This window comes from Tachyglossus aculeatus, chromosome 6, assembly GCF_015852505.1.
Source record: "Tachyglossus aculeatus isolate mTacAcu1 chromosome 6, mTacAcu1.pri, whole genome shotgun sequence".
Classification (NCBI taxonomy): Eukaryota; Metazoa; Chordata; class Mammalia; order Monotremata; family Tachyglossidae; genus Tachyglossus; species Tachyglossus aculeatus.
Window position 1 is genome coordinate 27,903,887 of NC_052071.1, and position 129,389 is coordinate 28,033,275.

A 129,389-nucleotide genomic window follows, 5' to 3' on the forward strand; every position below is an offset into this window, starting at 1 on the left:
AATTTTAGTGTAGCTGGGTTATATTTCATGAGGTCAGGCATCACACAGTATAGGTTGCATCCCTGGGTTGCATATATTGTAGGATGGTTGAAACCTTGAGAATGCCATACATTGTCCTGTGACTTTCTGAGTGCCAGATTAGATGGAAAAGAGTGGTAATGCTACTTGTTCCATCACTGCCTGTCGACTTTATTTTGAATGATAATTGAATTATGTGGGGACAGAGAATACCATCAGCCTCCATTATTATTGTTAGAGGAAGAATGTTTCTCTTGTTCTAATGAGCATGTTTTCTCTAAGCTACATAACCTATAAAAATATTTTTTGTTTTGAAGAATAATGGAACATTGTAAAAGTATCACTAGGTCCTGGAATATATTAATCCTGTTACTGCAAGCCCAATCTTTGAGCTTTACTCTCATCTTATGCAACTTAAACGGGAGAACCGTCAGACAGTGTAACTCAATGGGATTTTCATTCCATTAGGGAAGTATGTAGGAAGAGAATCAGGACTCACAAGTTTTTGGGCAGAAGCCCACATAATTATCTCATGTTAAATCAACTCAACCATTATTTCATTAGTTCCATTAAGAGAAGCAGAATTACCTAGTGGATAGAGCACAATCCTGGGAGTCAGAAAGACTTGGGTTCTAATCCCAGCTCTGCCGTTTCTCTGTTGTGTGACTTTCAACAAGTCAGTTAACTTCTCTATGTATCAGTTACCTCATCTGTAAAATGAGGATTAAGACTGTGAGTCCCACGTGGGATCTGGACTGTGCCCAACCTGATTACTTTGTATCTACCTGGGAGTTCAGAACAGTGTCTGACACATAGTAAGCGCTTAACAAATACAGTAAAAAAAATGGAATATCAAAGCAAGTTGTAAAATGACTGTTTAGTCATTTAGTTTATTCATTGACTATTAATATTCTCAGCCAATAAGTTATTCCCATTCTTGTTTAAAACTTAAAATAAAAAAATTAGTTTTTTTCTTCATTTTCATTTAGAAGAATGCACATTATTTTGATATAAAACATCAGAGGTTTGCCACTCAAGCATGACAAAAAAAAAAACCTTTAAAAATGTTCTCTGTGCTGACTAAGAATTAAGAGAGAAAAAGATTCATATTGGGCCTTGAAATTAGGGATTCCCCACTATCACCTTTCCTTCCTTTATTCAGAAAGGGAAAAGTTATTTATTTGGAAGAAGTATGTCCGTTTACTTGATTCACTGTTTGAACCATGCACACTAGCATGTTTCCAGTTGGACAATCATTCAGATTATGATTCTAGTATAGTAGTCTATGGCATATCTCACAGTCACAGGCAGATTGGACATGAATATTTTCTCCTTTTTTGTATTTGATGAAACTGAGGAATGAGGACTAGAAGAATTGAGGAGAAGAGATGTTTGGGTAGGGCCATCAGTGATTGATGCTGGGGATATAACATTTAACTCTGTTTTACTGGTTTTGATATTTTCCCAGGTTAACTCTTTATTCTGTGTTCCCGGAATGAACAGTTCCCAAGGTTTGCAATGCATTTATTTAATAAAAGTTAATTGTAAAGTCATTTAAACAGCTTAATATTAATTCATCAATGGCATTTGAGTGCTTACTGTGCTGGAGAAAGTACAACAGAGTTGGTAGAAATATTCCCTACACTCTAGAGGGGGAGATAGACATTAAAATAAATTACAGATATGTACATGAGTGCCTAAGGGCTGAGGGTGTGGGGGGAATATCAAGTGCCTAAAGGACAAAGATCCAAGTGCATAGATGAGTCAAAAGGGAGTGGGTGTAGGGGGAAAGAAGGCATAACCTGGAAAGGCCTCCTGGAGGAGAGAAGATATTAATAAGATTTTTAATAATAATTATGGTGATTGTTAAGCACTTAGTATGTGCCAAGCATTGTTCTAAGTGCTGGGATACATACAAGGTAATCAGTGTGCCCCATATGGGGCTCTCAGTCTTAATCCTCATTTTACAGTTGAGGTAACTAACAGACAGAGAAGTTAAATGGCTTGCCCAAGGTCACAGAGCAGACAAGTAGCGAAGCTGTGATTTGAACCCACATCCTCTGACTCCCAAGCCCCGGCTTTTTCCACCGTGGGTGGGGAAAGAGATCATCTGTCTTATATGAAGGGGAAGGGAGTGCCATTCCAAAGGGAGGACATGGGCAAGGTGTTTGCAGTGAAGTAAATGAAATCGAAATGCAGAGAGTAGGTTGGAGGAGCGAAGTGTGCAGGCTAGGTTGTAGTAGGAAATCATTAAATAAGGCAGGAAGGGACAAACTAATTGAGTCCTTAAAAGCTGATGACAAGGAGTTTCTGTTTAACGCGGAGGTGGACGGACAGCTACTGGAAGTACTTGAGGAGTGGGGAGAGGTGGACTGAAGGGTTTCTTAATATTTGTTTTTACTTGTTTAAATATTAAAATAAGTTGTCACATATCAATAGATGTAAGTGTAGAATGCTCCCAGAAATAATTTATGTGAGAGGATCCACCTGATTATTTTGTCACCAAAAGAAAGTACTCAACCATTCCTGTCTGCATTTCCAAGGCAGTTCTTTATCTTACGAATGAAGACATTGTTTTTTAATACAGCTCTTTGTTTGGAGGATGTTCCTCATGCTTTCCAATGAACTCTAAATTCCAATCCATCTCTTGGTTGCTTCCCCTAATAAACCATTTAACTTATTAAACTAAAGTAAGCCCTCAGTAAATACCAATGATTAATTTAACTGATTTTCATGAGGGGGGCTGTCAACAGAATTGTACTTCTGTAGCAGTTGGTGGTGATTGAACCAGATTGTGAAACTCTCCTATAATCAGGTCCTGGTCTGCTGATAAATGAATGAAGGTGTGTATTAAACATAGATTGATATCCATCCATTTCCATTCTGTGAGACAATTATTACGCGCAAGTTTAGGCCCTGTGACCTGAGTTTGGAATTGATTTTCATGCAGAGTGGACTCTGCCAGATAACAGTCCCTTAGATAGGGTTCCCACTGGCAAATCATCAACTCTTAGTTCAATAATGTTAATCCAATTTCAGTCCTTGTACAAGGTTTTTATTAGGTAAACATACACAGCTTGGGTAAATAGGGAAAAATTGGGTTTTATTGCAGTTGAAGTCAACAGCAGGTAAAGCGTACAGAGCACAAGTAGCTCAAATAACTAAGTTGCATGAGGAACTATTTTGGCTCAGGAAGAAGTCTTGTGCCTGCCTTAAGCCCTTCAGCAGATGCTAATTTGGAAGGCCATCTACAGGAACCTAAGAGTAGAAGTAAAAGAGATGCCAAACTGAAGCAGTAACATCACTCCCTATGGAAGATAAGATCCTCGTCAAACCCTTGCCTCTTACCACCCTTCTATCTCCAGGTTGGAGGGGTGGATGCTTGTGTTCAAAGCCCACAATTCTCCCACTCCCCATTTCCTCTCTCTCTGTCTCTGTCTCTCTTTCTCTCTCTCCTGACATTCATGGTTTTTCCATCTCTCCAAAAGCCTTGGAAACTCTTCAAGGAACAACAACCCTTCCCTGGACTATAGAAATTTCGAAAGCACTTCTTTCTTGAGAAGCAGTGTGGCTTATTAGAAAGGGCATGGGCTTGGGAGTCAAAGGTCTTGGGTTCTAATCCCGGCTCTGCCACTTGTCAGTCATGCGACTTTGGGCAAGTCACTTAACTTCTCTGCGCCTCAGTTAACTCATCAGTAAAATGGGGATTAAGGCTGTGAGCCCCCTGCCTGGTGCTTAGAACAGTGCTTTGCACATAGTAAGCACTAAATTAAATACCATTATTATTATTATTACAACCTGATTACCTAGTACCTACCCCAGTGCTTAGAACAGTGCTTGGGACATATTAAGCACTTAGCAAATACCATCATTTCTTTCACACAGTTTGATGGTCTACGAATTATACTTTCCAAGCACTTAGTACAGTGCTCTGCACACCGTAAGCACTCAATGAATATGATTGAATGAATTAGACACTAACAAAACAGACACTTTTACTTTATCTTCATTTGGAAAGCCCTGCTTCGAAGCCATACTAAAATCATATTTCTTACAAGAAGCCTTTTTCTCTGACTAATCTTTCCCTTCCCCTGCTCGCCCTACCTTTTGCATCGCCTCTGTATTTGGATCTGTATCTCTTAGGCACTACGATTTTCACTCCACCTTACAGAACTTACTATACCTACAAACGTGTAATTAACTTTAATGCTTATCTCCCCCTCCTTGTGGGTAGGGATGGTGTCTACTCACTCTACTGTACTGTCCTCTCCCATGTGCTTAATTCAGTGCTCTGCACAGTCAGCACTCAATGAATACCATTGATTGATTGAAATGTGTGTTAAAAGAGTGTAGCTTCTGTATCAACGTTTTCATTTTTGCCACATTCCTTCCCTACGGCTCACAAGTTGTTGTTGTTGTCTTATGCTGTCGAGTCGTGTCCGACCCATGGTGACACATGGACACATCTCTCCCAGATTGCCCCACCTCCATCCGCAATTGTTCTGGTAGTGGATCCATAGAGTTTTCTTGGTAAAAATACAGAAGCAGTTTGCCATTGCCTCCTTCCATGCAGTTAACCTGAGTCTCCACCCTCAACTCTCTCCCATGTCATTGCTGCCCAGCACAGGTGAGTTTTGACTTGGAGCAGATTGTCTTCCACTCGCTAGCCACTGTCCAAACTAGGAATGAAATGGATATGCCTCTGCTTGAGTCTTCCTCCCATAGTTGAGACTGGTAGAGTACTGGAAACTCTCCAGGTGCGACCCTGAGAGATGATGGCTCACAAGTATTCAGCATATAAAAAAGTCCATTGTGTAGATTTTCCCAGGTGCTCCAGAGGTGTACACCACTAGTAATATTTAGATCATAGTAGTTGTAGTACCATTTATTTAGCTCCTAGTTGGTGCTGTGCACTGTACTAGATGCTTCAAAGTACAAAACAACAAAATGGCACATTCCTTCACCACAAGGAACATACACCCCTCTGCAAACCCTACCCAAGGTGCAACTGTCTGAGTTTGTTGGTCTGATTGACAGAGAGCTCCTCAGAGCTTTGACCTTCTTTCATCCCAGTCTTCACACCATTCTGTCAGCTTGGGCACCTCAGGGCAGTTTCTAAAGTCCTAATGTCCACTGCCATCAAACATGGTGGGTGGGAAGAGGGAAAGACTTCCTGTCTCCTGGGCAACAGCTATCAATCAGGAATGCACCTGGGTCAGTTAGAAATTAAGTAGTACATAGATTTGCCATGGAGAAACCCAATTAGCTTCTCAAGTTGGGTCGCACTCAGTCAATTGTGTTCAATTTATTGAGCACTTACTGTGTTCAGAGCACTATACTAAGCACTTAGTAGAGTATAATATAACAATATAATAATATAACATTCTCTGTCTACAACAAGTTGTGAAGAGGACTATGGATTAACAACTCATAGTGTTAGTGTGAAAATAGCCCAGGCATGCTCCCACCTTTACGTAGAGATAGAATCTACTCAGGTGTTTTTTCGAAAATTGGTATCGCCAAGTCGTACCATTTGCTTAGGGTAGACACACTATTTCTGTTCTGCAAGTGAAATCAGAGGGCCATTTCCAAGATTTCTTTGGAACGGCTTCTGCCTAATTACAGCTGTGCATTTAGGAGGACTAAAAGGAGTAGCCAAACGTGTTTAACACAAGACAACACTTTTACCAACACTAATTCCTTTGGGGGCTGTTTTTATCAGGTGGGCTAAAAGAAGTAATATAAACCAGGCCATTTCTACTTAGTAGCAGCTCACTTTCTGGCCACAAAACTCTTCTTTATGAGTTCTACTAATAATTAGGGGAAGGGCAATTATGAGGGCCAAACTCTGACAGAGAGAGAGAGAAGGCAAGGTAAGAGTTTTTTCCTGTCATGAGCCCTGTAGAGATAGACTAATTTTTGTGGCATGTTAATCACGCATTGTAAACTGTCCTAAGCCCCTTATATCTCTTGAAATCAAGTCAGGGGGCCTCAGATTGTCTTGGGCCAGGGATTGGGGGGGATTGGAAGTACAGTGCTCTGCACACAGTAAGCGCTCAATAAATACAATTGAATGAATGAATTGGAAGTTGAGAATTGAAAACTTCATTCTGCCTTGCTGAGAAGATGGCAGTATCTGGTCTTTGGGAATTGGGCCATATCATTTGACAGTACTCTGATTAAAAGTATACTTGAAGGCAGAAAGGAAGGGGCCATCAGAGAGTAAGTGGTTGAAGATGGCAAAGGAGGGAAGAATACATGACATAGTGGATAGAGCATGAACATGGGAATCAGGAGGTCATGGGTTCTAACCCAGCTCCTCCACTTGTCCTCTATGTGACCTTGGGAAAGTCACTTCACTACTCTGTGACTCAGTTTCCCCATATGTGAAATGGGACAGGGACTGTGGGACAGGGACTGTGTCCAACCAATTTGCTGGTATACACCCCACTGCTTAGTACAGTGCCTGAGACATAGTAAGTACTTAACGCATACCAGAATTATTATTATTGTTATTACTAAGAATGGGCACAAGTGTTTTTAGAAGGTGAGAAGGGATGGGATCTGAGGAGCAGGTGGAGGGGTTTGAGTTTGAAAACAGGCAGGAGTCATCCCTTTGAGGGATAGATGACTGAGAAGGATGGGAAAGTAAATAAAAGGGTGGCAGAAAGCTGGCGAGGTGAGGGAGAGGTTTTGGGGAGTTCATGCCTGATTGTTTTGATTTTGTCAACAAAGTAGTTGACAAGGCCATTTGGGGTGAAACTGGAAGGTGAAGGGAAGTCTGAGTTTTAGGAGAGAGTTGAAGATCTGGATTAGTTGGTGGGGGCAATGGACATGAAAACTGGTAAGGGAAGAGAATTAGTGTTGCCAGGTGGGGAAGAGGGCAGAGAATGTATTTGATATGGCTAAAATCAGACTGATGCCTCGATTTCCACCGACAGTACTCTGGAGGAGGAATACAAGAATGGAGAAAGCACACTGTGGAGGTGATCGTGGGCTATGGATTGGTGTTACAAACTTGTTGGAAGAACGGGGGGAAAAGGAATTGTTTGGCAAAAAGGGTAGAGTTCAGGATGTCCAATTGTGTATCATGAGAGGGAAGTTGGTAAGTGAGCTCTAATGGGACATGATGGTTGGGGTCAAGAGATCAGAGGCCTCTTTTGGGGAGAACAGGGGAAAGAACAATTTTTGGGGAGAAGGCAGGTTAGGAGGTTTGGTTCAGAGAGTGGCATTTCAAAGTAGGTGAGGTTAGAGATGATGTGATTAGTGATAATGAGATCCAGCATATGTCGAAGCTGGTGAGTGGGTGAGGAATGGCGGGCAGGAGATCCGTGGGGTTGAGTGAGAAGAAGTGGACATCTGGAGGGGTCATCGGGAGCATCCATGTGGATTTTTTAAGTCAATAAATCATGATGCCCTGGGGACCATTCTTAAATTTGGCTACCTGAAAAAAATTAACATCATGATGTTGTTCCTCTCTGGAATGATGGTCAGATTCTGGAGCAAGGCTGCTTCTTGGCATCCCTTGCTGTCCCAAATGGTCTCCAGAAAGAATGTGTTCAATGCCCATACTTTTTACCAAAATTTTCACAAAGTCATTACCTGAGGTGTTTGAAGAATGGGGCATGAGGTCTGCATGCGGTATTGCTTAAATAGTGGACTCCCAAATTTGCAACAATTTTGTTTGCAAAGACTGTCATCCATGAGCCACTATTTATGGGTGCTTGTACAAAAATGTCTAAATCCCTTGGTGACGTATGGTTCCTTAATGAATATTTTGCTGGGCTGAAAGTAAGTCTAAAAAACCTGAACCCATGCTCTACCCTAAATCCTGTACCACAGTGCAAACTCTAAAAGTTTTCATCAATTGTGTGTAGCTTAAATGCAATGAAAAATTATAGAGTAGCACACTTTCATGAAATGGTGTGGTAGATGATGACATCCTAAGATTTATCAGTATCACTGACATAGCACTTGCAAAGCTGGAACAGGCAGGGAACGTTTCTACCAACTCTGTTATATCATACTCTCCCAAGCACTTAGTACAGTACTCTGCACACAGTAAGCACTCAATAAATATGATAGGCCAAATGATTCTGGAAGGAAAAGGAATGATAATTAATAATAATTATGGTATTTAAGTGCTTATTCTTTGCCAAGCATTGTCTTAAGCTGGGGTAGGTAAAATAAAGACAAATCAGAGACAGTCAATCAGTGATATTTATTGAGCACTTTTTCATTCATTCAATCATATTTACTGAGCACTTACTGTGTGCAGAGCATGTACTAAGCACTTGGGAAGTACAAGTCGGCAACATAGAGAGATGGTCACTACCCAACAACAAGCTCACGGTCTAGAAACGAGCTCACACTGTACTGAGCACTTAGGAGAATATGATAAAGTTCATAGACATGAGCCCTGCCCACAGGAAGCTTACAGTCTACATGGGGAGTCAGACATTAAAATCAATTACAGATTATGGGGAATGAGGGTGTAAGGATATGTACACAGGTGCTGAGGATGGAGTGCTTAGGAGGTTGCGTGGCTCAGTGGAAAGAACGTGGGCTTGGGAGTCAGAGGTCATGGGTTCAAATCCCAGCTCCACCACTTGTCAGTTGTGTGACCTTGGACAAGCCACGTAACTTCTCTGTGCCTCAGTTGCCTCATCTGTAAAATGGAAATTAAGACTGTGAGCCCCAGGTGGGACAACCTGATTACCTCGTATCTACCCCAGTGCTTAGAACAGTGCTTGGCACATAGTTAGCGCTTAGCAAGTACCACCATTATTATTACAGATCCAAGGGCACAGGTGTTGCAAAAGGAAAGGTGAGTTGGGGAAATGAGGACTTAGTAGGGGAAGGAGATGTGATTTTAAGAGGGTTGGGGATCACAGTCTAAGTAGGAGGAGAGCAAGTATTGAAGCCCCATTTTATGGATGAGGAAAGCAAGACATGGAAAAGTTAAAGTGATTTGCCCAAAGTCACGCAGCAGACAAGTGAGAGAGCTAGGATTAGAACCCAGGTTCCCTAACTCCCACCCAGGCCAGTGCTCATTCCACTAGACCACACTGCTTCCTACCAGGCAGCTGTTGTCACATCAGGTCCATGTGGCTGTAAGGCATGAACACCAGACCAGTGGCACATCAAGCTACTTGTCCAATCCCGTCTGAGCTGCCTGAGGTGGATAGTAGGCATAAAACGATAAGATCTCCTCCTCCCCCTACTACTGAGGTCCTGCAGTGATGCAGGATCGTGCACATCACTGAGGGGATGATGATCGGAGTTCAGCTGTGGCGGTCCCATCATCTGGAAATATATGATCGATGAAAAGGGTGCCCAAGAGCTTCCTTTGTGGAGAAGTTGGCACTGAAGGATTCGGAGGTGGCCAGAAAAAAAGGTTAAGGATTTACTGAAGACCATGAAGACGAACCTCGCAACATCGAAGCATTTGAAACTTGCTACCTGAAGAAGGTCCTTCGGGTATCAGATCTGCCATATGGCTACTGGAAATTTTGAGGGCAAAGATATTCCTGCAGCAAAGGAGAAATGTTTTAGAAAAGGATGAGCTTTATTAGCTGCACGGTCTACTGTGGCTTCTACTCACATCAGGGAAAACACAGTCCTCTGAGGTGTGTTAGGCATAAGCACCTACTTCATAGGAAAAAGATATAATAATAATAATGTTGGTATTTGTTAAGTGCTTCCTATGTGCCAAGCACTGTTCTGATCACTGGGGGAGATACAAGGCAATTAAGTTGTCCCACATGGGGCTCACAATCTTAATTCCCTTTTTACAGATGAGGTAACTGAGGCACAGAGAAGTGATTTGCCCAAAGTCACACAGCTGACAAGTGGCAGAGCTGGAATTAGAACCCACAACCTCTGACTCCCAAACCTGAGCTCTTTCCACTAAGCCACGCTGCCTCTCTAATAATAATAATATAATAACCTTGCACATCTGTAGCTGTGCGGAGAACTGAGTTATGTTCTTTCGGACCTGCATATGACTGGACTCACTTCCCACCCCTGGGGCCCTACTTTACCACCTCGACCAGAGCGATGTGGAGCAGCTCAGAATTAGGTTGAGGGAAGCAGCTGTCGTTTATGCTTGGCCATGAGCTAATCAGGAAATCTGGGAGTTGGTAATCTCTTGATCTCCATGAGCACAATTTACCACTTTCCAGTGCTTCAGATCTGAATTGCCAAGGCCCTTATCATTAGGTCAAATTGGCACTTTAAAGCCACTTCTACAAACTTTTTCAACAAGCTATCAGGTTCACCCAGTACAAACATGAGTACTGATTGTCTATAAATACGCAACTATATCTTATTTTCTTCAGATTGGTGCTAATCATAGCTAGTAACTTCATAAATAAGGTCTGCTGACTGTTTTGAGAATTAACAATTAATAACCCCACTACTTTTTTATATCTTTTTATATGTTTTGTAATCATTTAATAATTAAAGCTAATTCATGATTATACCATTCTCTACAAATGATAATTATTACAGACATACATACATATCCTTAACATCTTTTTACAGATGAGGAGTTTGGCATCTATAGAGAAGTTAAATGGCTTGCCTAAGGATACAAAGCAAGGCAGAGGCAAGCTAGGGCCTGATTTTCTTGCCTGTCACTCAGGGCTTAGGTCACCAAGGATTAGGATTTGTGAAGTGTTACATAAGTGCTCAGTCTTATTAAACAACCTTTGGCTTTATATTCTGGTGAAGCATTTGAACATAAAAATGAGAATTTGAAGAAAATGTTTTAAATAAGAAGCATCTATTTAAAGCAAGCTTGTTGAAAAGCCATTTGGGCTGAAAAAGGGACCCCAGTAATGAACTTTTTCAACTTCCTTTTTTTGGGTGAACAAGTTTAAATTTGGATTTGGTTTTGCCTTGGAGATATTGATCTTCAGTAGCTTGTGCAGTGATCCATTAGCTGGTTCGTAAGTCTAGGAGTCAGAAGATCTGGGTTCAAGGGTTCTGCACAAAGTGAGCACTCAATAAATACCATTGATGGATTCAAGACCCACCTCTGCCCTGCTGGGTGACCGTGGACAAGTCGTGAAACCCTGTCTGGATCTTAGGCTTCCCAACTGTAAAATAGGAATGACAAATACCATTATTATTAAACACGCCCTCCGGAGCGTAGGCTCATTGTGGGCAGGGCACATCTATCAATTTTGTTCTATAGCACTCTCCCAAGCACTTAGTACAGTGCTCTGTGCACAGTAAGCGCTCAGTAAATACCTTTGATGGTTTGATATTCACAGGAATATTATGAAGAGAAAATGAGATGATTGCTGTGAAAGCACTTTGGAAAATGAAAATGCTCTCCAAATGCAAGATATTATTATTCTGTGGCCTTTACAAGCAAACATTCCTGTGTAAATGTTGTTGCAATGGCATTTTCACAGGCGTAAAGAGACTGGATGGCTGTGTGTCAACTAAAGTTTTTGAATTCTTGTACTACCAATTATTTTTCCCAAATTTTCTGGTTTCCCCCTTTTGGCATGGAAACTCCGTTCCTACATTATTGTAGTGGTATAGCACCAAAATCGGCAACTGTTTATGTCTTTTCCACCACTACCTTCGAACCCCTCAGCATGTCCTCGCTTCCTGCTGAATCATTCGACTCCTTTATGCCTCCTTGGTATCTTCTCCACAAGGTCTTGCCTTAGTCCATTGATATTCCCAAAGTGCCGTCTCTTAATTCTGCATCATTGATCGTATTTGCCATCTGTGTTGATGATATTCTCAGTCTACTACATTAAAATACCACTCTTCAAAAGATGAAAGCTGCTCCCCAGCTGCTATCTTGAGCATGCTAAGTTTCACAATTAAAAGCTAGTAATAAGCCAAGTGGGTTTTACCAGCCTGATTTGTGTGGGTAGTGATGCACTCTTTCCTCTTAAATTTAATAGAGTCCGTTTTCTCCCTAATGTCACAGGCACTGACTCAGAGTTTGATTCAGGGCAAGTATTCTTAACCTCCCTTTGCTGAAGTTTCATTCAGCTGTAAAATACTTTGAGGTCTCAGAGGGGTATTTGTGAGGCTTAATTAATGTGGTTCAAAACCCCAGGGACAAGCTTTCGATATGCATTGCATAACATGGATAGATGTAAATGTGGCGGATCATTTTCATGATAAAAGAAAATGGATTTGTGGTTTTATTCATTCTAAACATACTCCTTTCACTCTGGACAAAAGAGGAGTCTTCTCCCCATGGATAGGCTCAAACCCAAACCCACAGGAACTCTCGGTGCTGAGCATAACTTGGCATTTTCCTCTTATTTTATAAAGAAAGAAGGCCTAAATATAGAAGTTTGGAGAAACCAATTCCTATTTTTAGGGCTTCAGTGTAGTATCTGTTTGGGTTGCTTCCCATTGATACACACACCTGGGCCTTTCAGTCCACTTTCCTCCTGCAAAAAATACTGAAGGTCAACTCCCATGAAGCAAAAAAATGAAAAACATAGAATTCTAGCCTTCTCCATAGACCCTAAACAGATCAGGTGCTGGCATGAAACGCTTATTTCTGAACTCGATTTGCCCTAAGGAAGAGAAAAGGCAGAATGTGGACTGCAAAAGTTAAGAACAGTCATAGTTGGAAATGGAAAGAAGTGGGAGAAGAAACCTGATATCCCTATAGGGGAAAAAAAAGAAGAAAAACCTAAAGGGAAGGAAATAGCAAATGTTAAATCGGTGACTCATAGTGTTATATGACTAATCGCCTCAAAGAACAACTTGTTTTGGAGATGGAAATTTGTGCAAAATGTCTTGTTTAAGCAGTGAGGAGGGATTGTGGTTCATATTGGAGGCCCAGGAAAGCTGGGGGGGGGGGGTGGGTGGGAGAAGAGTCTTGGGGGTCGTGGAAAAGAGCGGTTGGTGGGGGTGGGGGTGGGTGTGTGTGGGGGGGGGAGGGTAGTAATAACACCTGCCCAGAGCTATCTCAGCACCAGAGGGGCTCGGTCTTGGGGAGAGTGCAGTCACCTGCCACTTTGATCTGTGAAGTCGGGGTGCATGATGAACCTGGGCAGCTCTGGAGATAAATAAGGACCCCAACTCTCCCCTTCCCACCCCACCTCCCGTCCCCCTGCCTCTCGCTACACCTGCCACGTTGGCAGCAATTACAGGAAACTTCCCCTTCCACAAGCCAGGAAGGTGTGTGTATTTTTTTTTTGGGGGGGGGGGGCACCCAGGAGAGACAAGCAGAAGGCAAAACCTGGCATCCACCATCCACACCCCTCTCTCCAAGTCCTTTGGCCAGCCCCCCCCCCCCCCCCGAACCCCTGAGCTCCCCTGTGTGGGAGGAGTAGGAGGGCGAGGAGGAGGAGAAGGAAGAAGGGGAGGAGAGAGAGCTGTCATCCTCCTGGCAACCTTAGCTGACTCCAGCGTTGGTTTCCAAAGCCGGGCCGGCCCGGTTGCTAATGATGTCGTTAGGCACCGAGCTACTGGCTGACCTACTTTCCTCGGGAGGCCGCTCGCTGTCTGTCTGTCTGGCTGGCTGGCTGGCTCCCTCCCTCCTCTTCCTCTGGGTCTCGCACGAGGTCTGTCGTCCGCACAGATCGGGCGGGCGGGCGGGCGGGCAGGCGGCCCCTGCCTCCCTCACCTCCCCAGCCCCCAGGCCGCCCTGTCATCCAGCGCCTCCTGCCCCCGGCCCCCAGCCCCCAGAACATCCCCCCCACCCGGGCCCTCAGCCCCTCCCTGCCAGGCCCCCTCACCCTTCCCCTCGCCCCTGCACCATCCTCCGGACCCTCCCTGCACCCTCCTTTGCCCCTTCTCTCCCTTGTCCCTTCTCTCCCTCGCCCCTTCTCTCCCTCGCCCCTTCTCTCCCTTGCCCCCTTTCTCCCTTGCCCCTCCTCTCCCTTGCCCCCTCTCTTCCTTGCTCCCTCTCTTCCTTGCTCCCTCTCTCCCTTGCCCCCTCTCTTCCTTGCTCCCTCTCTCCCTTGCTCCCTCGCTCCCTCTCTTCCTTGCCCCCTCTCTCCCTTGCTCCCTCTCTCCCTTGCCCTTCCTTCACTTGCCCCTTCTCTCCCTTGCCCCTGTTCTCCCTTGCCCTTCTCTTCTTTGCCCCTCCTCTCCCTTGTCCCTACTCTTCCTTGCCCTTCTCTTCCTTGCCCCTCTTCTCCCTTGTCCTTCTCTCTTCCTTGCCCCTCCTTTCCATTGCCCTTCTCTCCCTTGCCCCTCCTTTCCCTTGCCCTTCTCTCCCTTGCCCCTCTTCTCCCTTGCCCTTCTCTCCCTTGCCCCTCCTCTCCCTTGCCCCCCTCTCCCTTGCCCCCCTCTCCCTTGCCCTCCTCTCCCTTGCCCCTCCTCTCCCCTTGCCCCTCCTCTCCCCTTGCCCCTCCTCTCCCTTGCCCCTCCTCTCCTTTTCCCCTCCTCTCCCTTGCCCCCTCTCTCCCTTGCCCCCTCCCCTGCCCCCTCCCCGGCGCGCTCCCCGCTCATGGAGAGGAAGGGGGGCGGGGAGCGCGCCTCGGAGGAGGAGGAGGAGGAGGAGGAGGAGGACGGGCTTGAGTTACACAACCGGTCGGGGCAGATTGCGCTGCAAATGTGAGTTTCACAAGTAAAACATTTGGTCAGCGGAGAGTCCATTTTTTCGCCCCCCTCCATGCGCCCCCCGCCCGCCCATCCATCCAGCCTCCAAGTCCTAGGCTGGCCACTGTTCAGGAGGGGCTGGGGCTGCTGAGCGGCGGCAAAGAAGTGGCACCCCGTGCCATGGTTCCTCTGGGCACCGGCACCGGCTGGCTCGGCGGAGCCTGGGAGTCGCGGGAATCTGGCATGGGACTGAGCGCCGAGCCTTAGACACAGCTGGTGAGTACCAGGGGGACTCACACCCCGGCAGGGGGTTGGGGGGGCGATTAGCGGGAGGCTGGATTCATTTATTTTTTGGGGGGTGGGAGATGATGCTTGCTGGGATGCTGAGCACTCCCGCCGCAGATCATCCCCTGCAAAGGTCAGGCGAGTTGGTCCCAGTAAAGAGGAATAGAATCCAGCAGAGAAGCTTGAGGGGGCGAGGAGAGGGGTCTCTAATCCCGAGTCCCAAATGTGGTGAAATAGCCTTCAAAATTGTCACCTTAAAACAGGGCTTGATTTAGATGATTTTTCGAAGGATTTCCTCCCCTCCTTGCCCCGCCGCCAATAGCTGAGCGCTTCTCCCAAGGACCGAACCTTAAAGGACTTGTTTTGGAAGATGCAGGCGTTTCAGCGTTCTAAATCTGCAGCGTTGCTTTAATATTTCCCCAAGTTGCCAGGGCATGTCGTTGACTTGGATGTGTGGTATAAACCAGGCACGGGAAATTTAGAGATCGACGAATCCTTGCTTCTGGAGATTGGGTGAACCGAGAGACCCGTTTTTTCCGGACGTGCTGTCAGATCAAGGCCCGGAGAGGGGTACAGGGAGGGAAAGTTTATCCAGCCAGAGGCTCAGAGTTTACCTGCGGAAGCTAAGGAGAGGAAAATTGAATTATGCGGCCCAAATACCACGCAGAGTGGGAAGTAATTAGCACAGATCATGAAGTGTGGCTCTGCGGTGCTGAGAAATCACTAGAAAGAGAGGGCTGTGATTTATTCAGGATTCAGGAAACCAATCAAGTAGTAAACTGTGAAATATTAGGCCTCTTGCAAGCAGAAGATTTTTAAAGACTACCTCTTGAGGTGTTTTGAAAGCAATTGACAGCGCAGGGGTGAATACACGCTTTTCTGGTTGAAAAACGTTCAAAATACGCATCAAAGCTAAGGCTACGTGTGATTGACGTGCTGCAATGGAAATTTCAGAACATTTGTTCCTGTTAAAAATCACAATTCCAAGAGTAAAATTGGTAGCATTATATCTGACAGCCTCTTGAAGGATTTCTAAAGTAAATTGTTGCAGCAGAACCAACAAAACGTTGGGATGGGGATGAGGCGTAAGCTCGTCCTGGGCAGGGAACGTTTCTATCAATGTCGTTCTATCATACTCTCCCAAGTGCTTACTACAGTGCCCTGCAAACAGCAAGTGCTCAATAAATACAACTGATGGATTGATTGACATTTGAAAATTATTTAAGGCCGTTCTTTCTGAAAAAAAATTTCATCTGGGGGATAGAGAGGTGGGCTTAAACTAAAAAATCTGTGGAAATGTGCTTATCCTGAATGGAGAATTTTGCATTTACCTCTTTTTCACATGTTTCTCAAATGAAGTTGTTGATCAAATTTAGGAGAGCCAATAATCTGTCTGTGTAAAAGGTAGAATGTCAAAAATGAAGCTTTTCCATAATTTTACTATGCTACATTTAAGGATGTATTTTCACTTTGGAAAAGTAGCAGTGTATGGAGAGCACTGCTGACGGTACAACTCATGACCATAAATCCACATGCTGGTGATGTGACCTGGACCTTCTCAAAAACTCATACAGAAAAGACCATGGATATGAAACAAGTTACTCTGTAATATTAGTAAGGCTTTTGGTGGGAGAACAGGCATAATATTTTGTAGAGGTTCTTGGATCAACAGACTTCAGAGGAATTACTGTTCTCAGATGAGGCATGCTATTCGAATGTGATTTGGCTTTTGTGAAGAAATCAGGGCAAGATAGTGTTGTCAGGATGCACTTTCAAAGAACTTGGCTCTTTATAAATGATGGAAGTGAAAGTACATATGCCTCAAGTCATTCACAACAGATAAAAATGTAAGGGAGATAAAAATTACACATAGGCACCTCATGTGATTATTCATATTACTGACTATAAACTCGTTGTGGGCGGGGAACATTTTTGCTATTTCTGTCATAGTGGACACTTCCAAGTGCTTAGTACAGTGCTCTGCACACAGAACTCAATAAATATGACCGATTGATTGATTTGTCATAAGGTATTTAGTGAAGTTTTGAGTGTGGTGATTATGGTCGTATGATTGAAATGACACGCTACAAGATCATGCAAACTCCATAGATAATTCTTAAATGACGCAATGAGACACCAGTGTTTTTACTCCACTTAACAGGGAGAATTCCCTCCCTTGCCTCTTCCTGTACTTCATTACATTTTTCAGTCAATTAACTTTGGGAAAGTAGTGGAGGAAAATCAAGGTCAAGGATCAGGACTTGCTTAGGAAATATCCTGCACTTGTACTTGATGTTCAACCTATAGTACTGTTATCAGGATGCCCATGGAGTGAAAGGGATTAGGGGGATGGCACTATCCCAGGTGATCAGAACCTAAACTGCTTCAGGTTTTAAAGTAAAACTTAGCCCTGAAGTTTTGCCTAAAAGCAGATCGGAAGCTGGTAATATTGAATTATTATTAGCTATGACACTACTTACAGATGATTATTCAGTTGAAGTAGTCTTTTTCCTTCCCTAAAGACAGAATTTGATTTTCTCTGAAGCGTATCTTTTCTCACTGGTTCTAAAACATCCTATCCCAGGAAAAAATGGAACGTGAATTCATACCACCAAATGCTAGTGAACTGGTGGAGAGCACTTGAGTCATAGTTCAGAAAATATTTACATTTTCATGCAAAGCCCTGCCTGTATGCAGAATGAACATTGGATTTAATGGTCTGGAAGACTGGGCTCTATCACTTCCTGAGAGACTTCAAACAAATCATTTACCTGTACTTTGTTTTAATTGCACTCCCAATGAAAAGGAGGAATAGGAATTTGTTCTGGGACTGAAATCTTTGAAAATATTGGCAAGCATTACCTGATCCTTTATTTTACTCATTGGAGAAGAAAAAATACTAACTATTGGTGATGAAGGGAACACGATGCAGCAGACACAGGAATCCCACCCTCCCATGGATTCAGTGACTTCAAATGTCAAAACAGGACCTCTAGAAATGAGGTTCTGAAAGACAGATAGCCAAACACCGTTGAAACAATGTTCATCACAACAGTTTTACGAAGCGGGATGTATACGACACCCGAGCAGCTGCTCTATGCTTACCTGTTTTTGGAGGACAGTAAATAAGTGCAGAAAAATCATTTTTAAAACCCCAACAACTCCAGTACCCCATAGTGAAACACAAACCAAAACAATGCAACATACATTTGAAATTCTGAAAGGCAGCAGTGGTTGATATACCAGACTGATGGGAATCAGGGATGGGAAGTTTCTTTTAGAGAAGGGATTCAGGATTTTGAAGCTAAAGGGCAGACCAGGCATAGGCCCAGGCCCTGCCTAGAGCAAATATAACAGCACAGCAATGGATACTTTTACGTGGTTCAAGGGCAGAAAAGAATGTTGGTTTCTAATTGGTCTATTCAATCACCCAACATTTACAGATGAAAATTTCACCCTCAGTAGATCTCCTTTTAACATAGAATACTACTGACACATATCTTACAGAATACTGTGGTGTTTTGGCATATCTCTGTTAAGTGCCTGGTGTCTATTAGAGATATGGGATAAAGGTTTTCACCTCTGGAGTGCTTGATTTAAAGTTGACTAAACTGAGAGTAGCTGTTAGACATGATAAGAAGAGTCAGGCCTTTTGGCTTTACGTTTAATGAGATTCTCCATTAGATTATTTTACCTGTGTAACATGGCTGAGAGTTCCAAAGAAATATGAGTATTTTCAGGAGAAGAGTTTGTGATTTTGGTGAGACTGCCACTGCACAGGTGTCTTAACCTCTCTCCATTATAAGTCCTTGTCATTCATTTTGTCTATATGATTTGGTAAGGAAAGAAAAGACTTCATACAAACTTGTACAATGCATGTTGCGTTATATACACGTGCCAAAATTTTCCCTAAGGAAGTGCCTCCTGGGAAAGGAAAATGTATTGAAAAACCATTCTGGGACTACCAAAACCTGACCCTCTCTGTTAAGCCTCAAATCATCACCATTACTTCTGCCCAGAGTTTATTGCTTCTGAGTTCCGAACTGAACTTAATCTAGTCACATAATGAAGGAATGAAAACTGTTTCTGAACACCTATACATCAGCATATATGGTAGAAAGCTATCTTTCTATATCAGTCGTTTAGAGAGCTAGTTACCTTCTATTATCCTTCTGTCATTTCTCCCTCACTCTAGAGATCAAATTTTAGGATAAATGATTGGTTTGGCATTACACACCATTCACGGACTCATTCTGGCTGAGAATCTCAAGTGGCAAAAGTCAGTACGGAGGAGTGTAGGGAAGTAATAGTGTTGCTTTGAGAGTTGCCAAAAAGTGTAGGAAATCCATATTCTGTGCCTCACCCTAGGACATAAATTGGAGCTCATCTGCTCTTTTAAATATGGAAGGCAGTCAAATTCATCCTTGACTGCTGAAGGTTTCTGTAAGAGACAGATCCTCCAAAGTCCTGTTCTCCTCCTTTGCAGCATCAGCATTAAAAACATTCCTGGGTATATTCATTCATTCCATTTATATGGTCTGTTTGCAAAGAAATTTCCCTGGGACCAGCCCAGTTTACCCTTCATTTTAAATCCTAGGCCAGTGCTACAGGTCATGAACCATGAAGCTCTTAGGGAAAAACAAAGAATAAAGTAAGAATTAAAACAAGAGGTAGAAGAACAATTTGAAGTTGAGCAGGCAGTGATCTTTGTATGTAGGTGGCAGGGTGATTCATAGAGATGAAGTTCTTCAAATAAATCCTGTCAAGTTGAGAGGGAGTCTGGAAATACTAAACTCATAATTTCTTATCTATATTAAAGGCATATAATTTGAAGAAAAAATACCTTGAACAATGAATTGAATATTCAATGATCAAAAAAACCTTTTGAAGTTGATTCAAAAGATAGAGACGTGTTAATTGTGAAAAATAGATTTTTAGACCATCACTTTGGTACAGATTAAACCTGTGAATGTAGGTTTCAACAATTTTACTGAATAAGTGGTTCCATTATTAGCTCAGCACAGAATTAACATAATACACAACAATTACAGAGGGCATTTTAAATAAAGAGGCCCACACCCTTTAGTTCAGGAAATAGAGGAACTGTTTGGCCCATCTCCCTATTGCTGTAGTAGTATGACTAATACTTGAAAATCTGTTTGTTTTTTTCGTTCAACTGAAATGGATGTTTTGTTTACTTATGCGACATTGGTACTTGAGTCGAAAATCCATCTGATCTTATTCATTTGGAATGTAGGTTTCAACCTTGGGGCTGTGTTTGGTTGCCCTTTTGTTCTTGTGAACACAGTTTTTCTTTATCTTGTCTAATATGGGAAAATTACTGTAGAGTATATGATTCAGGAAATCTGGGCAAGTTGAACTTCTGAATGACCTGGATTCCTTGGCCGTGGAGTGTGGGTTGCTAATACTTGCCTCCTAACAGTGTTCTTCAAAGGGCTAATGAGTAGATAATGATTTTTAAGGACATTGAACTCCTTCTAAGAAATGAGTTGTCTCTGTTCCTTCTAAGTGTAATTGAAAATATTTGATTCTAAAAAGGCAAACGTGAACTAGATGTTTTGTAAACTCCAAAGCCCATTCTGTGGATCAATGTTATTGTTTAGGATTAAGCTTCATTTTTAAAAGGAGTTCTGAGTCGTTTTCAGTGCTGCTCCCTCTATAAGGTAGTGGTAAGTGGGAGTTACCACAGTGGTGGGGGAGCAGTTGCAGGAAATCCATATTCTGTGCCTCACCCTAGGACATAAATTGGAGCTCATCTGGTCCCGGGGAGCCATCTTTTGGGTGTCATATCAGGAGGCTGACAGGCCTACTGTTTCTTGTGCTATGAACTGCCTAGCCTATTATTGCCAACAGAGTACTATGTCTTTTCCAATTAGGCCTTTTTGCTTTTAGTTCCTTTTGACCAGGCTTGTCAGTAGAAAAAAACTGCGGACTCAATCTAGAAATGACTGGTTCATTTTAAACCTAGAGCAAATTTCTTCCACTGTGAATAAGTAGCCAATCTGTAGCTCTTGAAACTTGTATTGAATTTAAATCCAGATGGTTTAAAATTAATTGGTTCTCTTTATGAAAATTTCCCCTGAGAATTAGGGGTGAGGAATAATAACAATTGTGGTATTTCTTAAGTATGTACAATGTGTCGAGCACTGTGGGCCCAGGCCATTGCAGTAAGGGACATGGATGGGTGTCTGACCGGTTCTCAAAGATTTCTCAGGAAGGGGGCTAGTATAATTTTTTGAGTATTTTCTCTTTGGCCAGACTATATTAAGCACTGGGATGGTGACACAATTGGAGAGAATCCCTGTCCCACATGGGGCTCCAAGTCTGAGGGAGGGAGAATGGGTAATTTATCCCTATTTTGCTGATGACTTGTCCAAGGTCACAGAGCCGAGACTGGAATCTGGGTCCACTGATTCCCGGTCCCTCTCTCTCCATTAGGCCACGTTTTAAAAGCGCTTAGTACAGTGCTCTGCACATAGTAAGCGCTCAATAAATACGATTGATTGATTTTAAAACAAAGTCATTTTGCAAATGCATTGCTTAAAAGAGAAACACTGATAAAACGGCATGCTTTGGCCATGGCCAGAACTCTCTGAGCATTATTCAGAAATCAAGATCAACAAACATCTCTCACGAAGGAGGTTGTGTTGATGTACATACTGTTGAAAGGGACCCTGAATTGTTAGCTGCTCTGACTCTGGTGTCACTGATGGTAAATGGCCTGTTATGGACGACACCCCTTCAGATGATTGTGGAATCTCCCTAGGTTGCAAGAATTTCTTTCTTATATTACTTTACAGAAGCAGTGTGGCCAAATGGAAAGAGCACAGGCCTGGTAGTTTGGAGACCTGAGTTCTAACCTCGACTCCATCCCCTGCCTGCTATATGACCATGGGCAAGTCATTTAATTTCTCTGTGCTTCAGCTTCCTCATCTAGAAAAATGGGGATAAAATACCTGTTCTCTCCCCCTTCTTAGATTGAGAACTTCCCCCACAGCACCTCCCATCCCCCACTAGTGAAACAGGAAGAGTGTCTGATCTGCTTATATTGTATCTACCCCAGAACTTAATAGAGTGCTTGGCACTTACCACTCACAAATACCAGTCGTTATAATCAAACTTACTTTTGTCCTAATTTCAGCCCATCTGCTCCTCTTTGGTCCTCTGATCAGCACAGTTTTCTAAAACCCTTCAAAACAATGAGGTTATTCTTCAGCTTTTACTTCTTCACACTCTCCAACCCCAATTCATTTAATCTTTCCTTACAAACCTTGTTTGCCATTCCTGTAGTCATATCTCTTTCCCTTCCCTAGACCTTCTATAGTCTTCACACATCCAAGGATGATTGATTGAACACTGGGTTCAAATAGGGTTTGGCAAAGGCAGGGCAAGGTAGAAGGATTATTTCTCAGATTATGTGGTCTAGCCCTATTAATATGTGCTGATAACTGTGATGACTTTTTCAATACATTAAATTGCTGGTCATTTATGACCCCGAGATCTTTTTGGATCACTTTGACATATTCAGTTGTCCCATCTCCTGTATGTTACTTGTCTTTCCCTTCAATACTTTTTAAGGTATTTGTTAAGTGCTTACTTATCTGCTAGACACTAGGGGTACATACAAGTAAAGAGGCTGGGCACAGTCCCTATCCCACCGAGGTTCACAGTCTTAATCCCCATTTTCCTGATGAGGTAACTGAAGCCCAGAGAAGTGAAGTGATTTACTCAAGGTCACACAGCAGACAAGTAGCAAATTGGGATTAGAACCCGGGTCCTTCTGACTCCCAAGCCCATGCTCTTTACACTAGGCCACACAGTTTCCCTAGGCCACACTTGCACTTGTTCCTATTGCATTTCATCCAATTTGACTACTCACCTCTCTTTCATTTCCTGTATCCCACTGCCATCACACCCTTGAATATAGCCCATTATTTTTTCCCTTATCGGTTTCCTCATTTTCATTTTGCTTGTCAATGTTGGTGCTATCACTAGCTTTCTAGTTCTTCAGGCCTAGGATTACTGTCGCCATCTTCAATTGCTTTCTTTCCATTAATTCCTTCATCCATTATTCCTCCATTTTTTTTCTAAGATCCAGCCCATTAATTTTGATTGCTACCTCTTTACCAGAGTGCTACAATAGATCCTATTCACGTCTCATATGAAGTTAAATCTCCTAATCATAGGCTTCTTCTAGGCCTCATATCTACTCATCACACACTCTCCCTTATCTCACTGCCCTAACTCTAGTCACATTCAGGAGAAGCAGCGTGGCTAAGTGGAAAGAGCCCGGGCTTAGGAGTCAGAGGTCAAGGGTTCTAATCCCGGCTCTGCCATTTATCGGCTGTATGACTTTGGGCAAGTCACTTAACTTCTCTGTGCCTCAGTTATCTCATCTGCAAAATGGAGATTAAGATTGTGAGCCCCAAGTGGGACAACTTGATCACCTTGTATCCTCCCCAGCGCTTAAAACAGTGCTTTGCACATAGTAAATGCTTAACAAATACCATCATCATTATTATTATTCACGCTCTTCTCTCTAACCAGACTATCCTCACTTCACAATTTCCCTTTTCCATGTACTACATTGTCTATTTCATCATGTAATCCCAGCTCCACCACTTGTCTGCTGTGTGACCTTGGGCAAGTGACTTCACTTCTCTGGGCCTCAATTGCCTCATCTGTAAAATGGGGATTAAAACTGTGAGCCCCATGTGGTACAGGGACTGTGTCCAGCGAACCCCATTTGCTTGAATCCACCCAAGGGCTGTAAGCTTGTCCTGTAAACTGTAAACTCATTGTGGGCAGGGAGTGGGTCGACATTATTATATTGTACTCTCCCTAGGGCTTAGTACCGTGCTCTGTACACAGTAAGCACTCAGTAAATATGGCTGACTGACTAGTACAGTGCCTGGCACATAGTAAGTGCTTAACAAATACCATGATTCTTATTATTATGGTCTCTTTCATTCTCCCTGCCTTAGTGTCCTTCCCTGCTGTCTACACTTAGATTTGTCCCTCCCCTCTTCCAAGTGCTACTAAAGACTCATCATCTCCACAAAGCCTCCAGACTTACCCCACGTAGCTCCAGCCATTCCAAAAACTCACATCATCCTTTGTTTGCCCTACCTCCCCAAACCACTTGACAGTTGAGTATATAATATGTGAGAATTGCTATAAAGTTTAGTTAAATATGGTTTCTGCCATTTTCAATTTTATATCCTATTTATGGTCTGTCCTTCCCATTGCACTGTAATTGCCTCTAGAGCAGGACTGTGCCTTTTGTTTTCCATATTAACTCCCACTAGGCCTAGATTAATGTTCTGTTTACTGTAGGCACTCGATAAATTTAATTGATTGTCTGACTCAGAGTAAAGTCAAAATTGGCTACTGGGCTATATTTAAAAAATCATTTTAGGATTATTTTGGAGAAAAATAAAATCTTGGAATGATGCAGGTACTCCAGTAGGAAATAGATGTGCAAGCAAGTAATCAGTTCATTTGGGCATGTAATAGGGGAAACATAATTTTAATTTAGAATGGGAGTCTTAGTGTGTTTTAAATGAAATCTATTGTCTGATGTTTCCAACTACTTGACCTAATTGATGAAAATTTTGTAACTATGACATTTCTATTTGAAGAGCCAAAATATAAAGTGTCATGGGATTGTCCAGTATAGTTCTGTTTGTTTGGTTCACCTGATAGGATACCAGTTAAATTGAACCAATAATGAATTGAAGGGAAAGTTTTGTGGTGCTGTGAAACAGAGGTACACTTCGATATGTAATGGAGCAGAGTGGAGGATTCTAATGCTTTCTTCAGTTTCTCAGAGATACAGACTTATAAAACAGATCTATCCAATTGTCTTTCTATTCTATTCATAAAACCTTTGATCTTTCAAAGTGTCTTGGCCAAGGACTCACCGATTTTGGGACAGAATACTCTAGGACTACATTCTGTATTTAAATGTAAAGGAAGGAACCATCCGTTACATTTACTTACCACAACACCATATGCAGGTAAGGACATAGAAACTGCCATTACTGGATGAGAGGATAAAGCCCAATAATGTACCTCTGATTGTGGTCAAAAGATGTAAGAAGAAGCGGTGTTGTAGGTATCTGCTTTGGTATCCATTCTCAAGTTTGGGGATGTGCCAACTAACATCCTTAATGCTTCCCTCTCTACATCCCTATCCTTTTCTCTAGTAGCCCACATATACTGTTTTCTAAATGACCACCACCTCCTCATCCAGCTTCTCTCCCACACACCCACTCCCCACAGATCTGTCCTATTCCCCCACAGAGACCTCTGATCTCTTGACCCCCTTCAATTTTCTAAAATCATCATGACCTATTTGGTCTTCATACCCAAACTATCTTCTCTTAAACCAGAAATCAATGCCCTCAACACCACCCTATTCACTGAACCCAACAACCTTATTCCCCTGTCATTCCACTGATCTTGTACCATTAACCTATTCATCTCCACAGTATGTTTTCTCAGCTCCTGTGCTTGAGTGGCGGAGCACTGATAGCAGAAATCCCGAGATATGGCTGACCTCATCCATTTCAAACTCATCCTCACCTGCTTTAATTCTGCCCACTTCTCCCAGCAACAGCACTTCTCTATTCTTATTGACTTCCAGAGCCATTACCCATGCCAACTGTTTCAGGTGTTTATCTCTCTCCTCTGGTCCCCGCTCCCCTGCCCCCGCCAAATCCCATCCCTTTCCCTTAATGACCTGATCATATACTTGAAGCAGCATGGCGTAGTGAATAGAGCACGGGCCTAGGAGGAGTCAGAAGGTCATGAGTTCTAATCCTAATTCCACCACTTATCTGCTGTGTGACCTTGGGCAAGTCACTTCACTTCTCTGTGCCAGAGTTACCTCATCTGTAAAATGGGGATTGAGACTGTGAGCCCACATGGGACAGGGACTATGTCCAACCTAATTTTCTTGTATCCACCCCAGCACTTAGTATAGTGTCTGGCACAAAGAAAGCACTTAACAAATACCTCAATTATTATTATTATTATTATTTACTTTATTGATAAAATTGAAACCATCAGCTGTGGCCTAGTGGGAAAAAGCACAGGCCTGGGACTCAGGGGGCCTGGATTCCAATCCTGGGTCTGGCACCTGTCTGCTGTGTAACATTTAACGAATCACTTAACTTCTCTGTGTCTCAGTTACCTCATCTGCAAAAGGGGGATTAAGACCATGAGCCCCACATGGGACATGCACTGTAGATAGCTAGTACCTATCCCAATTCTTAGTACAGTACCTGATACATAGTAAGCGCTGAGCAGATGTCATAAAAAAACTCCTCTCTTCTCTCTAGTCCCACCTCCTGTGTGCTCTTCGACTCACTTCTTTCCCCACAGTATCTCAAGAGGAGATCTCTCGCTTCTTCTCAGAACCTATCCCCTCCTGGGCTTCTGACCCCTATCCCTTCACACTTTATAAAAATGCTTGCCCCTTCCCTTCTTCCCTCTCTGACTGCCATCTTGAACTGTTCACTTTACAGTGGTTCCTTCCCCACTGCTTTCAGTGTACCCCCAATCTTAATAAAACCCCTCCCTTGACTCTATGGATCCCTCCAGTTATTGTCTCATCCTCCCTCCTACCATTCCTCTCCAAACTTCTTGAGCCAGTTGTCTACACCCACTGCCACCACTTCCTCTCCTCCATTTTTTCTCCCGACGCCCTCTAATCTGGTTTCTGCCCCCTACATTCCATGGAAACTGCCCTCTCGGAGGTCACCAATTACCTTCTTCTTGACAAATCTGACAGCCTCTATTCCAGCCTAATCCTCCTCAATCTCTCAGCTGCCTTCGACAATATGAACCACCTCCTTCTCTTGGAAACATTATCCAACCTTGGCGTCACTGACACTGTCCTCTCTTGGTTCCCCTCCTTTTTCTCTAGTGGCTAATTCTCAGTCTCTTTCACAGTTTCATCCTCTGCCTCCCATCTCCTAACTGTGGGAGTCCCTCAAGGCTCAGTTCTGGGTCCCTTTCTATTTTCCACCTGAACCCATTTCCTTGGAGAACTCATTTGCTCCCATGACTTCAACTATCATCTCTATGTGGATGATCCCAAATCTGCCTCTCCAACCCTGATCTTGCCTTCTCTGTAATCTCTCAAACTAAACATATCCAAAACAGAAATCCTCATCTTCCCTCCCAAACATTAATTATGTATTTATGATATCAATATACATAAATAAATTATGGATATGTGCATAAATGCTGTGGGGCTGAGGGAGAGGCAATAAAGGGTGTAAATTCAAGTGCAAGAGTGATGCAGAAGAAGAAATGAGGGCCTAGTTGCAGAAGGCCTCTTGGAGGAGATGTACTTTCAGTAAGGTGAGAATAGTAATGATGGTATTTCTTAAACACTTACTATGTGCCAAGTACTATTCTAAGCGTTGGAAGAGTGATCGACTATTGGATATGAACAGGGAAGGCATTCCAGGCCAGAGGCAGGTTGTGGTGAGATAGACGAGATTGAGGTACAGAGGGTAGGTTGGCATCAGAGGAGCAAAGTGTGCGGGCTGGGCCTTAGTAGGAAATTGGGGAGGTGAGGTAGGAGGGGAAAGATGATTGAGTGCTTTAAAGCCAATAGTAAAGAGTTTCTGTTTGCTACAGATGTGGTTGGGCAACCACTGGAGGTTCTTGAGGAGTGGGGAAACATGGACAGAACATTTTTATAGAGAAATGATCTGGGCAGCAGAGTGAAGTATGGACTGGAGTGGGTAGAGACAGGAGGGAGGAAAGTCAGCTAGGAGGCTGATGCAGTAATCAAGGCATGATAGGATAAGGACTTGGTTTAACCGGGTAGTAGTTTGGATGGAGAGGAAAAGGAAGATTTTTGAAATGTTGTGAGGGTCCAATTGACAGGATTTAATGACAGACTGCATATGTGCGTTGAATGAGAGTTGAGCCGAGGAGTTCCATACCATTTAGGCACTTGATATTAACTCCACTCCGCTTATGTGAGTATCTGTAATTTCATTATATTAATACTGCCTCCCCCTCTAGACTGTAAGTTCCTTTCTTAATTCCCACTTACAGATGAGGTAACTGAGGCCTAGAGAAGTTAAGTGACTTACTTAAGGTCACACAGCAGACAAGTGGCAGAGTACAGATTAGAACACAGGTCCTTCTGACTCCCAGGCCCATGCTCTATCTAGTAGGCCATGCTGCTTCTCCTTGTGGGCAGAGCACATGTGTATGAAGTCTGTTGCATTGTACTCTCCTAAACACTTAGTACAGTGCTCTGCTTACAGTAAGTGCTCAATAAATACCAATGATTTATTGATTGATTAGTTTAGCCAAGCCTTTCTTGAATCTATTTTTAATTTTTGCTCGAACAACTTCCTGAGGTAACAAATTCCAAGAATCCAAATTCCAAGACCACCCATTACTTTGATTTTATATTTGTGTATTGGCAGGGGAGGATTAGCATCTGTTAACCTCCTCCACCTCAGACTTCCATGAGAAATTCTGTTTAACGGGACCATCATTCTCTCACTGAGAGGGACGATCCAATATTTATTTAACACTTGCTATGTGGCAAGCACTGTTTTAAGCATTGGGATAGATATAAATTAATCAGGGTGGATACAGTTGCCCTGTCCCACATTAGGCTCACAGTCTATGAAAAACAGGTATTGAATCTCCATTTTGCAGTTGAGGAGACTGAGGCACAGAGCATTCATCACTTGCCCAAGGTCACCCAACAGATAAATGCCAGTGTCAGGATTAGAACCCAACTCTTCTCATTATTATTATTATTATTATTATTATTATTATTATTATTATTATTATTATTATTATTAATAAATTGATAATAATAATAATGACATTTATTAAGTGCTTACTATGTACAAAGCACTGTTCTAAGCGCTGAGGAGGTTTCAAGGTGATCGGGTTGTCCCACGGGGGGGGTCACATCTTAATCCCCATTTTACAGATGAGGTAACTGAGGCCCAGAGAAGTTAAGTGACTTGCCCAAAGTCACACAGCAGACATGTGGCAGAGTCGGGACAACCTGATCACCTTGTATCCCCCGCAGCGCTTAGAACAGCACTTTGCACATAGTAAGCGCTTAACAAATACCATTATTATTATTATAGAGCACAGGCCTGGAAGTCAGAAGGTCATGGGTTCTAATTCTGACTCTGCCACTTGTCTGCTGTGTGACCTTGGCAAATCACTTAACTTCTCTGTGCCTCGGTTACCTCATTTGCAAAGTGGGGAGTAAGACTCTGAGCCCCATGTGGGACCAGGACTGCGTCCAACCTGATTACCTTGTATCTACCCCAATGCTTAGAACAGTGCTTGGCACATAGTAAGTGCTTAGCAAACACCATAATTATCATTAGTGTTAGATAAGGCATCTGACTTACTTAACATACCTATAGTTGGGAGCCACTGACCTGATCCCCAGTCTTCAGTTTGGTTCAGGAACAGGCACCTCAGTTCCATCTGTCCCCCACATACCTTAAATAGTTGAATGGTAGTCAGATTATGCTGAATTTCTAGGTGTCTTGGCTTGTTTTTAGAAATAGTAAAGCATTTAGTTGAGTCCAGGGCAACTAGCTTGAACACCAAACTAAGTAGAATTCAGTTGAGCTGAGTTGGAGTGGGTGAGGCCTTAATGTATAATAGGCCCAGAAATTCAGTCCACGCAGTCTTCCGGGATGGGCCAGGAATTCAGTAAGCCAGGTGACTCAGAGGAGAAGAAGAAATGAGTGAAATCAGTCCTGTATTTATAGCCAGGTAGTGCTGTAGGAAAACAAGTAAGGCACGCAACCAACTTGAACACTGAGATCAGTAAGTGAGTGTGCTATCAGCCTTAACCAGTCCTGTCTGTCACTTGAAGTGTGGGGAAAGACTCAACAATACCATCATTACTGACTGGCTTATTGAACCAATCAGCCCTAGGCAAACATCATAATCTCAAGAACAAAGACATTTGCAAATTGTGCATGTTCCAATTGATCATTATTACAGCTGACAAAGTGCACCAATTCATAAAAGCTACAGATAAGGGGTTAGTAGGTGGACAATGTTTAATGTAATAAAATAGCACAGTTAAAAGATTTGCCAATCTAATCACTGTACCTCAATCTTGGCTGTTTTTGTGTACATCCTCTAGTCCAAAACTTCCTCCCACTTCATATATGACACACCATCACTCACTCTCACCACCTTCAAAGCCCTACTTAAATCACATTTCCTCCAAGAGGACTTCTCTGACTAAGCCCTCATTTCCCATATTTCCTCTCCCTTCTGCGTCACGAATAGACTGATCTGTACACTCTAAGCACTTGATATTCACCCCACCCTCGGCCCCACCGCACTTATGTGCGTATCCGTAATTTACTTTAATATCTGTATCCCCCTCTAGAATGAAAACTCACTGTGAACAGAGACTCTTTTGTACTATATTCTCCCAAGCACTCTGTGCTTTGCACACAGTAAGCACTCAATAAATGCCATTGATTGACTGATTGATTTACAACTGGTAAGTGGAAGTTCTCAAAGAAAACCAGCTGCTATGGTAATCAGGTTTCAAAAATTAAATAATAATGGCAAAGGCTTTCAAGGTATTTATGCAAAATAAGAAGTTACTCCAAACACAAAGTGAAGTTTTCATTGACAGTCTATCGTTTTGATTATTAAAGGTTACAGTTGGTGGGCACCCCAAAAATGTATGTGTACATGTTTGAGAACTGCCAACAACTGGGCTCTCTGGTGGCTGGAAATAAGCAAAAGCCTCCCCAATTCATAGGTTCAGAAAATCTGCTTTGTTTGAGGTAGGAAAGAGAAATTTGTTTGAGCGAGCTATTCCCTGAAGTTTCTGCTCCAGCCTCCTGCAGGTCTATCAAGGGAGTGTCAGCATGCACTTCTGATTTTAAAAATGATTGGTGCAGTGAAGGACTACCTCAGTTCTGAAAATTTAATTCTGAAAAAGTGCATCCTTCTTAGTTCTCCTTTATATTTTCTTAGAATGTAAGCTCTTCCTGTGGACTGTAATGTGATTTCTGAAGATGGTGAGAGGAATGGTCTGCCAAGATGTGAATGGGGACGGAATTTCAGAAGGAAGGGCATGAGCAACAGGACAGCAAAAGATACAAGAATGAAGCAAAGGCCCAGGGAGTAGGTTAGCTTAAGCAGAGAAAAGGGGGACAAGAGCCAGGATAAGAAAGGGGAAAGAGAGCTGATTGAGTGCCTTACCCGTTGGGTGGGGATTGTCTCTATTTGTTGCTGAATTGTACTTTCCAAGCACTTAGTACAGTGCTCTGCGCCCAGCAAGTGCTCAATAAATGCGATTGAATGAATGAGTGAATGAAGGAATAGTCAAGGCTTTCTGCTTGATATGCAGAGGAATGGGCAACCATTGTGGGTTTTTGAGAAGTGGGGGGATTATACAAAACAATCTGTTAGAAAAATGATCCAGGCAGCTGAGTGAAATATGGCAGAGAAGGGAGAGACTAGAGGGAGGGAAATTAGGGAAGAGGCTGATGTAGTAGTCTATGCTGCTGTAGTAATTGTGTCAGGATAAGACAATTGCTTGGACCTGCATGGTAATGGTTTGGTTAGAGAGGAAGGAGCAGATTCTGGAGATGTTGAAGAGCTGACAGAATGGATAACAGGCTGAATATGGGGGTTGAAAGAAAGAGAGGAGTCAAGGATAATGCCAAGTTTATGGTCTTGAGATATGGGGAGAATAGTAGTGTTGTCAACAGCAATGGAAAAATCAATGAACCATTCATATTTATTGAGTGCTTACTGTATGCACAGCCCTGTACTAAGCACTTGAGAGAGCACAGTTTAACAGAGTTAATAGACAAATTCCCTGCCTACCAAGAGTTTGCAGTCTGCTGGGGTTGGTGGGGTTGAGGGGCGGGGAGGCAAATATTAGTAATTACGGATATGTACGTAAATGCTTCGGGGCTGAAGGAGGGGAGAATAGAGGGTGCAAGGGAGGCGGAGAAGAGAAAATGAGAGTTTAAGTTGGGAAAGTTAGGAGGAGGGGCTCTGGGAGGAAAGATGAGGAGTTTTGTTTTAAACATAGTGAAACTTGAAGTACTGGCAGGACATCCATGGTACAGACTAGAGAGGTGGATTTTAAAGTCATATGCATATAATAACTCTACTAGTGGGTCACCAGTCAGTAAACTCTTATACTCTACCTGAACATGAATGATGAATTGAATTGCGAATAGGAGCCGGAATTAGCAGAGAAAGGAAAAACTAAAGATGGGGACGTTAGTGATTTAAGAGCAAGTCATTGAGAATTGCCTGCTAGCCGCTGAAGTACACTCTCGCCAGGTGGGCTTTTATGGTTGTAAAGTCAATTGAACTCTCTCCATTATCCCCAAGGGGTCCAAAATGGACTGTAAAACATGTTTTATGGATAGACATTTCTAGTACATAAAATAATATTTACATATTTTTCCATGACGTCCCCTGAGATGAACGTGGCAACAGTAATGTTTATTTCTCAAGAGACGGTGCCAATAGGATAAATGTAACCCAAATGTCATTAACAAGAGTGGCAAATTATCAATGAGATCTACTTTGGAAACTGGACCTCTTTATTACTATATATTAGGCTTTCGGTGATAAAGGTGCTGGCTGCCTATCGAGCTAAAGCTTAACATTTTAGTAAATTGCTTTTCTGTGTTATATTAAGACTAATTATATTATGTATTATCTGATAAAAGTATCAGATTAAATTTTTCATAGCATTTTAGATAAAATATGCTACACATTGAATTGTGAACAATCTTGTTAACTGGGAAAATAATGTTTTAAATTTTAAAAAATTTGAGAAAATATTTTTGAAATGCCAAATCCTTTGAAATTATTAAAACAAATGAGTACATACTTGAAATATAGTGCCTAATTTGACACACAAAATTCTACTTAGGTCAGGATACAGATACACTCGAATGTAACCAATGAAAGCATCATGATAGCATCATGAAAGCATCCCCTCCTTCCTCTCCCCCTCTTCCCCCTCCCCATCCCCCCCACCTTATCTCCTTCCCCTCCCCACAGCACCTGTATATATGTACATATCTTTGTATGTATTTATTACTCTATTTATTTACTTTATTTGTACATATTCATTCTATTTATTTTATTTTGTTAACATGTTTTGTTTTGTTGTCTGTCTACCCCTTCTAGACTGTGAGCCTGCTGTTGGGTAGGGACTGTCTCTATATGTTGCCAACTTGTACTTCCCAAGCGCTTAGTACAGTGCTCTGCACACAGTAAGCGCTCAATAAATGCCATTGATTGAATGAATGAATGAATGAGAAATGGAAATGTTTTCATTCATCAGTTTCTTATTAAAAATGATTGCTTCTCAATATTCAAATTCATGTTAGGGCTTGAAGCAAGTTGACATAGTGTTAAGCCGTTTTCAGTACTAGTGCTATAAGTTATGGAATACCGGTAATGAATTATTTTAAAGCAAAGAATTCATTTGATTTAATACATAGTTTTAAAATATGATTCTGGGCTTCCAGTACAATAAACGCTTCAGTTGGTGAGTAGGGAAGAAATAAATTGATCTAAATACACAGTTATTTTCTGTTTCATGTTCATTTTTAATTCAGTGTTTTCTATATGATGCATTGTTCTGCCATGATGACTGCACTAATCACAATATGCACTTTAGTCAGCAGTAAGACAGCATTCTGATTACAAAGAGAAGCAGTGTGGCTTAGTGGGAAGAGCATGGTCCTGGGAGTCAGAGGACCTGGGTTCTAATCACAGCTCTTCCATGTGTCTGCTGTGTGACCTTGGGCAAATCACTTAACTTCTCTGTGCCTCAGTTTATGATAAATATGATAAATGGGGTTTAAATCCTACTCCCTCTTACTTAGACTGTGAGCCCATGTAGGACAGTGACTATGTAAAACCTGATTAACTAGAATCTACCCCAGTACTTAGAATGGTGCTTGTCACATAGTAAGACCTTAACAAGTATCATTATAATTATTATTATATCATTATTATTATTTTCTGTAAATTAATCTAGGGAAGAGGAGTTCCCCAGACAGTGATTTATTGGAGATTTTTTAGCGGTTCTGCCAACAAAACTAGTTCTATTTGGGGGATTTTGGGGAGTGAAGCGAGCTGTACATTGGACCTCATTTGTTCTGGGCTGCTTCTGAGGTTAGCAGTGATACCTGTGTTCTGCAGTTTTGCCTGCGGAGATCCTGACTGAGATCACAGACTTATCTTGTACATTCTCTGATCAGATCTGAAGCAGAAGTTTATTCATCTCAGTTTTGCTTTGCATGTCTTACATTTTTCACAGATTTGAAACCACAAATTGAGATGCTGCTTTCAGATGTAACATTAAGTATTTTTTCTGTCGTTGCATACTGTCAGCAAATCAAGAAACCTGCCTAGTGTGGCTAGACACCACTGTTTCATGAATCCTGTATAGCCTACTTGTCAGTTTTAAAATCATTCATTCATTCAATCATATTTGAGTGCTTACTGTGTGCAGAGCCCTGTCCAATTTGGCTTTTCCCATTTTTGTGTTCAATAACTTTTCTCGAAGAATGTTCCAAATGTATTAGTTATCGAAGGGTGTTAATTGCCATCATGACAGGACCTTCTTCATTCAAGTTTGTATTGACCCATAGATAAAAAGACTAGCATATTGGCTTTAAGGCTCTCGATCACCTCTACCCCCTTTCCAACCTCACTCCATTTCCACTAAAACCCATCTTGTATATTCCACGCCCTTAACACCAACCTACCCACTGTACCTCAATCTCATCTCTCTCTGTCTCTCAACCCCTTGACTACAGCCTCTCTCCTCCCTGGAGCTCTCTTCCACTTCATATCTGATAAACCATCACTCCTTCATCTTCAAAGCCTAATTGAAATCGTATTTCCTCCACAAAGCCTTCTCTGACCAACCTCTCGTTTCCTCACCCTATTCACCCTCCACTCTGTGACAATTTTGCACTTCAGTCTGTATTCTTAAGTGCTTTGTTACTCAACCTCCTCTCCCCCAGCCACATAGTAGGGGGCCTATCCTTGTTATATCCCTCTTCCCCTAGCCATAATTTATTTAAATGTCAGCCTCCCACACTAGATTGTAATACACTTTAGGGCAGAGATTATACCTACCAACTCTAGTGTATTGTACTCTCCCAAAGGTTTAACAACACTCAATAAATACCATGGATTGATTTATAAAACAGTTCTAGGATCTCTTTCTATCACACCAGTATGCACGCATTTTACAGTATGCCGGTCAGGGTGTCCGGAGTAAATAATTATTCGATCCTGATTATTACAGAATAAGTTCCTGAAGCAGTTCTCTTCCTCACTGTTGATTTTTGGAGTGTATATAAAATCATGGATTGAGTATTTCTCGGGTGATGATGCATGAAGTCTTGCTTATGGATTCCATATTCTGCCTTTATCATATTCTGAGTGAATGAATGAAAGTACAATATGAAAACAGAATTATAGCATCAGACTGGAATGTTTATAGTGAAATAGGTATTGCCTTTCAAGCATGGAATTTGCCTTTGTGACTAAGGAGCCTAATTCTGTTTTTGTTTTTCCATCAATCAGTTTTTAATCACAATTTTATGATTATGAAAGCTTGAGCCATTGGGCAGTAAAGTCATAGAGAGATGCATATATTTTCAAAATGTTGCTGATTTATACTTTCCAAGTGCCTAGTACACTGCTCTTCACACAGTAGTCACTCAGTAAATACGATTGAGTGAAATTGGTTATGGTGGGACTATTTGTCTTGAAGGCTTATTTTATGCAAATAAAATGCTCTCAAAATGCTTGCATCTCCTAGCATCCTGGGATTATGGGAGGAAAAAAAACCCAAACACATTTTGACCTGGCAACAGTTTCTCATTATGAATAATGTGGGTAAATTTTGAAGAACGCTTAGGTGTTATATCAAAATAGAGAGTTAATTTTGCTGATTTGAAAAAAAAACATTTTGGAATAATTGCTGATCAGACAAACATCTTTGCCTAAAACATTTCTTCCAGGTTGGAATTCATTCATTCATTCTTTCATTCATTCATTCCATTGTATTTATTAAGCACTTACTGTGTGCAGAGTACTGTACTGAGCACTCGGGCAAGTACAATATAACAATAAACGGTGATCTTTCCTGCCCGTCACCAATTTATGGTGTAGAGTCTTTTCCTCCTACTCAAATCCATCAGATCACAGCTCTCCCCATCTTCAAAGTGTCTCTAGGTCCCACTTCTTTTGGGGAGACCTTCCCAGATTAATTCACAACGTTCTACTCATTCAACCCAACAATCAGTTTTAGCATGTATGTATTCAGTTCCTTACATCAAAACTTATATGGCTGTATATTTTTATATTCAACTATTTATTCATCTTTTCTATACTGCTACCAATAAATCAAACTTATTTGAGTATTCACTCAGTTCAGAGCATTAAGTAGCTGGGAAAATATAATAGTGAAGAGGATCACTGCCCTTTAGGAGCATACAAGCTAGTTAGGCTAGGCAGACACTAAAAAATATTAAGAGGAGGAAGCCATAGAGTATAAATATGTGTACAGAAGTGCAACGGGAAGTGTGAATACCTAAGTGTTTGGTGACACAGAAGTGCTGAAGTGAAGTTGGGGGTGGAAATAGGGTGGGGAGATTAATCAGGGAAGTTCTCCTGAAGCTGATGTGATTTCAGAAGGGCCTTAAAGATGGGAAAGTTGTAAGCAAAAGTTCAGTGCCGACTTATACTTCCCAAGCGCTTAGAGCAGGTGCAAGTGTGTGAGATGGGGTGTGGAAGAGGAATGAGGATAATTATGGAAGAGATAACTGATTGAGTGCCTGACGATGAGGAGTTTCTATCTGATGGGCAATGGTTACACATTGGAGGTTTTCGAAGAGTGGAGGCAATGTGCTCGGAATTATATTTAAAGAAAATGACCTGGGCAGCGGAGTCAAGTGTGGACTGGAGAGGGGAGAGAAAGGAGCCAGAGAGATCTTCAAGGAGGCTGATGCAGTAGTCAATTCAGTATATGACAATAATAATAATAATGGCATTTATTAAGCACTTACTATATGCAAAGCACTGTTCTAAGCGCTGGGGAGGTTACAAGGTGATCATGTTGTCCCAGAGGGGGCTCAGAGTCTTAATCCCCATTTTACAGATGAGGTAACTGAGGCACAGAGAAGTTAAGTGCCTTGCCCAAAGTCACACAGCTGACAATTGGCGGAGCTGGAATTTGAACCCATGACATCTGACTCCAAAGCCCATGCTCTTTCCACTGAGCCACGCTGCTTCTAAGTGTGGTGGCCATTTGGGTGAGTTCTTGAGATGCTGTGAAGGAAGAACTAACAGGATTTGGCAACAGGTTGAAAATAGGACTCGAAAGAGAGAAAGGAGTCAAGGATAATGCCAAGGTAATGGGCTTGGGCAATGGAGAGGATGGTGGCATTGTCAACAGCGATGGGGAATTTAGATGGAAAAGAGGATTTGGGAGGGAAAATGAGACTCCATTTGTGGTACTAACTCTTCTAGTCCTACTATTCTCCCTATTGTCATTATTTGTCATTTTTTTTCTGCCTCTCATGTTATAGTGTAAGCTCGCTGAGCTAAGAATGTGTCTCGCTTCTGTAGCTTATTCCAGAATGCACTGAGTACAGTCCTTTGCACACAGAATATGTCCAGTAAATGACAATGTTCATTTTTTGAGACCAATATTGTTCTGACAATTTTGCTGTGGCAAAGTAGCTTTAATTTTTGAGCATTAGCAAAGAAAACAACTTGATTGCATACTATGAAAATGAAATAACATTTTTGTTTACTTAATACTTGAAAATATAGAATAGCTCCTTCAGAAGCTTGAAGAATACCATGCTTTTTGTACAAATAGGAGCTCTTACAGGACAATGCATTCATTCAATTTACTGTTCATTCATATTTGTAAACAGAAAGTATTGAAGCTAATATTTTTGGTTGAAATATAGTCATATCCTATTTATGATAAATAACAAATGATGATCATGGAGAATACCTGGTAATAGAACACACCAAAAAATCTTTTCAAAACTCTTTAAATGGCTTTCGTTTTATTCCCAGAACAGAAAGCAGCACTTCAGCAAGTCTGAAAAGAACAGAGGCATATATTTTATCCCCTGGGACATTTTGAGCTGTCCCTATGTATTTGTACATAATTATAATCTGGTGGAAATACAGCTTTTTTGTATGACTTGAGGTGGAAAACCGCACTTGTCTGGTCATGGAAACTACAGATGGAAACACCATCCCTCCTCCCCTCCTTAACTTACATCTTCAACCTCTCACTCTCCATTGTTTCCTTCCCCTCTGCCTTCAAACATGCCCACATCTCCCCCATCCTAAAAAAAACCCTCTCTTGACCCCACCTCCCCTACTAGTTATCGCCCTATCTCCCTCCTACCATTCCTTTCCAAACTCCTTGAATGAGTCGTCAACACCCACTGCCTCAAATTCCTCAACGCCAAGTCTCTCCTTGACCCCCTCCAATCTGGCTTCTGTCCCCTACATTCCACCGAAACTGCCCTCTCAAAGGTCACCAATGACCTCCTGCTTGCCAAATCCAACAGCTCCTACTCTATCCTAATCCTCCTCGACCTCTCAGCTGCCTTTGACACTCTTGACCACCCCCTTCTCCTCAACATGCTATCCAACTTTGGCTTCACAGACTCTGTCCTCTCCTGGTTTTCCTCTTATCTCTCCAGCCGTTCATTCTCAGTCTCTTTTGCGGGCTCCTCCTCCCCCTCCAATCCCCTTACTGTAGGGGTTCCTAAAGGGTCAGTTCTTGGTCCCCTTCTGTTCTCTATCTACACTCACTCCCTTGGTGAATTCATTCACTCCCACGGCTTCAAATATCATCTCTACGCTGGTGACACCCAAATCTACATCTCTGCCCCCGCTCTCTCTCCCTCCCTTCAGGCTCGTGTCTCCTCCTGCCTTCAAGACATCTCCATCTGGATGTCTGCCCGCCATCTAAAACTCAGTATGTCCAAGACTGAACTCCTTATCTTCCCTCCCAAACCCTGCCCTCTCCCTGACTTTCCCATCACTGTTGACAGCACTGCCATCCTTTCTGTCTCACAAGCCCGCAACCTTGGTATCATCCTCAACTCTGCTCTCTTGTTAACCCCTCACATCCAATCTGTCACCAAAAACTGCCAGTCTCACCTCCGCAACATTGCTAAGATCTGCCCTTTCCTCTCCATCCAAACTGCTACCCTGCTGGTTCAATCTCTCATCCTATCCCGACTGGATTACTGCATCAGCCTCCTCTCTGATCTCCCATCCTCCTGTCTCTCCCCACTTCAATCTGTACTTCACGCTGCTGCCCGGATCATGTTTGTGCAGAAATGCTCTGGGCATGTTACTCCCCTCCTCAAAAATCTCCAGTGGCTACCAGTCAACCTACGCATCAGGCAAAAACTCCTCACTCTCGGCTTCAAGGGTCTCCATCACCTCACCCCCTCCTACCTCACCTCCCTTCTTTCCTTCTACAGCCCAGCCCGCACCCTCCGCTCCTCTGCCACTAACCTCCTCACTGTGCCTTGTTGTCGCCTGTCCCGCTGTCGACCCCCAGCCCATGTCCTCCTCCTGGCCTGGAATGCCCTTCCTCCACACCTCTGCCAAGATAGCTCTCTTCCTCCCTTCAAAGCCCTACTGAGAGCTCACCTCCTCCAGAAGGCCTTCCCAGACTGAGCCCCCTCCTTCCTCTCCTCCCCTTCCCCCCGCCCTACCTCCTTCCCCTCCCCACAGCACCTGTATATATGTTTGTACAGATTTATTACTCTATTTTACTTGTACATATTTACTATTCTATTTATTTTATTTTGCTAATATGTTTTGTTTTGTTGTCTGTCTCCCCCTTCTAGAATGTGAGCCCGCTGTTGGGTAGGGACCATCTCTATATGTTGCAAACTTGTACTTCCTAAGCACTTAGTACAGTGCTCTGCACACAGTAAGCGCTCAATAAATATGATTGAATGAATGAATAAATACAGATGATTTTGGCAGTTCTGAGAGAGTAGAATTTTCTAACAATAATGTTTGAATCTGACATGAATCGGGCATTTGAAACAAGTGGGCTCAAAATATTTATGAAGCAATATTTACTCATTTAAATTTTAAACTCCGACCAATGCATTATTTGATTGAATTTAGATTTAATTAGCAACAGTAATGTCTGTTGTAGGTAGAGGTATTTGAGAAATTTTACAACTAAGAAATAAGATATTTTCAAAAATATTCTTCTAAGCACATGCTTTTCACTATTTGCTAAGTAATGAATAAGAAGAAATAATAATTAATAATAATTTTGGTATTTGTTAAGCACTTATTATGTTCTAAGCACTGGGGTAGTATACAAGCTAATCAAGTTGGACAAAGTCCCTGTCCCACATCCCCCTCAGTCTTAATCCCCATTTTACAGATCAAGGAACTGAGGCCCAGAGAAGTGAAGTGACTTGCCAAGGTGACACGGTGGAGCCGGGATTAGAATCCATGACCTTCTAACTCCCAGGCCCATGCTATATCCACTAAAATGCTTATATCCCTTGAGACTTTCTATTTGATTACTGCATAATACTGGTTTTCTTATCTTATTTCCTTGAGAAGGGAAAAAATCAAGACATGCTGGTTGCGTAGTCTCAATTTTGACATTCTATATATTTTAGAATTTAGGTCAGTGGGACATGAACGTGACCTCAGCTGCCTAACAGATGTGAAGAGTGCTGTATTTGTGTGGTATGAATTTTAAAATGAGTTGTAAGGGTGTGGTTTTCTTTTCACTTGGAAGCATGATTGCATCTATAGAGTGGAAAATTAGGCTTATATACAGAGTGGGTTTAGACACGAGTATTGATATTGGATTAATAATCATTAAAACGAATGGAATGTTTAGGTATCATAATTACAGAGCATGCAAATATAAAAATCAGTTAAGTTACATATAAAGCTCTTAAAATTTGAATTTTCACAGCATTTTATAATTCTCCTTTGCTTTTGCTTTTCTTAGAGGGAGTTTTAGCAGGTGGTTCATCTACCTAGCAGTAAAATAGACTATATACAGTTTACATACCTTCCAAACCCAAATGCTAATTGCCTAAGTATCTTAAGTAGAAACATAAAAGTTTTCTGCTGTGATTAGAGTCCAAATATGGGATCATTTCCTGATATTATGAGTACCAGTAATTCCATTGTGGTGGTGCACTTGGCCAACGGATTTTAACTGTTCTCTCTAGTAGGGTTATTTATGGTATATTAAATTATGTTATGTACTGTTTATTTGGAGGGGAAGGGACTTCCTCAGTATTATCTTGAAAACTACACATTTCTCATAATTTGAATTAATCACAAATTAATTAATCTCAAAAGAAAAAGAGCTGTATTAAATACTTTAGATATCTTTAGCTGTAATTGTTTTGAAAATCATCACCACCAACACAAACTTCTGTTGAGCACCCAATGGGGGTGGAGCACTCTATTAAGACTCAGAAATATACAGTAGACATTAAAGATACCTCCCCTGTCCCCGAGAAGTTTACAGTCTGAGTTCACAAGTTTGTGTATGCAAGCAAATGTTCCTTACATCATTAAGAAGATGAGCTATAGACACATCTTTTATTTTTGCTGCATGATACTCATAGTAAAATAAGCATTTTTAATGCAAACATGCTTATGCATTTTGTTATATTATCCTTAGTGCAAAGATTTGCCAAAATTTCTGAGAGAGTCCATGAATATGGAATCCTACTGTTCCCCCTTTGTGAGGAACACCAGTGGAGGAATGATTATGCACAGGGGAGACACCCCCTGTACCCTAGCATGGCTCAGTGGAAAAAGCACGGGCCTTGGAGTCAGAGGTCATGGGTTTGAATCCCCATTCTGACAATTGTCAGCTGTGTGACTTTGGGCAAGTCACTTAACTTCTCTGCGCCTCAGTTACCTCATCTGTAAAATGGGGATGAAGACTGTGAGCCCCCTATGGGACAACCTGATCACCTTGTAACCTCCCCAGCGCTTAGAACAGTGCTTTGCACATAGTAAGCGCTTAAAAATGTCATTATTATCATTATTATTATATGCAAAGGCATACAAAGGTAAAGGAGCATCTTTACTCAGGGTGCACCCTAAGGATGAATGATACTTCTGGGGGAACATGTCTCCATGTTGCCTTGTCTCCACCCCAGTGCAAGCTGAAGGCAGGTAACTTTACTCTTCCTGCTAAATCTTATGAGGTGCAGCATTACCCAGGGTGGAATAATTGAGCTCAATATTTTGTTAGCCTAGCAACACAAGAAATTAGTACAAATGATAATTTCAACATACATGCATAAGTGGCTTTGGTAACACTTAGATACATATCTTTACACTCTGCTACTTCTTCTTGCTTGTCACTTAAGTGTCTGTCTCACCTGCTAGATTGTAAATTCCTGAAGGGCAGGGATCATGTCCTTGTCACCTTGATTGTACTCTCCCCAGCGCTTAATGCAGTATTCTGCACGAAGTGCCCAATAAATATTATTAATTGACTGATCGATATATAATAATTCAGTGTTCTTCTCTTTTTCTATATCTTTTAGGTAAAATTATTAAGTAACTGCGACTAACTTGCGATGGGTGTCAAAGAATAGGTCTAGCAACAGTCCTCGAAATATTACATTCTAATAGTGATGATGGTATTTATTAAGTGCTTACTATGTGCCAAGCACTGTTCTAAGCACTGTGGTAGATATAAGATAATAAGGTTGGACACAGTCCCTGTCCTACATAGGGCTCACATTCTTAATCCCCATTTTACAGATGAGGGAACTGAGGCACAGAGAATAATAATAATAATAATAATAATAATAATAATAATAATAATGATAATAATAATAACATGTGTTAAGCGCTTACTATGTACCAAGCACTGTTCTAAGTGCTGGGGGAGATACAAAGTAATCAGGTTGTCCCACGTGGGGCTCACAGTCTTAATCCCCATTTTACAGATGAGGTCACTGAGGCACAGAGAAGTTAAGTGATTTGCCCCAAATCCCACAGCTGACAATTGACCGAGCTGGGATTAGAACCCATGACCTCTGACTCCCAAGCCCGGGCTCTTTCCACTGAGCCACGAAGTGACTTACCCAGGGACATACAGCAGATAAGTGGCAGAAATGGGATTAGAACCCATGACCTCTGGCTCCCAAACCCTTGCTCTTTCCATTAGACCATGCAATAATAATAATGATAATGGTATTTGTTAAGTACTTACTATGTGCCAGGCGCTGTACTAAGCACTGGGATGGATACAAGAAAATCCGGTTGGATACAGTCCCACTCCCACATGGGGCTCACCATCTCAATCCCCATTTTATAGGTGAGGTAAATGAGACCCAGGGAAGTGAAGTGACTTATCCAAGTTCACACAGCAAAGTGGCAAAGCCAGGGTTAAATAGAGTAACTACAAGAATGAATTGAGGGGAATTAGTGGGTAACCAATTGTCCTGGTGACCAGAAGACAGAATGAGCTTATTAGAAAGACTCCCCAAAGGAGTCAAATCTGTCTTGAACTATGATTTAATAAACAATACTAGAAAGTATTCTTTGGCCTACTAATAATAATGATCACAATAATAATAACTAATATTTGTTAATTGCTTACAATATGTCAGCACTGTTTAAGCTCTGGGGAATATATAAGATAATCAGTTGGAATCTAAGTCTTTGGAAACCCTGGTAGATCGCCAAGATGAATCCAGTTCATGGGTCCTCTGAGCTACCATGGAGGCTTCAGGACTGAGGTGGCCCTCAGAAGGTGCCAGGGAACTAGAATAGTTCTGGAGCCAGATTGAACTGTGAGTCAGAATGCACTCTGTAAATGTTACTAGAGCTAAATTTCTTAAGCAATAATAAACCCATTCAGGAAGTGTAGTTATGTGCATTGTTAGTTCCACTTTTTCAGTACTGAAAAATATTTATTCTCATTTCCAAGGATACAAACAAGACCAACTCATCTTCACAACCCACTGGCACTGTTCCCAACTCCATCATCAAGGCTAGGGCAGGGCTTCAGAGGCTGACAAACAAGTAGCAGTGACTCGTGGTTGAAGAGAAGGGAATGAGACTATAAATGTGGGCCTTTTATTAATAATAATGATAATAATTGTGGTATTTTTTAATAATAATGATAGTAATAATGGTATTTGTTAAGGGCTTAGTATGCATCAAGCACTGTTCTAAGCACTGGGCTAGATGCAAAGTAATCATGTCAGATACAGTGAGCCTACATAGGACTCACAGTCTAAATAAGAAGGTGAACAGGGATTGAATCCCCATTTCGCGGATGAGGAAAAAAGAGACAAAGAGAGGTCAACTAGCTTGCTCAAGGTCACACAGCAGATGAGTGGCAAAGATGAGATTAGGACCTAGGTCTTCCGACTCCCAAGCCCATGCTCTTTTCACGAAGTCGCTTCTGATGCTATATGATGAGAACAAGAATCAATGAAGATACGTTGCCTCTCACTTTCATCCACTTAATGAAGCTCATCTGAGGAGTACTGTGTTCCTGAAGGAAATTGACAAAAGTTCATTCATTCAATTTAATTTATTGAGCACTTACTGTGTGCAAAGCACTGTTCAAAGCATTCTCCTCACTGTTCTTATAAGGTGAGAGAAAATGATTGGGGAGGAGGAGCTAGAATGAGTGTTAGTTAACAAGATATGTATTACAGTATTTCAAATTGTATTTATGTAATGTTTTCTCCCAAATGTCTGATGGTCTTCTTAGGTATCTATCACACCCTAATATCAGCATCACCTTTGTGGTTTTGGGGGGTGGAAGGGTTATTATTTCCACTTTACATGTAATAGATTGAATAATGACACTTTTTGGCCCATGATTAGGTGATTCTGTGACCCCTGCATATCACTCTTCCTTCCTACAATATGGAATAAAGTATCTGGTAATATTCAGGTAATAATAAGAGAATGAGAGATAATTAGACGAAAACTTCTGACCATTGGCTTTAAGGTACTCCTTCAGCTTTCTTATAAAAGCTTATATATCCACTCTCTTCTCTAGACTCCAGCCTCTGCTTTTTTCCAAATAACCTATTCACAGTGTCTCATTTTCAGCTCTTCCTTCTTTTAACCCCTTGCCCACATCCACCCTCCTGCCTGTAGCTACCTCCCTGCTTCAAAACTGCCAGACGTAAGTTCTCCCCATCATCAAAGCCCTTCTGAAATTCCTCCTTCACCCAAAAGTTTTTCCCAGTGAATTTTTCTTCTCTGGTTTTAGCCTCGCACCTGCACAACTTAGTTTAAATACTTTAAATGCAGTGCTTGAAATATTCAGGACCACTTATAGCTCTTCTGTACATACAGATTCACACACTCTATTACTTAAGTACTTAATGATCAACATGCCTGCATTTTCATTCTCTCCTTCCTCCTATCTGTTTTTTTTTTGTTTTTTTTTTTTAGTCTATCTCTCCAGCTAGGTTGTTAACTTCTTAAAGGCAGGGATTTTGTTTTTTAACTCTATTGTACTTTCCCAAGTACTTAGTTCTGGGCTCTGCACATAGAAGGTGCTAAAAAAAGTACTATTGATGGATTGTTCTAGTCACTTGGTAACAAACAACAGAGTAAAAGATACGACCTTCACCCTGGAGAATGTTCAGGTCTAATGGGTAGACAAGTGGGCATAAATTGCTAGATATATTATATCTAAGAGAAGATGCGAATGATTAAAACACACTTAATCTCTTTGGAGGTGTATTTGCCAGTCCTTTTGTGTCTTCAGGAACCAGGCTAATCAATTATAGGTCAAACTCCACAAGCACTTTAGCTCCAACAACCTGCCAAATTCCCTGGTAAGTTAATCGGGCAGTGATTCCATTTGAAGTCGGTGAAAAGGGTTGGTTCAGTTCCAGTCCATTGAGAAATGGGCTCCATTGGCACAAGTTGTTTCTAGGTGGAAGAGACAACAAAAACACAATTTGGAATTTGACAGTGTGATTCCCTACTCACTCTGATGCTGTCTATTCCAATTGTATTTACTGAGCGCTTTCTGTGTGCAAAGCACTGTACTAAGCATTTGGGGAAGTACAAGATAACAATAAACAGACACATTCCCTGCCCACAACGAGCTCACAGTCTAGAAGGGGAGACAAACATTAATATAAATAACTTATGAATTAAAAAATAATATGCAGGAATGCATTTTCCTGGTGTCACTTATCTGCCCCCCACCTACTAAGAGACTCTTAAAGATGATGAAGAATGATTGTAGGCAGAAAGAATTGGTACAATGTGTCCTGCAAGCAGTGGAAAAGCTAGAAGACTCTTCCTGGCTTGGTGTGGGAGTTGCACTCTTTTTATAGACAAATAAAGTCCTTCGAGAAGCATGTCATCTGTTTGTATGGTTCTGTGGATTTTGAGTAGTTTGGAGCAAAGACAGTATGGTGTGGTGGAGAAGCAGCCTGGCCTAGTGGACTTTGGGCAAGTCACTTAGCTTCTCTGTGCCTCAGTTACCTTATCTGGAAAATGGGGATTAAGATTGTGAGTCCATGTCAGACAACCTGATTACCTTGTATCTACCCAGCACTTAGAACAGTGCTTGGCACACAGTAAGCACTTAACAAATACCAAAATTGTTATTATTATTATTTGACTGCTGTGTGACCTAGGGCAAGTCACTTCATTTCTCTTCAGTTACCTCATCTGTACAGTGGAGATTAAGACTGTGATCCCAATGTGGGACAGGGACTGTTTCCAACCAGAATTGCTTGTATTCCCCCCCAGCGCTTAGTACAATGCCTGCCACATAGTAAGCGCTTTACAAATACCACAATTATTATTATTATTATTATTATTACATCCACACCTACCCAACAGCTGAGTGCTCTTGAGTCTTCTTGAAAATTAATATTTTAATAAGGAAATTAAAAAGTCATCTCCTCCAGACAGCCTTCCTTAATACTGCAATTTATTAGTTATGCCTACCCATGAGTTACCTGAGAACTGTTCTAAGCACAGGGGTAGATACAAGGTAATAATAATAATAATAATAATAATAATAATAATAATAATAATAATGGTATTTGTTAAGCACTTACTATGTGACAAGCCCTGTTTTAAGTGCTGGGGTAGATACAAGGTAATGAGGTTGTCCCATGTGGGGCTCACAATCTTAATCCCCATTTTACAGATGAGGTTACTTAGGCACAGAGAAGTTAAGTGACTTGACCTAGGTCACACAGTAGACATGTGGCAGAACTGGGATTAGAACCCGGGTCCTCTGACCCCCAGGCCCATGCTCTTTCCACTAGGCCACTCTGCTTCTAGGATACCCGCTGTTTATTTTAAAATTTGTGTCTACTTGTTTAGCATCTAAATTCCTCAAAGCCAGGGACTTTGCCCTTTATTTTTGTTGAATTTTCCCAAGTGCCTTGGAAAGTTCACTGGTCAACAAATGCTGTTGATGAGGATGATTTTTTGAGGATAAAGTCATTTAAAATTAGTCTGGGTGTTTTTTGTTGTTGTTGTTGCTTATCATCCCAAAAAGGAAGGAATGAAATTGTCCTTCCACTTGATTTGGGAGTCAGTTTCTCTAACTCCACAGAAAATATTGAAAAGTTTTTAAAAAAAAAAAAAACCCAGCTTCTAAATCTTTTTTCTATCGAATTGCACGTGAATAAGGAATGGGAAATTTCATCTGGGATGTTTAGATGTTTTTATGCCAATGATAACCTAGAGTTCTATAATTTAATCTGAAATTAACTTTCGGTACAGTTTTTCTTCATCATCATGTTAGTTTTGTAAATATATGAAGAGCCAAAGTGTCCAGAGGCAAATATCATCTTAAGACAATTGAATACTAATTATAAAGCAATTCATACTATTGTTTCAGAATTAAAACAAATAGTAGGTTTTGAAGGAAATTTTGGTAATTTTAGCAGAGTTTTTTCTGTGTGGCTTTTGTTGTCCGCAAACACAAATTTACGGGAAATTAATATAAATGATGTTGTGACCATTGTAAAAACTCCAAATTATGCAAGATTTTCAGAGCAGAATATGCTGCTACCTTCTCTTCTCTTCAGAAATGTCTTCAATCCATCCATCAATCCATTTAATCATTACCATCTTAAAAACTTCAAATTCTGCAGGCTTTTCAGTGCAGAATGTTTTTTTATGGATTTGTTCAGCGCTTACTATGTGTCAAACACCTTTCTAAGCACTGGGTTAGGTACAAATTAATTAGGTCAGACACAGGCTCTGCCCGCAGGAGCCTCATAGTCATTCAGCTCATGGAGCAGTGCTTGGCACATAGTAAACTCTTAACAAATGCCGTCATTATTATTCATTCATTCAATCAAATTTATTGAGCTCTTACTGTGTGCAGAGCACTGTTCTAAGCGCTTGACTAAGTAGGAGGGAGAACAGCATGGCATAGTGGCTAGAGCATGGCCCTGGGACTCAGAAGGTTCTAATCCCAGCTTTGCCACTTGTTTGACGTGTGACCTTGGGCAAGTCTCTTAACTTCTCTGTGACTCAGTTACCTCATCTGTAAAAAGGGATTAAGGCTGTGAGCCCCATGTGGAACATGGACTTAAAAAAAGCCATAATTATTATTATCGTTATTATTATACTTATCATAGCCCACTTTCCAAGGTCATACTTTTGAATCAAGCTTTTTGTTCCCTGTAACATTTAGATCCATTTTCTTCAATATTTTCACCAATCAATGGTATTTCTTTATTATGTTATTTGTTAAATTCTTACTACATGTCAAACACTGTTCTAAGCACTGGAGTAGGTACAAGTTAATAAGATTCATTCATTCATTCAATCGTATTTATTGAGCGCTTACTGTGTGCAGAGCACTGTACTAAGTGCTTGGGAAGTACAAATTGGCAACATTTAGAGACGGTCCCTACCCAACAATAGGAAAAACCCCTGTCCCACATGGAACCTGAAGTATAAGTAGGAAGGAGAACAGGATAACTGAGGCACAGAGAAGTAAAATGTCTGGCCTAAGGTCACACAGCAAACATTTGGCAGAGCTGGGACTAGAACCCAGGTCCTGCGACTCCCAGGCCTGTGCTTTTTCCACTAGGCCATGCTGCTTTTCGGTCCCTTACTGTGTGCAGAGCACTAAACTAAGCACTTGGGAGAGTACAATACATTGGAGTTGGTAGATGCGATCCCTGTCCTCAAGAGCCCTACAAGCCAATCACTGCCCATCCTGATTTAGTGTAGAATCTTGCGGAGTTTTGGGGGTTTATTTTCAGTATTTAAGACGAGGGATGCCATATTAAGGGAAGTGTCAATTTCTCTAGGGAATTTTAGGTGTGACTAATTTCAGGTCAACCAGAAATAAAATCCGCTTGAAGGATGAATTAGCCAGTTCGACTCTCAACGTAGCTTGAATTATTTTGTAGAAGTATAGGATGTAAACTCTGCTGTCAAAGATCTTACATGCTAAGTGCTGACTCTCCGTTTAACTTTGAACAGTCCCTGGCCTTGTGTAGGTGCCTTATTCTTCTGCACTGGGCTATTGGAAACAGATTCTATTGTCTCTGTCCATTTCTTTAATTAAATTAAATTACGGTTATTTGGAATCTAATTCTGCCTCCTAGAGGTTGTCCTCTTTCCTTCCCACCATCATCTTTGGGTCAGCAACAACTCAATGAGCAAGATTGACATCAGTTAGATCCTTGGCTAAGTGTGAAAGCATTGCATCCACAGCTTAAATGACTTTTTAGTCCCAAAAGCAGACTTTGAGCTATCGACATCTTCCTTTTATGTATCACTTAAACTTTTCAGTTGTCCTTCATTCACCTCCCAGTTGTGTCCACTAGATAAGCTAATTTGCTCGAGTTCTACATAAAAGCTTAAAGAAAAACTCTTTACAGATATTTTAGGAAGTGTGAGAAACTCCTGGGGGAAGAAACTCTTTACATTTTTATTTTTGAAGTTCTTTTTACAGTTTTCAGGGCTAGACAAGATCCCAACTAATATATATTCTCTGCCTTCTTGTTTCCTCTTGTGGATTTCAGTACGAATTTTTTAAAAATGCTGTGTTGCAAAACAGTCTCCCTATGTTATAGTTGTTAAAGCATTCCTCTGAGTAACATTTTAGCTTCTACTCTGTGGTTGCAATAATGCATTACTGTGACTTTCTAGGCTTATACTAGTTGTTTGGTATTTACACATTCTTTCAGGTTATATTCTAGTTTTTGCTCCAGTCTGTATTTGTAATAAAACATTCTCAAAACAAAGTTGCCAGTGATAGATGAAATTTTATGTTTCACCTGCTAATAAACAGCTAAATACACTGTAGCAGAATCCAAGAGGATTCTCGATTTTCCAGGAAGGCTTTTGGATTAGGAAGAACTACTAAGACTTAAAGCATGTACTTTTTTTTCCAGCACACATTTTTCCTTAGACATTTTTATCTTTCCCTTTCCATATAGTCTAGCCTGGGAATATTATCTCTGAGTTTCTTGCATGTATAATGCACAACTTCTTAATAAATGTTAAGGCTATATATTTATGATTTCCTAGCCTGAGGCAAGCCAGTGTTAAACTACTCTGGGGGTTTCTAAGAAAGGAAAGGAAGAGGAAAGAAGAGTTATAAAAAAAAAGCTGGTGGGGTAGGGAATACATGGTTCATTAGATCCAGTTTCCACTGAAGTATTCTGTACTGATGAACTATATTTGATGGTGATGGGGTGTGATGAACAAGCTTCAGATATGAGACTGCAGAGCCAAGGAAATGATTATAGCCTATTGGCATACCCAGCAGCACTTGCACTTTCTCGTCTCCGCCAACCGTATATCCAGTAAGATCCAGCTGTATCCTACTGCGATACAGAGAGCAATGGGTGGACACAGGGCAGCACACAGGGAAGGGTGAACAAAGTTTTGCATACAAAGCCCATTTACTGCCCAAATGAGTGTAGCATAGCGCTGATGCTAGGCCAGAGTGCTGTATATCAAACTAATACTGATGATGGTATTTAGTACTTTCAATGTGCCAAGCACAGTGCTAAGCCATTTGGTTCCCATCCCACTCCGGGTCACAGGTTTAGAGGGAGGTAGAACAGCTATTTGATCCCCATTGAACTGATGAGGAAACTGAGGCACAGATAAATTAAGTGACTTGTCCAAGGTTTCACAGCAGACAGATGGCAAGACCAAGACTAGGACTGGGGTCTTCTGGTTCCCAATCTCTTTTTTCAGAGCCACACTGCGTCCGCAAACAGGTTGCTGCCCGGGAAATGGCCTGAATCGCTGTGGTCATCATCATCATCATCATCATCAGCATCAATCGTATTTATTGAGCGCTTACTATGTGCAGAGCACTGTACTAAGCGCTTGGGAAGTACAAATTGGCAACATATAGAGACAGTCCCTACCCAACAGTGGGCTCACAGTCTAAAAGGGGTCTTTGCCACTCACTTCAGCCAGCTATTTTCAGTGGTTCTGCTAGAGTCTGTCCATCATATTAAATACCCTAGATTTTTTTTTATTAGAAATCTTCATCTTTTTTTAATAGTATTTGCTAAGCACTTACTATGTGCCAGGCACTATACTAAGCACAGAGGTAGATACAAGCTAATCAGTTTGGACACAGTCCATGTCCCACATGGGGCTCTCAGTCTTAATCCCCAGAGAAGCAGTGTTGCCTAGTGGAAAAAGCATGGGCCTGGGAGAAAGAGGACCTGGGTTCTAATTCCACCTCCACTGCTTGTCTGCTGTGTGACCTTGGGCAGGTCACTTTGCTTCTCTGTGCCTCAGTTCTCTCTTTGGTACAATGGGGATTTAAGACTGTCAGCCCTATGTGGGACAGTGACTGTGTCCAACCCAATTATCTTGTATCTATCCCAGTGCTTAGTACAGTGCTAGGCACATAGTAAGTGCTTAACATACCATTATTATTATTTTTATTACTAGTATTATTAATAGTAGTAGTATAATTTTACAGATGAGGTAACTGAAGCACAGAGAAGTAAAGGAATTTGCCCAAGGTCACACAGCAGACAAGTATCACCCCTGATGGCATAGGCTCAGCAGGCACTCTACCACTGTTGGCTCTTCTACCCATCACCATGGTGAGATATGAGGAGCTTTGGGGTGGAAGAGATATTGTATATATACACACATGTAGAGTATGTGTGTACATATACAGATAGAGCTGTACTGTGTCATGTTTCATGCTTCATATGCAGTTTTCAATCTGATGATACCAGATGGTAGGAGTAATCCATTCCTGTTTTCTGGAGTTTCTTCCTGTCAAGCCTTACCCTCAGCATTCAGGAAACCATGATGAAATCATCTTCCTAAATGTGGATGGAAAATTTTAATAGGCAATTATTGTAAAAAGTTAGCACTGCCCAAGTCCCAAAGTAAATCAGACAGTAGAGTTAGTTACCAAAAATCTGTCTGTTGTTTCCCTTCCTTTTGGTGCTATTTAATTGGAAATTTGAGGGAAAACTCTATTTGGCTGCCAAAAGTGTTCCCACATGTGGTGATGTGGAGGTTAGGAGAAACTGGGTGTGCTAGAAGGAGATGAATGGTGTTATCATGGGGCAATGTATATTTAGTGTACATTATTGTATAGGAGCATTTTAGAGGTGTCTGAAAATGATTTAACCTCATTATAAGGCCAGATGGATTTTTATTTTTAGTGGGGAGGGGATTCACAATCTTCTAGACTGTGAGCCCGTCTTCTAGACTTTGAGCCTGTCTTCTTGACTGTGAGCCCATTGTGAGGTAGGGGCCATCTCTATATGTTGCCGATTTGTACTTTCTGAGCACTTAGTACAGTGTTCTACACACAGTAAGTGCTCAATAAATATGATTGAATGAATGAATGAATGAATGGCTTATATCTTTCTAAATCCTAAGCACCAGAGCATTAGTCAATAATTAGTAGTGACTAATTAGTAGTCACTTTGCCTCTCTCCATATCAAATAAGCCATTTTAGAAATTCTCCTAATTCTTTACGTCTTGCACCTGCAGACAACCTACTAAACCTGTGCAAAGTATGTTATAAGGATATATTGCTCCCGAACTGTAAAATTATGCCTTTGATCCCGAAAATCAAAATTCACAACTCTTTTTTTTTTTTTGATGTACATTTTCTCTGGGGAGGAGCTGTAATATTTAACACCATGGCCAAATTCATTTAAACATGATTTACCTTTAAAACCATTACCAGGGGTATATATTCTAGATAAAACATTTTACCTTGGGTTATATTCAGAACTGAATTTCTGGAGCACAGATGACAAAGGGAGGTGCATAGAATCCATAATCAAAGCACCTCAGATCAATCCTCCTTCTCCTGTAAGTCAGGCACAGCAGAAACATTCTTTTTCGCCTAGGTAAAACAAAGGTCTACTTTTTCGTCTCTGTCATTGGAATGGTAACACTGGAAAGTTTAAAGATAGCATGAAACAGCCCTTTAACTTATTAGATGAGAGAAACCACACAGTCATTTCTTCTCTCTAAGAGCTTCCAGGCTCTCTTGCCCCTCCCATAGCACCTGAAATAGCATTAAGCACATTTACACATTAGAGAAGCAGCGTGGCCTAATGGAAAGACCGTGGGCCTGGGAGTCAGAGGACCTGAGATCTAATCCTGGCTCTGCCATATTGGCTGTGTGACCTTGGACAAGTCCCTTAACTTCTCTGTGCCTCAGTTACCTTATCTGTAAAGTGGGGATTGAGACAGTGAGCCAATCTGGGACAGGGACTGTATCCAACCCAATATGCCTGTATCCACCCCAGGCTTAGTACAGTGCCTGGCACATAGTAAGTGCTTAACAAATACCATAATAATAATAATTATTATTATTATCCTTATTAAAATGGGGATAAAGATTGTGAGTCCCATATGGGACATAAACTGTGTCCAGTATGATTATCTTGTATCTATCCCAGTGCTTAGAACAGTGATTGGCACAAGTAAATACTTAACAAGTACCATTAAAGAAAATAAACAAAACCGTTAGCCCACAAATTTAACTCCCTTTGTACCTAGAATGGGTTGGACTCTCCCAGCCTCATTTCTGCCCAGAACATGGTTTTAAAAGAGGTAGTAGTCCATGGTTTTTCATGCTTATGTATATATGTTTGTACATATTTATTACTCTATTTATTTATTTATTTATTTTACTTGTACATATCTATTCTATTTATTTTATTTTGTTAGTATGTTTGGTTTTGTTCTTTGTCTCCCCCTTTTAGATTGTGAGCCCACTGTTGGGTAGGAACTGTCTCTGTATGTTGCCAACTTGTACTTCCCAAGCGCTTAGTACGGTGCTCTGCACACAGTAAGCACTCAATAAATACGATTGATGACGATGATGATGATGCTTTCCCTATTTTTTCCTTCCCCTTTCCTCTCTTCTCTGGGTTGCCTCAGATGTACGTGAGCTTAGCCATTTTCTTAGGGTGCCATGTAGCAGGAAGTAACTGTGTGGGACCTTCCCAAAATAGTGGCCTCCCAGCCCTTCTCAGAGATGGCACTTTTGTGACCTCTCTCATGGATTATTCCACCATTGTCCCTCTACAAGACGGTGCCTGGGTAGAAGGGACCCACTTTCAGAGCCAAGCTACCCAGAGATCTTGGTCAAGGGCAGTGACGGAGAAAAGCTCTTTTACAAAATGTTGAATATGCTACCAGTATGCTGCATGAGATGCAAATGCAAGTGATATGATGAAATCATGAGATTTGCAGGCAATGGCCCTTTTGACCCCACATCAGGGCAGTGAAATGCCCTGTACACACTGAAGCCAGCCCTGTACACACTGGTATTTTTAGAGATGCCCTCCTGATATAGAAGGGGAGAGGAGAGTGGGAGAATCAATCAATCAATACTTATTGAGCACTTACTATGTGCAGAGCACTGTACCAAATGCTTGGGAATGTACAATTGAGTTAGGTAGGCACAACCCACCCTTCAAGAAATTTGCAATCTGACAGGGAGAAGAAATATAGTGGTGCCTTTTTTCCTGGACAAATTATGTGATTTTAATGAAATACTTTCTAATAATATTAATATTAATGATTATGGTATTTGTTAAGTGCTTATTACATGCCAGGCACTGTAATAAGCACTGGGGTGGATATGAGCAAAGCTGGTTGGACACGGTCCTTTCCCCAGTGGGGCTCACAGTCTCAATCCCTATTTTTCCAGATGAGGTGACTGAGGCCCAGAGAAGTGAAATGAGTTGCTCAAGGTCACACAGCCAACAAGTGGCAGAGCCAGGATTAGAACCCATGACCTTCTGACTCCCAGGCCTGTACTCTATCCACTAGGGTCCCAGATAATCTTTATTACAAGGAAGTCCTAATTTTTAACATTCTGCCCAGGGTAGCAACTTCCCCTTGGATCTGAGGCTAACTTGGGGAATGGCATTGAGAATCAACACCTCAGTCGCATCAGGGGATTCTTTTACTCCACTCCACTCCCTGGTCTGTGAACTCCAAGGGAAGTGGTGTTTCTCCAGTCGTGCTAATTTATTTCTCATCCCTCCTGGCCACCCAGGGTTTGAAGAAACTTGTATATATCAGGTATCTTGGTGCCCAAATATTTAATATGAATAATGCAGTAATGTTTTCTGAATTGTTATTCTATAATTGTAGAATAAGGGTCTCTGAAGCCTGCAAATTCATACAAAGAACAGGTAAATTAGGGTATCCCTCTGATTAACTGGAAAAAAGTCCAGTGGTCTTAAATTTGCCAGTAGCAATAGCAAATAATCAAACCCTGAAATTTGGGGGATTCCAAATTGGTGAAGATGGGTTATAACTAATAATAATAATTTTGGTATTTGTGAAGGGTGTAACATTATCTGCCAAGCAATGAACTAAGCACTGGGGTAGATACAGTATTTGCAGATTGGACACAATTTCTGTCCCCCGGTGCTCACAGTTTAACTAGGTATTGAAACCCCATTTTACGAATAAGAAAATAGGCACAGAAGTTAAGTTACTGGCCTGTTCTTCTTTTGTTTCAGTAAATAGGTAAGTATAGAATTGGAGATGTATCCCACTTGATCCAAAATTTTGATATCCCTGTCTCTTGAATACATCAGAATTGAACCAGATTTGCACCAGAATATTCGTTACTGAATTTTACCGTTGGACAAGCAAAGAGTTACTGAAGCTTCTAAAAATATCTATCGCAAATATAGTAATAATAATAATAATGATGGCATTTATTAAGCACTTACTATGTGCAAAATACTGTTCTAAGCACTGGGGAGGTTACAAGGTGATCAGGTTGTCCCACGGGGGGCTCATAGTCTTAATCCCCATTTTACAGATGAAGTAACTGAGGCACAGAGAGGTTAAGTGACTTGCCCAAAGTCACACAGCTGGCAATTGTTACCTAAATCAATTAATTTAGAGAATCCAAATTAGTGTTTCTTGCAAAGAATTAAGCCATGTTGCCATACTAGAATGACTAGGGAAATTTTCTGTTATTTTGAAAACTCGGCTTGGATACCACAGAGAATATTCTTTCCAGTATTTAGTTTAGTTCTTGACGCACGTATAAACACTTAACTAATGCCACCACCACCAGAACATAATTTCATAATTGTACTATCCAGGGAAGAATATTTTATTATTAAGTGTGAAGTTTTAGACTGGCATTTTTAAAAATAAAAGTAGACAAGCCCCATCTTCATATTTGTTTTTCATTACTACCTCTCATTTATTTGGATTATTTTCAATCTGGTTATTGGTAGCAATTTTTGACTACGCTATTTTATTTGTTTCTTCACTCATAATATATTCGAGATACTTAGGATTTTGCTTCCTGACATCTGCGTTCCCTGAATATGTGTGGTATATTTGCAGGGAGCATCTGCCAGTGAAGAACATCTTCTGTTTACCTGTTAGTTCAGGCTTTCTAGGCTGACTACCTACAGGTTACCTATGGGTTAGAAAAAAATGTCATTGAGAAGAGCTAGTTCTCAGACAAAGTTACCTACAGATAGGTAACAGTGTATAGGATACCCTGGTGCCTACTTTCAGCATGTTCGCAATAGAGGGGGAAAGCATGATCAAAATAAATACAGAAATCACATATTAAATGGATATGTAGAGACAGGCTTGGATAATTTAAGGTGGAATGTGGTTCTGTGCCAGTAGGGGAACTTCTTTTAAGGGTGTGTTTTAGAAGACTATATCCAGTGGAGACATTGAGGCATTTTCCTTGGCTCTAGTGGTGGGTACTGAGCCAGATTCATGAGGAAATAGGCTGGTATGCCTTAGGTAGGTCGTTGCTGTCCAGAGATGATGGTTAGATTGTTTGTATTCAGCCTCATTTTAGTAGGTTTTAAAATATTGTTTGCTCGGTTGGTTTTTTTTTAATGTGGCTACCATTTCATCCCCAAACAAGTTACTCATTTTCTATGGTATTTATTAAGTGCTTACTGTGTGTTAAGCACTGTTCTAAGCTCTAAGCATTGGTGTAGATACAAGATAGTCAGGTTGGACACCATCCCTGTCCCACATAGGGTTCACAGTCTAAATTGGAGGGAGGAGGATTTAATCTCCATTTTATGGATGAGATAACTGAGGCCCGGAGAAGTTAAGTGAACTAACTTAACTGGTTTCATCTTTGGAAGTTCTCATTTTCATTTTTTATTGTATTTTTTAAGCACTTACTATGTGCTAGGCACTGCACTAAGCACTGGGTAGGTACAAGTTAATTAGGTTGGACACAGTGGGTCTGACAGTTTTAATCTCCATTTACAGATGAGGGAACTGAGGCCCAGAGAAGTTAAGTGACTTGCCCAAGGTCACACAGCAGACAAATGGCAGGGTAAGGATTAGAACTCAAGTCCTCCAACTCCCAGGGCTTTCCAATAGGGCATGCTGCTTCTCTTAGGCCATGTTGATCTGCCAAAGAAATATCATAAATTTTGTTAGCAGAGGATTATCAAAGGCAAAATAAGGAGAAATAGTATGTTTGAAATAATATGAGATTTACTGAGGAGGGAAGCTATTCTTAGATATCAGTATTCTCAGTGTCCATCCAGAGCCTATCTAAAATCTCACTGAAGTTAGTCATACTAGGTGAGTGGGGAGAGCAACCCTTTTTGGCCATATTGTCACTCTACCAAAATTTCACCTGTCACTGCCCTATCCTTCCCCTTCTCGCCTTACTCAGACATTCCTATTTAGGAAGGCTTAGAGAATGTAACATGTAAGATTGCTCATCAAAATTAAAATTCTCATTAAACTAACTGAAAGGGTGGTATCCAATGATGCTTCCTGGGATGGGGGAGAGCAGGATGTTTTAAGTGGGATAATAATGGTATTTGTTAAGCGCTTACTATGTGCAAAGCACTGTTCTAAGCACTGGGGGGTACAAGGTGATTAGGTTGTCCCACATGGGGCTCACGGTCTTAATCCCCATTTTACAGATGAGGTAACTGAGGCACAGAGAAACTAAGTGACTTGTCCAAAGTCACACAGCTGACAAGTGGCAGAGTCAGGATTAGAACCCATGACCTCTGACTTCCAAGCCTGGGCTCTTTCCACTGAGCCATGGGGATGTTTCCACAGACTAGTTTGTGCTTTATACTGATGTCTGTTTACTTGTATTGATGTCTGTCTCCACCCCTATAGGCTCGTTGTGGGCAGGGATTTTTTCTATTGCGCTTTCCTAAGTGCTTAGTACAGTGCTCTGCACACAGTAAGCTCTCGATAAACACGATTGATTGAATGAATGAATGAATACAGGGCAGGCTCCTCTTGTGCCGTGTGAATGGCTCTTTGCAACATCTGGGCTCAGGGGGTGGCTTGGAAGGACCCATTGCAGTTGGCAGGCATGCCCCCAGCTGGGTCCACGGTGGGTGGGTTGCAATTGACAATTTTACCATAAGTGTGTCAGTCGTGACTTTTTTCTCCTGTGTCTCAGTAGTGACATAAGTACGCAGACAAGCTAGGGAGAAAGCAAAATGGATAGAGAAGGAAGCCAAGTGTAGATTTTTACTCGAAAAAAAATCAAACTGTTGAAAAAAATTAAAGTCGCTTTCTGATAACAATCCATGTCCATTTTTAAGAGATGTTAATGCAGAGGTGTTTGGTTAATCCTCTTTTAATAGAAGAACAAGTTTGCAACTTGGAATTCAACTAACTAAGGCTATCACCCCAATACCAAATACCCAAAGATCTTAGTAGAAAAAGTAATGGTATTTACTGAGTGCCCACTGGGGGTGACACACTGTACTAAATGCTTAAATAAAAATACTATCCAAATTGGAGCTCAAATGTATGACCCTGAGGTAGTATGAAAACTTTATATCATTTCCTATTGGTCACAAACGCCCCCACTTTTTAAATAGTTTAACATTATAAATGTTTCTAGCTTGCATGCCATTTGTTATTTTTCCATTTGTTTCATTCCACAAGAGTTTCCTGATTAGGATTCCTCAAGTTACAAGAAGACTTCTCTTTAATAGCATTGTTTTAATTCCCAACAGCTTTCTAAGCTACATTAACTCATAGACCAGTCTGAATTTTGTGCAATCTGCAGTTCACCTTCCCTTACCAAAGCTTTTCATTGTGTGAATTTTCAATTTGGAAGACTCTAGTCATTTTTGGCAGTCTTTTCACATAACTAGAGAAGTAACATGGCCTAGTCAATAGAGTACGGGCATGGGAGTCAGAAGGACCTGAGTTCTAATCCTGACTCTGCCACTTGTCTGTTGTCTGGTGTGTGACCTTGGACTTCCCTGCGCCTCAGTTACTTCATCTGTAAAATGGGGATTAATACTGTGAGTCCTATGTAGAGCATGGACAGGGTCCAAAATGATTAGCTTGTATCTACCCCAGCACTTAGTATAGTGCTTGGTGAATAGTAAATGCTTAATAAATGCCATTTAAAAATAGGACATTACTGTTGGTTGTTCATTCAGTTTATTATCCTTTTATCTCTTGGTAATTTTAGTAGCTCATTATGAATTTTCGATTTGATTCTGCATATCAGCAAACAGCTTGATATAAGTGGGCCTATCAGTCAGCTGTTCACATGGTCCCTGATATGTACAAACAAATCCAGAGTTTTTCATTACCTTGTTCTGCCTTCTGCCAATCTCAAACAACAAACTACCCATTTCTTAATCTGAAGCGAGGTAGAAAGCATAGAGGAATGTCCTCAAATTAGAAGCCAGAGCCCTAGGCCTCTGACAGTGTATTTCCTGAGCTGATGTAGCCACTCCACATCATCCCCAAGTGTCAGCAAAGTAGGATATGGAGCGGGGATGGGGAGAGAAGGTCTGTGGCTGCCATGACATTTTGTAAACTAAAAGCAGATTCTTGGGGAATTATTGCTTCAGGAAAAATCCTGAAGAGTCAGCCTTCACTCTCTTCCCCACATTTGAGTTGACAACTGCTTGGGGAGAACAGATTGTTGCAATCCTGATACCCCAAGCTTGAAAGCTCAGGGATCCCTTAAATTTTCAGTTCAGGGTGTTTGAAAGTCGACTGGTTGGAAAAATAGGGAAAATGGCATGAGTTAGTGTCAAATCCCTGACAAGTCAGGGCCTGGAGAACGAGAACATGCTTCTCCATTAGATTGCGTGGCAGGAAACTTGTGTTGGGGCCATGGCTTCCTTAGAGTGCTTGTAAGTTAAGGTTACGTCCCGGGGATTTTCCCCTCAGGATGATTATTCCATCGTGAAAATCCCTGAGAACTAAGTTAGAAATTAAAAACCCTTGGTGAGAAGCCATGAGCTCCCCCAAGCAAATTTGCCACGTCCATGATCCCCAGGCTCAGAATGATCGTGTCACAGAATTAGAGCTGAACATCTAAACAGTAAGGCAAAGAGAATTCCTTTCGATTGAAGTCATTAGAATCTCTTTGTTGAAGACATCAGTCAGGGAGTTGAGTTGAAAATGGAAATAATAGAAGTCAAAGATATAACAATGAATTTAATATGGATGTTTTCTTTTTTGCCTGGCTATGCTAAATTGTCTCGAGGGGAATGTTACTTAGGTGCTTACCTGGGCCCTGTGATGGAAGCCTTTCCTTATCACAATTTCACCTCCAGAAAATGCTCTAAAAATGATTTCACTGTGTTTTCCTCAGCTTACCTAAATAGCTGGAAATGAAACCTTTCCCTAACCAGAGCCCCTTTAGGAGTTGGGAAGGGGTTTCTGTAAGAACTAATTCCCTTTGTGTTGCTGATCGGAATCCTCCTTTACCTCCTCAGAATTGATTTGAAAGACAACGTATAAAAGATATACATTGGAGTCGGGGTTTATAAGGCCTGGGCCTCTCTGCTGAAACATGAACATAACATTTACAAGGAACCTAAAGTGCAGCTGAATTCCTTAAGGGAAAATAATTTAATTTACCACCTGAATTAGCTATAATTTTGGGCCAAATGATCTTGTTGAGTGTTGAAGGGGATAATAAGGAGCTTTGCCTCCGGACTTCCGTAATGCTGATTTCTAGAACTAGGGCACATAAATCAAGAGAGTGTGTGGTTTCCTGGCTCCTATGTACAGCAGAATTCTGGGCTATCCTCCTGTAACCTTTGTGCCACCGCCCTGTCTGAAAGGACGGGCTGGGTGTTCTACTTGATCCAGGACCAGGGACACTGGTGCAGGCTGGCACCAACAGAAAAGCTCATTCAAAGCGTGAGATAGTTTGTTTAAATGTTCACTGGGTCACTAGGGTGTATGCTCCGATTTCCCAGATGATATCATCAAAAAATAGTACAGTTTCTCCATTAGAAACCCAGGAGAGGTAGTGCATGAACGCAGTTTCCAAGTGCTGTCCAGGATGGAGAGTCAACCGGTCTTGGAAGTGCTAGTTACGGACCTCTGTATTAACAACAGAGGGAGGAGGATGGAAAACATGGGTCATTAGTCTATAGTGACCCCAACTCTCTTCCTTGTGGTCTTCATTCCGTTTCTTCAAACTGGACCTTCTTGGACTCAGCCTTGAAGGAACACTGGGTCAAGGCTATCTTCCGTTTGGTTGGAGGTTACGGGCCTGGGAGTCTAAAGGACGTGCGTTCTAATCCTGGCTCTGCCCCTCATCTGCTGTGTGACCTTGGGCAAGTTACTTCACTTCTTTGTGCCTCAGTTCCCTCATCTGTAAAGTGGGAATTAAGATTGTGAGCCCCAAGCGGGACAGGGACTGTGTCCAACCTGATCTGCTTCTATTCACCCCAGCCCTTAGTACAGTGCCTGGCACATAGTAAGGCTTAATAAATACCACAGTTGTTATTACCTTCCTTTTCCTCATCTGTTTACCTGAGTCTCTTTGCTCAGACTACTGTGTACAGGAGTAATCCTCCTAGCTAGGAGACTCACCTTGGCTCAATTTTAGCACCCCAAAAGTAGTCAGGTGGTTCTGACCTCCTTACCAGAGGCTCTAAGCATGAATTTTGTCGACCACCTGAATTTTACTGTGGGGTGGCAAACAAACCTGAGCGTGATCCACTGGTTACATATTTCATTCAAAAATATTCTTGGATCTATAAATTCATGCTTGTGACCTGCAGCATTTTTAAATTTATGAGGGGTTTACTAACCAGCGATATCATGCATAGCTTTGCAAGTTCTTTGGGGTAAACCACAAGTGAGAATATTTCTTGGAGCATTAGGAGTGGTAAAGCAGACATGATCAGCAACAGCCCTTGTTTATGGAGTAGATTCTGATCAGTGTGAGGCTGGTTAGGGAGTTATTAGGCTTGTTGTGTTCTGCCATTCTGGCACTATTGGGACTGAAGGATTAAGGGTGTGGACTTGTAAAAGTATACACCTCATCCCAGCTGCCTCTTGATTATCTGCCGCATTCCCCAAACTAGGTTTTAAGTGACTGAATTAGTCAATCTGAAGAACAAAAAAAATCCTAAGCCCAGGTATTACTCCCCTTAATTTGTCTAATTTGTTCTTTCTCAAACTGCAAAGAAAAAAATCTTCCAGAAAGTGTTTTGGTCCAATTGCTCTTGGGAATGGCAATCCTGGACACTCTTCCTCTATTATTTCTTATTAATACCATAATACTTTGGAGAATTTCAGATTAAATGTTATCTTCCTTGTGTTAGTATAAATCAGTGTGTGTACAGCCAGTTCTGCTGTAAAACATATTTTCATTATGTGTTTTGGGTAGAATGCTATTGAAGAGTTAGGGAACATTCTTCCCACGATGCTCATCTGTCTGGAAATGACACTGTGTGGTGTTGGAAAATACAGTTTTGCACATCCACCTGATGTCAGACACAGCAGGAACACAACACGTGTTGTCTGCAACAGAAGGTATAGGAAACCTAACTGTTCATATTCATCTATTCAAAAACACATTCCCTCTTCATATCTGTCAGGCCATCAACTCTCCCCACCTTCAAAGCCTTATTGAAAGCACATCTCCTCCAAGAGGCCTTCCCTGACTAAGCCCTCAATTCCTTTCTCCCATTCCCTTCTGCATCATCTTTGCACTTGGATTTGCTCCCTTTATCCACCCCTCCCTCAGCCCCACAGTATTATGTACAGAGCCATAATTTATTTATTTATATTTATGTCTGTCTCCACCTCTAGATTGTAAAATCACTATGGACAGGGAATGTGTCTACCAACTCTCTTATATTGCACTCTTCCAAATGCTTAGTACAATGCTCTGCACACAGAAGTGCTCAATAAATACAATGGATTGATTGAAATATGCGTACACACATATCTGCTTATAGTCCCCTATGTGATTTTCTAACTACTGAGAAAATAAAATGGAAATAACAAAGATCTAAGGCAGAAATCTTTACAACTGTAATGACTTCAACAGTGAGACCCAGAAGAGAATGTTGTTATTTTTGATGAATGATGGACTGACAACCCTTTAACACAACCTAAACTTTTCTTATCAAAAAAACCAATGCATCCCAGAGTGATTTATCAAAAACAAACCTATCCAGATGGCTTACAGTCATATACGTGGAGAATCAAGACAGTGTAAGAAGTTTATGACCAAATCACATCTGCATTTTTGGAGAAAAGACCCCATCTGTCTCATCTAATGTCACAAGTAAATGGGTAGCTCTATGAGATTTTGTCTACCAGGCAACCATTTAAGAATATGGGCCAACACCACCAGGACTGGTTTGATGGCAATGACTCTGAGATCAGAAAATTACTTGAGGCAAAGCACGCAATGCACTGTCAACACTTCATGATCTTAACAAAAAAAGGTGTCATCCAATAGGATCCTGCAATGTGACATGAAAACATTGCCGAGGTCAAAGAGCATGCATATTCAGTAGTGAGATCCCTCGGTTGGTGAAATCACAAGGATATGAAGACAGCCACGGAAGCAAAAACTTCATTCTATCCCTGTTGTCAGGGCTACTCTTGAATCTCTGGCTTTGAAAAGTTTAGCAAACAGAGGAATGAAGAAGAGTGAAAATGAAGAGCCAAATTCAAAATTTTAAAAGGGTCAAATTTTTTGTTATGAAAATGTTGCACCAAGTTGTGCTTAAAGAACAGGAGTGGAGTGGGATTGGTAAAAAAAAAAAAAAGCCAGAGCTAGAGGCTATCTCATCCATGCCCCAATCTGAGAACACTTAATCCAAGATCAAGAAAATCTGCCAAATCCCCCAATTCCTCCATTTCCCATACCCCTAATTCCCTTTAAAAAAAAACACCAACCTGCTAATCCATCTACCCATACCAGCTCTAACCTGTCACTTTCAAGCCTTAATTCCCTGGATACACTCTGGTCCTCATTACCCCAGCAAGCACTTTCATTCACCCTCATCCCCCTTCATTCCCTCACCCAGAACCTAATCTCAATCAGGCTCCTGTCTGGTGGGGGGCTGTTTTGGGGATCCAGCAAAGCAGCCCAGAATCTCTCCCACCATTGGTGGTCCAGAGGATGGAAATTTACCTTTCCCGTCACCTTCTTGACTGTGTATCTAGACTGTAAGCTTGTAGTGGGCAGGAAATGCGTCTACCAATTCTGTTATACTGTACTCTCCAAGGTGCTTAATACAGTGCTCTGCACACAGTAAGCACTCAATATAGATGATTGATTCATTGATATCTGCACATCTGATTATTTTGTACTTAGTGCAGTGTTTGGCAATAGTATGAGCTTAATAAATGCTATTATTATTATTATCATTATTAGTATTACATCTATCTGTGATGGACAAAAGAGAAAAGGTGACAGCACTCCTGGAGCCTAGGGTTTTTGGAAAACATCCAAAAGCCAGGAGGGAAGTGGGAAATGGGAAAGGGGACACACAAAAGTGCCTGATTTTCATCCAGTTATAAACTTAACCAGGCTGGGGATCTTCCTTCTTTCCTTCCCTCCTTATTCATTCATCCATCTATCCCTGACCCTCCATCCTTTATCATTCATAATTCCTGCATTTGTTAAGCATTTACTATGTGCCAGGCACTATACTAAGTGCTGGACACTACCATCCTTCTGATCCATGAGAATTGTTTCTCTTTCTGGGCAATTAGTGCAGACATTTAGAATATTAAAAATTGTTAGGTTGGTGGGAACCTTCAGAGAGACTGGTCATTTCAGGGCATGGCTAACCAACACCTTCACAAATTGGCTGGTTGGGTGAGTGACTTTGAGATGCAAGAGATGGTAATTGAAAAGCAAGAATTGCATTGCCAGCACTTCCTGATCATGGAAAATCAAAATTCCGTAGAATATTTCAGTGTCCCACGAAGCTCAAGCTAAATAAACATGCTAATTCAGAGATGGGTTGTTGAGATTAGAGTGATTCAAGACTAAACTGAGTAATGCCAGCCAAAAACTCCCATCCAATTCTCTGGCTTTGGTATACATGGAAGGCAGGTGATATTTATGCACCCATAAATGCTTGACTTTCTAAGAGAACTGGAGGTCATAAAATGATAAACAGTCTCAGTGTTCAAATGCATTGATTTACTTGAGTATTTTTTGGTAAAAATCCCAGAAGCCCTTGTGTAATGAGTTTATTAGTGGTCAGGCTGGGTTTCTGACCAATTATCTTCCAGGGAGTGGGGACTTGTACTCCAATGTTCTTAGGTATCCAAGAACTCAAGGGTAAAGGGGAAGATTTCTGCATTTCTCTCCACTCCCCTCCCTTAAATTTTAAGCTTTTGCAATGCAGAACTGCAGTCCTTTGGGGCATGGCATGTAGAATAAAGTAAATTTAGGGGAAAACTCCAGTTCTCCACTGTGAGCAGGAGTACAGGTAAGGCAGGTCACACCCCCATCAGAATATTGATAAGGCAACATGAACAGTTGCTACTGAGTTAGTATCTAAAGTGCAGTTCTGATATTAAAGCTAGTTTGGGTGAGGTCTTCTAGGAACTCAGAACTGCTCACCTTTTCCTGGAATGGAAAGAAACTTCAAGGGAAGTTGGCAGCTGAGGGAAGAGAATGAGAAACTGTTTTGTTTTCCATAACTACTGAAACGCTCAGTGATCAATAAACTATAAAATGAAAAGCACCATGACCTAGTGAATAGAATATGGGTTTGGAAGTCAGAAGGACCTGGGTTCTAATCCCAACTCCTCCATTTGCTGTGTGACCTTGAGCACGTCATTTATCTGTAATTCATTTGTTTATTTATATTAATGTCCATCTCCCCCTCTAGACTGTAAGCTCATTATGGGCAGGGAATGTGTCCACTTTCTGTTATATTGCACCCTCCCAAGCACTTCATACAGTGCTCTGCACACAGTAAATGCTCAATAAATATGATTTAATACTATTGAATGAATGAATGAATAAACTTATCTTCTCTCTGCTCCAGTTACCTCATCTGTAAAATGGGAATTAGGACTGTGAGTCCAATGTGAGATATGGACTGTGTCCAACCTGATTAGCTTGTGTCTACCCAGTATACCTTAGTATAGTGCCTAGCACATAGTAAGTGCTTCACAAATACCATAAAAAAATGAAAAGGCACACATCCAAAATTTGAAACCAGTGCTTAGAGGAAATTCCTGCCAGTGACTTTCATGTAATAAAATAGAAAACCTCCTGGCACTGGCAGTTAGCAAGTTTCCTCAAAAATCAATTCTAAACTTTGACCCCTACACTAGAGAAAAGTGAGAACATCCAGTATTACGTTACATTACATTACACTTCATAACGGGTATTACATTTCGGTGTCATTTAAGGTGTCATATCACAGTATCAACTCAGGATGTCATTTCATTATTTACAGAACCAGAACTGGTGTCATAACTGCATTTTTGAATGAATACCAACCTTATGAAATGTATTCCCTGCATGAATTTTGAATTTTGCTCCGTTATATTTTTCAAGGATTGTTTCAGAATGCCTTTAAAAATTTTAGATTCTACAACTTATTAAATGGTTTAGGGATAGTCTGTAAACTAGACTAGACTGTAAATTCCTTCTTTAGGTCGTAAGATCCTTGTGGTCAGGTAACATTTCTTCCAACTCTGTTCATTAATAATAATTATTATTATTATGGTACTTGTTAAGTGCTTACTATGTGCCAAGTCCTGTTCCATGTACTGGGGCAGATGAAAGTTAATCAGGTTGAACACAGTCCCTGTCCCTCGAGGGGCTCACACTCTTAATACCCATTTTACTGATGGGGGAACTAAGGCAGAGAAAAGTCTAGTGATTTGCCCAGTCACACAGCAGGCATGTGGCAGAGTTGGAATTAGAACCCAAATTGTTCTGACTCCCAGGCCTGTGCTCTATATCCACAAAGCCTCACTGCTTCTTATAATGTTTTGTTTTGTTGTCTGTCTCCCCCTTCTAGATTGTAAGCCCATTATTGGGTAGGGACCATCTGTATATGTTGCTGACTTGTACTTTAAAAGCAGTGCTCTGCACACAGTAAGCACTCAATAAATACGATTGATTGAATGAATGAATGAATAATAATTATGGTATTTGTTAAGCACTTACTATGTGCTGGGCACTATACTAAGCACTGAGGTGGATACAAGCAAAGTGGGTTAGACACAATCCCAATCCCACATGGGGCTCAAAACCTAGATCCCCATTTTACAGATGAGGTAACTGAGGCCCAGAGAAGTTAAGTGAAGTGCCCAAGATCACACAGCAGACAAGTGGCAGAGCCGGGATTAGAACACCTGACCTTCTAACTCCCAAACCCATGCTCTTTTTTTATGATATTTGTCAAGGTCTTATTATTTGCTAAGCATTGTTCTAAGCCCTGGAGTATATACTGGGTAATCAGGTTGCACGGAGTCCATGTCCCACATGAGGCTCACAATCTTAATCCCCATTTTACAGATGAGGCCCAGAGAAGTTAAGTGACTTGCCCAAGGTCACACAGCAGACAAGTTGCAGAACTGGGATTAGAACCCATGTCCTTCTGACTTCCAGACCCAGATTTTATCTACTAGGTCATGGCGCTTTTCATTTTATAGTTTATTGAGTACTGAGTGTTTCAGTAGTTACAGGAAAAAAAATATCCACTAGTCCATGCTGCTTCTCTGCTTTGTTGAATGGAGCTCTCCCAACTGCTTAGTATAGTGCTTTGCACCTACTAAACATTCAGGAAATACCAGTGATTGATTGATTGATACCTCTGTATGAACCCTCCTTAGAGCCTGAATTTTATTTCCAACAGCAGATGCCCTGCATATTCAGGATATTTAAATGAAGCAACCTCTTGAGTTCTGTTTTTACCTTTTTTTTAATTAATCAGAAGCATGTGCCACAATGCCTTGCTTAAGAATTCCTGAAAGTTAGCACAAACACATTTCATGCTCTCTCCTCACTGCTCTGCACGATACTTCCTGTGCAAAATTTTCCTGACCTTCATTTAAGATTAGATCTCAGTAAAGCTGAGAGGGAAAGACCCCTTGGGTTTCCTAAAGATTCCTCTGATAATGCTTGCATCATTGTTTCTTTTTCTTAGACGAGAAATTAAGCAATTTGGGATGAAGCCTGGGTCCTCCAGCTTTCTTTGTTTATTTACTTAACTTCTTTTGAAGTCAGTGGCAATTAAACCTACAGAAGGGTGTGGAATTAGTCCTGTAATTAGTTTACTTCTCAGTTAAAAGTTGTGTAACTGTACTCTTTTGTTTTTTAAGCTACAGAAGACACGGGCTACTTTATTGGAAATTATCTTTGTTAATCCCAGATAAAGAAACTAAGATTAACTGTCCCTTCTTCACACTCCAATTAGTGGTTTAATGGTATTTACTGAGGTGGTGTCTTTGGAACACTTTAAAATCTTTGGGAAAGTTGATACGTAAGTCACGAGCTTAACTGTATTACAGGCAGGGATTTACAGAAGAAAAGTGGCAAACCAGCCCAACAAATTTGGATTCTTATGTTAAAATATCATTCTCTTTCAATTTAGAATCCTGTGTTGTGTAAACGAGCTGATGGATGAAGATGAAAAGGACAGGGCAAAGAGGTATGTACACCCAACTCATTTGCATCTGGGAGACTGTGACAGTGTAGAATTGCACTTGCCTTCGAATCCTCTGCTTTTTTATGGTGAAAAATGGAATCTATTTTGCCCAACCTAGAGATCCAGTGCAGGTTCACAGCTCCTAAAACACTTATTATTGCTTTTCAGTGTGGTCTGTGGCCTTTGAAGGATAGGATACCTGAATTAGAATTGCAGGACTCAGTGGTCTTTCTGAGAACTTGTGTGACTGTGAGTGTACCTGTTTATTATCATGGGACTGTGGTCATGGAAGCAACCTCCAAATAACTGTTCCTGGTTCATTTCCCAGTCAACCTCACACCTCTTTAAAGTCTCCGCTAGAGTTTGGTTCCAATGTACCCTGTTTCCGGCAGTTATTAAACTCTCTTTGTGTTGTGATCAATTTAGGGCTTCACGCAACAAATCTGAGAAGAAAAGGAGAGATCAGTTCAATGTCCTCATTAAGGAACTCTGCACAATGCTGCAGGGACATGGCCACCCTCTTAAGATGGACAAGTCTACAATACTACAGAGGACCATTGACTTCTTACAAAAACAAAAAGGTATCTGGGAATCTGGTGTGTTTTTCAATTAACCGATGGTATTTATTGAGTGCTTACTGTGTACTTCAGGGAGGGCAATTGAACTACAGTCCTCTAGACCGTAAGCTCATTGTGGGCAGGGAACATGCCTACCAACTCCATTCTATAGTGCTTAGTACAGTGCTCTGCACACAGTAAACACTCAGTAGATATGATTGATTGAGTTGGGAGATGTGATCCCTGTCCTCCAAGAGCTTAGATGGTCAGCCACAAAGCAGCATCCTGGGATGTTAGTCAACAGTAGGCAGGCACTTCATGAAATGGAAGTGGTAAATAAAACTCTTTCCTTCAACCCACCACTGTGAAGTTGAAGAGGCCTTTGTTTTTTCAGAACAGAACAGGTCTGGTTCACAGGTGGGGAAGAAGGGAATCTTGAAATGATAGTCAAGCAGATACATTGACTGTTATTTGGGTTGCAGAGACTGGCAGCAGACCATTCCCAGAACATGAATTTTGCCTGCATGGGACAATCTATGAGAAGACTGTACCCAGCAGGTTTATCCAAAGCAGTTTCTGATTAAAACTAGACTGCCTTTTTTCCCCACCATGAAATCCTTTGAAAATGTGCACTTATCATGACCAGTTATTTTAGTTTTGTAGATAGCTTAGGGCCAATATAATTTGGCCGACCAATAGAAACATCTAGCTTTATTTTATTATCTTTCATCCTACAAAGTTTGGGTTGAGGGCAAAGTGGTAACTCAGTGGGCCATTATGGGGCTGTCTGCAAGATAAAATTATTTAACATTGACATCCATAAAGGCTCATAAGCAAATCACCAATTTTTAATCATGCACTTCAAAGACACTAGAATTTAAATTGATACCACTAATTTAATTGTAATATCTAATTTGCAATTGAAACTAATTATGTAGCATGAGTACTGGTTGCAATCAACTTATGCCAATTTATTAAGCCACAGCACCCAGAGCTTAAAAGTTAATAATATTACCATAATGTTTTTCACTTCTGTAATTACTACTCCTGACTCTGGTCCTACACTTTTGGAGTGCACATATTTCCAAATGGAAAGGAGGAATAGGCTGCATTGGAAAAGGGCAGAAATCTGAGGTTGGTAGAATGGAGTTTGAATCTTGCCTCTCTGGGTCCCTTATTACCCATTTGTAAATCAGGGATAAGTATACCTATGCCATATGTATTTCTCAAAGAGGTAGTGAGAGTGCATATGAAATTCTGAGTTCTGTACTCCCCTTCCTGTCCAAGAGAGCATGAACAAGAGATTGGAAAGGGGGGCTTAGTCAGGGAAGACTTCCTGGAGGAGGTTTGCCTTCAATCAGGCTTTGAAGCTGTTGGCGGGGGAGAGTAATTGTCTGTACGATTTGAGGAAAGAGGGTATTCCAGGCCAGAGGCAGGACGTTTATTTATTTATATTAATTTCTGTCTCCCCCACTCTAGACTGTAAGCTCATTGTGGGCAGGGAATGTGTCTGTTTATTGTTCTACTGTACTCTCCCAAGCTCTTAGAACAGTGCTCTGCACACAGTAAGTGCTTAATAAAAGTGATTGAATACATGAATGAATGAATCAATCAATCTGAACACAGCCTGCCGAATAAATCTACCCAGAAGATTGGAAAGTGAGAAGTTGGAAGAGTATAGTATAAGAGTTGGAAAAGCAACTCAAAAATATGTAGGGCCTCCATCCAGTCTACACACATCCTTCTTTTATTCATTCATTCATTCAATCGTATTTATGGAGCGCTTACTGTGTGCAAAGCACTGTACTGAGTGCTCAGAAAGTACAATTTGGCAACAGATAGAGACAATCCCTACCCAACAACAGGCTCACAGTCTGGAATAGGGAGACAAACAACAAAACAAGTAGACAGGCATCAATAGCATCAAAATAGATAAACAGAATTTTAGACATATACACATCATTAATAACTTTTCCTAGTCATTCCTCGAGACTGTAAGCTTCTCCTCTAAGCTATAAGCCCTTCCTCTAGACTGTAAGCTCCTTGTGGGCAGGGAACATGTCTGTCTACCAACTCTATCATATTGTATTCTCTCAAGCACTTGTATAGTGCTCTGCACACAGTAAGTGCACAGTAAATAACATTGACTAATTCCTATCCCTTCCTGGGTCATGCCCATATGAGATGTGGCGTGGCTTAGTAGAAAGAGCACGGGCTTGGGAGTCGGAGGTCGTGGGTTCTAATCCCGGCCCTGCCGCTTGTCAGCTGTGTGACCTTGAGCGAGTCACTTTACTTTTCATGCCTCAGTTACCTCATCTGTAAAATGGGGGTGAAGACTGTGAGTCCCACGTGGAACAACCTGATTATCTTGTATCTACCCCAGTGCTTAGAACAGTGCTTGGCATATAGTAAGCACTTAACAAATACCAACATTATTATTATCATTATTATTATTATTATTATTGGACTGCACTAGGCCAGCACGTTAAGGATAGCATATGGCAACAAGTGTGCAAATTACTCTCCCCACCTTCAAAGCCTTATTGAAGGCACATCTCCTCCAGAAGGCCTTTCCTGATTAAGTTCTCATTTCCCTTCTCCCACTCCCTTCTGCATCATCCTGTTTACTCAGGGTGGCCAGGCTATCTAAGGCACTGCATCAGGTCTCCACTCAAGGCGGGGTTTTGAATCTCCCTCCTGACTTCTCTTAGTTTACTGAGAAGCAGCATTGCCTAGTGGATGAAGCATGTGCCTGGGAGTCAGAAGGACCTGGGTTCTAATCCCGGCTCTGTCACGTGTATGCTATGTGACCTTGGGCAAGTCACTTAACTTCTCTGTGCCTCAGTTACCTCATCTGTAAAAAATGGGATTGAGTGTGAGCCCAAAGTGGGACAGGGACTGTGTCCAACCTGATTAACTTGCATCTACTCCAACACTTAGAACAGTGCTTGGCACAAAGTTAGTGTTTAACAAGTACAATAATAATGATTATTTTTATTATTATTCACCACCACTGTGCACAGTCCTACAACACTCATGTCCGTATCTGTAATTTATTTAATTATATTAGTATCTGTCTCCTCTTCTAGACTGTAAACTCACTGTAGGCAGGGGACATGTCTACCAATTCTTATACTATACTCTCCCAAGTGCTTCGAACAATGCTCTGCACACAGTAAGTGCTCAGTAAATTCATTCATTCATTCAATCGTATTTATTGAGTGCTTACTGTTTGCAGAGCACTGTACTAAGCGCTTGGGAAGTACAAGTGGCAACATATAGAGACAGTCCCTACCCAACAACGGGCCCACAGTCTAGAAGAAGAAATACAATTGATTGATTGAGTGCAAATGCTGTGTGCATAGGGAATGAGATTGTTACCCCTATTTTAAGGATGCACAAGATTTACTTATGTAGGGGGAGAGAAATGAGCTCAACATATGTGAAATATTAAGGTTCTTGGTAGAAAAGCAATTCTTGGTCCTCAGTCTTCTCTAGAATATAAAGAACAGGATTCGTAGTATCAAAGAAGTATTTAAATACCCTCAGTTCTCCTATAACACATGGGTTACGTTCCTTTAAATCTTGTATTAAAGAGAACTTGCATCGTAGTATCCAACTCTTCCAGCACTATGCATAAGTGCACAAACTGTTTCTTCCAACACTGTGGCATGCTGTACCCAAATAGGCTTGTGTTATCAGATGAAAACATCCTCCCATTCCTTAACACTGCTTAGCCAAAATGTGCACTGACAGTAAGCGTTATGGTAGAACTGAGAGTACCTGGTGGGAAGTCTCCCTAAGTTATCAGTTGCCAGGTAGGACCAATCGCCAAGCTTTCAAATAATTTAAAACTTGACTTTTCAGACAAAACCCATAGGATTTCACAGTAAAAGGATAAAGAAGCAGACTTCAGTAATACATCCCCTCCCAATTATTTCTCTGTCCCTGATCACCTTTCCTGTGTACATTCAGGATATCTGACCACAATCCAGAAACGGTGTAGGATGAGGCTGTGTTCTAGAAGAGACCTTAAGAAGTTATCTGGTTCAACCAGGAGAGAGAACAGACAAATCGTGCCAAACAAATGGAGCTCCATGAGGCTCCAGGCAGGGTCCAATCCTCAAGTTCTTGCTTAGGTCTAACTTCAGTCTCTCCCGAAATCAGAATACTGGTTATTCTGCTGCCATCTTCTGCCCATTTTGAAATGCGTGCTTTCTAAAATGTGGAATAGCAGGAAGACTTTGAATTGTCAGAGGAATGGAATCACCTGGAGGCCAAGCATTAACACAACATTTTTTTCAAGATGAAGCTGTGGTGAGAGGAAAGCATATTTATTTAGTCAATCATATTTATTGATCACTTATGTGTGCAAATTAAAACAAAGTACTGAGCACTTGGGAGAGTACAATATAACAATAAAAAATATGCCATTCATATGTGAGCTGAAATTTATTGGGCAGTCAGATCCTTGTATCTATCCCCATATTTGACCAAGTAATAATAAGCTATAGGATGTGAAATCACGGTTTTACTAAAATCAATTCCAGAATCTGATCTTCAGTTAATTTACAAAGAAGCCTCCTTAGAAAAAGCCCTCATTTAATGTGGTGAGACTGCATGACTCTCTTCTGATTTCCTCTTTGGAGCGCCATCTAAATCTAACATGATATCACTTTGTGGTGTAGGCAATGGAATGACCTGATATTTCTGGAAACATCAATTGTGGATAAAGTAGCCTATGAGCTCTGAGATGTCAGGGACTGTTTGGGATATTTTGCCCTGGGCTTTGAATATGGTGAGGTCTAGATTAAAAAATAAACCATTATTCTCTGAGAGAATTAGAATTCTCAGCACTATCACAATTTGTAAAATACTGAATGTAATGTCAAAAAATTTTATTCTTTAACAGGAGTGATGTTAGTCCATGTATTTTTTTTTCTTTTAAGAAATCACAGCCCAATCAGAAGCATGCGAAATCAGACAAGACTGGAAACCCTCATTCCTTAGCAATGAGGAATTCACCCAGTTGATGTTAGAGGTAAGCCATAATGTAAAATCCATACGCTTTATGGGATTTATGAAATTGCTAATGAATCTGGATAGCAAAGAAAGGACATAAAGCTTAATCATAATAAAATTAAATAATTATTTGTCAAAGTCAATCAATGTAGACAGTTTCAACAGACCTCCCGATTCCCTTTTTCCTCAATTTGCAGAGTATTTCCTTGAATTATCAGGAAATTGCCTCAGCTTCCTTTTGTCAAACACAAACTGTAACTTCAAGGAACAAAACTTTGCTTCCATATTTTTGCTAAATTTCTTTTTTCTTTGGGCTCGTGTAAAAATTCTTGGCTGTTTAAGGCATGCTCTATATTCTTAACTTTCTTTCTAGTAGCTCATTACATACCACCTATCCATTCGTTTATCCAAACACCTTTTGAATCTGCTGATTGTTTTCTGACTGAACACCTTCCTGTGTTACTGAATTCCATATATTTCTCCATATGAAGTAGTGTCATCCTTTTGTTTGTTTGGGTTACACCATCCTCAAGCTTTAGTTGGTGTCCCATTGTCCTCTGGTGAGATTTGGTGATCCACAATTCTGTGTTCACCCTGTACATTCATTCCTTATGACTCAGTAGACTTCAGTCCAAGCCATCCTCATTCATGATTGAAAGAGCTACTGCACCTTCCAACCTTGCTTCTTTTTCTGTTAGGATATAATGACTTCTCTTTGGAAATGCTTGTACTGCTTGGGAATTTTACTTGCCAAATGAACTGGTTTGAATTAAACCGGGCAGACTAGCTTCACTCTGAACAGAGTTCCCAAGAAAGAAACTTCACAGCACTTATGTGGTTTGGTTATGCACAAGAATCAATCTATCCCAAGATAACTTGGTCTCTATGTTTTTTATTGTTCCTTCTAATTGAAACAGGACAGAATTAACAGTGATAAAATTGAGGATTGGGGCAGATGAAAGGGGTCTTTTTCACCTCTCATCTTTGCTGCTCAATTATGAAACAACATTGACGTCCATTCAGGAAGCTTCTTTCATGTTGGTTTACATTGTTATAGTTAAATAACTTAGTTTGAGGAACACACACACACGCACACACACACACACACACACAGTACTATTGTAATGGTTCACCTATGAGTTGCATGCGTGGCTGAAAATGCCAATGCGAGATCGGCAATCCAATCAATTTGGACACACAAAAAGTGGTCCTCTTGTGTTGCAGTGCTAAATGTTTTCTGCACCTGAAACTGTGCTCTCTTTTGCCCCCTTGTCTTGTCTGGAGCCAAAGTGCACTGGGCTTCCTGAGCTGTTTGCTTTCGGGAAGCTGAGCCAGGTCTGTTGGTTCAAGGCTTGTCTAGGGGGCTTGTGCTGTTGTGGTGTGCTGAAGCCATAGATAAAGCAATAAAGAAATAAGAAAAATAGAACTGTAGGAAGGAGATTATTGAACTAAGAATTGATTATTTCCACGCCGGTTCTGGGGTCTTCATTAAGGAACCTTGCATTTTCTGACTCATTCCTATCAATAACAGCTTCAATTTCAGCTTTTGCTGCTGAATATGGTTGAGGAAATGCTCTTTTCAGTGAACACATTGATAAATCAATCAATCATATTTATTGAACATTTACCATGTGCAGAGCACCCTACCAAGTGCTTGGGGCAGTAGGCAGTACAATGCAACAGAATTAGCAGATGTGTCCCCTGCCCATAGCAAGCTTCCAATCTAGAGGCCAAGATAGACATTAATATGAATAACAGAAAATTCTAACGAATGAAAAAGCCCCATACATATCTACCTTAAATAGCTTTTCTGCAATTAAGATAAAACAGTCAAAATGAAATTTGAACTGACATCAAAATAAAACTGATTTTGACTTTTTTGTTGATCATAAAAACACATTTGGAAATATTTTATAAATTGACATGTATTTGGATATTAACTAGATTCCAGGTGGAATGCATTATAATTCAATTTTAATTAACTGGTGTATTATTGATATTTAATGTTAAAAGGACTAACCATGTATATTGGATGATTAGATTTTTTATGTCTCACATTTCCTTGTTGATTTATTAGAAACTATTATTACTACTCTGTCTTTCCTTTAGGCTTTGGATGGATTTCTAATTGCACTTACCACAGATGGAATTATTATTTATGTATCTGATAGTGTCTCATCTCTTCTTGGCCATTTACCGGTAAGTTCTAAAATCAAAACAGGGAAATGGGAGGTTATATTTCTTCTTATTAAATTTTTTCTCATAAGTTTGTATTTCCCTGATAGAAAAGATTTGGGGTAGGTACCAAAGTGCCATAAATTAAATGCCTCTGTATTCACAGGTGAGCTCAAATATTGAAATCGCAATTATCTTCAGGCATAGTTGACTACACACAATAAACACAATTAGTTTACTATTGGATCCCACTGCCTTATTGGTTCACATAGGCAATGTAAACCAAAATTGAACCAGTAATTACTTCATCCTGGCAAAAGTAACTGGATTTAAATGTAAAATGCCTGATAGGGAACTTCCTTTAAATAATTCTAATGGGTCGTATATTTGTTTCTCTGTTAATGGTTATATGGTCCCGCACATAGGGTAAATAGGTCAGTGGTCCTACCTTTATCTAATATCTGTTCCATGAAAAAATAAACATTAGTGTGTGATTAATTGGATTTTCAGGTTACACTAAATACATTGACCAAATATTTTTTTCCATACCACTGAGTTATAACATCATGAGACACATCATGAGCTAATTCCTCTAAAACATGCCAGGTATATTCAGTTGAAAATACAGAGATTTCTAGAATACATTTCATTTTATGAAGAGATATTCAAATCTCTCTATTCTTACCATCCCTATTTATTGCACGCATTGTGATTTTAATAATAATGGCATATGTTAAGCACTTAACTTGTGCCAAGCACTGTGCTAAGTGCTGGGGTAAATACAATGCTATCAGATTGAACACAGTCCCTTTCCCACATGGAGCTCACCATTTAAGGTGGAGGGAGAACAGGTTATTTTATGACAATCGCTCTACAATCAAAACTGGGGTGAGGGACACAAAAATAAGGAATCATGATATATATGAGAAGCAGCATGGCTCAGTGGAAAGAACAAGAGCTTTGGAGTCAGAGGTCATGGGTTCAAATCCCAGCTCCGTCAATTGTCAGCTGTGTGACTTTGGGCAAGTCACTTAACTTCTCTGGGCCTCAGTTACCTCATCTGTAAAATGGGGATTAAGACTGTGAGCCCCCCATGGGACAACCTGATCACCTTGTAACCTCTCCAGCGCTTAGAACAGTGCTTTGCACATAGTAAGCTTGTAATAAATGCCATAATTATTATTAATCCACGGCAGCTCACAAACTTAAAGGTGGGAGGAGGATAGACACACTGGGAAAGAAATAACTGGAAAATTCAGTTCAAAAATTCCACCACAATGTCAGTTGTGAAATGATAAGCAGTAACAGCCTTGATCAATCAATCAAGCAATCAATCAATGGTAGTAAGTGCTTCTGTGTACAGAATGCGGCCCTTTTTTTGGAAAAACGGTATTAAATGCTTACTACACGTCAGGCATTTTACTAAGTGCTGGTGTAGATACAAACTGATCAGGTTGGACACAATCCATGTCCCACATGGGACTCACAGTCTTAATCCCCATTTTACAGATGAGGTAAATGGGGCACGGAGATTTGAAGTGACTGAGCGGCCATGGAAACAATCATACTTCTCCAGGTTTGAACAGTTGGGAAGGGTAGGTTTCCATTTTGGCTGCTCCTACAGGATAGGCCCCCATGCCCCCCAGTTATGATACGTGGGAAAGGAGGAGGAAGGCACTGTAACTTAAGGTGCCACCCCGTGGAACACCAAGCCCAGGTGATGTGCAGTTGTCTGTTTATGACCCTCCCTCTGGCCTGTCTTCTGTTCTGCTGCAAGCCTGGATAGTTCAGGCAGTCTTCAGAGTTCAGTCAGCAGCAGCAGCAAACTAAGGGCCTCCAGCTCTCCCAGGCAGTAACACTGAATCAGGCAACTCCCAGGCCATAAAGGGTCAGGTAAAAGCGATCCAGTTCCATGCCAAACTCACCCTGGCCCCTCTAGACTGTAAGCTCATGGTGGGCAGGGAATATCACTGTTTATTGTTGTGTTGTACTTTCCCAAGCACTTAGTATAGTGCTCTGCACATAGTAAGTACTCAATAAATATGATTGATTCAATGAATGAGTAAACAGTAGAGAACAACACAACATTTGCAGCCTTACTCTACTTTATTGATTTAATTCTTTCCAAAAACTTAAAAGCAACAAAGCCAGAAATCCCAGAAGAATTTTTTTCCATTCCCCGTACTGCAAATTCTGAAATAGTTTCAAGCTTTGTCTTGTTGTCTGTCTCCCCCTTCTAGGCTGTGAGCCGATTGTTGGGTAGGGACTGTCTCTATATGTTGCCAGCTTGTATTTCCCAAGCACTTAGTACAATGCTCTGCACACAGTAAGCGCTCAATAAATACGATTGATGAATGAATGAATTTGTCAGCTTCCTTTTTGCTACACGTTGCTGTATAGGCTACTGGGAGAAGATGTGTATTCCTTTAGGCTGATGTTTTAAGTTGTACCCTTTTGGATGAGTATAGCTCTGACAATGTGTGGGTGAGATATTTTCTAAAGCAAGGTAACAGGGCATGTGGTTACACAAGGCTTTAGATTAGAGACTGAATCACTCTTGAGATTCTTATAACCCTAGGCTATATTTGCTTAAATATTCACAGGTCATAGTCCTCTAGACTTTAAGCTTGTTATGGGCAGGGAATGTCTCTGATATATTGTACTCTCTGAAGCTCTGCACACAGTAAGTGCTCAATTGATACAATTGATTGATTGGTAGTGCTAAAATGACTGGTTAAAGCTTCAGTCTTTTGTTTAGGTTCTCAGTACCCTGACATTTTTTCTGATGATAATGATCCCCTTTAATATTTTCTCTTTTTCACAAAAATAAAAATGAAACATTTATGACAACTACCATTTTCAAGTTCCCCTTATATTTACATTATTTTTAGTATATTTTATCCTCATTTTCTAAGTCTAACTATTTCTTGTTCTTTCTGTCTCAAAGCAAAGCACATTTTTTCTATGCTTGCTAAAACATGGCCTAAATGTTTCCATAAGATTTCTGCCCTCTGAATGCTAAATAAGCAGTTTAGTGAGAGAGCGGTTATTTCTAGTGATTGCAGTCTAATGAATTAGTGAGGAAAATCAATGTCACTGTCCTTGTAGAACTGTTTTAATTCCTTCATAAATGGACTGCTTTGATTTCTATTTTCAAATGAGAAAATGATCATTCATTTGTCTTTAAAAATAAAAAGAAAAATGACCCATCCAATGGGCACTTTATTTGATATATACATTTAATACATTCTTCACAGGTTAAAAATCTACCCCAGGTTTTGTTTTTCTGTAAAGCAGACTTATAGGATTGATGTACACCTCATAATTTGCTTTTCTTCCATCCTCCATTACATTGAGGTGTCAGTCAAGCATAGTACTAGGATGTATCAAGATGGAGTATCATATACAAAAATCAGGATATTCTATCTAGATCAGATTCTTAGAAGAGCACATCAGGCTGCAGAAAGATGTAGGGAAATGGGAGACAGAAAAAGATACAAAAGCGATTTAAAGGGATGGAAACTTCGTACTGTAAAGAAAACTTAAAGGGAATTGGGAGAATTTAGCTGAACAGTAGAAAAGGCTGAGGGATGACTTAAGAATTGCCTTCAGGCAGATGGAGGATTTCTGAGGAAAGAATAACAAATAATGCACTTGAAGGCCAAACAGGGGGAAAATAAATTAAAACTGGAGAAATTTGCATTGAACATTACATATAATTTTGTGACAATCAGGGTGATAAAACACGGGGAATAACCTAAGAAGATCATTTGTAGAGTTTTCATCCCAAGAGATCTTTTCAGAAAGGACAGAAAACCACAAGTCCTGGAGGTATTAGATATATTCCTTCATTCATTCATTCATATTTATTGAGTGCTTACTGCGTGCAGAGCACTGTACTAAGTGCTTGGGGAGTACAAGTGGGCAACTTATAGAGACGGTCCCTACCCAACAGCAGGCTCACAGTCTAGAAGGCAGAGACAGACAACAAAACAAAACATGTGGACAGGTGTCAAGTCATCAGAATAAATAGAAATAAAGCTAGATGCACATCATTAAAATAAATAGAATAGTAAATATGTACAAGTAAAATGAATAGAGTAATAAATCTGTACAAATATATATATATATATATATACTGCATGGAGGCGGGGGGATGGAGCAGATGAGCTCTCCTGCCTTCCAAGTGTATTTTTCCATTAATAATAATAATAATAATAATTGGCATTTGTTAAGCGCTTACTATGTGCAAAGCACTGTTCTAAGGGCTGGGGAGGATACAGGGTGATCAGGTTGCCCCACGTGGGGCTCACAGTCTTAATCCCCATTTTACAGATGAGGTAACTGAGGCCCAGAGAAGTTAAGTGACTTGCCCAAGATCACACAGGAGACATGTGGCAGAGTCAGGATTCGAACCCATGACCTTTGACTCCAAAGCCCGTGCTCTTTCCACTGAGCCACGCTGCTTTTCTAATAGAATATCCATTCTAATTTGACTTTTAGTAACTACTAACATTTAGTAGATATCTTAACCATGATATGCAGTATTATTGAACATGACAAAACATTCTTTTGTATCAGTCAGATTTGGTGGACCAAAATATATTAAACTTTCTGCCTGAACAAGAACAGAGTGAAGTTTACAAGCTTCTCTCTCCACACGTGCTTATGACTGATCCAGTCGCAGCTGACTTTCTAAACAGTAAGTTCTTTGGTCATTGATTGAAAAGAATTAATAACAGAAATAAATCTTGCCCTCAGGCTCAGCATGATGATTTTGTAGATGAAGTATTGAGTCCTGAGATCCAAATTAGAATACCTTTGCCTTTAATTTGCTGTTGGTTGAAAGAAGGAGGCCTTGAGTAATCTGCACCTCATTATGTAAAATAGAGATTGTGTTTTTTGTTCTACAGCTCAAAGAGAGATTGAAAGCATTTATGGGATTAAATTGGTAGAGTCCTTTGAGTTATTCCCAAGAATAATAGTAGTTGAATTTTGTTCTTTTTGAATTGAAAAATAAACTTCCAGTGCTAATCCAAGCACTTTTTCCTATCCCACCTTGGCTACTGCATCAGCCTCCTTGCTGACCTCCCAGCTTCCTGTCTCTCCCTACTTCAGCCCATACTTCACTCTGCTTCCCAGATGATTTTTCTAAAAATCTGTTCAGTCCATTCCCCCACTTCTCAAGAACCTCCAGTGGTTGCCCATCCACCTCCACATCAAACAGAAACTTCTTACTATCAGCCTTAAAGCCCCTAGCTTGGGGATACCCTTTTCATAGGAAATGCTTCCCCTTATTGCATTAGCATTATTTTAGTCATCAGTTAAGAGACATTGGAAGTTGGCACCCTATGTTTGTTGGGAGCTCCCCTTAGCCCAAGGTCCTGGGCAGCAGTTTTCAGTGCCTCACCCCAACTCTCCAATTTGAGAGCCACATTTAGTTCCAAGAAGAGTCAGATATGACTGCCAAACCATGGGTTACTTATGCCAGCTCTAGAAGTAGGATTGGCACATTACGGTCCACAGGCCAAATCTGGCCTGCCAAGGCATTTGATCCAACCCCCGGGCTGAAGATCTAGTTTAGACATAAGACTTTAGTTCCGCACGTGCCATCTCTTACCTGGCTCCAAACCAGCTATGGAAGGAGGTAGCAGCCCTGGTCTATTGGCTTCCACAGAGCAGGACTTCGAGGGCAACCAGCTGCCACGGATGGTTCACATTTAAAAAAGAGCTGCTACAACAGAGAAAGTGTATGAGGTAAATCCTTGCCCACTTCCCTGCCCAACAGCTGGCCAGGAGAAGTTGGCATGTGGCCTTCAATGTAGTTGAAAAATATCTGTGAGCGACATCTGGACAAATAACTACTCACCTTTGATATAGTAGGTATTTTCTGTTGCCTGGAATAATCATTCTGACTTTTCATAAATAGGCTATGATTGAATATTGCCCTCATTACAGTTTAAAATATTTGATTCCTCTCCTGTTCTTGTCTCCTAAATTGTGTGATTTAGGGTTTTTTTTCATTTAAAATGAATCTGTGAATGAGCATTATGTAAGACATAATTAATGATTCCAACTTACAGACCTAGAACAGAAGAGTAAATAGCTTCAGTTGTTTTGGGAAGATGAGAACTTCCTTTTAAGCTAGTCTAGCAAAAGAATAATTTTTCACAACCAGGTACCCATATCTTGACAAGCAGGCAAAAAATGTTAAGATAAATGCAATTTGGTTATTTTCCTTTTCTTTCAGCTGAAAAACAAATAGAGTTTTGCTGCCATTTAGCGAGAGGAAGATTAGATTCCAATGAACCTTTGACCTACGAATATGTGAAATTTGTAGTGGAATTTAAATTTTTTACTCATGGTAAGTCATTTCTTCTGTCTGACTCATCTAACAGAAGTTTATACCTGCATTGGTACTTTCCACTTACACATACTTTTTATCTCCATTGATCTTCTCCCACAGGCATCATATTTTGAATTTTTAACCTTGGAATATGAAAAACAGGACTCAAAAGTTGGTGGGTTTTCAAGGGAAATTTAAGAATGTCATCGGTGTGATCCAATGGACAGCCCCCATGCCTTCCTCAGGTTTAGGAAAGTCCAACAGGTCTCTTTTGCAGAGATTTTTATTGTCCAGGCAACTCCTAGACAGTAAGATCCCACCCCAAGTTTTTCCCCTTATTCATTCATTCAATCGTATTTATTGAGCACTTACTGTGTGCAGAGCACTGTACTAAGCGCTTGGGAAGTACCAGTTGACAAGAGATAGAGATGGTCCCTACCCAACAATGGGCTCACAGTCTAGAAGGGGGAGAAAGAAAACAAAACATGTACACCGGTGTCAAAACAGTCAGAATAAATAGAATTACAGCTTTATTGCTATGTGCCAAGCATTCTGCTAAGTGCTGGGGTAGTTACAAAATAATCAGGTTGGACACAATCCTGTCCCACATGGGGCTCACAGTCCAAGCAGGGAAGAGAATAGGAATTTCCTCCCCATTTCACAGATGAGGAAACTAAAGCACAGAGACTTCAAATGGCTTGCCCAAGGTCACACAGCAGGCAAGCGTTGCCATGGGGAAGCAATTCCAGGCCCAGTTCTCTTTCTAGTAGGCAACACTGCTTATCTTTAATATTGGGGAGGGAACTGGAGCTGGGAGGGGGAGTCTAAGTCTAACCCAAGAGATCTTTTCCCTCATCCTTGTTCTTACTTATAATTGCATTTAGTTCACATCTGTACTCTCCATCTGTATCCATTTTTCATCCCACAAACATTAATTTTTACTTAGGCGGCTGCAAAATATTTTACAATGTCTAGCGTGCTCTGCACACAGTAAGCACTCAATAAATATGATTGACTGACTGACTAAACACAAATATATAGCTCTCCCAATAAAGTCCATGCCTAAATTCCACTATTGGAGGAATCTGATTCAGGAATTTTAATCAGAAGTTCCCTAATTCTACATTCAGGGATGATTAATTTACATCCTGTTAAGTGTTATCATCAGTTTTGGAACTTCTTTTGAACATTTAGAATTTAGTTAATCCCTGTTCAATTGAGAATTGTTTTGTCATACTTTCCTCAGCTACTGCCTTATATGATTCCTAATATTTATCAAGAGAGTCTCAGTCTTCCCTCAGCTATGAGGAGACACTTTTTAAAGGTGTCCTTACCCTGAACATTATAGGTTAAACTGACATGACTCTAGATGATGTTGATCTGGAAATGCAGACAGTCGTTTTCCATGTAATACCAGAAATTGGCTGTTTCCCATAGTGGAAAGCAGGCATTTGCAAAATCTATAAATCTGGACTCAAGGGGCCATGGACTGGGAATTTTGTAGTATTTTTTTTTTTTGCCACTTAGATAAGATTTTGAAGATTGTAAGAACTACAGGGGGTCCTTGACTTGATTAGAGGAGGGGAAGGTTTGGGGAAGGTGGGTGAAAGCAGAAGGCAGGTTCCTGATAACTCTAAAACTAACCTTGAAAAAAATAAATTCCTCTGTAAATACCACATTCCACTGAAGCTTATTTTTACACAGCTGGGTACACTTTGAGGTGTACCCATCCCAAGACTATGTATTTTCAGCTCTTAAAACTTAAAGGAAACAATGTGATCCTCTTTGTGACTACCTAATATAGCTGCTTTTCCTAGGGTTGTTTCTGCCCAGCAGAAGGGATACATTTTTTTTCTTTTAGCAATTCAAAATAATCTACTGAGCAATAGCTTATGTAGGAAACAACATAGAAGGAGGCCAGTACAAGTAAATTGATTAGCAAGAAGGACTTCTGTGTTTAGGATGGGGAGGGAAGGAAAACAGCTTTGTGGTTCAGAATTGCTTTGTGTTTCCTTGGTGACTGAGGACAAGATGACAAGTGGCATGGTTGTATGCCAGTTATCTGCCTGAACATCTCATGAATCGGCTTGGTTTCAAAAATGCTGATTGTGATGTTTGTGTTCCTGCCTACTTTAGTGCCTACACCCTCGTGTAATGGTTTTGAGTCAGCTATTGCAAGGGCTTTCAAATCAGCAACAGAGGAACAGATTTGCCTGGTAGCAACAGTTCGTCTGGTCACGCCACAATTTTTAAAGGTGAGTGACCTCAGTCTGGGCTTCTTCTCAGTAAGGGTTGTTTCAAAGAATTGCTTACCATTTGCATACTTCCATTTTTCTCTTTTTCTCCCTTCAGAGGAAAGATTACTCATTTTTTGACCCTCTGTGCTTACTTGGAAAGAAAATCTTGGTAGAGGCCTCCAAAGAATCCATTTTTCATAAAAGCTTAAGCATTTTCATCTGAAGTGGTGTTTCTGAATTTTGGGGCCACCTTTCAGAAATGCTTGTCTCTCCATTTTTTGTACTACTTATAGAATAAACAATAAAGAGAAAGTATTTTTGAAATTTGTCCTCAAAATTCAGACACTTAGTCTTTCAGATTTTGTAGATCGATTTTAGTTTTACCTTCACATTTGACAGGCTGGTAAACAGCTGTGGTGGCGAAGCTGAAAAATAATGTTATTTTTCTCTAAACCATCCATTATTTAAAAGAAACCTAGCCTAAAAGATAGGGAACTAAACTGGAAGGCACAGTTTTAGTTCCTATCTCTGGCTCTGCCTATAGTCTAACTCACTCAATTTTAGTTTCACAGTTCTCTCTCTCTCTTACCTCCTTCCCTTCCCCACAGCACCTGTATATATGTATATATGTTTGTTCATATTTATTACTCTATTTATTTATTTATTTATTTATTTTACTTGTACATATCTATTCTATTTATTTTATTTTGTTAATATGTTTGGTTTTGTTCTCTGTCTCCCCCTTCTAGACTGTGAGCCCACTGTTGGGTAGGGACTGTCTCTATATGTTGCCAACTTGTACTTCCCAAGCGCTTAGTACAGTGCTCTGCACACAGAAAGCTCTTAATAAATATGACTGATTGATTGATTGATTGGAAAAATAGATAGTAATACCTACCCCTTTCTGACACACGATATAATGGTCAGATTCTCAGCCTCGTTGTCTCCCACATATAGTCTTCTTTATGATTACTTCCTTCTTTTTCTTTAATTTTCAAGATATTATTCCCTTATTTGTTGTGCTGCATTATGAGGCCCAGATAGTATCAGAAAAGAGCTAGAGTTTCTTAGAGAAAGGTGACCTGCAAAATCAAGGTTTATTTTTGATGATCGTTCTGAGTATCAAAAGAGTAACCATATTTTGCAGGAACTTTGCAATGTAGAAGAGCCATGTGAAGAATTTACATCAAGACACAGTTTGGAATGGAAGTTTCTTTTCCTGGACCACAGGTGAGAAGCTTTTTCCTTCCGAGGTACATTTTTGAAACAAAATATAATTTTTTAAAAAGAAATAAGTAAATTTAGAAGCTAAAGAATGTGAAAAATATCTTTAAGTGAAACTAGATTCTCCAAGTGAATGTCTGATTAAAGTCAATGTAGCCTTTCTTTCATGTTAAATTTGAAAATGAATAAAAGTAAACCAGAAGTTGAGTGAATACCAAGAGCCAGATTTGATGAAGATGTAGGGTGAAGTTGTAACTTTAATCAGCCTTTGCTTATTCTGATCAGCTATGGAGAATAAAGACAAAGTTGACATTAAAGAAAAGGTGAATAGATGGTTTTGAAGGGATTAAGTAGCTTTATTAGAATTCAGAGTGGCTAGAATCCTTATTCTTCCTCCTCTCTGTCCTGAGTCAGTCCACCTGGGCCCCAAGGACCAGTTTGTACGCTGACTTTGTACAGTGCTGGGCACATAGTTTGTGCTGAACCATTGCTACAATTATTAAGTGATCCAAATTTATACCACTCGTAAATTGATCTTGACCCAACAGGATGGAAGTTGACTGATCTCTTTTGGGACAGGCACTTCACCACCGACTGCTGTATGACTGAATCTTTCCAGCTCATCTAGACCCATCCATTCAGTGTTATTCTAGAAGCTGACCACTGTCCATTAACTTTTAGTTCTACCTTAAAGTGAAGTGGGTTGGTGACAAGGTGTGGGAGTAACAGAGAGGGTATAGGAAATAAGTCCATTTCTCATTCCCTCATGACATGCCCATCTGCCCTGTTGTTTTGGTGATCAGATAAGCAGGAAGGAAAGACTTCATTACTGACTGCTCTACAAACACTTTGATGTTGTTTGAAATGCCACATGTGGGTCTTTGTGAGAACTCCATGAAAGTTTTATATTATTCCAATGCAGCATTTCAGCTACAAATTTGTATCAGTTGCTTACAGCTCCGTATTTGTTCATCCTTTCAATCTTGTGTTTCTCTCTCCTCTGGCTGGAGTTGGTAAGCTTCTGTTCGTATACTCAGCAGTCCAGCAGGGCAGTCCACTTAATTCTTGATTTTGTAATTCTACTCTTAGGTCAGCTTTAATGGATTTGTCCATATCGTTGACCTGGATCGAATTATTCAGCTCTCTGTGGAAAATGTTCAGGGGGCTTCCGTAAGGAGTGCCTGTTAACCCACAAAAAAGATACATCTTTCAAATTTTCATCTGAAGTGCCACATTTGTGTGTGCCCGCTATTACTTCCAGATCCAGTTAAATTTCCTTTAATGGCAACACAGTGAACTCCCACAACGATACCATTATTTTAAAATGTGTGTCCTGGATTTGCCTTCCTTTCTTCTGATTTCTGGCTCAGGATTTGCAGGAAATGAGGGAGGATGAGAGGTTTGGCAGTGTATAGGGGCTCTTTAGGATCCTGTGGGTTCCTCTAATTGGATGGTGTACTTTTTCCTCAGCTCCCATTGAAATTGACCTTCTAGATAGATGGGGATGTGCTAAAATAACTCCTCTGGAAGGGCTAGGTGTAGAGTTGGGGGTCAACTCATTGTGGGCAAGATGTGTCTGTTTGTTGTTGTATTGTACTCCCCCAAACACTTAATACAGTGCTTTGCACACAGTAAATAATCAATAAATACAATTCAATAAATGAATGAACTGGCAGTATTTTAGTAGAATCAGTACTGGAAAAAACATTCCAGAGACTCTTTTCAAACTGTCTGCCCCTGCCACTGAAGATATGCACTATCCAAGGTAAATTAGAATTTTCCACAATTTAGGTTTTTTTAAAAACAATCCTTCCCCCACCCCTATGAAATGGGTAAAAACATGAGTTTTGCATTATTTCATACCATGTGCTGTTGATGTTTACCAGTGGAAGCAATGTTCAATGATGTGTCATTAATGCTAGAAAAAATGATAGAGACTTTCAGTTTGTAAGTGGCATCTTGGTGATATATTAGGCACTTAAGGAAGGACATTAACCCTTTCAGGCCTCAAGAACCTACATGAGTGTTCATCAGAGCATTTCATAATCCCATCACTCCTGTTTAAGAGACTTGGAGAGAAGAAGTGTTGACCCTAACTTCACATTTTTTTAAAATGGTATTTGTTAAGTACTTACTATGTGCCAGGTATATACAATGTAGATACAAGATAATCAGATTGCATACCATCCATGTCTCACATGGAGCTCATGGTCTTAATCCCCATTTTACAGATGAGGTAACAGGCACAGGGAAGTGAAGTGACTTGCCTATGGTTACACAGCGTTCAAGTGGCGGAGTCGGGATTAGAACCTAGATGCTTCTGACTCCTAGCATCATGCTCTATCCACTAGGCCACACTGCTTCACATCTTTGGCACTTTAATAATAATAATAATAATAATGGTATTTGTTAAGTGCTTACTATGTGCCAAGCACTGTTCTAAGCACTGAGGTAGATACAAGGTAATCAGGTTGTCCCATGTGGGGGTCACACTTTTAATCCCCATTTTACAAACGAGGCAACTGAGGGACAGAGAAGTTAAGTGACTTGCCCAAGGTCACACAGCAGATCTTGTTTTGTTGTCTGTCTCCCCCTACTAGACTGAGAGGCCGTTGTTGGGTAGGGATTGTTTCTCTCTCTTGCCAAATTGTACTTCCAAGTGCTTAGTACAGTGCTCTGCACACAGTAAATGCTCAATAAATACAATTGGATGAATGAATGAATGACAAATGGCAAAGGTGGGACTAGAACCTACATCCTCTGATTCCCAAGCCCATGCTCTTTCCACTAGTCATGCTGCTTTAAGAGTTAAGCTACCCAAGTAAGCAAGTCAGTAATGAAATTTAAGATCAAAACCTATCTATCCTGGTCCTACACATTACCTCCTAAGCAATTTCCTTCTCAGAGTATTTGTGATTTTTAGTAGTAGTAATAATTTTAAGCACTTTCTGTGTGTAAAGCACAGCACTGTACAAACCTTCATAAAGAATTCTCAGTAGGTATTAGGCACTGTCTCTCTCCCTTGGTAGCGACATTAATATTTCATGGCATTCCCTTTAGAGGAAGGTTGTTCTTGTCCAGAAAAAGCAGCCCAGCTAAGGATTCCACATGCTTTTTTTTTTCCATATTAAAGTTTTTTTTTCTCATCTGTGAATATCTGTAGTTCCTGAAGCCCTAGATTGCTAGAGTTAAAGGCTTTCCTGAGGGTCAATTCTGAATATCATCATCTTCAAATATTAGGCAAAGCTGAAAATGAGTTTCATTTTCATAATCTTAAGGCAGCTCTGACTTTTTTCTCATATTTAACTTTTACCTTATTTCAAACCAGTCCTGACCCCATCCTCAGTTACATGGCAAGTTATTTTTGATTAGTCTAAAAAATATGAAATAACTGAACAGTTTATAATATATAGACTGTGAGCCCATTGTTGGGTAGGGACCATCTCTATATGTTGCCAACTTGTACTTGCCAAGCGCTTAGTACAGTGCCCTGCACACAGTAAGCGCTCAATAAATACGATTGAATGAATGAATGAATGAATGGACTTGATTTAAAGCTCTTAGTTAAAAATTATCTTGGGAAGTAAATTAACTTTGAAAAATGATATCAAAGCATTTGTTTTAAAAACCCAAGCTACCTAATATTGAAATGACACAGTTTATTTGCAAGTAAGTAAACCTTATGGCTATCATAGATCAGATTTCTGGGCTATTTCAAAAGAAGTAACATGGAAACCTGGAGAAAGTAATTTTGCTTATACATGTTGGCAGCTGGTTTCTTCATGTGGACATAAACAAATTTTCTTCTTCTGATGTGTTTTTCATTTTGCTTTAGCAGTGTATGAAATTGAATACGAGGCGAGTTCCCCTACTTGATAACACTCAGCTCTTCCTTTGCATCTTTCACCGTAGGATATTTGAGTGCTTTATAAACACTGCCTTATTAACACTTACAATGTGATTAGGAAGGAGGGAAAAAATATGCGGGTCGGTCCCAGCTCCTTTTTCTTTTTAATGTACCTCGACCACAATGTACCTTGCTGTATTTTGATCTTGTCTGTCTTTCCACTGACCCCTTGCCCACATCATCACTCTGTCCTGGAACTTCCTCCTCCTGCATATCTGGTAGACCAACATTCTCCTCACTTTCAAAGGTCAGCTAAAATCACACCTCCTCCAAGAAGCCTTCCCTGATTAATCACACATTTCCCCACCCTATTTGTCATCCCTTCTGCATCATCTACAGACTTGGGACTGTACTACTATGCAGTTTGATATTCATCTCATCCCCAGCCCCACAGCAGGGAACGTTTCTTTTTTGTTGTACTGTACTCTCCCAGGTATTTAGTTCAGTGCTCTGTACATAGTAAGCACTCAATAAATATGATTGATTGATTGATCTTTTAAAGCTGCCTAGTATTTAACTCAACTGTTTATCTTTTAAAATTTCTGCATTGTGGTAATCTCTGCTGATAAGGGTATAATTAACCACTTATATTTGGGGAACTTCTCCATCTCACACTTTAAAAATTTTTTTTAAGTAATGATAGATTGAATCCAATACCAAACAAAGTTTACAACCAATTTTAGACTGGGAACAAGTACCTGAATCTGAATGTACTGGTCTTAACCACAGAAAATCTCTAATGCTCCCTGTTTCTTTTTGAGGAAAAATGCACAATATATTGTAGACAGTTTTTTAGTAGACTTGCTTATTTTTATTTTTATGATTTCACCAGTGTGAATCAGATTTTTCTATCAACTGAACATAATAGTAGTAGTATCTGTGAAGTGCTTACTATGTACTAACACTTAGGTAAATACAAGATAACCAGGTTGGACACAAGTCCCTGTCCCACATGGAGCTCACAGTCTAAGTAGGACAACAGAAGAGAGATTTAATCCCTATTTTGCAGACACAGAGAAATGTAGTGACATGCCCAGGGTCACACAGTGGGCAGGCGGCAGAGTTGGGATAACTCCTGACTCCCAGGGCTGTGTTCTTTTCACTAAGCCACATTGTTTCTCAAATATGTCTTGTCACTTCTTAATTCCAGTTTCTATGTTGGGTTTCATCCCCCACAGACATTGTCTTGTATTGTAGAGTCTTCAGTTTCATTCTTCCCAAGAGTGTCTTTGGTGTTTACAGCCTTCTCAGGCCAAGCCCTGGACACGTTCAGAAAGTGACTCTTTTCATTCATTCATTAAATCATATTTATTGAGCGCTTACTGTGTGCAGAGCACTCACTGTACTAAGCACTTGGGACGTACAAATCGGCAACCTATAGAGATGGCCCCTACCCAACAATGGGCTCACAGTCTAGAAGGTGGAGACAGACAACAAAACAAAGCAAGTAGACAGGTGTCAATACCAGAGTATACCTGCCATTCCTGACTTCTGAAAGAATACTAATTGCATTTCAAACAGTCCCTGTTGTTTGTTTGATCCCATGCACTGATAAAGAGGCCAGTATCATCAACAGTCAATCCTATTTATTGAGCACATCCTGTGTGCAAAGCACTGTACTAAGCAAGTGGGAGAGTACGGCTTCAAGGCTCTCCATCACCTCACCCCCTCCTACCTCACCTCCCTTCTTTCCTTCTACAGCCCAGCCCGCACCCTCTGCTCCTCTGCCGCTAATCTCCTCACTGTGCCTCGTTCTCGCCTGTCCCACCATTGACCCCCAGCCCACGTCCTTCCCCTGGCCTGGAATGCCCTCCCTCCGCACATCCGCCAAGCTAGCTCTCTTCCTCCCTTCAAAGCCCTACTGAGAGCTCACCTCCTCCAGGAGGCCTTCCCAGACTGAGCCCCCTCCTTCCTCTCCCCCTCCTCCCCCTCCCCATCCCCTGCCTTACCTCCTTCCCCTTCCCAAAGCACCTGAATATATGTGTATATGTTTGTACATATTTATTACTCTATTTATTTTACTTGTACATATTCTATTTATTTTATTTTGTTAATATGTTTTGTTCTGTTGTCTGTCTCCCCCTTCTAGACTGTGAGCCCACTGTTGGGTAGGGACCATCTCTATATGTGGCCAACATGTACTTCCCAAGTGCTTTGTACAGTGTTCTGCACACAGTAAGTGCTCAATAAATACGATTGAATGAATGAATGAATACAGTATAATAATATAACAGACATAGTCCCTGCCCACAACGAGCTTACAGTCTAGAGGGGGAGAATGGACTTGTCTGAATTATAGATTTTGAAATCTTTATTTTAGATTTGTAAATGATGGTCTTTAAATTCATGGCAGCTGAATTTGTGTTTATGCAATCGATGTTAGGGCTCCACCCATCATCGGATACTTACCCTTCGAGGTGCTGGGAACATCAGGATATGATTATTATCACGCTGATGATCTGGAGTTACTCGCTAGGTGTCATGAACATCGTAAGTTTCATTTTTTTTTGTTTTAATGAATTGTAGTGCTAATTGGTACCTATAGTCCTTTTTTCTTTTCATGTAAAATAACAAAACTGTAAAATCAGAAAATTTTAGGGAAGAGTTACAGCATGTGGTAATTATAAAACATACTTTTCTGAGTGAAATAGTCTTGTAGGATTATTTATAATGGCTGCAACAAGCTATTGTTGTCTATTCAGAATAAATATTAGGTATCATGTCTCAAATTCAGTTTTTCTGTCTTTATTCCAGGGTAACTGCCTGTTAGTTGGGTGAAACCAATCTGTTAACATATAATTAAAACAAGAATGGAATTTACTATCTTAGAGGTAGAGTCAGGAAATGAGTAATCCAAATGGTTTAAACTTTAAAATTTAGCTTTATTAAATATTTATTTTCTAATAATAATAGCAACAATAATAATGGCATTTGTTAAGCACTTTCTATGTGTCAGGCACTGTTCTAAGTGCTGGGGGAGTTGCAAGCTAATTAGGTTGTATACAGTCCCTGTCCCACATGGGGCTCACAGTCTTAATCCCCATTTTACAGATGTGATAACTGAGGCACAGAGTTGAATGACTTGCCCAAAATCACGAATGGACATGAATTGGTATATGTACACGTGTGTGTGTGTGTAGTGAAAAGTCAACAATATTAAGATTTCAAATTATGTCACATAAAAAGCAGGACATCTTTTAAAAAGTTTTATGAAATAAACCAATATGAACCCCATGAGTTTCCTTTTGAAGTGTGATTGATATAAAAATGCATGCAGTATTTGCCAGACACTACCTCTTAAAGATGCTTGTGTCTGGTACAGACAGGAGGACAGAATGGTCTGTATTTCATGAAAAACTTTCCAGGCAATGAAAGAAAGGTAATTCGAAATGTCTAATAATATTCATATTTCTGTATTTCCAAATATCTGAATGAAATTAGAGTGCAAATATCATCTGAATTTTCAATAGTTGTTCTTTTCTTCCTTTTTTTAAAACAAAATCTAGTAATGCAATTTGGAAAAGGAAAGTCCTGTTACTATAGGTTCTTGACGAAAGGTCAACAGTGGATTTGGTTGCAAACTCACTATTACATCACTTATCACCAGTGGAATTCCAAGCCTGAATTCATTGTTTGCACACATACTGTTGTAAGGTAGGAAGTGGCTTCTTTGCTTTAAAAAACATCCTTTTATTTGTCTTTTGAGTTTCCACTGTGTTTGTGATTTAAATATTCCCCTGGGTGTTGACTTTTAGGGATCTATGTAATATAAAATCAATTCCCTGAAGAGCTTGGAAAATTTCTTTATTAGCCAGATCAATAAGGCAAATGTGATGATTATGATATTTGTTAAGCACTTATTATATGTCAAGGACTGTTCTAAATGTTGAGGTGTAGATACAAGTTAATTAGGTCTGACACAGTCCCTGTCCCACCTTAAAGTTTTTATATTTGCACAAGAATTACTTCATTATGACTCTGGTTCTTTTACTACAACAGGCTTGAACATCCCAAAATATCTATTTCAGAGACCTTTTGTTTAATTCTATTTCTTCTGACAATTTTGACACCTGTCTATATGTTTTGTTAGTTGTCTGTCTCCCCCTTATAGACTGTGAGCCGGTTGTTGGGTAGGGACCCTCTCTATATGTTGACGACTTGTACTTCCCAAGCGCTTAGTACAGTGCTCTGCACACAGCAAGCGCTCAATAAATACAATTGAATGAATGAATGAATAAAGACAGAGTTTGGAAACTGAATGCATTGCTATAAGCCTAGAGAGCCTGAAAAGCCAGTGCCGAATTTTCCATATTCACCTCTTCCTATTTCTCAATCATGAAAATTTTATCATGAGCAAGAGAGATGCAGATACTGTTCTAGCACCATCTTGCTAATTCTCACCCCTGTTCTGAAGTATATTTCTTTTTAATCACCAAGGTTACATTACCATCCAGGAAAACAAGTGGATTAATCTGTATGCTATGTTAGAGCAATTGTAATTATATAACTTCAAATAGGCAGCTCCTTTCAGCACACAATAAGACCTCAATAAATACCATTGATTGATTGACTGATTACCATAAGAGAAATATTTTTGTAGTTGAACCAGATTCTCAGCTGGACCATGGAAAATCTTGCTTTTGTGGAAATGGAGATGAATTATACGTGCCCCAGATAATGCAGAGTTCCTTTTATTTTAATAAACCAAATTCTATAGTATTATCACAAAGAATTCTATGCTTGAAAGATTGACAAATTAGAGTTCATTCACTTTCGCATTCTGTACTCCAGACTGTCTTGAAACAAGCTATCCATTGAGCTACTATTAAGAAAAATGCCTTTGTAATCATTTCAATTGTTTATAGTTATTTGTAGGTGGCAATCAAGAAGAGAAATCATAATTTGAATAGCCCTAGATGCCAATTCATTCTCTACATTTTTTTCTCCCAGTTATGGAGACGTTCGAGCAGAAAGAAGACGAGATCTAGGGCTTGAAGAATCATCAGTGGAGCTGGCTGCTTCTTCCTTAAAGGTATGCAGAGCTGTCAGAGGGGAAAACAGGGACTATGGGATAAGGAAAAGGGGATTTAGGGACCAAAAGGAAATGGAGAGGGAGAAAAAAATGAAGTTGAGAAAGGAAAGTGCCTAGCGGGAAGGAAGAAAAATAGTGTCAATATGATGCAGTATCAGGGTAAATCAGAAGAGCTACAGAGAAAGTGTGTACCAATGATTAATATGATGATAAATTCCAAACAGTACAAAAAGTGGAGTTTTCCATTTATCAGTGGTACTGAGCATCTCCTAGGTGTCATGCCCTGCACAAAGTGCTTGGGAGAGTACAATAGAAATACTCAATGAGCTTACAATTCAGTGAGCTCTGGGTTTGTTGGAGTATAACAGGAATATTTTGAGTTCTTTATTTCATGAAAGCACATTAAAAATACAATTATAGCATATTTAACCCATAGGTTTTTCTTAATTTAAACATTCCCATTAGTGGAGATTACTACATTTTTAGTTTTCATCAATCAGTTCATCATCCTCTTTCTGATATTTAGGAATTCCATCATTTCCAACAACACTGTGCCTGATCAAAGGATTAAGGAAGCAGGTTAGATGAAAGCATTTGAAATTCAGAAATAGCATTGTGAACGGTTCTTATGGGAAGAGGAGACAGCCAGAATAAGCATCTTTACCTTCAGTCTGTCATTTATGCAGCTTTGAATATGCCCTAGAATTGTGTGGGAGTAACAATAAATTATTAACAATGTGTGTTTGGGGAAGCAAACTTTTGCAATTCCCTCAGAGTGAAAGAATGTACTAAATTCTTCCATCAGTAACACACAGTTTAGCGCCAAATTCCATTCATATTCCTATTTTATAAGAAGTTAAATACGTGTATGCAACAACTGGTAAGTTCATCTAAAGCTACCTTTGAAAAGTATTTTGAAATATCTGAGTCCAAGGTATTATCTACATAAGAAAGTGTTCTCAGAATATAGTGTTTATTTGCTCCCAAAATGTTCTTTTCCGGATTATTTTAACATCAAAACTATTTACCTCCAATAGCAAATATTTATGTTACCAATAAACACTTGCAAAAAAGAAAAAAAGTCACAATTAATATAGTTTCGAACAGCATTTCATTTTGAGCTGAAGAAATAGCCAAATATTTTTCCAGCTTATTTTGGCCTATTTCTTGCAAAAAATGTTAGGCTTTTGGGTGGTACTGTAAGGCATATTTTCACATAGCAATTCAAAAATATATTAATTCTTCTAAGTATATCTGCTTCTAAAACAAGTTTGCTGTTTACCTCTAGACTATAAGCTCATTGTGGGCAGGGAATGTGTCTGTTTATTGTTATATTGTTCTCTCCCAAGAGCTTTGTACAGAGCTCTGCACACTGTAAGTGCCTAAAAAATATATTTACCGACCAACTGACTCAACAGAAACATTTGTACTAGGTTTATTGATCTTCAAACTTTGTTTTACAGCTTTCATTGTAAGACTGATAGAGAGAGAGAAAGAAAGAGAGTGAGAGAGAGAGTGCTTGTTTTGGAAATGACCGTGAATTTTGGGGAAACAGAGATCAGGCCAGCCTCGTTGCTCTCCACCCCTTATAATAATAATAATAATAATAATAATAATGGCATTTTATTAAGCGCTTACTATGTGCAAAGCACTGTTCTAAGCACTGGGGAGGATACAAGGTAATCAGGTTGTCCCACTGGGGGTGCACAGTCTTCATCCCCATTTTACAGTTGAGGTAACTGAGGCCCAGAGAAGTGAAGTGACTTGCCCAAAGTCACACAGCTGACAATGGGCAGAGCCATTCCTGATGTCAGAGGACTTTGACAAAACATGATTCTAAGAGGCAGAATGGAAATATTGCCAAGCACCTCATATTATTTACGTATGAGAGCATAGAAACGATTTATGGTCATCCATATCCATCTACAGGAATATAGTTCACCATTAATACTTTATCTTCAAGCAGAAAACAGGTAATACAGAGGTATATGTATTTATTTTAATAAAGAGGTGCATACGAATATATTTTACATTATATAAGATTGACTTATTAACCTTTCATAACTATATTCTTATGGGTATAAGTACTCAATATACAGTACAGTCACTAAGCATGCTCCCCAATTTACAAGGCCTTTATTTTCCCAGGTATTTTCATTAAGACATAAGGCCATTAGCTAAAATCCAAAGTAGCTCTATCCATTATGAGTCCTAATTTTATGATGGCAGTAATCATGGTATTAACTAGGCCAAGTCCTTTATTTTATTTGAGCCATTTTATGGTCCATCTGAGTAACTCAAATTGGGTAAAATTATTTTACTTACGCTAACTCCTTAAGAGCACTAAACAAGAACTTTGCAGTAGTTGCAGTTCTAGTAACAGGAAAGGCACAAAACATGATTAATTAACTGCTGGGGGACAGTTCATTCACTTAACTCGATCTGGCTTTCAGTATCTAATTTATCTAACATTGTAGTCATTGGAAGTGTGCAATTCATGTAATGAAAACTATCAAGCAATTAATTCTCCTTTAGCTATCCACTATCAGGTGAGGTATCTTAGCGCTTAAAGCAGCTATCAACAGAGAAATGTTTCAGTAGAAGCTGGATTTTCACCATATTAGCAAATAAAACGATCGTGGAATTAGAAAACATAGCATTTTAGGCATCACAGCACAATTTAAGGCAAATTTAGATGTAGCATGTTGTAATCAGAGTTTAGTTAGCACTAACAGTAGGGGGTTTTCACTTAGTGTCATCTCCTTAATTAAGGACTGCAGAACTGAGTTTGGCCTGGGGAGAGAGGCAAAAGTGGGAGGCAAGCTAGGTGAGGGAAAAGGATGATAACGGAAGGAAAGAAATCTGGATGAGAGGGAAAATAAGAAGTTGCCAAGGAGATGAGTTCAGGAATAGAGGAAACCTGGTAAATAGTACCAGGCAGGAAGAAAGTTGAACAAAGACAGAAAAAGATCATAAAGCCAAGAAGACAGACAGACAGATTGGGAGACACCGATGCAATTCTTTAGGTTTCTTGTAAAAATTTGGGAAGCCCTACTAGCTTTAATATGGTGAAGAACTGTTAATGTGGCAAAGGAAAAAATTAGTAAGCGTGGTCTTCATTTTTAAGTAATATATCCTTTCTACTTTGTGTTTATCCTGCCATTCTGCTGTTTGTTGCCCTGTGCAGTTCTGTTGAAAGTGTTTGGAAGATAAACTTTTCAACTACTGCATAGAGTAGCATTCCCTGACAGTGCCAAAGTCACGAGAATCTGCACTATACAAGTTTGGTAGAGAGGAACTTCCGACATAGAATCGCAGTGCAGGTCAGTGTCGTCACTGATCTGAAGCAGATCATGTAAAAGTGTTCATTCTGTCTCTTGGAGCACTCCTAATCAATCAATCAATCAATCACATTTATTGAATGTTTATTGTGTGCAGAACACTGTTCTAAGCACCTGAAAGGGTCCAATACAACAGAGTAGGTAGACAAAACCTTATAAATAACACATCTTATCCAAGAGGCCTTTCCTGGCTAAGCCCTCATTTCCTCTTCTTCCACTCCTTTCTGAGTCACCCTTGCACTTGAGTTTGCTCCTTTTATTCACCCCTCCCTCAGCCCCACAACACCTATGTACAGATCCATAATTTATTTATTTATGTTCATATCTGTCTCAAGCTCACTGTGGGCAGGGAATAACAATAATAATAACTGCGGTACTAACTAGTTAAGCATTTACCATGTACCAAGAACGGTTCTAAGTGCTGGGGTAGATACAAGGTAATCAAATTGGACACAGGCCCTGTCCCACATGGGACTCACAGGGGCTCACATGATCCCCATTTTACAGATGAGGTAACTGAGGTATAGAGAAATTAAGTGGCTTGCTGTATCTACTGACTCTGTTATACTGTATTCTCCCAAGAACTCAGTACAATACTCTGCACACAGTAAGCACTCAAGAAACATTATTGATTGATAGACACAGTTCCTATCTACAAGGAGATTACAGACTGGTATGCCTCCCTAACATCAGATGCATAATTTCAGTCCATCTGCTCTTCCAAAATCAGGACTGCAAACTATCACGTTGGTCAGTTGTCTTGTTAGTGCTATTCCTGGAAGAAATAGGGAATTCCACCTGATGACCTGGGAGTTAGACTCAAGAATAAAGTTAAAAAGTCCCCTCTTGCATTCAGGGCATCCCAGAGGGAAAAAGGAGTGAAGATTAGCCAAGATCCATTTCACCTTTCCAAAAGCATCCGTCACCCCAGCTGAATAATGGCAGAAGGCAATGTTTAATCAGTATCACCCTTCAGAAGAACTGATTGCTTCTGGACACTCCAGACTCCATGATTAATGAAGACATTCAGAGAACCTTTAACGTGTTGTTGGAGCCAGAACTCCTCCTTGGCTTCACAAATCTCAAATGTAAACCGCTTGCATCCCCGGTCTATTTTACAACAGGGATTATTTCAGCAGAGAAAGAAAATCCTCACCCCGTGGAAATCTTTTGGTGGAGCCCAAGATGGGCAGGAATCTGAGAGAAAAGAGGCAGCAGCAACATAGAGAAAGCTTTTGTCTCTAGGACAATCACTAATGAAACTTTAAATCTGCCTTAGGTCAGCACAGAGGGAAATGTAGTTCTCCAGCTAGGGCAGAGAAAGCAGGTTCCTACCAGAAATTCCTACTGGTTCCTGGGGGAATCAAGGCAAATCAGCCCCACTTTCTGCCTGTAGTTTTTGCTTTTTCCATCTCTGTAATTCCCTTACAAGCATCAACCAGATCTGTTTGTTGGTTTTAAAATATATGTCTCTAGCTGTGACCAAGGCTTGTAACAGTGGGTTTCTTCTGCTTTCCCCTCTTCTCTGTGCTCCAGTCAAATTTAGCCCCAACAGGTGAGACAGAAGGGGTAATTTTAGCCTGTCTACCATTTTAAAAAAGGGTAGCTGCTGACCCTGCAGGAAGTTAAAGCCTCCAGCCTTGACCTTGCTCCTCTGCAGTCTTGCATTTCCTCCTGCTTTGAGGACATCTCTTCCAGGATGCCCTGCCAACACTTCAAACTTAACATGTCCAAAACAGAACTCATCTTCCCACTCAAATCCTGTTGACGCCCTGTCTTTCCTATCACTGTAGACAACTCCACTATTCTTCGTTTCACAAGCTCATAATCTTGACATTATTCTCAAATCATCTCTCTCTCATTCAACTCACATATTCAGTGTCATCAAATCCTGTCTGTTCTCCCTTCACAGCATCTCTAAAATCTGCTCTTTCCTCTCCAAACTGCTTCTATGCTGATCCAAACCGCTTCTATGCTGATCCAAACCCTTATCATAGTCCTCCTTGACTACTGCATCAGCCTCCCCTCCAACCTCCCTGACTCCTGTCTCTCCTCAAGCCAGTCCTTACTTCACTCTGCTACCCGGATCATTTTTCAAAAAAAAAAACGTTCAGTCTGCATCTCCCCATTTCTCTGGAACTGCCAGTGGTTGCCCATCCACCTCCACATCACCTTGCCCCTTCCTACCTTTCCTGGATGGTATCCTACTGCAACCTAGAAGCAGCAAGGCGTAGTGGATAGAGCATGGGCCTTGAAGTCAGAAGGTCATGGGTTCTAATTCCAGCTCTACCACTTGCCTGCTGTGTGGCCTTGGGCAAGTCACTTCACTTCTCTGTGCCTCAGTTACCTCATCTGTAAAATGGGGATTAAGATTGTGAGCCCCATGCGGGACAGGGACTGTGTCCAATGCAATTTGCTTGTATCCACTCTAGCGCTTAGTACAATGCCTGACTCATAGTAAGTGCTTAACAAATATCGTAATAATTATAATAATTAACCCAGTCTGCACCCTTCTCTTCCCAATACCAAATTACTCGCTATACCTCAGTCTCGTCCATCTCACCACTTCCTGTTCACCGGCTGGGGCCACTTTGGCCAGACCTGGCTGGGCTGTGCCCTGCACTACTGGGACTTCTGCTGCCTCTACGAGGAGGCCCATGCCGCCCGCCGCAACCCCTGTGAGCTGGGCCTGGACTGAGGGCCAGAGCCAGGCGGTGGACTCTTCGCCCCTCCAGCTGGACCCCCCACTGTTGTGGCTGTGCGACCTTGGGCTGGGTGGGAGTGGAGCCCCCAGCCCCTTCAGAGAATCAGAGTGGCTCAGTAGAAAGAGCACAGGCTTTGGAGTCAGAGGTCATGGGTTCAAATCCTGGCCCTGTCAGCTGTGTGATTTTGGGCAAGTCACTTAACTTCTCTGTGCCTCAGTTACCTCACCTGTAAAATGGAGCTTAAGACTGTGAGCCCCCTGTGGGACAACCTGATCACCTTGTGACCTCCCCAGTACTTAGAACAGTGCTTTGCACATAGTAAGTGCTTAATAATTGCCATCATTATTATTATTATTATGTCCTCTCTCTGGCCTGTAACTCCCTACCCCTTCATGTGCAACCCATTATCACTCTCCCACCCATTATCATTCTCCCACCTTCAAAACCTTATTAAAATTCCATCTCTTCCAAGAGGCCTTCCCTAATTCCTTCTACCTTCTGCATCACCTATGAACTGAGATCTGCACCCCAGAAGCACTTGGTACTCACCTCACCCTTAGACTGACAACACTTATGTACATATCCACAATTAATCTTAATGTCTGTCTTCCCCTCTAGACTGTAAGCTCCTTATGGGCAGGGAATATGTCTACCAAATCATAAGGTATGTTGTACTCTCCCAAGCACTTAGTACAGTGCTCTGCACACAGTAAATGCCCAATAAATACTATTGATTGGGTGTCTGACTGATAAGGTAAATTCACCTCTCTTACCTATCAGCCTCTGGGATCAGAATTAACTGCCTGAATTATGCTTCAGTCAATGAGAAATCATTTTGAACCTCATGTGTCTCCAGCACTTTCTTTAAGAGCAAGTTGAGATAGAAACAACTTTCTGATCAAAGCAGATCAGCACAGATTAGTCAACGGGTTCACTACAGGAGAGTAGATGGCAGAGTCATTTTAGGCTTTCTGTTTGGGCAACGAATCCAAGGACTCAGAGCAAAATCAAATCTGCATTCTCTGGAGCATGTAATTGAAGGTCCATATAAGAGCTTCTCCATCAAATGACAGCAGAGTGACATGTGAGTTGACTCCCTCAAGAGTTTGAGGAGGAGAGGCAGGTGAGTGACCTGCAGTGTGTTCTCTCAGGTCAGCTTTCTCCACGGCCCTCCCTGTTGCTTGATCAGAAATGTCTGCCACCTGGGATTCATGAGAATCCACCCCCTTGGGACATTATCGTAGATGACTTTGTAACTAACTATTGAATAAATCGAGGCTCGTCTTTCCTGGAGACATTTTGCAACTGAATTTGGCTGTAGTTAAGTTGTGACAGCATTCTGAATTTGGCATTTAATCTGTCTTTCACCCATCCTCCACAATTCCTTATTTGTTTCTAAACTGGCAGATGAAGCAGACTCGATCCATCAATCAGTTAATCACTGGCATTTACTGGGCACTGTGCTATAAGCACTTGGGAGAATTCAGTACGATCCCTACCCCCAAGGAGCATACAGTTTAGTGGGGGAGACAGGCAGGTAGGGGAAGTAACAGGGTATAAGGATATGTTTATTCTGACTTTTTATTTTCTAGACAAATAGTTCATTCCACTCTTTCCTCAGAGGACAAATATCAAAATGAGGTCAGGGTGAGCAAGGCTTCTGTGGTCTAGCCTGGTTTTCCATTGGATAACTCATCCTGTAGAGATTAGTCCATGAGAAGTAGAATGGGCATTTGAATGTTTATTCTCTTGTCTGGTGTCCATCAGTTGTTTCATCACCACAGGCCTGAATCCCCCAGGGGAGGAAAGATAAAAGAGCATGTTATTGAGTTATTCTATTAAATGATTTCAGGGTATTCTATTTGAATTTCATCCTCTGAGTTCATAAATATATTTAGTAGTTAAGCCAGCTTTTTCACAGAACTTGAATAAGAACTGCATACTATCTGTTGATTATTATTTACTGGGAAATTATTTCCTTTTTTAAGGTCCACTTAGAATGCAAGTGTTTGGTCCTTTTACATTATTGAGTACAGTAACAAATTCCAACATAAAACAGAATTTTTTAAATGGATCTAATAATCACATGAGTTTTTAATTAAACTTTTCTGTGAGGCAGCAAACAGTGATTAATAGCATTATATGATCATGAATAGAAAGAAAAGAATCCTGAATAAGACTATGAAAGTTTGCTATCCGTGTCTCTGAGAAACCTCGTACTATATTAAATTACATTGGGCATGGTTTCTTGTAGGGATGTGTTTCTCTTGTACTAATTATCTTCTTTGTCAGTAGTAGCAGTAGCAGCAGCAGCAGTAGCAACAGTAACCTTAATTGAACTCCCACTGGTTGTGGTGCACCGTATTTGGCATTTACGAAGTTCAAAATAATGAAGCGATACACTCCCTACACACAGAGAGCTTGCCCTATAATGGAAGAGACAAACCAGAGAATACCATTGCACCTGGAAATTCAATCATTAAGTAGAACGAGAAATGAAGCTGAATAATACAACTCTTAGAGTCAGACATAGACCAATAATGGGCATTGCATCTTGTCCCTGCACTGAAGCCCAAAACTTTCTAGAGTTTCTGAGTGGTTGGAAATTCCCAACCAGAAACTCCTGCTGAGAAGCTGTACTGTGCTTGAAGCCAGGGAATTTATCTCATGGAAGCCAAAGGAAAAGCACAGCAATGTGGTCAGCTCTTGGCCAGGGCCTTCATCTCCTTCCCCTTTTGGTTTTTCTGCAAGTGAAAGATGTTTGACCCAAGATAAGAAGAAGAGAGAGAAGTAATATCTTCCATCACTTCTGTACTGGCAGAATTCAGTTATTTGATTCTGTTGTGTCCTTTCGGGGGGCACAATCCTCAGTGTCCTATGCTAGCTGTGGAAGGCTGCATGGTCTAGTGAAAAAAAAAGAAAACATGGGACTTGATGTCAGAAAATCTGGGTTTCAGCCCCAACCTGACCACTGACCTGCTGAGTAACCTTGATAATCCACATAACCTTTCTAGGCTTCAGTTTCCTCTTGTTAAAATGGACACAATATGGCATTTATAGCTACTTCTTTTTCTCACAGGATTGTACTGAAGACTAATAGTATGGCTCATGTGAAATTTCTTTGGAAAATGAAAGTGTTATAAGAATTCAAAATGTGATTGTGGTGGCTTCTTTAGTTTTGCACTGCTGTACATTGGCCAGCTTTGAAAGTTTCTCATGCACAGTGTCCAAAATTTGATTATCATCATCAAATATCTCCTTAAGAGCTTGGGTGAGGTTCTTGCCATGCTTGGTGCTCCACTGATTAAAGTATTTTTAGGATTAAGTCAATATATTACCCTATGGAGGCAAAATACATTTTGATTTACCTGTTAAATTTTTATCATTACCTTCCATAAAGTAATGTGCTATTTTTTTATTCATTACAGAGTCACAGTAGTTATATAAACATCAGGCAATGTGAAAGCAACCAAGACACCAGTAGGGAAAGAGTGTCTGTGTCATCTCACAGTTCCCGCAGATCTTCACACACAGCCATGTCCGATTCTGCATGTAAGTATGTTAAAGCATTTGAGCAGATTCCACTACTGACAACATAGTTATTTGAAGATTAATTGATCCTTTACTGAAGCTCCTTGAAATGTTATTTTCTGTAGTTGTGGAGACAACATGGCCTAGATGAAAGTGCATGGACTGGTCATTGGAAGAGCCAGGTTCTGGTTCCAGGTCTACCAGTGACTTAGTATGTGTGACCTTGGGCAAGTCACCTAAACTTTTTGTGCCTCTGTGTCCTCATCTGGAGCATGAGGGTGAGATACCTGCTCTCCCATCCTCTTAGACTGTGAGCCCTATGAGGGACAGGAACTGGGTCTGATCTGATTATATATATCCACCCCAGTCTTGGCACTCAGTAAGCACTTTAAAAATTCCAAATTAATTTACTAAGATGCTGAGAGTTGACCCTAAATCTTAATCTCCCTTCCATTCCAAAATCCTTGGTAAGTTTTGAAGTAGATATTAAAGAATGCTTAGAGAGCTGAGATGCAGATTGGGGAAATATTTCATGCTTCACCGTGTTAGCAGATATAAGACAGTTTCAATTTAATTTAAATCCTGAAAGAATTTATTTGCATATCACTATTTCAGGGAGTAATAGAATCAGGAATACGGAAGTACTTGCGATTTACTCTTTATTTCCAATTTTAGTTCCCTTTCTTTATAATCTTGTTATGAGTTTATTTGCTACTGATTATTGGCCACTGCAAAGAGAATTCCTGTAGCATGATGTACCTAGAAGTGAATATGTTTTCAGAATTTCAGAAGTTTGTTCAGTTGGATGAGGAGCAAAAAAGATGTGGAGGACAAAGCAGCTTAAATGCATGAGCCCAGCAAGTCCTATAGAGCTCGGTTGAAGAATTCAAAAAATGTGTCCAAAATTCTCTATGCCTACAACAGCATCCGTATCTTTGGGATATATGTGCTAAATAAATTATTTCTCTTCCTCTGTTATTAAACAACAATAGATGGGGAATAGTGAAGAGTTCTGAAAAAATTAGCTTGACTTTGAGTGATTTTTTAGACCATCATCAAACGACTGTAAAACAACTGGAAGTGGATGGGACCACCCAAATTGTTACAACTTAACAGCATCATCATCATCATCAATCATATTTATTGAGCGCTTACTGTGTGCAGAGCACTGTACTAAGCACTTGGGAAGTACAAGTTGGCAACATATAGAGACAGTCCCTACCCAACAATGGACTCACAGTCTAAAAGGGGGACTAACAGCCCCTAGATCCATCACCATTTTATATTACATTCATTGCAGACATTATATTTGGTTTGGAAAATCTTGAATACATTTTTGTTGATCTCAATGAAGAATATGTTACTGTGAGAAGTTGAAGAGAAGTCAATCCAGAATTTGTCTGAGGAGCTAGTAAGTTTAGCACTGGGATCCAGTTCTTCCAGTATAATTTACTTCATGCAATCTGCAATTAATTTAATGCAAGATAATTCTTTGTGAGGTTATGCCTTTAGTACATGACTCTTTATGCTTCTGTGTAATAGAGATGGAATTACCCAAGCAATTTTAATTGTATTTTTAAGATTGTCTAGCTGGCATTTAATTGAAAACAACACTTCCATTACAAATGAGCCCAGTTTTTTTATGATGGACTGGCTAATTGATTTGAAGTTGTGATAAGAGACAAGGGGCATACTTGGCACCTTTGCTCTGATGGCTGTTCTTGCATTTTCCCAGGCTACAGCATGGCTGAGTATAGCCTAGTTTAGGGTCAGAGATGGTCAGGTGTGATAAAAATCCGAGCCAAATGTTTATTTGGAGAAGAGGAGGAAGGGGAGGTGGTAGAGGTAACTTTGCTTGAAAGCTAGAGAGGTTGTTGATGTCTAAAGGGCCAGCTCTGCCCCTATAGCAAGGCACTGTAGCCAAGTTTACAGGGCCCAGGCCTGGAGTCAGAGGACCTGAGTTCTAAACTTGTCTCTGTCACTCACCTGCTGTTTGACCCTAAGTCATGTAATTTCTCTGTGCCTCAATTCCCTCACCTGCAAAGTGGGGATTCAGTACCAGTTCTCCTTTCTTACTTAGTCTGTGAGCCCTTCAAGTACATACCCCAGGGCTTAGTAGAGTCCTGGACATTGATTGAGACTGTGAGCCCCCACGGGTACAGGGACTGTGTCCAAGCCGATTTGCTTGTATCCAACTGAGCACTTTGTACAGTACCTGGCACATAGTAAGCGCTTAACAAACACCACAGTTATTATGAGAAGCAGCATGGTGTAATAGATAGAGCACAGGTCTGAGAGTCAGAAGGTTGTGGGTTCTAATCCCTCCTCCACCACATCTCTGCTGTGTGATCTTGGGCAAGTTACTTTACTTCTTTGTGCCTCAGTTATCTGTAAAATGGGGATTGAGTCCGTCAGCCCCATGTGGGACAGGGATTGTGTCCAATCCTATTTTCTTGTATCCACCCCAGCGCTTAGTACAGTGCCTGTTACATAATGTAATAATAATAATAATGGCACTTATTAAGCACTTACTATGTGCAAAGCACTGTTCTAAGTGCTGGGGAGGTTCCAAGGTGATCAAGTTGTCCCATGGGGGGCTCACAATCTTAATCCCCATTTTACAGATGAGGTAACTGAGGCACAGAGAAGTTAAGTGACTTGTCCAAAGTCACACAACAGACAAGTGGCGGAGTCGGGATTAGAACCAATGATGTCTGATTCCCAGGCCCGTGCTCTTTCCACTGAGCCACACTGCTAAGCACTTAACAAATACCATAATTATTATTATATAGTAAGTTCTTAACAAATATTATTATTATAATTACTATTATCACCAGTGGGCCCCAGGTCCTCTTCAAAAGCAACTGATGCTTCTCAGAGTCAAAATATATCCCAGCTATACAAGGAGCTACTGAACTACTCTGCCATATGGGAGCCTTATTTAGGTGGTACAGTGCCATTTCTTCTCACCCAAATAAGACCCTGGAAATGATCAAAACTCTTACAGAGTCAATTATAACAAAAGTGGATCAGGAAAGATAAGGAGATATCTTCAGCACTTGTTTATGAAGAGGCAGTAGGAGACTGAAAACTAATAAGCAGAGGAAGAAATAGTCAGATGTAGAGGTAAAACTGAGCCTTCTCTTTGCTCAAACTGGTAAAAATTTGGAAATGGAAGAGGGACAAGATGAAGCTTTAGGAGAAATCAATCAATCAATCATATTTATTGAGCGCTTACTATGTGCAGAGCACTGTACGTTCACTGAGTGAGAGATTAGGGCATGTATTGGAGACCAAAGAAGCAGTGCCAAAGCTTCTGGAAAAGTAGAAAAAGACCCTCAGGTAACTCACACTGAGCCAAGTTGGAGGGGAGGAACGAGTGGATACCACCTTACTGAAGATGATGGAGAGGTGCCCATTTTTTCCTTTGATTCATTTCTTTATGAGTGTCCAGCATCGGTGATTCCAAACATATACAGGTTGAGGCCATCCAAACATAATTTAGTAAGAAACTTCAGAGATGATATCATGACCCAGACAGAAGGCTAATCAGCTCAGATAGAGTTTTCTGTGTTGGCTAGGAAACTGAATACCTCACATAACTCGGCTGGGGGGATTAACTTTTCCCCCATTCAGTTTAAATACAACTAATGACATTATCTTAGTAATATTCTTAATCGATTTCTGGAGTAGTGAAATGTAGCAATGTATCTCCTTTCAAAGTACTTTCAAAGTAGTTTATTCTTAGTTGCTTTAGTTGGCCAGATGTCACTTGATAATGGATTATGTTGGGCTTGTGATGGTTATTAGCATGAAAAACATTTTCCAGAAAGAAAATTGAGAGAATTTCAAGGGAAACATTTTCAGCAAATATGTAAGTCCTGATGAGTGCTATGAGGCCCCTCCTTGTCGTTTGGTTTAGAAATCAGTTTCTCCACAAAGACTTTTATATTTTTCAGAAACTGTTCTGACCACCAATTCTTTAAATTTGGCATGATTCCAATCCAGGCTGCTTTGTAATATAGAAAGAGGTTTCAGCACGATTCTTTTGAAATAGACCGCTACCCTGATTGTTTGGAAATATTGACCCAGGTTGATTTTTGTTTACAGATATATTTATTTTTCTACAGCTACGTCATCCATGCGGCCAACTGAAGCCAGCACTCCGACGAGGCCGTTGGTTTGCCTGGGTCAAGATAAGACCCCCAGGAGGCTGTCCACCAGCAGCAGCTCCCAGGTAGATCTACCAACGTTTTTGGTTGGTAACTCCCTGGCAGGAGATAATTTTTATATAGAAGCACCTTCTGTCCATATTTTGCAAAGTAGGTATATTTGTATAGGACTCAGGTTTGTCACACTCAAAGGCAGAATGACAAACAATAAAAATGGATGTGACTTCTGATGTGACTTCTGGATGTGACTGCTGAATTCTTACCTTTCTCCATGAGAGAGTTTCACAAGAAAAAAAAAGAAATTTTCCTTGTGGTATTTCTTAAGCACTTGCTCTGTGTCAAACATTGTTCTAAGCACGGGGGTAGATACAGGTTAATAAGTTTGAACACAGACCCTGTCCCACACAGAGCTCACAGTCTAGGTAGTAGGGAGAATAGGTATTGAATAACATTTTACAGATGAGGTAACTGAAGAACAGAGAAGTGAAGTGACTTGCCCAAGATCACACAGCAGACAAGTGACACAAAGCAACGTAGTCTAGTGGATAGAGCCTGGTAGTCAGAAGGACCTGGGTTCTAATTCCAACTCTGCCATTTGTCTGCTAATGTGACCTTGGGCAAGTCACTTCATTTCTCTGTGCCTCAATTACCTGTAAAATGGGGATTAAGATTATGAGCTCCGTGTGGGACATGGACTGTGTCCAACCTGATTATTTTGTATCTACCCCAGCACTTAGTACAGTGCCTGGCATATAGTAAGCACTTAGCAAATACCATTACAAAAAAAGGTGGCAGAACCAAAATTAAAACGCAAGTCCTCCAATTTACAGGTTTATGCACTTCCCACTAGTCCAGAATGTTTTTTCCAAAAATCCTTTGGTACTCCTATCGTAAACAAATGCTCAGTCTGAACTTGGTGTCTGACCCAGAAGGGTATTTCTTAGGTGCTCCTGTACTTATTTCTTCAATGGGATTTGTGCGCTGCTTTTCACTTGTGGTCATTCAGGTCAATACTGTCTTAGAGTTTAAGCTTCTCAAGGGCAGGTACTACGTCTATTTAAAATGCCTTCTGTGCCATCCAGCAGGCATCATTCAGCTGCTGGGGCTCAAATGCTCTTTGATGGTGTTTCTCGGTAGGAAGAGTCTTTTCAAAAAAGTTTATTTTCATTCGACCTGGGATTTAATGCATTGTAATCACACAGCAAATAAAGATTCTTCAGCTGACATATTAAATTCCTGTGGATCCATGAACCGTTCTGGAAACTTGTTGACATTTTACTAGACTACCTGTGAACTGTTGGTCGAAGCGATTTTTGAAATAAGTGACCAAAATGTTATAGGAATTAACCCCCAAACAAGCCCATTAATTTCTCCCCCGTTTATCCCTTTCCAGGCTATAGTACCTCCACAAGCACCTGCCGAACACCTGACTCAACATCATCTGGCCCAGGCAGCGGTACCCGCCCAGCAAACGCTAATGGTACATGGACTTTTCACTTTGGCTCAGGAAGTGAAGCGATGAAAGTATGATCCTATCCGGGCAAGACAGATAATTAGGGAAGAGAGTCATTTTCTGTCTTCAGAAACAGCACATTCAATTTCTCTCAGATTGATTAAACTGCGATACTTGTACTCATTGTGGTTGTTTGCTCACGCACTGTTCTTTCTGGGTCCTGAAAGGACGGAGACATGAATTTCATCATCACTATTTCATCAATTGGAAAACAGAGATCTGGGCAGCTGGAACAACTTATTCAAGGGCATGATATCTGAAAGGGGCAGAGATAGTAGAGATGACAATGGGAACAGGAGGAGAGTAGGATGGGAGGGAGATAGAGAAGAACAGATAGGGCTAATGAAAATTGGAGTGGAGGGGAAGGATCATTTGGGGATTTGGGAGAAAGAAAAAGAATCTCTTCCTTTGGTTTTCTGAGGGCAGGATGACCTTGGGCAAATCACTTCACTTTTCTGTGCCTCAGTTACCTCATCTGTAAAATGGGGATTGAGACTGTGAGCCCCAAATGGGACGGGGACTGGGTCCAACCCTATTTGCTTGTTTCCATTCCAGCACTTAGTAAAGTGCCTGACACATAGTAAGTGCTTAATAAATACCACAATTATTATTATTATCGTTATTATTATTATTATTGTTATTATTACCCTAGGGGTCAGTGTTTGCAGTCAAGGGTTGGGGAGTAAAACAAGAAGCCCGAGTCCTGGGATAAGGTGGGGAGAGGACAGGCAAGAGGAGAGGCAGAATGAGGGGGGAGCATATTAAATGTCTGTCTCACCCACTAGACTGTTAGCTTATTGTGGGCAGGGAATGTGTCTACCAGCTGTGTTATGTTGTATTCTCCCACGTGCTTAGTACAGTGCCCTGCACACAGTAAGTGCTCAATAAATACCCTAGATTGATTGATTGATTGATGTTTTAAAAACAAACCTTTGCCTAATTATCCATTTTATTCTCAGAAGAGAGAGATCATTTTTTGCTAAGATAAACGTTGGCATGCTTAGAAGGAGAATGTTAATCATAGGAGTTGGCTACAATTTAAGCTGTCCAAATCTATGTGTTTGGCTCTGCTGAGCCCAGCCTGCGGATTTTTGGAAAGCAGAACTTGGCATGACTGTTTGCAATAAATGCCCTGCGGGCCTAACTTGGAATAATCTCTCTTGTAGCCAGTGTACCACTTTCCCGCCCAGCTAGGGATGATGCACCAGCTCAAGGAACAGCTGGAAGAGAGGACACGTATATTACAAGCTGACATCAAAACGCAGCAGGAAGAGCTTCATGTGATAAAAGAACAGCTTCAACTTGTGCAGGATTCCAACTTGCAGGTTTGTGAGTGTTTCTGAAAGCAATATAAGGAATACGGAATGCAGAAGCTTGCCTTCAGCGGGAAAATATCCCAAGCATTTAGCCCCTTCTGCCCAAAGGGCAAATTTCTTTGCTTTAAATATCTGGGTGTTGCCCATTTGTTATAGAGGAACTCTGTAGCTTTTTCTTTTTTCCAGTTTCAAGCCAAAAAATTCATTCATTCATTCAGTCAGTCTTATTTATTGAGCACTTACTGTGTGCAGAGCACTGTACTAGGTGCTTGGAAAGTACAATTCAGCAATAAAGAGAGACAATCCCTGCCCAAACCAGAATTACAGTCTAGAAATGTGGCCTGAATTGGAAAATCAACTATCTGTGCTGCATTCACCTTTATTCTGTTAATTTCTGAGTTGCTGAAGGATTGTAGATTTAGAAAATAGCCAGATTTTTTTCTTCCAATTTTCTGTTCTGAACTCCTTCAAATAGCTGCGTAAGAACTGAGCAAACACAAAAGACCATAACCATGTTTGAAGCTTTAATAAGTACATGAGTCTAATTGAAAAACATTTTGATGATTTTGAATCAGACTGCAGAAGCACAATCGAAAACATTTAGCACTAGCAATCAAGGCAAATAATATTGGGGTTACTTTGGAATATGTGAAAATGTCTTTACACAAGCAAACATTTGATTTTCTTCTGATTATTGTGTTGATCCTTATCTTTTTTCTCTATACCCTAGGGTTTTTTTAAGTTTTAATTTAGTGTGGTGCAATAGAATATAGGTTTATGTAAAATATTCCCATTGTTTGTGACTCTGCTTCAGTTATGCTATGTACAGATGTATCAGATATCTGTTCAGCGTAAGTTGCCTGAGGGGGCATCTATGCAGAGATGTCCTGGAGTCAAGAGGTAATGCAAGATGGTATAGCAGGAAGGATGTTAGGGCTACTGGGGCAAGTTAAGAAATTATCACAGAGGTGGTTACTGAGGCTTTGTGCGTGGCCGAGCTCTCTGAGACAATGAATTTCCTTTTCTTAGATTGGGAGCTCCTTACGGGACAGAGACTGTGTCCAACCTGATTATCTTGTATCTACTTCAGTGCTTAGTACAGTGCTTGGCACATATTAAGTGCTTAGCAAACACTATTATTATTATTATCAATATCATTATCATTGGTGTTGTTGTGGTTGTTATTAGGAGAGCAAAAAACCCAAGCAGAGCCGGTGGAACACTCATTATTAGGGAATGAGAGGTGGGAAGAAGAGCCAGAGAAAGGGTCTGAGAGGGAGTAGGAGAACCTGAAGAGTTCTCGATCTGTATACCAAGGTGAAATAGCTACCAAAGGGGGCCCAGAGGTGAAGCATTATTAGGGAAAAAGAAGAGAAGGCAACAGGTTTATTTATGCAACCCGTCAGAGGAGTTTGCACAAGAATGGGAACAGAGAGATGGAGATTGAAAACAGTCCCTGCCTTCTATGAAGTATTTAAGAATAGGGAGGGAAGATTCTGTTTGAGACGGTGTAAATGCAGCCGGGCCTGGAAGCCGGGTAGATGGCTTCTCTGGTTCTGTGATTTACCAGATTCTGAGATGAAAGCTTAGGACTCCTCGTTTTCTAATCATGTCTCGGGCACCATCCAGTGGTAGTTTTGAAAATTTGTGCAAGGACTTCAGCTAGGACTTTCAGCTAACCTGGAGATGAGGCGGTTGCCAAGAATCTGTTTAGGTAGGATTTGGAGAAAATTGTGGTTTCCTTTCCCAGGTTTGTTTTCTTTCACTAATGTAAAATTAAGATGGAAAAATCTGAAGAAGTCATGCTTCTCTCGCTGCAGTGATGAACAGATCGGAGAGTAACGTGAACAGTGATGTTGATGTTCACTGGGGCCACCGATGCATTTTTATATGTAGGAAGCCAAGGTGCTTTGCTACAGGAATTTGGCTTTTAACTTTAGACAACCAGTATTTCTTGTACAAAGGAGAGTGTACAATTATTACTATTTCCTGGGTCTAATAGTACCGGGAAAAATAATGAACTGAGTGATACAACCTTGGAAATAGTTTCCTAATCACACTTTACCTACAAAAATTATTATTTGCACTAGCCACACCCTCATTTATAAGTCCTTTTCCTTGCCCTCTAGGCATTCATTCTTCCCATTCATTCTTCCTTCCATCTAGCTGGGTGAAGAGGACACAGACCTCTTTTTAATGGTATTTGTTAAGCACTTACTTTCTGCCAGGCACTGTACTAAGTGCTGGGGTAATAATAATAATAATAATAATGGCATTTATTAAGTGCTTACTATGTGCAAGGCACTGTTCTAAGCGCTGGGGTATACAAGGTGATCAGGTTGTCCCACAGGGGGCTCACAGTCTTCATCCCCATTTTACAGATGAGGTAACTGAGGCCCAGAGAAGTTAAGTGAATTGCCCAAAGTCACACAGCTGACAAGTGGCAGAGCCAGGATTCAAACCCATGACCTCTGACTCCGAAGTCCGTGCTCTTTCCACTGAGCCACGCTGCTTCTCAAGACAATCAGATTGAACACAGTCCGTATCCCACAAGGGGCTTGCAGTCTTAATTCGCATCTTACAGATGAGATAACTGAAGAACAGAGAAGTTAAGTGACTTGCCCAAGGTCACACAACAGACAAGTGGCAGAGCCCAGGTTAGAACCCAAGGCCTTCCAGACTCTCAGGCCCATGCTCTTTCTGCTAACCCACAGTTTTCCTCCTCACAATGCAGATCCCCACTAAGGCAAGCTCAAAGAAGAGAGAGAGGTTGCACATTCACCTCTTTCTACAACGTGCGGGTTGCATTTTTAACCCAGACCCTACATTAAAGAAAACTCACATTGTTAGTCTCACCCTGGGTCCTATGCCACACTCGTGAGCATAACCATTTCTTTCGACACCACATCATGTTGTACTCAGACAGATATGTGGAAAGAGGTTCCCTAATTGTGCTGTCGCTTGGTATACAAAGGATGTTCATTTTGGGGTAAAGTGTATTTAACTTTTTTAGCCCATGCCTGAATTCTATGCCTGCAAGTAGGAAAATTAATATGAGCCATGGGCAGGATAGAATTCCAGATGGAATTAAAATTGGGCCTGAAATAAGCCCCACCTCTCTCCAACTGTTTGTTGAGTCTTTCTTGGGAATTTATATTTGTGTTTTTGGGAGGACACTTGTTCTCTTGGTTGAGCATTTTGAGAAATAGAGAGAGATGGGGGGAGTAGTGTGAAGGAGGAAAATAAAGGAGTGGCTTTAGCTTGTGAAGGAGGGGGCCAGGGAAAAGGTGTCTGGATCATAAGTATTTTTTTCAACCCAGAATTGTTTTTTACTAGGCCACCTGTAGGCTGAATTAGTATAAATTTGGGAGAGGATAAGGGAAGAGAGGAAGAAGAAGGATGGAAACTCCACAACTCAAGACTTGGGCCTCCTTTCAAAGAGTAAAAACATGACCAGGTAATAATGTTTAGATTAAAAGAGAGCCTTTGACATGGTTTTTGTCACTGTGCAACATGCACTACGTGCAATGTGAATTTTAGTCTGTTTCCTAGCCGCTAACCAGAGCAGAAATGGTTGTTTCTTCAGGAAACCCAGCTCAGTATTCTGCAGAGACCACTCAGGAGAACCAGGTGATGGCCCGGGATAGATCTCCAGATCAAGGCAACTAGTGTAACAGGCTGCTGGAGGTGGAGAATGACTGGTTCTCACAGCCCTTCCCTTGCTCTGTTTCCCTCCAGATGTTGATGCAACAGCCCCTTCCTCTGGGCTTTAACCATTCCCCATCCCAGACTCCACGGAGGCCTTCCCGGCAGACCCCTGGAGCGAGCAGGCAGCCTCCCGAAATAGCCAAGAAATCCCACGTGGCACTCATGGGACCCAAGCATTACTGTGCTTCACACTTACCCTCGCCATGCCAATTCCTCAGGGAACCCTGTGTCACCACCGCCCAGGTACGTTCAGTGGTGGTTGCTCAGCAACTTTTTCTAGGAGGGTTAACAGCAAGTGGCAAACCCACTCTCAAACATCTGATGTTCTGATATTTCATGTAGGTGGGCATGAAACAAGTTATTTTCATTTAGGAGCAGGGGTAGGGTTTGTGATTCCACTTGGAATAAAACTAGATAAATCCTGACATCACGTCTACTCTGGGTCTCTGTAAACCAGTAGGTGTTGAGCTGAAATTTCCCAAGGCAAAATTCTATCCATTTTCGTTAATTCATAGGATGGCAGCAGCTCGGGGCTAGGTGTTGTTCGATCCATTTGGTAATTGTAGACTTCTTTCCGGGCTTAGGTACAGCAACCGCAGCATGTGATGCGAGGAAGCCAGGCCCAGCAGACACGCCTACCAGCTCACACTAGTATTTCCATGCCCCTCTACAGCAATCCTGTGCTCTTTTCCCAGGCGTCTCCCATTACTGTCTCTGCTCAGATGCCAACTGAGATCAGTGAAAGGCAACAACCCCCCGAATACAGCCAAGACCGAAGCTTACGGTAAGATTCAAGGGAAGCCCTGGGCCGGGAGGTTTGAGATCACACCCACCTAATTTCAATCCCTGCAATAGCTGCAATGAAGTAAGACGCTTCCCTAGTCATGACCTTGGTGTTTGTGCTTTGATTTTGGGACTTCTCAGTGCATTCTGCACCAAGTGCTATTTCAGAAAAAGCCAACGGCCCTCACAGGATCATCACCTCTGATCACTGATGGAAGAAAATTTCAATTGAAAAAATGCAGTGGAGTTTTCATTGCTAGAAACTTTGATCCATTTCTGAGCTAAACCAACTGACGTGCCAGGGAGTGTACATCCCAAGGGAAGTGAAGGTTTGGGTGATTTTTCCCATTGACTTGTTTATGCAGAGAGAGTACCCATTTGGACAATTCAGACCTGAAAGTGCACTTTGGAGCCTTAATTGTGCATGGAACAGGCAGCTCTCGGTTCTTACTCATTTCTCCTCTGTGCCTGTTTAGCCCAACTAATGGATTCAGTGACTGTCAAGCAGTCCGTTTTATGACAGACAATGACTTTCAAATGACTTTCTGTCTGTCTAGAGGAGATTCCTGATAGTCCAGAATTTGTATTCTATCTGGAAAACTCTGTGCACTGCAACTGTTTTCACGTTTCACAGTAAGCACTCAGTAAATACGATTGAATGAATGAATGAATTTTCAGGGGTTCTTCAGATTTCCCCAGGATCTCCTATGAGGTTCACTGAAAATTCATGAATACTAAAATGCACAGGGTCCACAAAGCCTTCCGAGATGTGATGTTTAATGAATTGGTCCCACTCATTCTATGACTAGAGCTGAAATGAGTCTTACCAAGCAGGTGATCCTAATTTAGAAAAAGAAATTAATTGCATTTGAAACTTTTCCGAAGAATATTGATTTGCTGGTGTGAGTTTGATGAAAACATGTTTATAAAGGTGTAGCATTCTCTTTTGGTTTCAGTATCCGTGTAGCTTATGCTGATTTCTCCTCTTCAGATTTGTCCAAGATCAGCAGCAGATGCTGCCCTCATTACAGATGCAGCCCATTACATGTAGCACCATCATCGCTCCCTCCTCTTCCTCCTCCTCGTCCTCTCCTGCCTTCACCCCTTCTGTGATGATCTCCCACTCCAATTTCCCTTCCCACCAGACACACCAGGTTCAACTCCACCAATGGCCCCAACAACCAGCACCACAGCATCATCTCTACCTACAGGTAAATCTTCCAGGAAGGGAATGTTAGTGCCTGGTTAGGAAATTGGCTGAAAAGGTAGGAACGGAGGCTAGGAGTAAACAGTGTGGCCTAGTGGATAGAGCCCGGTCCTGGGAATCAGAAGGATCTGAGTGCTAATTCCGCCTCAGCCACTTGTCTACTGTGTGACCTTGGACAAGTCACTTAACTTCTTTGTGCCTCAGTCACCCCATCAGCAAAATGGGGATTAAGACTGTGAGCCCCATGTGGGGCATGAACTATGTCCTACCAGATTAGCTTGTATATACTCCAGCACTTAGTACAGTCCCTAGCAAATGCCAATAAAAAATAATAGTAAAAAGCATTCCTCTATTTGTTTGCCTGGGGGAAGACTATAATGATAATGATAATAATAATAATAATAATATGGTATTTGTTAAATGCTTAGAAAGTGCAAGGCATACTTGGGTGAATACTAGCAAATCAGGTTGAACACAGTCCCTGTCCCACATGGGGCTCACAGTCTTAATCCCCATCATACAGATGAGGGAACTGAGGCACAGAAAAGTGAAGTGACTTGCACAAAGTCATACAGCACACAACTGGCATCTGTTGTACTTTCCCAAGTGCTTAGTACAGCACTCACCGTGCATCCAGTAAGCACTCAATAAATACCATCGATTGGGGAAGTGTCAATAGTGGTGTTCCCCAACTTTAGGAGCTGCCTTCGGAAACAATGTAACTCAAGCGAGTGACTGTGAAGAGAACCTGACCATCTTTTTCCTCTGCAGATGGCAGCTCCAGAATCCGTCCATGGAGGACAGGCCCAGCGTGTTTTCCAGCCGTCCCACCTTCCCCCACAGGGCACCATGAGCTATTTCCTCCACCCTCCTCAACAAAGCCATTCCCCACAGAGCCTACAGGACCTGCCAGAGATGCAGCTGCCATGACATCCAGCAGGAATGTAAGGGTGACAGTAACTTTGGAAAAAACTGCAGGGGATAAAATAGAGGAAAGGACTGACAAGTGCCAAGGAGAGGAACCACACCCGTAGATCAAAGTGGTAAGATGGAACTCCGCAGAAAATCTGGTGCCTGGGGTAAAGGTTTTGCTGAGAAAGGATGATTCTCCAGGAATCTCTCTGCTGACATTTATTCCTTGGGCACAAACCCCATAGGGGGCATTCCTTCAAGAAGTGCTGCCAAAGTGGCTGGTTCACGGTGTAACAGTGTGACCTAGGACTTGAAACTGTGGGTAGTTACCATGGGTCTGACACCATATACCCCACATGTTGAGGTCATATGAATGTTGAAAGATTGGCTGTAAACAGTATGGTTGATTTGGGAATTCCTTTCTGCCAAAGCAAATCATCTGAACTGGTTCAAAATCTGGTAAGAGATGAGGTTTTCTTTTGCGCAATGCCCATTGGAAGAGAACCCAGCTACCCCCACCACAAGCCATTCACCACCTTTATGGTGCCGCCTCAGAACCAGAGATGAGTGATTTCCACCTGCAGATCCGTGGGAGCATTCAGCAGTTACAAAAAATTAGTTCAGGACTTTGGTGATTCATAGAAATTTTACTGAAATTCACTGTGAATATAAGACCAGCTTTTAGGACACAGCAACTGTAATACCAGCAGGATTGTGTTTAAGGTTTGTGTACAGACCTCTTTTCATCAAAGTAGTTCAATCGTGGGTTACTTCGTACATTATTTTATCCTTTTACTTATACCTCAATACCATAGCATTTTTTCGCATCATTGGTCAATGCTGCTAATTTATTTAACACCACTCTTGCCTGAAATTCTTACTATTGTTATACCAGCTCACTTCACAGCTAGTAAGATGCATATGTTTTGTTTTTGTTACCGAATACGCATTAATTTAGACAGTTTCGCTCCCTGTGGTCAGTGCAGGCCAACAGCCCTTCTCTTAACTGCCAATGCTGCAGGTATTCTATCGCCACCTCAAGATCAGTGAAGGCAAACTTTGGGGTTTTGCTAGTTAAGTTCCAAGTGGGCAGTTCTTAAAAAGTTTCATATTACACTAATAATGAGACCATGTTGCAGGGCAATAGGGTTAGCAATAAATTGTATTTCTGTAAATTATCACTTTGGCATGTTAGGAGATTCATAGTTATGTCTTTTCCCCCTCAGAGGTTGTTGTTCTAGAGGTCCTTTCCATTTGAGGCTCTCCCACCTGAGTGGTTGATGTTCACCAGTTTACACGCCCAGCATAAAAGATAGGAAGATGGTCATCGTAACGTGGTCTTTCCAGTACTTTTAAATCGTGCAAGAAATCATTTGTGAGCATTTGGGACTTATTCACAAAGTACTATTTTGGTTGGATGTTAGCAGTAAAGTTTAGGGTAATCTATTATGTAAAATGAAAAGATGAGTTAACATCTGCTAAATAAATGCCTGGTAAATTAGACTGTAGCTAGGAAGCATGGCGGGTGGCTGTGGCTTCGTGTTGAAGTGGATCTGAGGTGATTCTGATTCTTGTGGGAAACCTAGCTCTTGTCCTATGCAGTGTTGTTCAGGGCCCCACTCCTTCCCAGTGCATTTCTGGGTTCTGCCAGGTGCGGGGTGAGGATCAGAAGGCCTGAGGTTGACCTATCCTTAGGTCTTCACCATTCCTTGTTGTACTCTGAGCAAAGCTTTGCCATTTGGATAGAACAGCTAGCAATTGCCAGGAAAGACAGAGCATCATCAAAGGAAATAGGAAAAGAGAGATGGGTTTTTTGTCTTAAAATGCAAGTCCTGAGCCACCGACAATCTTTCAGCAAGACTGATTCTTCCCAACAGAGAAGTCTATTCCAGGAGTAAGTAGATTGGATCTTCCTGCTAGATTGCCATCAGAGAACTTGAGGGCAGGGATCATATTCATTCACTCATTCAATCGGATTTATTGAGCGCTTACTGTATGCAGAGCATGTTACTAAGCACGTGGGAGAGTACAATACAATAATAAACGGACACATTCCCTGCCCACGACGAGCTTACAGTGTAGCTGTAAGCTACTGCATTGTATTGTGCTGTCCTAAGTGCTCAATACAGTGCTCTACACTTAGTAAATACCATTGATTGAATAAGGAGGTGGTGAGGACCACGAAGGGAGGGGGAGAAAGCATGGAGGAGTCAATTCGTTTGTGCTTTCAGGCTCCCTAGGGGCCTTCGCCAGAAATGCATCAGCAAAAAATGAATCCCTTCTCATTACATCTCCCTTTGAATGCTGTGACCCATGGAAATGGTCACTAACCAAAACATATCATAGGTAAAAAAAAAACAGTGGAAAAATAAATCAGCATGCTCCAGCTCTCAACTCTCTTTCCCCACTTACTGGTTTATCTGTAGGAGATCGTAACAGGGAAGAAATACAAGATGATCCCTGTCCCTGTTTGTCATCAGGTGGACATACAAACTTTCTAAACCTGCTGGTACCCACTGCCAGGAGCTGTTTGGTGAAGGTCTTGTAGATGACAGTTTTAAGGAGCCCAGGTTGAAGGGAGGTGTGGTTTGAAGGGTGGGATCAACCCAGCACATTTAGAAGTGCCTTTGTACGCCAGATGATAAATGTTGACTTGCAAAGCGTGGAAGCTGGGAAATTTGGCCCCTTGAGACCGATTCCCCTGGGACCCAGCTTGAACGATCGTCGGAGGGGTTCATCCACTCCAGGTTTAGACACACCAATCCCAGGGCAATGGAGACATTGGATGGACTTGCCTAGACAGGGCATTTGGCATAGTCTGCAGTGGCAAATGTAAATTTTGAGGGTTTTTTATTGTTATTATTACCGTTACTATTATGGTATCTGTTAAACACTTACTGTGTATCAGATGGTGTTCTAAGTGCTGGGGTAGATACAAGTTAATTAGGTCTGACAAAGTGTCTGTTCCATATGGGGCTTACGGTCTAAGTAGGAGGGAGTCATCTATACACAAAAAGTAGCACATCCTTTTTTGCGTTTCAGGCTGTATTAATACACAACATTGTCTACTTCTGAGCTTGCCAATGTGGTAAGCATTTGGCTAACAATGTGCATATTTGTATTGTTTTTATCTAGTTTCAAGTTCAGGTACAAAAATTTCCTGGACCTGGAAGTTAACTCTGAAAGTTAAAATGTTTAATAACATATTGATAGATACTTGGCTTTTTTTTTTTGACAAGGACGGGAGGAGAGGAGTTTAGCAAAATCTGCAATCTGCCATGAATTAGAATGGAGCAAACAGCTCTCTTTCAGGCCCTTTCCCAGGACTTATTCTACAGAGGGAGATTGGGCTTCTGTTTGTTCTCTGGCATTGAGTAGCAGTGGGGCCAAGGGCAAATGATCTGTACCTCAGTTTCCCTAACTGAAAATGGAAACGACAGTCCCTGCCTCTCCCTACCTCATAGCCACATTGCAAAGACAGAAGGAGATAACTGAACCACCAAAAGACCCTTTCAACTCTTGTACCTATGAGATGGTTATTTTGTCATTATTGTCTGGATTTTTATAATTGTTTCATTTCATCCTCAATAGGATTTTAAGTTGGTCCATATTCACTGTCCCTGTTTGTGACCAAGGAAGTGTAGATATGGGTTGCCTGATAAATTGAAGGGAGACCTTGCATTGAATAATCAACGGCTTGGAAAAGAGACTTGCTGCTGGCAGATTTAAGATGGCAGTGATCTTTCTCCCTGCTCTTTTGGGCCACTGAATGGGAGAGAGCTGGAGAAGGAAGAGGAGGAGTCAGGCAGGGTGAGGAAAATGAAGTGAATGTGGGACTCTCTCTAGGGGTACAACCTCTTCAGGCCAAGTGTCAGCCTAAAAGGGCTGCAGGGCAGAGTTGGCAGGCAGAGAAGCCCTGGAACTATAGGGAAGTGGTCTCAGAAGTGGAGGCCAGATGTGAACTGACTCAGTTGGAAGAAGCTATTTGGGTCCAGGACACTCTCTGCAGTGCTCCAGAGCAGTGCTCGGTCGGAGGGAGACAGGACTGTGGTCCCTGAAGGTGGAGATGCTCTGATCACGTGAAGTCATGACACCAGGGTTCTGCTCCAGGCCCCCACTCTGGCATCCAAAGGATGGAAAACTCCAGATTTTCAAAAGTGACTCCCTTCTCCATTCCCTCACATTTGTTTTCAAGCCTCCACAGGAGATCATTATAAAAGGATTCTTAACACTTTGTTTTTATCACAAAATAAATTGACCATGTTTCAAGTGCCTCTTAATGGGCCAGTCCTGTGTGCTCTATAATTTTGAGTATAGCTCAAGTGGGATTTGTCAGAAGACTTCATGGGACTCAGTGCAGGTGTGATACAACCCTTGCACTCTGATCTAACTCACAATGTATCTCCTTTTCTGAGCTGACTTTGTGATGGCTGCCTCAGTTGGAAAATGTGGGGCAGGACCAGGGTCTTATTTTACTGTGACCTGAACAGAGCACAAGCTATTGATGGTTTTCACCCATTAACAAATGGGTGAAAACCAGATAGGAATCCAAGGTTGAAACAGACACCACAAAGAAGGTGATTGTGTTTCATGGTCTGTTAGATCTGGTGTCCAAAGCGGGTCAGGATAGCTGGCTCTGAGTTCTCTCCCACTCCTCATTCCAGAAAGAGCTTGCAGGAATGAGCTATTTTCCCCAGGACTGCTTGTCTTCTACCATAATGGCAGCAATGGGCGGGTTTCCTGTTGAAGCCTTTGTTTTATGAACTTAAAAAATCCAGTATTTGAAACCAATATGTCAGAGTAACAGTGAGATTAGTCAGTTTGGTTGCAAGTTGTGTTGACCAGCAACCTATTTCTTTTTTCATCAGCAAGGAAAATAAAGTTAGTACTTAATTACATTGGAGTGTGTGTACTGTATGACTGTTAGCTGTGTTATTTGGAATGAAAGAGGGTGTTTGGATGGGGGAGGAGCTGAGAGACAGGCTTTAGGGAAAGATGAAACTAAAAATATATGTTTATTTATGTATATTATATATTTATATATTTTATTGTGCTTTCTACATCTGTACAGGAAGTTCTGTGGTTGCATCACAGATCAATTCTTATTTCCGTGGGAAGTTTTTCACACCATTTGAAATATGGAAATCCTAAAATGGGCACGGTAGCTGGTATTCTCTGGGGTCTAATGTTTTACTGTCCATTTCTCCCCAGTTCTTCACCCTATAAGTGTCTTATTGTATTTGAAAGAGAGCCCAGAAGGAAAACCAGCTACACCACAAGCCTAAATGATCTGTTAGGATGTTGTCAGAAAACCTGCAGTAAACAAAGAATGAGGCAATGTAAGAAATGAGGGGAAGTGGTTAATGGAGAATATCTGACAAGCACAGGTTTAAACTTGTCTCTCAAAGTGCTGTCTTCTGAAATAGAACTTCTTGGGACTCTGAAGAAGTAGTGTTCTGCATTTAGAACCCTGCTCCAACATTGTATCTTTCTGAGTTTTAATGGGAAAACCATTCCAAGAGTCTTGCAAAGTCCTGGGGAAGAGGCTTGGCTTCGGATTGGCCCCGAGGATCTCCTCCTGTCAACTGGAGGAGGAAGCCTTGAGGTAGCTGCTGAACAATTCTCCTGCCCAGTTTCCTAGTTGACAGCCTCACAGTGAAGCCACAGAAGAGCAGTTTACTGTTGGTCCCAAGAAGCTGGGATTAAAATAGAGAAAAACAGGGGCCTCCCCACTTCAAAATTGGCCTTTCTAAAAGCAAAATATGCACTTTAAGAGAAAAGAAACTTCAGCACATCTTTGTTCTATCAAACCAATTGCTTTTTTAAAGATTCTTAAACTCTGCCGCAAACTCCACTAGCCAAATCTGATCACTAGTGAAGAGCAGCTTTCTTAAATGTACCACGTTTTGTTGAAAGCAGCACAGGGTTACTGAAATTTAACCCAGTGTTTGGAGACAATCATTAAATTTTTTTAAAAAGTAATTTATATTCAGGTTCACTTTGATTTGTTTACCTCTTGTGACCTGTGTTTTGTGATACTTTGGAATTGTGCAATCTCTCGGAAAAAGAAGGCAGGGGCTTCCATATATGGGAGAGTAGAGGGAAAGGAGGGTTGGGGGGTAGTGTAGGAGTTTAATGCATTTTTATATCATCTCTTGGAGATTTATAAGGTGGTTTTAATATTACCCAATTTATTGGCTCAGCCCTAAATTGTTTCAGATGTCACGGAGTATGAGTACAGTGTCACAATTCCAAACCTCTGAAAACACAGGCAGCTTTAATTAAAAAGTCTTGCACTTTTAGAATATTTGTACATATAAGCTATAGCCTGCTCATTGCAGCAAGGCTCTCTGATAGACATAGTGAATCAACTTGTACATATTGTAATATTTTCTTGTAAAAACTTAGAAATGAATTAGATTATTTTATATGTCAAATAGATGAATTTATAAATGGTCTTATTCTTAAAAGTATTTTGTAATGGAAAAAAGGAAGTGTCTTATGAAGACTGACCGTTGAGATTTTATTCTTGTCTTGAATATGTCTTTGCACAGCACCGGTTGATGTGATCTGTTGCAGTCTGACAAGCTTTAACAGATTATAAGTAGTATTTTGGAAGAAAATAAAAGTAACCTTTTAAGAGCTGCTCTGATCTGAGTTTGTGAACTTTCCTATGTAACTGGAATGGGAAAGTGTTTGTAATGCACTAATGACACTGCTTTCCAGAGATTTCCATCTGTCTTGAGCACACTTGTTCAGGATGGAGGCGGGATGATGTCACAGTGGGTCCTCTTGAAGACACTCACTACTGGAAGTGATGAGAACCAATACAACAGCCCAGGTAAATTGCCCCCATCTTCTACCAAGGTCTCCTCACTCTTTGTTGGTGTGCATTTTACTGATGAGGAAACTGAGGCACAGAGAAGTGAAGTGAATTGACCAAGGTCACACAGCAGACATGTGGCAGACCTTCTGACTCCCAGGATCTATCCACTAGGCCATGCTGCATATTCTAACTTGGCCCTTTTGTCAGCTGGTTTCCCAAAGACCTCACCAATACAGGCTCATTGAGCAGGGAGGCAAGGATATGCTCCAAAGCAAATGAGCACTGGTGTTCTTCACTGGGAGAAGATGGTACTTTTGTAACTGTGGAATGCTGTTTTCTTGCAATCTTTCATTCGCTTCAGCAAGTATTATTATTATTAAAGACAGTCCCACCTAATACCAGACCAGCACTACAGGCTCAATTGAATCCCACCAGTTACCGGCAGGGTCTCTGACTGGTAACACTGGTGACTCTTTGCAGTTTTCTTCCAACTTCTTCCATCTTAAGCAGGAAGCTGGTTCAAACTGCTACTGTTTGTCTTCCCCCTATCTAAACTGTAAGCTCGTTGTGGACAGAGATTGTGTCTGTTTATTGTTATTCTGTACTCTCCCAAGCTCTTAGTACAGTGCTCTGCACACAGTAAGCGCTTAATCAATGCAATTGAAGGAATCGAGTGAATAAACTGGTGCTTGCCAAGCAGATGACTGAAAGGAATCAGTTCTTTCTTTGAAAATTTCGTTCCTTTGGAAGAACTTAGCAATTCCTCTTCAGTAAAAACTAAAGGCTCACAGTCGAAACCAAAGACACTTAGAGAAGCAGCATGGCTCAGTGGAAAGAGCATGGGCTTAGAAGCCAGAGGTCATGGGTTCTAATCCTGACCTCACCACTTGTCAACTGTGTGACTTTGGGCAAGTCACTTTACTTCTCTGTACCTCAGTTACCTCATCTGTAAAATGGGGATTAAGACTGTGAGCCCCATGTGGGGCAACCTGATTACCTTGTATCCCCCCCCAGGGCTTAGAGCTGTGCTTAGCACGTAGTAAGCGCTTAACAAATACCGTCATTATCATTATTATTGTTATTATTAAAGACAGAATAAGACAGTCCCACATAATACCAGGCCAGCACTACAGGCTCAGTTGAATCCTACCAGTTACCGGAAGGGTGTGCCCTTGGGCAAGCATTGTGGCAATGGTGCCACCTCTCACACAGCCGAGCCAACACAGGATCCACTGGCCCCTGACTGGTCCCAGGCCTTGGTGATAGTTGGGTTGAATCCACACTATCAGTCCACGCAGTCAGTGCTCTAGAAAAGAGTCAAAAGTCAGTGCTGTGCAACCAGGCTCAAAGTGTCTTTACGGACAGAAGCAGATGCTTCAGTCAGGAAACAAGCTCAGTTTTTTGTTTGTTTGTTTTTTTATGGTATTTGTTAAATACTTTCTATGTGCCAGGCACTGTATTATCATTGTTTCACTACTTTAAAAAGTGTTTTTATTTCCATGGGCTAACAACTGAATTCCTCAGTTATCCAAATTTTTTTTGTATCTTCTAATTAGTTCAATTACACCCCAGAAGTCAACAGGCCTGCTTGTTCCTTTGAAGAGAATTTTCTGGTTCCCCTACTTGCCTTAAACACTTAAATCAAGGGTATTTATTGAGTGTTTACTGTGTACAGAGCACTGTATTAAGCACTTGGGAGAGTGCAGTACAATAGAGTTGGTAGATACAATCCCTGCCCACAAAGAGTTGACAGTCCAGAGGATAATCATCATAGATTCCTGCTCTGCGGAGACCAGAGAAATCATGGCCCTCAGAGAGTTGGCACAAAGAAGGCAAAGCCAATGGTATCGAGCGATTCTGGGGGCAGTTTTGGGGACAGGAAGGGTAGCCGAACTGGGCACGAGTCATAGTACCCTGTCCGTGGAGGTGATGGACACTTGCCCCAGCGGTTTTTGAGGTTAATTACCAAATGCCTGAAATGAAGGCTTTCTGGCCTAGTAGCTCTTTGCAGTCTGTCTCTTCCCAGTTCTTACCATCCCTGAAACCCCTGCCCTCTTTGCTCTCCCTGTGCTCAGAATGAAACGTTGACAACTCAAGCATCAACGGAAGCCAGAGCCCTTGAGTCGTGGCAGCACTGCAGCTGCACAGTGATGGGACTTATGTAGTTCTTTGAGCGCATCATCAGGTCGGAGTGAAGCAAGCAGGCCAATGGCTCTGGGGTGGGTGGATGTGGGGAGGAGACTGGGGGGCGGAAGGAACTGCCAGAGATGATATGGTAAAGAAAGAGTCACATCTCCATTTGTACAGTTTACTTCCTCTTCCCCTCTTTTTCTCTCCTTCCCTTTTCTTCCTCCTTTCTATTCCCTCCCTCTTTTCCTCTCCTCTCTTCCCCTCCATTTCTGGTTTCACCCCCGGTTCTCCCCCATGTTCAAAAGGAAAAGTTGGAACCCTGTAATCTCCTCACCGTACCTCATTCTCGCCTGTCCCGCCATCGACCCCCAGCCCACGTCATCCCCCGGGCCTGGAATGCCTTCCCTCTGCCCATCCGCCAAGCTAGCTCTCTTCCTCCCTTCGAGGCCCTACTGAGAGCTCACCGCCTCCAGGAGGCCTTCCCAGACTGAGCCCCTTCCTTCCTCTCCCCCTCGTCCCCGTCCCCATCCCCCCCATCTTACCTCCTTCCCTTCCCCACAGCACTGTATATATGTATATATGTTTGTACATATTTAATACTCTATTTATTTATTTATTTATTTATTTTACTTGTACATACCTATTCTATTTATTTTATTTTGTTAGTATGGTTTTGTTCTCTGTCTCCCCCTTTTAGACTGTGAGCCCACTGTTGGGTAGGGACTGTCTCTATATGTTGCCAACTTGTACTTCCCAAGCGCTTAGTACAGTGCTCTGCACACAGTAAGTGCTCAATAAATACAACTGATTGATTGTATTTGATGATTTTGGAGTTAATGCCTTTCCCACCCTCTCTAAAAGTGTGTCCTAACCCATAGAAAGAATTCAAGTTTGGAGTGGATAACGCACACACTGAAACAGCAAGCAGCTCCTTTTGAAGACATCCAGGGACTGAAAGTTTATTATTTCAATTGAACAATTGTATTTCTTTGGCTCTTAAAAGAGAGGAAACTAGAGCATCAAACAGGTACATAATATGAAATCCTGCTAATATGTTAACAGCGTTTGGTGTAAAATCACACGTGTATAAAAATGAAAATCAAAACATCTCTTGGTGTTGTTTTCTTAAGACAAACTGGTGATTTTTATTTGGGAATATAATTGTCTCTTTTTAAATCTCAGCAAATAATATTCTGCTTTTCAGTAGTTTTGTGACTTGTAAAATTAAAAAACCGTTCCCGTTAACATTCTTCTTTTTATATTGGATGATTTGATTTTATCAACATGTAAACTAACTTTGTCTTTTTAATCAATAGTTCAAGAAACTCTATGGACCCACTACGAACAATTGCAGGTGGAGGTGGGGCATTCTGGGAGAGATGCATCCATGGCGTCTCTATGGGTTG

The 129,389-nt window shown here is 41.0% G+C and overlaps 1 protein-coding gene and 1 non-coding gene across 3 annotated transcripts; one reads left to right on the top strand and one right to left on the bottom strand.

Annotated features, from left to right (window-relative positions):
- Positions 1-4,655: 4,655 nt before the first annotated feature.
- Positions 4,656-4,793, bottom strand: LOC119930164. The gene has a single exon (XR_005451653.1). It is a non-coding gene; the product is annotated as a small nucleolar RNA SNORA7 (small nucleolar RNA).
- A 9,903-nt stretch (positions 4,794-14,696) lies between these two features.
- PASD1 (PAS domain containing repressor 1) lies at positions 14,697-120,997 on the top strand. 2 transcript variants are annotated; one of them, XM_038748490.1, is made up of 20 exons: positions 14,697-14,832; positions 69,286-69,342; positions 69,766-69,920; positions 74,846-74,937; positions 77,028-77,117; positions 81,675-81,795; positions 83,344-83,457; positions 85,576-85,694; positions 86,824-86,906; positions 93,191-93,297; positions 94,314-94,461; positions 95,758-95,839; positions 105,314-105,437; positions 109,547-109,653; positions 110,982-111,068; positions 112,268-112,426; positions 116,156-116,368; positions 116,710-116,909; positions 117,900-118,119; positions 118,887-120,997. In XM_038748490.1, the coding sequence occupies exons 2-20, from the start codon at positions 69,311-69,313 to the stop codon at positions 119,043-119,045; spliced, it is 2,412 nt and encodes an 803-aa protein (XP_038604418.1). In that variant the 5' UTR covers positions 14,697-14,832; positions 69,286-69,310; the 3' UTR covers positions 119,046-120,997. The 2 variants fall into 2 exon arrangements, with proteins under 2 accessions (XP_038604418.1, XP_038604420.1); XM_038748492.1 differs by having other exon boundaries at positions 116,821-116,909.
- Positions 120,998-129,389: the final 8,392 nt, after the last annotated feature.

What these genes read in the sequence shown, in the direction of transcription:
- PASD1 (XM_038748490.1), top strand. Translation starts at nt 69,311, where the DNA reads ATGGATGAAGATGAAAAGGACAGGGCAAAGAG. An exon ending in TCACCCAGTTGATGTTAGAG is followed by an intron (nt 74,938 to 77,027) that starts GTAAGCCATAAT and finishes TCTTTCCTTTAG; the next exon opens with GCTTTGGATGGATTTCTAAT. An exon ending in ATTTAAATTTTTTACTCATG is followed by an intron (nt 83,458 to 85,575) that starts GTAAGTCATTTC and finishes TGCCTACTTTAG; the next exon opens with TGCCTACACCCTCGTGTAAT.